Source organism: Talpa occidentalis, unplaced genomic scaffold, assembly GCF_014898055.3.
Source record: "Talpa occidentalis isolate TD23 unplaced genomic scaffold, MPIMG_talOcc4v2.1 talOcc4.5, whole genome shotgun sequence".
NCBI lineage: Eukaryota > Metazoa > Chordata > Mammalia > Eulipotyphla > Talpidae > Talpa > Talpa occidentalis.
This window is the reverse complement of record NW_023604861.1, coordinates 46,185,964-46,308,399: the sequence shown is the minus strand read 5'-3', so window position 1 is coordinate 46,308,399 and position 122,436 is coordinate 46,185,964. Positions and strand designations below refer to the sequence as shown.

The 122,436-nt window shown below is 39.3% G+C and overlaps 1 protein-coding gene across 1 annotated transcript; it reads left to right on the top strand.

Moving 5' to 3' along the window:
* Positions 1–745: 745 nt before the first annotated feature.
* On the top strand, positions 746–60,788 carry LNX2 (ligand of numb-protein X 2). Its single transcript, XM_037527072.2, has 10 exons — positions 746–943; positions 27,581–28,094; positions 36,896–37,140; positions 38,258–38,457; positions 41,592–41,960; positions 46,271–46,411; positions 51,280–51,457; positions 53,782–54,013; positions 56,592–56,750; positions 58,466–60,788. The coding sequence occupies exons 2-10, from the start codon at positions 27,691–27,693 to the stop codon at positions 58,599–58,601; spliced, it is 2,064 nt and encodes a 687-aa protein (XP_037382969.1). The 5' UTR covers positions 746–943; positions 27,581–27,690; the 3' UTR covers positions 58,602–60,788.
* Positions 60,789–122,436: the final 61,648 nt, after the last annotated feature.

The following is a 122,436-nucleotide window of genomic DNA, read 5'->3' as shown; positions in this document are numbered from 1 at the left end:
TTTTGGGACAGGAATGAGAGTTGAGAAGAACACTGTCTCCTACCCCTTCTCCCCTCGGGCCTCCACCTCAGAGGGCATCTTCCCTCCTTTTGGGCTTTCTGTTCTCTTCGCCCTCCCGGCTTCTTACACCTCCTCACGTAAGGGACCTCCAGCTCACCTTTGTTCCCAGCCGCCCCTGCCCCCACCGAGTCAACCTTTCACCACCCAGACTCGCTCTGCTCCCCCTCCCTCTGCACCCCTGCGCTCTCCGTCCCCTCAGGTGTTCCTCTTTACTAGCGACCCCCCAGCTGTCCAGCCCCCCTGGCCCCCCTCACTCGGGCGAGCCCCAGGTCCTCCCCTTCCCCATCCGTCACGCCCAACACACCTACATTTCTGCTTCCCAGCGCCACCTGTTCTCCTTCCCCTCCCCTGTCGTCCTCCTCCTCCCCAGCCCCTGCTAGTCCCTGCCTCCCTCAGCTGTTCCGCTCTCTCGCGGCGCTCGGCGGCGGGCGCTGAGACTTGTCCCGCGCCTTCTTCAGGGGGCACCGGACGCGCCGCGCGGCCGGCCGCCCAGTGGGGGAGGGCGGCGGCGGGGGGGGGGGGTGGGCGCACTCAAACCCGGGAGTGACGGCCCCGTGCCGGCCCGCCCACGGCTCTCGGATAGGTGGAGCCGCCCACCGGCCCGCCCCTTTCCCACCCTATGCTGCCTCCGATTGGCCCAGGGGCTTGTCGGGTTGGTCGCTGGGCCCCGGCGCTCGCCCCCGGGAGGCAGCAGGGGCGGTTGAGAAGTGAAGTCTTGGCCAGAGTTTGCTTTCTTGCCAGGAAATCCGCGGCGGCGGCGGCGCTTCCCGGCGGAGCGGAGGCCGGCGGGCTCTGCGCTCCCTCGGCGGGCCGCGGTGAGCGGCGCGGCGCTGGGCGGCGGCGCCGGGGGCCGGTGCGCGCCCCGGGCGGGCGCGCTCTGCCGGTGAGTAACTTTGCCTGCCCGCCGCGCCGCGCCCTCTCGCCGGGTCCGGGCGCCGCCTCAGGTGCGGGCGGGCGGCGGGTGTGGGGCAGCTCCGCGCCGGTGGGGCGGCCCGAGGCGCCGCGGCCGTTCCTCGGCTCCTCTCGCGCTCGCCGGGCTGCCGCTGCGCGGGCTGCGGCGGCGGCGCGCGGCGTGGGGCCGCGGGCTCGTCCCGGGAGGAAGGACCGGCCGCCCGGCGCCGGTGCCCGCCGCCCGGCAGGCGCCTGGGCAGGGAGGGCGGCCCCCGGCTGTTCCCATTTGGTGGTTCCGGCCACCCTGCTGTGGATCTGCGCGGCGTCTGCTTTTTTGGCGAAGGGAGAGGTGGGGATGACTTTATTATTTTCCGTGTTTCCTGAGTGAGAGTGCCGCAAGCTGCCTTAGGATGGGTCTGGTTTCCTCTGGGAAGAGATGGGGAGAGATCAGACTCCGTCCCAGCCTGTTGCCCGTGAATTCTCACCTCAGCCTTTAAGCTGGAGAGGGTAGGAGGGAGATTTGATATAGTGGAGGAGGTAATTTCAAAATATGGATCTTGGTTTGGAAGCAGTTGCACACAAAACAGCGTTCAAGACACCTATGGCGCTCTTTTCACAGCTTCATGCCATGTTTTAGACGGACTTTTGACTTATATGTAAGTGTTTCTTCTGATATTTTGAGTTTACATTTAAGGTTTGAATTAAGACGATGGTGTCTGCCAGGAGCTACAGTACACTCACGCATGGGCTCAACTCTATGGATTTTTCTTTTTAAATCCCAGAAACCAGAATGAAATTGAGCAAAAAGCAGTGCCAGTTTAGGAGGAAAGAGTGGTGAACTCTAGTTTGTTGAAACCGCCTTCACTTTAAGAAATTCACATTCTTACAGCAGTAGTATTTATTTGCAAATTGGCCTTTGTCCCAGAACAGATTTTTATTTTTCTGTTGCATGTACTGTGACGCAGCACTGGTGAAGTTCGATTTCAATAGATCAATTTTATTTACTTTCGTGGATTTGGTTCCCATCTCCATACTTCTTTGGAAAATGGACTTTGATCTAGTCTCCTTTTTGGCCTGTCAAAGCTTTGTTGAACCATGAAAAGCAATTTTGCCTTTTTAGCTTGTCCAAGTCCCACATGTGAGTTTTCCCATAGGGATAAAATGTAGGCCAAATTGGAACCAAAGTAGAATAACATCACTTTTAATGTTGGCTCACTTTTGTGTTAACATTCCCAATTTTATATCTTGTTCCTCATCTCATTTAGTTGGAAATTTTCAGTATTTACTTACTCAGTAAGTGATAGCGTGCCTACGGCATGCCAGGCATTGGTAGCAGGGGTCAGTTCTGTCCTGAAGTTGCTCTTAGTCTCCTGTGAACAACTTAGTTCATACCTCCATTCCAGTAGCTACCTGAAAGTAATTTGAACAAAGTGCAGTGAGAACTTAATAGAAGGAACTTTTCTGCCTGAAGTCTAACAGGGAAACCCTCACATAGGCACTTAACTCATCAAATTGGTGTGGAATTTTGCCAAGTACATGTTGCATTAGAAGAGGTGCATGTGGATGGCTTCTTAGGCTGAAAGACTTAAGGTATTGGGTGGGAGTAACAGTGGCCAATGGTGTATTAATCATTTCTACGCACTTAGCACTTTGCTTCCTTACAGTGGGCACTCATGTGTCTATTGAGCTGACTTGAACAGAAACATGAAAAATTTTGCATGCCAAAATAAGAAGTTTGGAGTTCATCCAGTCAGTGATACAGAGCTGCTAATTATAAGCAGGAGAATGTCATGATAACATTTGCATTCCAAAAAGATATCTGCAGCAGTCTCTTGGAAGGAGGGGGTCCAGATGGGTGGTAGAGGGAAGCAAAGTAGGAGCTGTTATGCTTTGAGAGTTAAGTGCTTCTCTATTCACATTGTCTGAGTTTGAATCTGATTCTGTCACTCATTGTGTAACCCTGTCCTTTTTTTTATAAATTTTTTTTTTAAAGATTATTTATTTATATAAGCACTGGGTACAGTCAGAAGCTCGGGAGGGTGAGAGAATTCACCAGAGCCAGAGCGGGCAACAGAACAGGCAGACTGATGAAATAGACTGCTGAGGGGAGCAGTGGGCGGCAGGAGAGGTCTGCGCGCCATGTGGGACCCTTGCTGGCGGCCCGGGAACTGAACCGGCGCTGTTGAGGCTGCGGGCAACTTTGCAGTCCAGCACTCAACCGCTGCACCACTAGGGGAGGCCCAACCTTGTCCTTCTTTAGGTTCTTCGTTTTATAGGGATGGGGAATATAACTTGAAAAAGCAAATATATTACTCAGAGCAGTGCTTGGCACATAGCAAGGGTTTGGGAAATGCTAGTTGTCATACTACGTGAAGGCAGTGGAAATAGAGTTGATGTGGCATTTAGGAGAGGTAATTGGTTCAACTAGATCAGTGACTAGATCTGACTAATAAGAGAAATGATTCCTAGGTTTTTTGACTTGAGGCATTGGAGTGTACCAGTTAAGTTGACTGTGGAGTCAGAACATGGGTTGAATTAATTCAGAATTAGTCTCCTGAATGAGCTTTGATCTCCTAACATTTAGGAAATGGTTATAGTCTCTGCCTAGGAGGGTTTGAGGATCAAATGAAATTACACATGTAATGCACTTGGCAAAATACCTAGCGCATTACAAGTGCTCAATAAATATTAGTTGTTCTTTTAGTTATGATAACATTAATGAGCTAGTGAAATGTTGGAAGGTATGAGAAGTTTAAAATTGATGGTAGGAGTAGGGAAGGGTAGATAAATAGTTTTGACCAATCCAGTGAGTTGCTAACGGATGTTTGAGGTGTGTGTGGTGCACTGGTTGGGTATAGATGTTTCCCACAAGAGTTAGGAAAGAATGGGAAAGAAATAAAGAGAGTTCACAGAAAGCCTTTGTGGTGTGGTAAGCTTTATGATGATTTGGAGAAAGTAGAAGGAAAGGAGTGTTTCTATTCAAGTCAGTTCAATAAATATGAGTGCCCACTGTAAGTAAGGCCAAGTGCTAAGTGCTCTGCAATGAATAATACACTGGTAGCTGCTATTGCACTTTACAGCAGTGCCAGGAATGTTGATGCTGAATCTGTATCCTTAAAATGCATTTGGCCACCAACATAGGGGAACTCCAGGCTCATATCATTTGTTTGGCACCATGCCCTTCTCATACTCCTCTTTTTTCTTCTTTTCTAATTGTACCTCACCCCCATCCAAATCCTTTTTGTTTTATTAAGCAGAGTCATTTAACTTTTCCTGCTTATAGGCCTTAAAAATTCACTCCAGGCCCACCTTCCTACTTCACAATTCAACAAGGTTTTTAGAAGAGTCAAAAGTTTCTTTTCATAGGTTCCATCACTCTACTTGGTTGAAAAAAAAAAAAAAAAAAGGGTGGGGAACTGGGAGATTTACAAAATAAATCACCTTTAACATTCCTGTCACATGTCCCTTTTCCTCAAAGTATTCAACTTTAGAAAAAAAAATCTGTGGTTATGAAAGTTTTTCGGTTGACTGGAATAAGAAGAAATGACTGTCTTGTGTATTAGCTTAAGAAGAAGTTATTAAGAGAAATTGTTAAAGAAACAAATGCTGATGATATACATTACAGTATATCATTTAGTATAGTTCTAAAGAGGCAGGAATCATAGGTTCTATCCTTTAAAATGTATTCTTCATAAAAACTGGAATCAGGTCTGTTTTGCTCACTGAAAAATCCCCATGTACTTAGAGCCATAAAAATGTATGCAAGCATGAATAAATTGGATCCATTGGCTCTGTTCTGACTTGGCCCACAAACTTCGCCAAATCTTTGGAACAAAGATAGGTTAGAGAGAAAACAAAAAAGAAAATTGAACCAGCAAGGAATAGGAAGATACAGAAGCTATAACCAAATTTATGACTCTTATGAGTCAATGATTTTAGTGCCAGCTGCTATTATTTGCATGATTCCCTCCTTTTTCAAGTTTTACAGTGAGATGTGGTAAGGAGGAGCCGAATTATATAAGAATGTTGCTTTGGTTAGAGGTAAACTGACAACACCTGCATTATAACTTTGTCTTCTATTTATTATTAGCAAAACTAGAGGGCAAAGACTCTGAAGTATAGATTAAAAAAAAAGTTGGAAAGTTAGGACAAGTGTTGTGGACAGAGATGATTTTAGCATAGTTTATATCTTTATCTTTCCAATCTAGAGATTTATCACTATTACATCTGATAGGCAGAATTCCTCAATGGAGAATTATGAGAAATAGAAACAAATGTAGAAAATAAACAATAGGGGAGTTAAAAATATATAACTATATAAACATATATGCAAGTATACTATAATATATATGGTATGTTTTTATGCTTATATGTGCTATAAACAACTGTGTCCACCTAAAAGGCATATCACTTTCACATGTAAAACAAAGGTTTTCATTTTTTTCTATATTGAAAGAGTAATCTTAGAATTCCTTTGTATAACAATTTGCCCTAAAGTGTGTAATTGGAATCATTGTAAAAAATGTTTACGGTGAAGTTTTGAGGACCCATGTCTTATGTAAAATAAGGTGTACGTGGCTATAATAATACTTCTAAAGTCTCTGTGAGCTATTACTTTGTTTTAGCAATAAAAATTAAGTCTGGAAAATATTTACACTACCCCTCCTATTAGGATTTTGATTACCAATCTTAAAAATTAGTTCTTTATCCAGCGCTCTTAATGCTGTTGAGTTAAACCATGCAAATGAATATTGAACAAACAAATCAGAGCCCTTTACTTACATACTCTTTATTGTGACCATTGCCACTTTTCTTCTACCTGATTTTTTATGTTTGAACTTTGATTTTCAATTTAATAGTGTTCAATAAGTACCTAAGCATTCGTGATGTGATTGGCATTGGCCTGTGTGGAACACTCAAGAATGTCTTTGCCCTTGTAGAATGTAAAATCTTAAAAAAGATCCAGTCAAGGAGTGAATCATTCTAAGCAGGTTGACTAATTCCTGACTCTTAGTAGCTTGACTCCTTTACTCCAGTGACCTCATTTTCCCCCCTCCTGTATTCTAACATTCCACACAATTTTCCACATTAGAAACCTTAAATTTTAATGTCCTATTCTCTAATCATAGTCTCTTATCCTGTCCTTCTAGTTCTCTCACACCCACCCTTTATACTATATGCACTTCCTCTTGAAAGAAACTGTTTGCCTTTGTCTTGTGCAGTGCACTGCACCTCCTGTTACCTGATAAATTAACATTGATTGGTCTCCAGTCTTCCCTTTTCAGTTTGAAATCCATCATTAAGCACCTGGTATATCCTTCATTTGTACCTTGGCCTTTCTTAACATTTGTTTTTGTACTTTGCCTGGAATCATACACTGTCTTTTTGTATCTGGCGTATTTCACTTAGTGTAATGACCTCAAGGTTCATGCATGTTGTAGTTTGTGACAGGATTTCTGTCCTTTATAAGGCTGAATAATATTCCACTCTATGTATATACCACATTTTATTTATCCACTCATCCCTCCTTGGATATTTGGGTTGCTTCCACCTCATGGCTATTGTGAATAGTGCTGTTGTGAACATGGGTGTGCAAATATCTCTTTGAGATTCTGCTTTCAATTCTTTGGCTACATATCCAAAAGTGAGATTTCAAGGTCATAGAGTAGCTCTATTTTAAATTTCCTGAAAACTCCAATGCTATTTTCCATGGAGGCTGCACTATTTTACAGCCTCACCAGCAATACATAAGGATTCCAGTTTCTCCACATTCTCATCATTTTTTATTTTCTGGTGGGTTTTTTTTTTTTTTTTTTTTTTTTTTTGATAGCAGCCATCCTAATAGTTATGAGGTGATAACTCATTGTGGTTTTGATTTGCATTTCTCTGATGATTAGTAATGTTGAACATCACGTTATGCTTATTGTCCTTTTCTGTATTTTCTTTGAAGGAATGTCTATTCAAGTCCTTAACCCTTTTTTAATTCCATTATTTGATTTTTGGGGTTATTGTTTTTGATTATTTGGTTATTTGTTGTTGATTTGTAAGCATTCTTTATATATTCTGGATATTCAACCCTTATATATTATTTGCAGGTATTTTTTCCTGTACTTTAGGTTCCCTTTCCACTTTGCCTACTATATCTTTTGATGTGCAAAAGTTTATTAATTTGATATAATTTCATTTATTTTTGCCTTGTTGCTTGTACTTTTGGTGTCAAATATAAGAAATCCTTGTAAAATCCAATGTTATGAAGTTTTTCCCCTATATTTTCTTCTAGGTGTTTTATAATTTCAGGTCTTAATGTTTAGATCTTTAATTCATTTTGAATCATTTTTTGGATAGGGTACAAGGTAAGGGCCCAAACAAAATATTTTGAATATATCTCTGAGACCTTGCTTATGGGAACAAAAGGAACGGTCTGAAATATATGGAACAGTTTTAATTTAGGGGATTAATGACAGTGATTTGGTTAGGACAGAGTTTCCAAATGATCCTTACTAGTATATCCTAGTATCACTTCCTCTATCCTTTGTTTTTCAGAGTTTTGGGCATCAATATTGAAGTAATTGCCTAAGCCTAGCTGAAGCTAAAAATAAAAGAATTAGGAAGAAATCAGTAATCAAAATACATGTGACTTCATCCTGTGCCTCTATTACTAAATCTCTAATGCATGTGGTCAGTAGTTGCTGTACATGCCTTTTAAGACCATCCTGGGGGCCTCCCCGGTGGCGCAGCAGTTGAGCACTGGGTTGCGAAGCTGCCCGCAGCCTCTGCAGCGCCGGTTCGATCCCCGGCTGCTTCCTGGACACCGGAGGAGGGTCCCATATGGTGCACAGACCTCTCCTGCTACCTGCTGCTCCCCTCAGCAGTGTATTTCGTCAGTCTGCCTTCTCTGCTCTCCGCTCTGGCTCTGGTGAATTCTCTCGCCCTCCCGAGCTTCTGACTTTACCCAGTGCTTGTATAAATAAATAAATAAAAATTAAAAAAAAAAAAAAAAAAGACCATCCTGTCAGGGCTATTTGATGAGATTTTGAAAGTATGTATAGCAATTATATCTCATATGAAATATTTATTGACCTCATTATTTTCTCTAATTTTAGCCTTTGTGCTTTCATTATAGATGAGATACATTAATTGATACTTAGACTAATTTCAGAGTTTGTTAAAAATAGATGTGATTTTTCTGGGTTTCTGACCTAATAATTTTCCAGGTATATAGAATTTAAAACTTCATTTGTTAACACATTTTAATGATTTTTATATCTTTGAAGATATACAATAACATCAAGAAACCTTTTAGGATTTATTCTGAGTACTTTTTTTGTTTTAGTGGTGTAGTTTCTATTGGGTTGTAATATTTATAAATATGAATCCATTTGTGGGCCTCCTTGGTGGCACAAGGGGTTAAGACGCAACCTATGAAGCTGTCCGCAGCCACTGCTACACAAGTTCAGTCCCTGGCCAGGGAGCATCCAGACCTCTCCTGTCTCGCTCGCTGCTCTTCTCAGCAGTGTATTTCAGTCAGTCTGCCTTTTCTGTTCTCCACTCTGTCTCTGGTGAATCCTCTCACCCCCACACTGGCCTGTACCCTAGTTCTTATATGCATAAATAAATAAATAAGTCCTTTAAAAAAGATGAATCCATTTGTGGGATACAGAGTGATATTAAAATCTGAATACTCATAAACATCAAAGACAACTTTCAATTTATGTATATATTCACTTTTTTCCTTATAAAAAGTTTGCATGTTATAGACTTGCTCAGTATGACTAAAGACTGAATTCTTTCTAAATGTGACTGAATTTTGTTTAGAGTTTGGATTCATCAGAGGCAGTAAATCAAACTTGGGGTGTTGGAAGAAAACAAATGACTCCTTAAGTAATTTTTAAGCTATTTATTCATAATTCTATATTCATTGTGTCTCCATAAGAATTAAAAGAAAATTGCTCTGTTAGTAAATAAAGCAAAGACATTAGTTGGATTTCTGGAGGCTATCTTTCTGAAAGATAAAGATTAATGTTTTAAAAAAGAATATTTTTATTTATTTTTTAAATTTTTAAAATTTTATATATTTTTACATCATTTTTCATTTTTATACAATGTATGTATTTTCATCTTGGTTATAGTTCCCATACAATTCCCACCGCCCCTCCTTGTTTTGATCCTACTCCTTCTTCCCCCCTCTCCCCCTGAAGTGTGTCTCTGGTTTATAGTTGCTTGTGGATTTTGATTTTTACTTTATTATAATTAGTCTTTTTCCTGGTCCCTTATTTAAGTTTTCTAGATTCCTGCTATGAGTGAGAACATCTGGTATTTTTCTTTTTCTTTCTGGCTTATTTTGCTGAGCATGATCCCTTCCAGCTCCATCCATGTTGCTGCAAATTGCCATGAGTTTATCTTTTTTGATTGCTGAGTAATATTCCATTGTGTATATATGTACCACATCTTCTTAATCCAGTTATCTATTTTTGGGCATTTGGGTTGTTTCCATAGCTTACCTATTGTAAATAGTGCTGCAATAAACATAGGGGTGCAGGTGCCCTTTTGAATTAATGTTTCTGTGTCCTTTGGGTAAATACCTAGGAGTGGAATTGCTGGATCATATGGAAGCTCCATCTTTAGCAGGTTGAGGAATCTCCACACAGCTTTCCATAGTGGTTGGACCAGTTTGCACTCCCACCAACAGTGCAGGAGAGTTCCTAAAAAGAATATTTTCAATTCAAGTTTAAGACAGTTAATGCTGTTACTAGAAAGACTTTAAATTTGGATAACTGCTGGAAAGCAAGCAATCTATATATTTGATTTGCCTTATTATAGCTATTGTCAAAGTATATGAGGGCTTAAAGGTACAGGTGGTTTTCATTCTTTGAAAATATTTTTAATTGAAGATGTAATAAATGCTTAATATAGAAAATTTTGAAAATCCTAAATGATGCAAAGAATATAAAAATTACTAACAATGCCACCAGTTATAATACGTTTATTCAGCAAGTAATTGAAATAACTCTGCTGTGTACCTCTCTAGATATTTGGTATGTTATAGAAGGTCTTGTTCTCAGAAATTAAGACTAATCAAATAACAGTTTCATTGCAATCACTTGTTTAAATACAAATATGAATTTAAATTATAAAATTTAAGCATATTAAGTCTTGTGGCAAAATTATTAATTTCGTAGGCAAAATTATTATTATGAAAACTGTTAAGCCTGCATATATAGCCTCAAGTGAAAACAAATTTCAGCATTTTCATGATTGTGCAGGTCCTGAGATAGCTAGGTCCATGATTATGTGCCATTTTTCTCTACTAGATATTTATTGAATGCCGGTTAACTTGCACTATTCTACATGGTGAAAATAATATAACAAGATAAGTAGCACCCCCATTTTTATGGCATTTACATGCTGAGGACAGGAGGAAAGATAAATAGCAAATAGATAAGAAAAATTAATGAAAAGGATAATGACAAATGTTAGGAAGAAAATAAGATGATGTGGTCCGATCTCAGTGGACTCTTACACTGGTAACTGAAATCTGTAGCTCCCCTCCTTTCAACTACTAATTCATCTTCTTTGTTTCTTTCCCTTCTTACTGTCTCCTGGAGATATCAGTGAAATAGCTAAACGGCAAAAGTGGGAAGAAATGAAGATGCCTTAGACAAAATGTCTGGATAATCATTTCTCAGATAACTTGACTTTTCATAAATCTGGGAGGTGCTGAATTTATACAAACTTGAATTTGTACCTGACAGTATCTCAAATGTACTTAATACTGAGTGCTACTGGGTTAGGGTAAACAAAACCCTATTAGTTTGTTAGGAGAGGAAAATTATTATATCATCTTGGAATTTGTAGTTTTAATTTCAAGTTTCACATCTTTTCAAAAAACTACTTAACATCTATGTAACTTTATAAAGAGCTCTTGAATTAGAACTTAGCCGATTAGACAGTCTTTACAATCGATGTGTAAGACTTTTGTGCCCTGCTTTCTTTGGTACATAAGAATTTGGAGTGTGACCCATGACTCATCGGTTGATGTTGTGCTACATTTTTAGAAACAAAGAATGTGATAGCAGATTTCCCTTAGGCAGCAGTAGAGGAAGTAAATTCAAGAAAACATAAATTTGTCTGTATCTGTGAGGGTGCTTTTACACCAGTTTAACTGTCTGTTAAATTGATTCTTGGAAATGTGTTACAAAACTGGACATTTCACTGAGTTTGAATAGAATAAGATATAAAGTATGTATGTATCTTTAAAAATATCCTTATATGCATCAGTAACTATATTTCTCCCATCTTTATGGTATGAAGTCACTTTGCAGATAAATATGATACTTAATATTTAGGTTTGTGTTTTATTTATTTTTAAAAGAGATGAAGCAATGATGAAAAAGCACAATATTTAGTGTGCCATAATATAGTTTAATTTTGATATAGACACCATGTTTGTTTGCTTTGCTTTTTATTCTGACCACTTTTAAGATACAGGCGCAACTGCTTTCTTCCAGTTTTATTCCTTTGGCACATGTTCCCAACAAGGTTTATCCCTATACACAGAAGTCAGTCTGTACAATTAGATACTTGATGAGAAGTAAGTCTCATTTCCATTCCTCTTTCCCCCAGGTCCTCAGTTCCTCAGAGTTGACTGTTCTAGGAGCTTTTTGTATATCCCCCACTTTGATGCATGATTATTTCTTAAGACACTAAATGAAAGTAGAGTTTCCATAATATGACTTCCAGAAAGCAGAAAGATGTTTATATAAATATGTTTATACAGAAAGACTTGTACAAGAATGTTTATAGAAACTTTTATTCATAATCACCAAAACCTGGAAATAGTCCAGGAAGAAGCATTATGCAATGGGGTACTCATGTACGTCTGTTTTAAAAAGACTTATCTGGCTGAGCAACAGAAAGAAATAGATTGCTGATCCAGCCACACCATGGATGGATCTCAGAAACATGCTTAGTAAAAGAAGCCTTACTAGAAAGAGTACATATTCTGTGTTCCTAGTTAGACGATACTCTAAAATAGGCAAAACTAATCTTTGATGGGAAAAAAAAAAATCAGTGATTGGGAAAGGGACATGAGGGAACTCTCTGGGATGATGATTATATTCTATATCTTAGTATAAAGTTGGGTGTACATTTGTCAAGACTTAATGAATATGCACTTGGGGTTTGTGTATTTTTTTGTATTTAAACTTCATCTCAAAAGAAAAATGTAAGCAAATATTGTACTTCAGTTAGTGATGTGCAAGCTGTAATATTTAGAGAGAAGTATACTTTTGCAATATGCTTTGAAATGCATGAAGGAAGGAAGAATGGATAGCTACGTGGTAAAGCAAATATATAAAATGTTAACAGTAAACATGTAAGATACAGTTGTCACTGTAAAAATGTTAAACTTTGAAAAATTTCATAATAAATTGTTTGAAAAATGTTAACTGATAGTACAACTTTTTATGTCCTGTTTGTGCATGGTTTATTATCTTACAGACTTTGTTTCTCTGTTTCGGTGATTTTTATTGGTTTCATATGTGAAATTGTGGCTATCTGGTAATTTTTGAGAATTTATGTTTTCTGTTAATTATACTAAATATAATTTTAATTGAGAAGTCAATTCAGAGTACAGAGAAGTATCATTCTGCCTTTTTAGTACTGTTGTCTTCCTTTGGGACAACAGTAGCAGTATCATTAGATAGTTTTAAATTGTGTGGTTTCTCTGGGATTGTATTGCATATTATCTAATGCCCTTTTGTTTCCACTTTTAATGAGAGAGGAAACAAAGGGAATGGTAAAAAATTCCCAATTTCAGTACCACCCAATACGGACTTTGAAACTAGATGAACCAGGGTTTGAATCCTGTCTTAGTCACTTCCAGTTAGTTGTTTTTACCACTCTGAGCCTCATTTTCCTTATCTTTAATATGGTGATGGTAACTACTTCACCTACTTCAAGGGTTTTCTGGAAAGATTGAATGAAATCATGCTTATAAAGTAATTAATATAGTATCTAGCATGTAGTGATAGTGAATAGAGTTATGAGAGAATAAATTGCTAGAAATGAAATTTAAGAGTCTTCTGGGATATTTGAGGGGGAAGTAAAGCAGGAAGGTAATATGCTTAGGTGAAAATAAGCCACATAGATAACTGGCTCTGAATAGACGCTTATGACCCAGGAATGATATCAGCAACATCTATGGATTCCTCCCTAAACATTGGATGGGTAGATTGCTCCAGAATAACTGGTGTGATAATGCAAGCACTTAGAATAGTGCTTGGGGATGAGAAGAAAGTAAAGTATTAAAATAGTAGACTTTTTTGGGAGAAGGGTGCCCTGCATACATTATATTTACTTCTAGCCACAACCCCCAGTTTCTTTTTTTGGGGATCCACTTTTCCTCTGTGTGCTTCTGGGAAAGTTGATGCAATTCCTCTTTTGCAGAAGTAACCCAGTTCTGGCCCATTAAAGCTCTATATGTCCCTGGCTACAGTGATTGATGCAGGATAGGTACATGACCCAAGTCAAACCTTTAGAAATAGGAAGACATAATTCTGGGGCCTTTGTTGGCAATATTATAAAAGCTGTGACCCTAAAACTGCTGTGCACCGGATGCCTTACACAGATGAATATGAACCCAATCCAGAGGAAGCAGAGTTCAGAGATAGAGTCCCTAGTCCGGTCACACCTATCTTATTTTTCACTTAAGCTGTTTCAGTCAGATTTTCTATCATCCGCTAATGGTAGGATCCACATAGATGCTCACCCATTATTAAACAGTAGTGTTGCTTAGGTTTTTTTCCTTAATTCTACAGTTAGGTTTATGTGTCTCCATGTCACGTGTACTTTGATTGAATAATGATTATCTATTGGTTAGACTGTAAGTTGTTTGAGGGAAGATACTTTCTTACTCCTGTAAATTGTTCTTTTCATCCTAATATAAATGCAGATTTCCATAGCTGTCCCATACACTAGTCATTAGCCTTACATGATTTTTGACCATTTGAGATGTGACCAGCTCCAAATGAGGCATGCTCTAAGTACAAAATACACATTGAATTTCCAAAGACTTGGTATGGAAAAAGACAGTAAGATACCACATTAATTTTTAAAATATTGCACAATGACAGGATAATTTTGGAAATGTTGGATTAAGTAAAATATATTCTTAAAATTAATGTCAACTTTTCTTAATGTAGCCTATAGAATTTTAAAATAATTTATACTGCACATTGTACTCCACTGGACAGTGCTGATGTCAATTTTGGTCCTTCTTTTTTTCCTCCTTGTTTCTTGTCTTAACCAAAAAGCAGTCAGTATGACATAGTACTTGAAAGTGCAAGGCTTGGAGTTGGTGATCTAGCCTACATTCTTTCTCTCCTTTCTGTATGCTCAGTAACTTAGAATTAATAACAATTTAAAATATTATTGATCATCTATGTAATAATTGATGTGCTTTGTGCTAAGGCTATAATACTGAGTAGAACATAGAGCTCCAATCTAGTGTGGGAGACAGATATTAAATAATCATATTGATAATTGATTAGTAAATTAATTAATAAATATGGGTATGTACTAAAAGGGAAATAAAGAGGACATTATAAGATCATGTAATAGGGACCTGTCCTAGTCCTGCTGCCATTATGGATGGTGCTCTGGGAGAAAACATATTTTGAAAGACAAAAAAAATATCTAGGAGAGGATAGTGGGAAAGAGTATTCCAGGCAGATGGAATAATTGCAAAGGTCTTAAAACAGAGCATGATACTTTTGAGGAACTAGTAGAAATCTATGGAGTGAAAGAGTGAAATGAACTGTGATAAGAAAGAAAGGCAGAAGATTTAAGTCAGAACAAAATTAGTAGGACTTTGTAGTAGATTAGCTATGCGAAGTGAGGGAGGAGAAATAGCAAAAATCCCATTCACCAGAGCATGACCTAGTTTTGGTGATAATGATTTTGGCTTTGATTTTGGACGTGGCATGTTACTGATATATTTGAAACAACCAGGTAGATGGTTCATTCTATCAAGTTATGAAAGAAAACTCTGCCTCTCCCAATAATTTTCCCTTGCTAAAATATCACAGTCTTAGGAAAACTTACTTTGAACCTTCTCATTATGCTTTTCTAATAATGTATTATTGTTTTACATATATATATATATATATATATATATATATATATATTTGTGTCACTGACTAGTGTTGTACTAGAGTAAGTGCTGTAAGGTCAGGGACTGTCTATTTAGCCTTCCACTGTAACACTGTCCCCTAGCACTGTGCTCAGCTTGCAGTTTATGATCGACAAATACTTACTGAATTAATCATGAATTTTCTGTTGCATAGTATAGACCCGTTATGTGCCATGTTAGTTAACTGATAGGGGAAAACAAGATCAAGCTTTTCTTGCTTTTTTTAAATAAATACATTAAGTTTTATAGTTAGATTTCTTCACTTAGGCTTTCATGGAAACAGCAACCAAAAGATTGTCAGGGTTGCTCTAATACTCCCTGGGGTGATACTTGCTACTGTTGTTAACTACAGCCCCATAATTTAAATATTTAGATATGTTTCTAGTGTTTGAGAGCCAATATAAAAATTTCAGGGAAAGTTGTTAAATAGTCCTTATTTTCCAGTATTGAAGTTCTTCCTTTCCATTAAAAAAATTTGATAGAGAGTAAAAGAGTTAGTAAAGCATAGGTGCTGTTCTGTTTCTACTAGGTACCTTTTGTGTTCCTTTGTATCACTGATTTTCTTTCCTAATGAATGCTTTGTAAATAAGTATTACTATTGATCTTTACATTGTTAGAACATAATTGTAGCGTCTGTAACACAAACGGAATGGGAATCATAAGTTCAGAATGACTGCCCAAGGAAAGTTCAGTTTAGAGTTTTCATTTTCTTTGATGTGCCCATTCTAGTTTTGATAGGCTAACCCCTTCTCTTATCCTCTCATCTCTTTTCTTTTAAATTTACACATCCTATAATGTTACTCCAATCACCCCTCTTGACTAATCCTAATCATTACCTTAGTTCAAAATCATGTTACCATTCATCTTCCTAATTGCTATAACTTCCTGGTTGCCTTCATTATTGTCATATCCTCTTACCTATGAGAAATCTCCAGCAAGGGTTATCCCTTCTGATGCAGACCTACTCATATCCTTTCTTGCTCAACACTCTGTAGTGGGTTAGCCCGTCCCTCTAGCCTTCTCTCTGTATCATAGTCTATAACTGGACTCTCTCTCTGTTCTCACATGCATACATCCATGTACGGTACTCCAACTCTTCCCCAAGCACTTTCTCTTTTTAAAATTGTCCCTTGTGCTCACTTCGGCAGCACATATACTAAAATTGTTCTTGTCCCCCATACTATCCATTTCAGCTTCCCCTATTGTTTCTGAATCAGTGTACTTCTCCAAATTACCACAACAGAAATCCCCCCCTTTCCCTTCTACTTGTATAACTTTGCTCCTGTATTATTATACCTAGCTGCGGTTGAGCGCTGGGTTGCGAAGCTGCCCACAGCCTCTGCAGCGCTGGTTTGATCCCTGGCCACTGGGTGAGGGTCCCACATGGCGCGCAGACCTCTCCTGCTACCTGCTGCTCCCCTTAGCAGTGTACTTCGTCAGTCTGCCTGTTCTGCTCTCCCCTCTGACTCTGGTGAATTCTCTTACCCTCCCATGCTTCTGACTGTACCCAGTGCTTGTATAAATAAATAAATAAATCTTAAAAAAAAAACTTTATAAAAAAAATAAGTAGCCATCTTTCTTAAAGTAGTGAACTAAGCACCTTATGTTTTATCATAAAATTAGGAAGACATGGTCCCAGTAAAGCTGGCAGTGGTAAACAAAAGGGCAGGTTAATTCCTGATAACCAGACTTCAGAGATTTTTTCCTAATCACAGTTGTCTAATGATGGAGGTCTTTTTGATTGAGATTGGAAAAAAACAAAGACTGACAGAAGCCTTATTATTTTGGAGGAAAAAAATCATTTTTAGAGGTGGAACTTACCTTTAAAGTAGCATTGTGGATAGGTACTTAATTTTATTTACTTAGTACACAGCCTAGCACATACTGGGGCAATCAGTAAATATTTGTTGAATCCAATTTAATTCACTACAGTATAATATCTGTTTCCATGGAGTGCTAGATTCATTCAGAAGCAATGTGCTGAGATAATGTCTTGAAAAGATGAATATCTTTTTCATAAGCCAAAAAATTCCTTCTAGTTTCTGTATATGGATGAATTACTTAACTAGGAATAAAATAGGCAGCCACTATTTTAACACCTTTACTTTTGAAACACTGGTTCTCTTATGCTTAACAGAAGTTCTCATTAATAGTTTTATATGTCTTTTTAAAATTTTTTGATTATTTTTTGATTGTTAAAATTTATTTTTTGATTAATAATTTTATTCAAAATTATTTGAAGTGTTGAAATTGTGGTGAGGGAGCAAATTATTGGATCATTGAACCTTTGATAATGAGCTAATTGGGAAAAGAACAGATGAACTAGCATAGTTTAAGAATTCTAACAGTAGGTGGTTGCAGTTATGTCTGAGATGTAAAGAGGCCTAAAAGTAACTGAAGTTGAGTATAGGTCATTGGGACATGATATAATGGGGGCTTAACCATTTTGAATTAATAAAACAAAGTTTTCTTTTCTCTTAGTTTCTTCATTGGGATGGAAGGGAGTCAATATTGAGCCCTTTATTCTTAGGAACTAATTCCACAGTCTGTGGGTCTCTTTCTTGTAAAAATAGTAGATGCCATTGAATGAACTCTTTTTACTCTAATCTTAGGTGTGTAACCTCATTCAGGATCTTGTTATTGATTCTATCTGGTAAGGCATCAAAAACTAGATATTGGTCAGATTTTCATGTGTGGCTGCATTGAGGTGTTGTTCTCTGAGTATGTGACTCTGGATAAATTATTTATGGAAAGAGGGAGCTTCCTATAATTCTCTTGATTTTCTGCCTTGGGAATATTTTTCTTAGTGTAACCAATCCTCTTTTAACACCTCATAGAAAATGTTACTAAAAGCTATTACAGAAATCTGTTTAATATAGATAATTTCTATTTGGCATATGAAAGACATAATCATGCCAAAGAGATAATGAAGATTTTTATACTCCTCCAATGTTATGTGCTCACATTGAATTATAGGAGACCTGCAAATGTGCTAAGAAACATGCTTATGTAGCTACATGTACCTCATCCTTATGTAGGTGTTTTTGTATATTTTCTTTCTTCCTTCTTCAGCTGTCAGAATGTCGCACACTTGATGACATAGTCAACGCTTTGTTCACCTTCCCTTACTTCCACAGAGTAATTGCCTGAATAGGTAATAAATTAGCAGATAATAGTGTTTGAGGAAAAATGTTTTAAAAATCAACAATTCACTTATATTAACTCCTTTTCTATTAGGAGTTAATATACCCAGTATGTCATTTTTAAAATCTTTTTTCTTTCTCCTTTAACTTTGAAATTGGATGTTAGTTGTCTAAGGCACTTGTGAATTATATGGTAGAAAGACTGACTCATCTATTGCCCTTTTGAATTAAGCACACCACAGCTAATATTTTCTATTTACATTTGAGTAGTTAATAGCATTTCATCTATTTTAAAATCGTATTCATCTGCTTAAAACAATGGCAGTAAGCCTGACTACAAGTTGTTATATAATATTTCACATATTGTACACTTAACTCCCCCACATTACACTTACAAAATCTATTATGACAACACTTCTCCTTTGTATTTTTTTATTTCTCCAGTCACTGCAAAAATAAGGCTCAGAAGGACACAGTCTTTATTCAAAAGCACCTATGTTGGGAGGTGCTTAATCACAAGAAATGCTGAAAATATAAGGTAGTTGGTAATATAAGATGATCGTTTATGTGAATTCATTGTTAGAGTTTTTAAAAGGAAAGTATAATTTTTAAATTTTTGTTTCTTAAGTAAAGACCTAAGAAATACGGATATTTTTCATATTTCCTGAACTAGGTTACCTACTAGTTGAAAGTCAGTATGCAGTTGTTTAAGAGTAAAGAAAACATTTCTAAGGTGTTACGATGAACTCAATATAGTTAGTATCAGGGGACATGGCTCTAGTAGTTATAGAAAAATACTCTGCTTAATTTATTTTGGAATGAGAAGTAGAACGGAGTGGTATAATTTAAGGCAAGGGAGAAAAAAATTTCAAGGAGAAAGAAATCAATGATTTTGAAGAGAAGTAAAGTAGAATTTGGAAGTGAGAAGTGATCATTAGCTTTGGCAGTAGACATGTATGACCTCAATAAAGCCCATCTCAGAAGCTGATGAAGATGGAAGGTCTTTGGGTAAGGAAATGGATACTGCAAGCATGGCCTTATATTTCAAAAATACTGGATGTGAAATGAAAGTAGTGGGGGGTCGGGTGGGGGGAAGGTGCTAATTGTAAAAATTTTTTGAAATTGTTGAGACATGAGCTTTTATAGAGATAAATCAGGTAGATGTTGAAGAAAGATGAAATAAATGAGAAAAGTTGCTAAAGGCGTGTGATATTAAGCCCAGGAAGTGGAAAAATGTCTTCAGAGAGGAGGAGAGATGTAAGAAAAAAGAAAATAAGGATGTATGTAGCTAGAAGGAATAACTATACATATGGCGGTGAAAAGTGTTTTGTTAAATGGAGGTAAGGGTGTACTAGCACCTCTTTTTGGTCTTTATTCCTCCCAGAATGCAAAGTTTCTTCCTTTCCCATTTTGAATAATTTCTCAAAAGAATAGTCTATGAGTTAATTCCTCTCTTCCAGTTCTCTCTTCAAGTTATTTAAGGAAGCTTTGGCTCTCACAGTTCCATCAAAATGAATTCCACATTTTTAAATACAATGAATAATTCTTAGTCCTAATCTTATGCATCTGTATTTACATATATCTTATATGTAAAGTTATATATAAGATACAACAATATAATCTTGTATACCTCTATATCTTATATAGAAAGTTTTATCTGGAACAAATTGGGCGCTTTAAATAATACCTCTTCTTTTATTTGTTGGTGTCACTAGTTAACTTGGAAAGCTGCAGTATTTAAATTTCTTGTAACTTACCCATAGTTAAGGCAATAATGAAGTATGCAAGTCTTTAATTATCAGTAATACCACCACCATAAAACCTATCCTGTCTGGTTTAGTTTCATTAATTTATTATGGAGGTTTGATCACAGAATAGAAATGTCCTGCGAATTCCTCTGCATTCAAGGGAAATAAATCTGAAAAGTTTGTTCTTTTTGTAGCTTTAGGTGTTTTTTATGGAAAAAATGTCAGATTGATTTTAACAGAATCTGCCATCTTAAATCATTGGGTTATACAACTAATAAGAAAAAAAGCAAACTAGCCAACCCTACTAGTCTTTCAAATAGATGCAACATTTTCTTCCAAAAAGCACTGTATCTGGGAAACAGTAGAGAAACTTACTTTTGTCTTATAATATTGTAGACATGTTATGTTACCATAATAAAACTACAGAGAGGTTTTCACTTAAATATAGCTCTACTCTCTTGTATATACATTTGTCTGTGAAAATAGAACTTTCAGGTTGGGGTGGTTAGAGTGTCCAGAACTGTGAAGATCAAACAAAGAACAAAAAGAAATACACAAATCCCTCTTGATAAACTTTTTATTTAGATCATTTTTATAGTAAACTCACTATTGGATACCAGTAAAGAAAAATGAATGTTCCATTTTGGGAAAAGGAAAAAAAGAATTTTGCTAAGAACATGTTTCTAGAATCATGGAATTTGGGATCTATAAGTAACTTTTGAGATTACCTGGATAAAGATAGTCTAGAAAGGTGAAATGCTGAGCCGGTAGCTTAGTCAGTAGTCACAGAGGTGAGAATCAAATCCAGGCCTCTTAATGACCAGTCTACTGGAAAGCACTTGGGTGACCCAGCAGTCTACCTTGTTCTAATTTTGCACAACATTTTGCATTCACCGATTTAGTCATAAATTAATATTATAATGTTTTGTGGCTTATAAAATGTTGTCTGATTGTGGAGCATTTTTAAGCTTCACAGTAATGTGTGTAATAAGCAAGATACCATTTCTATTTTACACATGAGAAAGTTAAGGCTTGTAGATGTTTAAATTATATGCCACATTATTATATCACATTGCTAGGGAGAGGCAGAACCACATTTTGAGCGCAGGCTTCTAACTCCATAATTGGTACTCTTTGATTCCCTTTGTTCCCTTGATAATTGAGAGTTAGTGATGGAATTGTGATCTACAATTAGAAAAATTAGAGATTTATTGAAAATAACTTGTCACTTACAACAAATGATTAAATGTACTGTACAAGAGTTAAAAGTCTGAAAATTTTCATCCTATAGAAGAAAGTAGACTTAATTTATTAAAATCAGAACCTTTGGCTTTCGATGTACATGGAGAAGCATTTAAATTATATCCAACAAATAAACTATTAACATGCAATAAATCAAAGCAATGAAAACTGTTGTTCCCCTCATGGCCTTCTCCATCACATTTACATACTGTGTGTGACACTTGTGAATTGTGATATTCCCTGAAATACTAGAAATTGTCCCAACTCAGCTCACTGATGAGGAGTGCTGTTGAGAAGAATCCATGTGCTGAGGAATCTGTCTTCCCTGGAATAAAGTTCTTTCCCCAGAGGTCTCTCCTAATTGGCAGAGGTATGTGTGGATATCTGTACTGAAATGGTTAGTGTTGCATATGGTGCATTTCCTTTTCAACTAGTTTTATGGCAGTTCTATTTTTAACTTGCCTGAAGATAACGTGATTTAGTATAACTTGTAAAAGTGTAACTTTAGTGTGACTCTCAGCCTGCAGGAATTGGGTAGATCATCCAATTTAGTTTTTATCTATATCCTTTTGCATAAACATCTTTTTTTTTTTTTCATCATCACTTACTGGTTCAAAATTAGAAGAACTAAAGGTAGAATGACAGTTGGAATTTATTGGCTAATAGCCACAATTTAACCTCCTTTTTCAAGAGTATTTAGAACTTACTAGACTTACTAAAAAATAATGACACATGTTGGAACTAAGAGGTAAAGTAATGTACAAATGTTATGTATAAAAAGCTATAGAATTACAAGGATTTTAGGGCTGAATTTGAACTTCGATTGTGCATGTGTTTGTACAATCAATTTCTATTTAAATGGAGCTGATAATTTATAATAACGAAACCAAGCACCAGAATTTATGTAACATACTAGCACATAGTAGACATGGGATAATGTGACAAATGAAAGAATGAATTGTGCAGTCACCCAGTTATCCAGTGGCATACAACTAAGGGCCTGCATTTCATAGTTTCCAGCATTTTTCTGTTTAACTTCCTAATTTTCTAGATTATTAAATGGGGTACACCTAACTATAAGTAGCATTAAAAGAGTTTTAAGATGGTTTTTTTATATATATTCCTACTTGTTAAAAGGGATAGATGACAAGTAGTTAAACCTGCTAAATTGTAGTTTCATATAGAAAAGTGTGAGAATTAGATTGTAAATGTGGATTTGTTGGAAACTGATATTTGATCATTTTTCTAGTGACATGCAATGGGAAATAAGTTTTGATTTAGTAAAGAATAGCATTTATGTAAAGTTCCTATGTGATATGCTAAATATTTCTCTGTAGCTAAACAGAGAATGATTCTTTCACTAGAAAAAGGTTCTAGGGAGAAAACTTATTCCAGAAAACACAGATTCCTACACTATGTGCTGATCTGAACACTTTGCTTTTCTTAGTTTTTCTCTTGTGTTCAAATATTGTTGGTTATTCACTGGTGCTTCTTGTGAAAGATGGGTACTACCCTTTAGTGCTCTGCAGCTCTTGTTCTCAAAGTGTGACCCAGGACCCACTGTTCTCTTTTATTGGGTTCACAAAGTCAAAACTATTTCCCCAATAATTCTAAGACATCTGCCCTTTTCTCTCTTACTCTCTTTCAAGTATCCAGTAGAGTGTTGCAGAGGATATTTGATAGATGATCTCAAACAGACTGAAAACAGATGAGGCAAAAATGCAAAATAATGCCTTCTAATCACAGTTTTTATTTTGAAGTTATTTTGCATAAAAATGTTAACATGCACTGTTTTGTTTTACTAACAAACAATAAATATTTAAGAACTTTAGTTAAATTAATTATTTCAGTACAGTGATGTAATTGGAGTAATTCACTATGCAACCTTTTAGGACTGACTTTTTTCACTCAGTTTAATCATGCCTGTGCCGATTCATCCAGGTCATTGTGTGTATCATTCCTTTTCATTGCTGAGTAGTATTCTATCATAGTTTAATAACTTACTGCTGAAGGACATCTGAGTTGTTGGTAGCTTTTTGTCATTACAAATAAATCTATACGGTTTTTGTGTGAATGTAAGTTTTCATTTCTCTGGATTAAATGTTCATGAGTGTAGTTGCTGGATATGTATAAGTAGCTCATGTTAGCTTTTTTAAGAAATGGCCAGACTTGTCTAGAGAGAAGAAGGGGATTTTTAGGTGTAAAAGTTTAGCAGTCATTGCTTTATACAAAGGCAGCTATCAAAGCAGATTTGTAACATATACAGTAAGAAAATTTTCTTGTGTTGATATAATCACATTAGAAAAATGTTTCCCTTTTTTTAGCCTTTTTAAGATCAAGGAGAATATTATGTTCATATATATTACACATTTCAGATTTAAGTATGAGTTTTAGGATAATTTTTTAGTGTATGGTATATAACAGGAAACAAGACTACAAGAGGTAAAGAAGATACTGTCTTTATCCTCATAGAGGGAAGAGAGCAGATAAGCAAGCCTGCAAATAGAGAAATTGCTAAAATGAAGGTGTGTATAATGAGTAGCAGGAACGTAAGGAAAGGAGGATGTACCTAAGAGTAGGAAGGAGGCTGCATATTTAACAGAGGAGGCAGAGTTTGGGTTGAGACTTAAGGAATGAGAGGAAGTTTGCCAGGACGACATGGGAGAAGAGGGTATTCTTAGCCTTAGCATTGATGAGTTAAGGAATCATACATGTTTCCTATGTAACTGTACTTTGGTGGTAATCCTTAGTTCACCATCTTTTTTCCTAAACTGGATCTCCCAGGTTAGGACCAGTGAAGACTCTTTCAATCTGAATAAAAAATAATGTCAAGAGAAATTATCTGAATAGTATACAGTTTTGAAGCCTGCAAATTGGCTGTGAAAAACCAAGGTAATTTCTGAGAGTCTTTATGAGGTACCAGGATATTCTTCTACCATAAACCAGAAAAGCAAGCATGTTAATCATAACTGGAGTTATATATTCAACAATGTCTAATAACTCACTTTTCATTTAAAATGTTATAATATTCCCCAATTTATTAGCTTCCACCTTTGCTGTCCCTGAACTGTTAAAACAGATAGTGTAGTTTGCAAAGATACACATTATGCTCCCTTTCATTTTTATATTTTGGAAAATATTTGACTATTATTTACTTAACCTGTATTTTGATATTTCAAACTCTGCTCCGAGACAGTGAAATCAAAATTTTACATATTCTTCCGTATACATTGATATATTTCTGGTTATCTAAAGTTGCACATTTAACAAGAGTGTGCAAGCCTATTGTCAACCATTTGGTCATTCTACATTTATTGAGCTTTACCCCTGTGGGAGGTTCAGCTCTTAAAGAGCTCATTGTTCAGTGAGAAACAATATATTATAGAAGTAGTGTAAGGTGTCTTAGTGGACTTGCACACAAAATAGAAACAAAATCATCTGTTTGGATTGGGAGTTAGAAGGATGGAAATGGGAATTGGAAAAACAGCATCACACTGCCTTTGTCCTTAGAAAATTTATATGCCAAGTCTTCACATGATACCTTTCTTCTTATAATTACCGAATTTACTCTGGGTTACTTTGAAGCAGTAAAGAACTGAATTTCTCTTCCTTCTCTCTCATTGAGTGATTTAAATTGTATGGCTTTCAGCAAAGCATAAAATCTGTTTGAACTTTTGTTTATTTTTAATAATAGTAATAATAGCTAGTACACAGTACCCATTATGTGCCAGGTATATTAAACATATCTAAATATTCTTTATCAACCCTTTGAGATAGGCCCTGTCGTTACACCCATTTTACATTTGAGAAGGAAACAGACTCAGACATTTCGCTAAGGTCACAAAACTAGTGACAGAGCTAAAATCTGAAATCTCACTGCCTAGCCCCAGGACACAGGTCCATGCCTACTTCATGTTGTAGACCTTGTAGTTCTTTAATCAGTATTTATATGTATGTGTTAGTGATCTACTAAACAATGATTTTTTTTCATTTAATGTTAGTTTCATGGTAACATAGGTAAGTATTTCAGGGCTAGAGATAATGCAGTTGTTACTTGGTATTTTAAGTGGGAACATGTTTTTCCTCATGAAAACATTTTGTGATAAAATGAAACAACTAAATATTATATGAGATTTTAAAAAAATAGCTAAAATATGATAGTCTTAAGAGAAACGCTTTCTTAGTCATTCTGTGGGAGGCTAGAATTATAGTATATTTTCTTGAGGAAAAGAAAAATTTAAAATAAACAGTATGACAAAGAAGAGCAAAGGATATAACAATTTTGCTAATTGAGTAGGAAACACGAGTCTAAGACATTCTATATTAAATACCAAGGTTGAATCAATCTATCTGCCTGAGATAAACCATGTTTCTCTCCTTAATATCATATACCTTGCACTGATTTAAAAAGTTATGATGTGGGCCTCCCCGGTGGCGCAGTGGTTGAGCGCTGGGCTGCGAAGCTGCCCGCAGCCTCTGCAGAGCTGGTTCGATCCCCGGCCACCGGCGAGGGTCCCACATGGCGTGCAGACCTCTCTTGCCGCCTGTTGCTCCCCTCAGCAGTGTACTTCATCAGTCTGCCTGCTCTGCTGTCCCCTCTGGCTCTGGTGAATTCTCTCACCCTTCCATGCTTCTGACTGTACCCAGTGCTTGTATAAATAAATAAATAAATCTTTAAAAAAAAAAAAAAGATGGCATTTAAAAAAAAAGTTATGATGCTCAGAGGGTTAAGATTATAAGCTCCATGAATTAAAAAATAGAGTGTTTGCTCTTTTAATGTTGGTACTAATAAGAGTTTATATCACGGACTATTACTGTAATTTTATTAAGTTTTGTAAAATGTATAGTTTATCTGAGACCATCCATCCCATCTGAATCAATGATGAAATGCCATGATGAATACAAATGTTTTTTCTAGTAAATACTCCAAATAAGTAAAATAGCAAGTCCATATATATGACCAGAGGAGTATTTTATCCTTGAAACAGGTGTAACATTAACAGGGTGTCCTACTCTTTCTGTCTTGTGGACACTAAGTTTTGTAATTTCTATAATTTACAATGTAATTTGTACATTTTCTTTGCTTCAGATACTTTGACCTTCTTCATAGTCCCTGAATGTACCAGGTACACTCAAGCCCTGTGACTCAGCTGAGATGCCCTTGTCCATATTTCTGGTTAATACTTACTATTGCAATTTAGTACCTCATGTATTCCCCCCTTTTGGAAGGATTTGTGGGTACAAAGCCAAACTGAGTTAGATGCTATTCTCATCTTTATAGTCATAAAGCATCCTTTTCATGAACTTTCTTAGAGCACTTATTATATTGAACTTTAATAATGGGTTTTCTTGACTCTCCTCTAACCTTGTACCGTGGTTGGCACATACTAGAGACTGTAAATATTTACAGAAGAATGAACATGGTCAGCTGCTGCCTTTGAGGCTGATTTTTAACCCCTGGTGTTACAGCAGCAGAAATATGGAAATACTTACATGAGAGGAGCATTTCTTGCTAGACTTCCACTGAACTTGGGGAGGCTTCTGTTGGAGAAGAGACACACACATAAACACACTTAGACACAAATTGCTGCTCTGAGTGGACAAGACCAAATGGAAGATGGAATTGAAACTTTGTAGCACATCTTATCTGTTTAATTGAATAATGGCATGTTTTTTCTTTTAATGGCATAAAATAGTATTGCCCTTTATGTGGTTAACACAAATGTTACTTGTATGTGCTATGCAGATTTATCTTTCTGTAATCTGTATACAGAATATTTGTCATGCATATTTGGAAATGTGTTTTTTTCCCCAAACGCAATGCACATAAATGATCTTTTCCCCTGCCCCAAACAGGCACAGAATTATCCTTGAGACTATATTTCAAGCACTACATTGTTATAAAACTATATATGCATAAAATCAGTCAGACTAGGGTGTCAAATGCAAATGTGTTCATAATATGCTGCAAATTGCACAAGTAGCACACTGTATAAATTAGTTGGCTTTAAAACTACCATTGAGTAGTGAAATATGTGGGAATTTCAGTTAGTAAAACAAATTGATTATGTTATACCATGTAATATATAACAATTTTGTTTATAATCACAAATTCTTTTTTCACTAAGAATTTGGGAATGTAGGTCTTTCTCAATCAACTAGCAAGTTAATTTCATTTTATCTTTTTGTAACTAATTTATGACCTGATTTCACTGTTAATTTTTTTATTAAAAATGAAGTTAACTAGTAATATTTTAGCCTATCTTGATTGATATTAATTACCTTTTTTCATTTGTTTTATCTAGTAAAACAGGTCTTGGTTTTAGTTCAATACGTCACTGTCTGTTAAAGGAAAGTCAAAGGTTAAGTGGAAGTCTAACATATGAAGATACAGAAACTGTTCAACTGATTCAAAATGGGAACAACAAGTGATGAGATGGTATCTGTGGAACAGACCTCCTCCTCTTTCAATCCTCTGTGTTTTGAGTGTGGTCAACAGCATTGGACAAAAGAAAACCATTTGTACAATTACCAGAATGAAGTGGATGATGACCTGGTCTGCCATATTTGCCTTCAGCCTCTGTTGCAGCCCCTGGATACCCCTTGCGGACACACATTCTGCTGCAAGTGCCTCAGAAACTTCTTACAAGAGAAAGATTTCTGTCCCCTGGATCGGAAAAGACTTCATTTTAAATTGTGTAAGAAGTCTAGTATTCTAGTTCATAAACTTCTGGACAAATTATTAGTGTTATGTCCATTTTCTTCAGTGTGCCAAGATGTAATGCAACGCTGTGATCTGGAAGCACATCTTAAAAATAGGTAAGTATAGAATATGAAAGAAAGAAAAGTAACTCTAGATTTATAAAAAGGTTATTCAAATAAGCAAATAAAGACTGGATAGGAAAAAAAGCATTAATAAATAGACAAATCAAACACAGAAGAGACAGCAAATAAGTATTTGTGAAACAGTAATATTTGGCGTTATTATCAAAAATGAGTACAAGAACTTCAGGAAAGAAATGCCATCCAATACCTATTAATATTTTTACCGGTGTAATATAAAGCTTTTATATTTATATGGATAGCAGCATGTAATTATAGACTTCTTACAAAGCAATTTGTTTCAAAAACTGTAAATGTAAATATCTTTTTATCTGTCTTATTATCCTAAGGAAATAGCTCAAAAGAAGGAAAAATTATATATGAAGATGTTCACTCTAACATTTTGTACAGTTCAGTCAATTGGAGTCGATCTAATTATTTAGCAGTAGGGGAAGAGTTAAAAATAATGATAGCATACCAACTCAATGGGATATTATGCCGCCAGTAAAAATGATAGTTTTACTGCAGCATGGACATGAATATACATGATTTTGTTTGCCAAGATCTTGTAAAGATTCTGTGTTTAGTAACTAGAATGAATAAGAACTAGGGACTGAAAACTTTAAAACATGTAGTGGGGATTTTTGTCTTACTAATAAAAGGTTAAGTAATTTTTTTGGCTGATTTTTTAGTGAGTTTTATAACTTGAATTTAGTGAAAGATGATCTTTAAAATCATTATACACTTAGGAAAGGTTAAAATACTTCATGTCATAAGTAGGTAAAATCACATAAAATGACAAATGTATTAATTTCTAATTTTCAAAGTTAAGCCAATTGTGCTTTGTAAATCTGCAGTAATATTGATTCTGTGAAAAGCCATGTACTCTAAAATACATTGGATTTGGAAATAATAATACAGCCTCGCATAGAACATCTTGTCATTATACTCACATATAAAATAGAATTTAAAGATTATCTAATCACTACAAATCAGGAAACTGAATCACAAAGCTTAGAGATAGTTAATGATATAGTTAGGCTTAAACCTCAATTATCTTATTTACTGTTCCAGTATACCATGCTGACTTTACAACAGGTTGAATCATGTCTCTACTACTCTAGAATAGTAAAAGTTTTATATACACATGAGTAATATACATATTCATTCTGCTTCTAAATATCAGTGTCATAAAAATCAGTGTAACATTAGAAATAATTAAGACAAACAAGAAAGAATAAGATGTTTCTAAAATGTCAGAAACATGAACATGTCTAGAAAAGTTGCTGAAATTTAATCTGTTTTGTTTATAAATAAGAGCTAAGAAAAAGTGTAGGGTAGATTATATAGACTTTTGAAAATGTAGAGTCTTAAGTTTTTGTTTCTCTTTGATAACCAGAAGACATAGAATCTGAACATGATAGCCAAGTCCTAGAAATTGACCCCAACTTTTGAATATACTAGTCTGGATCAAGATTAGTTATGACTGAGGTTGAAGAATATTTAAGCTTTTCGTATTCCTCTTAGTGATACTGTTGTTTTTTAAGGGATAGTTTCTCTTATGACTTGTTTATGAACATCAATTATAGGATGCTAGAAGAACTGAATAAAGTCTCAATTCAATTACTAATTATTTTGATAGTGAGATATAAATTTCACAAAAGTTTATATAAATTGCATTATAAGAATTTCATATGTGGTTGAAGTATCGTTAATACTTCGTTTCGAACTATAATGATGATATTAAGAACTTGGGACTTACAAACTGTCCTTTCATTTTTCAGTTGATGAAGGCTAAACGGTCATGTCCAGTTGAGTGTTTGATTTTCCAAGTATGCTCATTAATATTAGTTTGCTAATTTAACACTTTCTGAAATGTCTTAGGCTTATGTTGTAAAAGATACATTGATGAAGGTATATGATTTGAAAAAGTGGGTGACAGCTAATTATTGATGATAAACTATTGATTATAAAGATATAAAAAGATAAATTTTATAAATTTAATATAATTTTTATTTCCCATTTGAACAGCTAATGAGATAATGTGATAAACAGCCTGACCTTTTTCTAGTCTCTTGATTAAAAATTTTGAAGTTCAAGTAGAAATGTTTATTATCTACTGTGTGCTGGATACTTAAGTATCTGTAAGCTGATAGCTAGTTAGAATCTACTGTTGGATTGTAAATTTCCTTAGGGTCAGTACCAGGTTTTTGCTAGTCTTTGAAATCCCTTGCCCAAAGTTGATAATTAATTGTTCAATTAAATTGTTAATCTATGTTCTGGTTATCCAATGCAGAGAAACTGACCACTCTAAGCATAGTGACATAAAACAACAAGCATTTGTTTCTTCACATGGACTCTGTGAGTCAGGGATTCAGACAGGGCACAGCAGGGATGGCTTGTCTCTGTTATGTGATATCTGGGCCACAGCTGGGAAGAACTGAAAGTCCGGGACTGCAACAGTTGGAACAGGAGAATCTATTTTCAAGATGGCGTCTTCATTCACATGTCTGGCACCTTGTTGGAAATTATAAAGGCACAGGTCACCTAAGACTTGTCAACTGAAGAGCCGAGAGGTGGCCTCTATTTAAGGTTCTCTTACATGGTGCTCAATGTTCCAGTAAACAAGGCAGACGCTGCTTGACCAAGTTGATCTATTGAAGATACATGACATCCCTTATGCTGTTAACTGTGTTTGAAAGTCTCAGTCTACCCGATTAAAGGGGAGAGAACAGAGTTCATTTTGTGGTAAAAGGAGGTCAAAAAATGTGCAGTCATGTTTTAAAAGCAACATGAACTAGCAATAAGAGTGATTTCATGAGGCATAGAATTTGATTATGACTGTTGCATCCCTGTGTACAGTCTCACTCATTTGTTAGGAATTGATGTTTCATTGAAATTCAGAAAATTTCAGCATTAGCAACCATGATTCATTGTTTAAAAGTTACATGACTATCTTGTGCCTTTGTTCTTGAATTTTTAGGATTTAGAAATCTCTTTATTAGTGTGAGGAGTAGTTTGCATAAATCTGGTAATTTTATGTTTAAAATTACCTTATTTGAATGAAATTCTACTCTTAAGAAATCTGCTTCAGTTTTGAGAACAGCTGACATTTTCTTCTACAGCTAAAAATAAAAAAATTTATAAATGAATATGTTTTTAAATAAATTCACTAATGATTATATGTTAGTATATGTTAGTAAAACACTGCAGAATTCATTGGAAATGGGAAAGTGCCCTCTTTGAAGGAGAACTAGGTAGCCCAAAAGAAATATTCTCTATACTGTACTAAGCATTATAACATTTTAGTAATTACTTTCTAAATTCTGCCAAGCACCGTCAACTATAAAGCATTCTTCCTCTTCTCTTCTCATATCCTGTCTCATCCTCAACAATTTAACATTTAAAGTTTATGGTAATTGTACCATAAATGTTAATTTTTTTTCTAAATTATTCATTTGTGTCTTTTATGAAGTAGACAAGCTTCAGAATCATTTTTCTTTTCTACTTAAAACTTATAGTTAACACTGTTATTAAAAGTTCATATATGGGCCTCCCCGGTGGCGCAGCGGTTGAGCGCTGGGTTGCGAAGCTGCCCGCGGCCTCTGCGGCGCCAGTTCGATCCCCGGCTGCTCCCCGGCCACCGGAGGAGGGTCCCACATGGCGCGCAGACCTCTCCTGCCGCCCGCTGCTCCCCTCAGCAGTGTGCTTCGGTCCTTCTGCCTGCTCTGCTCCCCGCTCTGGCTCTGGTGAATTCTCTCACCCTCCCGCGCTTCTGACTGTACCCAGTGCATGTATAAACAAAAACAAACAAATAAAGAAAGAAAGAAAGAAAGAAAACATGCCTCTATATATATATAAAAAAAAAAAAAAAGTTCATATATTAATAAAATAGAGAAAGCCTTTAAAGAAGTTTTTTTCCCAGGCCATCCCTGGTGGCATAGGTTGTTGAGTGCAGCGCTGTGAAGCTGTCCACAGCCTCTGCAGCGCAGGTTCGGTCCCTGCCGGCCAGGGAGATTCCCACATGGAGCGGCAGACCACTCCTGTCTCTCCCACTGCTCCCCTCAGCAGGGTATTTCAGTTAGTCTGCCTGTTCTGTTCCCTGCTCTGTCTCTGGTGAATCCTCTCACCCAACCGCGCACCTGGCCTGTACCCCGGTTCATGTATGCATGAATAAATAAATTTTTTTTTTAAAAAAAAGGAAGTTTTTTCCCGCATGTTGACACCTTTTCTATCATCAAATTGTTCCTTATGTGAGTCATTGTTATATCAGGGAATGAAGCCACTATATCATAATTCAACTTAGTTGATATGTAATTTTTGTCCCATAAAGGGAGCCAGAATAGCAGAGATGGAAGTACAACCTTCAGCAAGAAAGACAAAGCCCCTCAATTTGGCTCTAGCTACTGCAAGGCTTGATTTTTAAAAATTTAAAAACATACCAGCGTGTCACTATCCCTCTGGGGAGGTGCAGCCCTCAGCCTATGGTAGGTCACACTGCCTCCAGTGTCCTGCCCTCCCCCCCTTTTTTTTACAGACCATAGGTGGTGATTGTTTTTTTTTTTTTCAAAGCCTGTTGATAATATAACTATGTAGAGATAACATCAAAAGGTTGCATTCTTTAATAACCGTGATTTGTTTCATATCAGTAATTTTTAACTGCTTGGATATTACCATTTGCAGAGTTTATATATTTTTTCCACACCACCATCCCTCCTCCTCTGTTTCCACACCACCATCCCACCACCATCTCTCCTCCTGGTGTTTATTGATGTCCACTGATTTTTTTTTTTAATGTGTTTCACATTATCAATTTGTCTGCTATGTAAATGTCCAGTATTTTAGTATTGAATTTACTTGCTTTACTACACATAATTCTCTCAAACTCTCTCCATTTTTTTGAAAAAGACTCATTTTATCCTTTCTTATGACTGAATAGTACTCCCTAGTTTAGATATATCACCTCTTCTTGATCCAGTTGTCCATTAGGACATGTAGGCTACTTCCATTTCCTAGCTATTGTAAATGATACTGCTTATGTACATTGTGAACCATAGGGATTTTGTGTTGATAATTTCATATTCTCTGGGTAGATACCCAAGAGTGAGATTTCTGAGTCATATAGTATTTCCATTTTTAGATTTCTAAGGTAAACCAAGGTTACTTTCCATAATGAATGTGCCTACTGACATTCTACTAACAGGGTAATAAAGCTTCTCTTTTCTCCGTATTCTCTGCAGCACTTGTTGGAGATCTTTTTAATATGTGCCATTCTCATGTATGTGAAATGGTATTTCATTGTGGTTTTAACCTGCGTCTCTCTTACTCGAAGTGATAATGAACACTTTTCTTATGTCTGTTGGCCCGGATATCCTCTTTTGATGACTTGTCTGTTTATGTGTGCTACCCATTTATTAATTGGGTTTTTTAATCCTCAAATTATTTTTATATATCTTGAATATTTGTTCCTTATCAGCTATATATTGTGTAAATATTTTCTCCCATTGAATAGGGTATCTTTTTAATCATCTTTTGTATTTGCTGGATAAAAGTTTTTTAGCTAATCCAAATTATTTATTTTTGTTTTTATTTCCCTTGCCATAGCATAAAGTCCCCGAAAATATCTTTTTATCTTTGATGTCATGAAATATATCACCAATATTTTCATCTATGTTTTTTATTATTGCAAGTCTTATATCTAAAAACTTCATCCATTTGGAGTTTATTTTTTGGTATGGGGTTAACAAAGTTACAACTTTATTTTTTATGTGTAGCTTTCCAATTTTCCTAGCACAATATATTTAAGAGGCTGTCCTTTCCCCATTGTATGCTCATAGCTGCTTTATCATAGATAAGGCACTGGTATGTTTGTGGATTTATTTCTGGACTCCAGTGCCCTTTTTAAGGGCAGTCCACTATCTCAGAGCTCCATAGCCACCTTTATTTTCTGATCACATGCCTACCCTGATCTAATTAAACATTGCATGCATTTCTGTTCAGTTGTTTTTTTTATTCATTTTTAATATCCTCAATCTAGCCTCCTGCAACACTGAATTACCTGCTTGAATAATCCACATTATATCCCCATGCCAATTGGGATTTGTGTTGTTATTGTTAAATATTCATATTTAAAAAGATGTATAGACTTTTGTTTTTTGTGATTTTTTTTTTTAATGTTTGTTAAGACCTTTCTCGCTCATCCGTTTTGTTTCTGGGCTCAAAAATTTGGGTATCAAATTCAATTTATGTTTTCCTAAAGCCCAGAAAAAGAACTCCATAGAATGAATTTAGTATGATAATAATGAAAAGAATCTTTGAAATCAAACTTGAATTCATTTGGATTTTGACTCTGCAGTTGAATAACTATGTGATGTCGGCTTAATTTTCAAATTTGTGAAATGGGGATGGTAGAGTCATCTTTCTTTTTCAGTTCCAAGTGTTTAGAAACTTAAGGGATGGTGGCTCTGGAATGCCTGTGATTATGCACTTTTGTCTGTCCAAGCCTGCTCTGATCTACTCAGCCCTTAAGTAGTATTTTTTAAATAGCTTTTTGAAATATATTTTACCTACTATAAAATGCCCCCATTTTTAAAGTGCACAGCTTAATGGATTTTTTTAGTATATTCACAGAATTGTACAGCCATCATCACAATTTAATTTTTAGAACATTTTTCAACCCCCCAAAAGAAACCCCATCCCATTATCAGCCATTCCCTAGATGCACAGATTGTGAATGGTCTGTCCAAGCTTCTCTTTCTCTTAATCCCTGTAATTTTTAGTGTGCACTGTCTATAGAATACATGCATTGTGTTAACAGAAATGTTTGTATTATAGTCTTGGCTTTTGACCTCATCACTGAAAATGTTCTGATGTCGCCATGACCTTCTCATTGCCAAATCAAAGCAATGCTTTCTGATCCTTACCCTGTTTGCCCCTCTTGTAGTTGTATTATCGGTCACTTTTTCTTTTTTGGCACTCTTTTATCTCTTCATTAGGCTGAAATCTCTGTCTCATAGTCTCCTGTTCAGTAGTTCTGTCTCAGACTACTCAGGTGGTCTATCGTGTTTAAATATGAATATTCCCTGAGGTTCTCTCTATAACCTTCTAATGCTTGAGAAAGACTTTTGAATTTTAACTTTTTTTTGTTCCCCTTAGCAATTACTGTATTTCATTGGGAATTTTAAATATACCTGTTTCTTTATCTTCCTAACAACTTTTGGTTTACCTTTTTAAATTTACTTTTGCATGTTCAGTAACTATAAGATAGGCCTTATATTTAGTATGTAGATTTTTTTGTTGTTGTTACCTAGGCTTATTTCCACATTCTATGTTTACATCCTATTTATATTTCCTTATCATTTCCTATAGCTAGTTCATTTTTTCCCATTGAAGGCTAGCTATTTCCCATGTAGATATTTGGGCATGATATGTATTTTGAAAATTAAATCTTTACCTTTTTTGTGATAATTGTTAATTGTTTTTATCTCAATTTTTTGATTGAATATTTTAAAAATATATTTCTAGTGAAATCTGTTTGATTAAACACAAATTTTTCCAAGATCAGTTTTCAAAAATATTTGTAAAGTCTTTATAAGAACAAACCTTGGAATGTCACTTATCAGTGCAGAAAGCAAAATCAGTTCTCCCTCTTCTTAAGTAATGAGAGGATGTTGAATAAAGAAGTTTCATAATGATCCTTTTCAAGAACTTGAAATCCAGGACTTAAAATGAATCTTTCATTCATGATAGGTAACTTTCAATTTAATTGAATTTAATATTATATATAATTTTGATTTAATGTTTAGATTTTTAAAAATACTGTCATTGAGCAAAGGTTTGCACACCAAGACATGAGACTGTTGCCTACCCTCCCCAGCCTTGCTCTACCTCCTTACCCCAGCATGAAAGTAAGTGGTGTCTAGACAGTAGTGTTAAGCGCTAGGAATGTGTGTCTGCTTCTCCTTTACTAATATGCTTCTCCTCCCACCCTTCAAACTGCATGAGTCACTTTGTCTAATCAAGTTGGTAGATGAAAAAGAACTGGCACCTTGACATCACATGTGTAAAGACTTTGTTTAAATGTTTAAATAACTATCTACCCTTTTTGTTTGCTTGAACAAGCAAGCTCATATTTCTTAGTGCTTATGTAAGTTTCCCAAGTACTTCCAATATATTCTTCGAGTTACATAACCTATCTATAATTGCACTATTGAAACTTCAATTTTATCCAGGAGATGTGTTTTATCTCCTTCCATGTCTATCATAAATAAGTTATTTGGACCTCCGTTGTGCTTTCCTGCAAGTTATAAAGCTTCAAATATGTTGGGTACCCATACTGAATAAATGTGCAACACTGGCTGTGAGAGTAGAGGTATAATGGCACTCAAAGTCTAAGACAGGATGTTTAAGCTTATATGGAAGAAACTGCTGATTCCACTCCTATGGTTAAACTGGTTGACCTGTAAAAAAAGGCTTATGTAATCAGAATTACAGTATAATTCTTGCAGTATAAAGACAACTGTACTGGTGTATATATTTCTGGCATACTAGTTATACCTGAATAAAATTTTTTATTCAGGTATTCTGTGAAATATATACCAGCCATTGTTTGTGATGACCCCTTGTTTTAAATTTGCCATGTGGAATGGTAAATGGAGATTAAAATTGGAAGTATACACTGCTGTAGGTACTTCTAGATGCTTTTTAGAGAAGCCATTGCCATTCTTTTGTGGTATAAGCTACTAATCACTTTTTTCCTTTCAAATCATCTGGAAACCACTTGGTGTTCTTTTTTCTAGATGTCCTGGAGCTTCTCATAGGAGAGTTGCCCTAGAGAGAAGGAAAACTAGTAAAACTCAGACGGAGCTTGAAAATGAAAATGGACCCACTCTCATAGATGTACCAGGTACTTTACCACCTGAAACAGACTGTTTGGGAACAGGCACAGTGCCCACCGAGCGAAACTTGACCCCAGCATCTCTTCCCTCGTGGGAGGAGCCAGGCCTGGACAATCCTGCCTTCGAGGAGAACAGCACAGCTGACAGTATGTGCCCACTTTCTTTTGTATTTCATCTGTTTTCCAATCAGCATTCCTCTCCTTCCCAGTACTCTCTATTACTCTCCCAACATAGTTTTTATTGCCCTCGTTAAAAAAGTTAATTTATTGAGATACAATTTATATTTTAGAAACAACATGAATTTTACTCCAGAAGAAGTTGCCCTGTCCCCATCTCTTTTTTACCATAGTCCATGAATTCACTAGGCATTATCATGCATCTTATTTTTTGTGTATTCAAAACCCTGTTGCTTCTAGACTCTGAAATTAACAATATCACAACAAAACAGCAAAAGCAGTACCTCAGGTTAAGTGCTTACTCTGTCAGGCTTTGTGCCAAGCACTTTTCACACATAAATTGGATGAAATACATGTAACAATATTATGAGATTTCTTTGTAACAACTGAGAAAACCAAGCCTTGATAGACTGTTGGTCAAGTTTGGACAACCAGGTGGTGCCTAGGTATATATCAGACTCCAAGGTCATGCTTTTGCACTCTTCTGATAGTAGCCATTAAGCTAACTCTACCGCCCACTAGGAAACTTAACAGAAAGCCTGTTGTCATTGATTTGGGATATATCTTGATAGTTGGCCTGGTATTTGCTTTTAAATATCATTTTCTCTTACAAATTACAAGTTTTACCCAAGGGATGTATATCTGTCACAGTTGCAATCTTTTCCTGAGGCTCAATTCAAGACTCCACTGTTTTCAGAGCTTGATCTGACTATTTCTTGGCACCTATGGTGATCATATACCACAAAGTTAGTCTTTTCTACCTTGTGTTATTTGCAATTGTTTCATGGACCAAACTTTCTCTTGCGAGTTAGGACAAGGTGACATTCTCTTAATAATTCTTTATCAGATCATTGTGTCTCCTCAGTAATTTGATGCATAGTAGCTATTTCTTGATTATTTGCTCATCACCTTTCTAAGAGGAAATATTTTGATAATCTTAGCATAAATATTTTTGGTCATTCTGTTTCTATTATCTGGTGGTGTTGCTTTTTAATTTATCATTTGTTAATATAAGATGACCTGTTTACATGAAGATAATCGAAATATGATACATTTTTCTTTTTGTCTCTCATTTTTAACTTGACAGGTGCTCAACAGCCACTTAGTTTACCAGAAGGTGAAATTACCACAATTGAAATACACCGGTCTAATCCTTATATTCAGTTAGGAATTAGCATTGTGGGTGGCAATGAAACGCCACTGATTAACATTGTTATCCAGGAAGTCTATCGGGATGGGATAATAGCCCGAGATGGAAGACTCCTTGCTGGAGACCAAATTCTTCAGGTATCAGTTTTAATTTTTCTCTCATCTTGCACCCTTTTATAGTTATTCATAACTTTAAAATTTAGAAAATTGTGGTATTGTGAAACCTGAATTGTGTAAAGGTTAGTGTTGCTGTGTTGATATGAAAAACATCAGAATTTATCTGTAATTTCCCTATATTCATGAAATGTATTTTTTTCCTCCCTACCTTAATTTTCAGCCACACTCCTGACACAGCAGATGGTGTTTGGACTATTGGGGCCAGTTAGATTCTTCATAACTTAATCTCAGTTGGCTATTTTGGGACCACCTTTTATCTACCCTGAAATTCTCTTGGTCCACCAGCCTTATCCCTAGTCTAGTTTTCCCATCCATTTATTACTTTCATTGTCTGATTTATCCTACTATACTATACCCTGAGCACCATAATCCAGAAGACAACATCATGCAGCACAAATTTCATATAATTTGTGCCATAAAATTCAGAGATCATAGGTATCTCTTGTTAGCTCCCTAATAATCTTTCTTCGTTAACCCTTAATATTGCCCTTATCTCTTCTCTTTTAGAAAATGATCTTTAACAAGAAATAGCTATTCCCAGGAAAGAACTAGCTTGGGACAAGATGATATTTTGTTAGAGGCCATATTGCGCATTGTTTTTATTTGATTTCCTTTAATACAATTTGAGGTTAATTTTTCAGTTTTTTTTTGCTAATATAGTTCATCAGTGGACTTTTTAGTTTTCTATTTTGGAGTATTATTTATTAACATAACTGAATCTTTATACCTCAAATTATAGCTACTTGAAATTATTGTATTTTGGGGAGCTTAACTCAAAGTTATAAATCTGCATTATAGAAATTCTAATACATTATTATTGTTTATGGAAGCATACATATTAGCAACTCTAAAAATGGTGATCTTAAATCCAGTTTAATGATTCAAATTGATAAGAAAAGTATGAGTATATATCCTGATTAATGAATTCACAAAGGATCTCTCCTATTGCGGACCCTGACTTCTGGCCTTTGACTGGTATGCTAGACCCGCTAAGTAAAGCCATACCCTTTGCCCAATGTGAAATATTTATGGTAATTTAAAAGTGAACATTGGAAAGAAGGTTGGTTGGAATTTTTTACTCCTCGTTATATCCATCTTTATATAAACCATATATATAATACAGTGAGAAAATTGGAAAATACAATTAAGATGATTTTTTTATAGACAAAAGTGCTAGCAAGCTTATGTTTTTTATTTTAGCAAACCATAGAATAATGTTATTCTATTAAATAGACTATTTGAAAAGAATCTTAAAAAATAATATAATTTTTAGATTATTTGAAGAATGTGTATTTTAAATTTGATCAGTCATTAGTTATTTCAAAGGAAAATAATTATAGCCGTGTGTTAGGTTTTTTTTTTGAAAGATTTTATTTATTTTTGCATAGAAGGATTGCGGTATAGGCCAGAGGTGCAGGTGGTGAGAAAACTCACCAGAGACAGAGTGGGCAGCAAAATAAGTGGATTGACTAAAATACACTGCTCCTGTCAGGGAGACAATAGAGGTCTGCTGCACAGATGTGGGTTAGCCCCCTGGCTAGAGATCGAACTCAGGCCCTTGCAATGATAGCACTGAGACTAACCCCTAGGCCACTAGGGAAGCCCCATGTATTAGTTTCATTTGTTTAGCTACAGTGGTAGAATTTACTATGCTGGTGCTGTTTTTACAAAGTCTAAAAACAGTATTTTATTGGTCTCTGCTTTCTCTAAATTTCACTGGCAACCATAAATCATAAAGAAAAATCCTTTCCAATTGTAGGATATTCCACAAACTACTTCACAAAGATGATATGATGCTGTATGCTTACACATGATTATAGCTAGATTTCATCCAGACATTTTATAAAGTCATTTGTGATAAATCTGAACATAAAATGGGAAAATGTGAACCTAGAGATAGGTAGCTTTTTAGCTGAATAGCAAGAAATTATTAATTTTGACTAGTCAATGAAACCATGTCAGGCTGGTTTTCTTGGAAACTGCCTTGAAGTTCTATTCTTGACCCTATGTTATTCAACATTTTTATCAAGGATTTGTTTGCTAATAAATGAATTCATGTTGCCAACTAGGGAGACAAATTTGTGTATGACATTAATGAATTTGATGACTGAATTTTAAAAGATGTCCATGGGTCAAAGTCCTAACAAAATTCAAGTTAGTATTGTTCAAAACTATTAAACAAATAAGAAGGGCAGTGCTTTGCATAATGTAGATTCAACTGAAAAAAAAAAAAAAAACACTTAAGAATTTTAGATGAGCACAAACACCTAGAGCCTGTCACTAAAAGATGTTCAGAAGATGTTGCTCTCCCTCTCACTTTCATCTTAGACAGATTGAGAGACTTTCTAATTGTGATCAATATGAAGAATTGTACTAACCTCATCCTCTAACTAGGTGAATAATTGAAGCTAGGTGTATTTTCTTACTGATAGTACATGGCCAAGGATCATTCATTATGTTTATTTCAAGATTATAAAGTTTAATAAATATAAATACTTTGAATTACACTTACTGTATTAGGTATATACAATATATCTAATTTCTTTTCTTTAAAGTAAAAGTTACACATCTATATTCAGGTTGTATGCTAGAATATGCTGCTTTCCTTTATAAAAAACTCAAGTTTATTTTCTTTAGCATAATTGTATTTCATTTATAATCCTGTAAAACTTTGACTTCTGTTCCATTAAACTAGTATTTCATTAGCACTTGCCATATGCTGATCATAAGTGTTCATTTTCATCCTAATGCTGTGAAGTAGATACTAAACACATTTTACAGATGAGGAAACACACTCAAGTTCTATAGTTTACCCTTGGTTATCCAGTTAGTACACAGCAGAACCAAGGATTCTAATTTAAGTCTGTCGTTAAAACCTGTGGTCCTAACTACTATTTTCTACTTGATGCTGGTCATTGTAAGCCATTAGTAGGAACTCGGTCTTTTGAAATGTTTGTAAAGGATTTTCTTTGTAAATAATGATTTCATAGAATTTTCACAACACATAGTTTCCTTTGGCGATGCTTTACAAACATTTTTACAAACTGAGGGAAAAAAAAGATTGTCATACTTTGGTTGTAATTCTTTTTTTCTAGGTGAACAACTATGATATTAGCAATGTGTCCCATAACTATGCCAGAGCTGTCCTCTCTCAGCCTTGCAACACGCTGCATCTCACCGTACTTAGAGAAAGACGCTTTGGCAACCGAGCTTATGGTCATTCTGATAATAATGCACCACGAGAAGACATTTTCCATGTGGTTCTCCATAAACGGGACTCTGGTGAACAGCTTGGCATTAAACTTGTACGAAGGACAGATGAGCCAGGCGTCTTTATTCTTGACCTATTGGAAGGGGGGCTGGCTGCTCAGGACGGGCGGTTGAGCAGCAATGACCGAGTACTCGCCATCAATGGACAGGACCTGAAGCATGGGACTCCTGAGCTTGCTGCCCAAATTATTCAGGTAACTCCTCTACATGTCTATTCCAGATACTTGGCCTTCACCACCATACATCAATAATTTGTTTTCATTAGCAAATAACATAAGAATCCAGGCAATATTTGATATTTCCCAGGAAAATCAAGCATGCCTCCCTAAATTGTTCAAAATCCACAATAGTATAACTTCATTATAGATAGACTCTTTTCTAAAAGCTATATACTGGTAAACTTATGGTTATTTATAGACTACAGACTATACTTGCACAATCGTTTGCTTTCAAGACTTCACCTGGTATAAGATGGTAGTATTCACATTTAACAAGGGAGGAAAATGAGGCTCAGAGGAGTTTTTATTACCAAGGTTGTACTTAACCTTCTCCTCCTTTCAAAATCCATGAAATCAGGGGATAATACTCTTTTTTTTTTTTTTTTTATTAAAAATGACTCTTCTCTATAGTGCTTTTTTTAAGTAATTCAAAACATTTCAGATATCATCATAACTTTTGTCCTCACAAAGTAGTAAGTACAGTCATTATTAAAGAAAAATCACATTTTCAGTCACAGCACTAGAACAAATCAGTTAAAAAAACATTCAGAGAGGAATCCCAGGTTCTGCCATATGCCATGGCATTTAATAGTATGGGTTCTACAGTGATAAGGATGAAACAAAATTGTGTCTTTGTTTAATAACATAAGCACAACAAAACACTATAAGGGAAACCAAACAATATAATTGAGCATCAGGAACCAAGTTGAAAGTCACTAAAAAAATGTATATATAATACCAAATCAAATACCAATGAAAATTTAAGACTGATAAGAAAACCCAAGTCTCAATCCCTTAGTTTATTCGTTTTTTAAAAAATTTTGGTTTAGTGTAACTGTAAGAAGATAAACAATACACTCACATACACAAAACCATAATGCTTTGAGAAGAGAGTCAGTCATTTCATAGACTTGAGGTTTAAGGAAATTAAATGCCTAAGTTTTCCTCAAAGCAGAGGCAGTATTAGGAGCTTTCCCTGTGGATACCAGCCAGCTACTGCTTTGCTAAAAGCAAGTTCATCTTGTAAGAATGGGGGTTGATATGGGAAGTAAAAGGGGACGAGTGGAAAAAAAAAATTAGTCCAGTTATGGGATTTAAAGGAAGTAAAGTTAGTGCCTCCCCTGGTGGCGCAGCGGTTGAGTGCTGGGCTGCGAAGCTGCCTGCAGCCTCTGCAGTGCCGGTTTGATCCCCAGCCCCCGGCGAGGGTCCCATTTGGCGCACAGACCCTTCCTGCCGCCCGCTGCTCCCCTCAGCAGTGTACTTCGGTCCTTCTGCCTGTTCTTCTCCCTGCTCTGGCTCTGGTGAATCCTCTCACCCTCTTGCGCTTCTGACTGTACCCAGTGCTTGTATAAATAAATAAATAAATCTTTAAAAAAAAAAAAGATAAAGTTAGGTGGACTTTATGAAGTAAGAAGTTAGAGAAATAGTATTATATTTCAGGGATTGTTGAAATACTCTAATTTCTAAGTAATACTCTAAATTTCTAAGCAAAATATAGAAAATATAGACACATAAGTAGAAAATACATTTAAAATTTTTCATGGTAATATATTTGGATTTTCATAATTCAAATAATTAAAGAGTTGTATTATATGTTGTGCTATAATTTTTCCCAAACCATAGAAAACTAAATTGCTCAATTTGTTAATTTTTGAAAAGAATGAAACAATTATTGTTTGGGGATTGTAATAACAGCAAGTTTTCCATGTCTGAAATAAAATAATGAAGATAAAATATAGAAAATAAAGAAGGAAGTTAAAATAACATTTAATCTAAACACCCTGAGATTTTCACATTAATGTTTTAGAGAATATCATTGCAACATATCTATATGTCCAAAGATTAATAGGTACATATGTATACAAATACACATGCACTCATAAATTCTGTCTTTGAAACTTTTTCTTTATATATGTTGTGAATGTAAAATAAACTCTGATTTTGATTTTTAATGGCCAAAGTAGGTTTGTTATTATAATACAACTTATTTCATCAGTTCTCTATGACAGACTTTTATGTTTTATTTTCGGCCTTAAGACATTTTGTTAAACCTTCCTCCAAAAAGATCAAACCATAGCAATTTTTACTCCCAGAAACAGGATCTCTACTTACTTATGAATTATGGGGATTGTCGTTTGGGTATGCTGCATTTTTAAAAATCTTTACTTTTCCTCTGTTTGAAGCCCTGAAATGTTCAGTGTGCAGTTTGTTTAAAGTTACTCTAAACCCAAGTATTATCCAGTCCACAAGTATTAAATGTCCACTGTCATGTGCATAGAATTTTGTCTTTCAAGCATTTTAGAAATATCAAGAATTTGTCTCTATTAGTTTTGCATAGCCAGGGGTTTTCCAGTAAAGTTAAAATACCGATTTTGGAGTATTTGGTGGTTTTGAGGTGTTAAGCAATAATGAAAATGAGTCTGTACATTGAAGCAAAGTCACAAAGAGAGCGCCTCACACCTTCACACCATGCACTTCTAATGATCTGAAGTGTCAGAATTTTAATATCAGGATTCTAAATATTATGCTTTGGTATTTACCCCTTAAAGACTGCTTTGGGAGTCTGGGTGAATTACTATTCTTTTAGTTATTTTGAAGATTTGTCTTAAATTAGTTTACTAAAATTCTTGAATAAGCAAATGATTTTTAGTAGGACATTAATTTTGATTAAAACTAATTTCCAATTTAAAAACTGGAAATAATATTATTTCTTAATGTTTTGATTATAATTACACAGGATATCCCCACTTCTACCACAGGTCCTTGAAAGCAATCTGTCATATTTTACTAGAAAAAATAATTTGTAAATTAATAGTAAATTGGGAATTGTGGTCACAACCAAGAGTCAGCATCAAATAAAGCAGACCTATACATTAAAAGCCACGATAAATTTATAACTTAAAACTATATAATGGATATGAATCTGTGTTTAAAATGTAGGTATAGAGAAATGTGCGTATAAATTTGAAATGACAGTATGAACCTCTAAAATAATTTAATATAACTCTTAAGGATATGTCAGTGTGTGTATATGCATATATACACAGTATATGTATAAATGCTAATCTTGTTATTTAGAATCTAATCATTCTTATCAGGACTGTTTAAACTGATATCCATTTTTTTTCCTCAAACCTATAGCAAGCAGAAACAAAGCTAGGCATAGTTTTATTGATTCTTATTTCAAAGTAGTCATGCAATTTATTTCAAAAGTCTCAGTGGACTTTAACCAAGTTTTCAGTTAGTTCCACAGGTTACCTTCTTTCCCTTGTACTCTCCCTCACAATGCTAAGACGATCTTGAAGGGGCAAAAAAGTATTTTTAAAAAGTTACCCTTTAAGAAATCATAGGGGGGGCCTCCCTGGTGGCGCAAGGGTTAAGACGCAATCTATGAAGATGTCAGCAGCCTTTGCAGCATGAGTTCGATCCCTGACCGGCCAGGGAGAAACCCACATGGCAAGGCAGACCTCTCCTGTCTCGCCCGCTGCTCCCCTCAGCAGTATATTTTAGTCAGTCTGCCTGTTCTGTTCCTCACTCTGTCTCTGGTGAATCCTCTCACCCCCCACATCTCTGGCCTGTACCCCAGCTCTTGTATGCATAAATAAATAAATCTTTGAAAAAGAAAAGAAAAGAAATCATAGGGAACCATATGGTATTTGTCTGTGTTCATTTGACTTGTTTCATTTAGCATACCTTATTATTTCACTCATATGGAAAGTAAAGAAATAAAAGAGAAAAATGAGCAAAGCAAAACTTAGACTATATGAACAAAATGATAGTTACCAGAAAGGAAGGGAGAAGGGTCTGGGTAAATTATGGAAAAGGAGTCAGCTGTCTATGGGATAATGGAAACTAGACTTTTGTTGGTGCTTATAATATAAAATATACAGGTGCCAAATTATAATGTTATAAACCTGGAACTTATAAACCAATATTACTCCAGTAAAAAAATTTCTTTAAATCATGGTGAGATTTGTAAATAATGGGCAGTTTATTGCTTTGCCTTGGTTATTTTTGAGGTCTGGTTAGGGGGAGGGCATGCCCATTACTCTGTGTGTGTGTGTGTGTGTGTGTGTGTGTGTGTGTGTTTTTCTTTCAACTGCAGGAGTTAAGTATAGTAGCCTATAAAATTAACTCCCTTCCTCCCCACCACCAGGTGCTTGTAGTTTATACCCAGGTAAGTATCTGGTACAATGAGAAGTGCATTGAAAATTATACTGCCTATAAACTTTTAAATGAGAAACATCATTAATGATTGGTGGTTATGCATGTCTATTTTTCTCTAGGCTAGTGGAGAGAGGGTGAATTTAACAATTGCTAGACCAGGGAAACCCCAGCCTAGTAACACTATTCGAGAAGCAGGAACTCAGAGCAGCAGCCAGCACCATGCGCAGCCACTTTACCACAGCAGACCCAACTCACATAAGGTGAGATGTTTTGTTTGTGTTTTTTAATTCACTCACCCTCAAAAGACCATTGTTACAAGTACATAAGATTTAAATGAATGATTTTATTCTGTTGGAAAAGGTGAACATAAGTGTTTGGTATGTGGGTTGCATATATTTTGCAACCTTGGAGAGCGTTCCTCAGCCGATAAAGATAGTTCCTCAGCCAATAAAGATAGTTTCGTAGTGGGGAATATCCCTCTGCTAGGTGATTGATGGGAAGTATTTTATCTTCCAGAAATACCTATTTGTTAGTCATGCTTTAAAGTGGGATTTATCGGGCCTCCCTGGTGGCGCAGCGGTTGAGCGCTGGGTTGTGAAGCTGCCCGCGGCCCCTGCGGTGCCGGTTCGATCCCCGGCTGCTCCCCGGCCACCAGAGGAGGGTCCCACATGGTGCGCAGACCTCTCCTGCCGCCCGCTGCTCCCCTCAGCAGTGTACTTCGGTCCTTCTGCCTGCTCTGCTCCCTGCTCTGGCTCTGGTGAATTCTCTCACCCTCCCGTGCTTCTGACTGTACCCAGTGCATGTATAAACAAAACAAACAAACAAACAAATAAATAAATAAAAAAAACATGCCTCTATTTAAAAAAAAAAAAAAAAAATAAAGTGGGATTTATCTTGAGTTGCTCATTTAAATTAGCAGTTGGTTATATGATTAAGAAAGCATAATGAAGATAAGTCTACTTAGCATTGAGCAGGTTGCCCAACAAAATTAGATATGTGAACATTAGAGATGAAAATCATAAATTTTGATAGGTATGTATATAGCATATTTCTTTTTATGTTACATTTTATAGAAATACCACCCAGAATCATTTAAAATTTCTGTATGTAGAGCTTTTTTATTGCTTCTTAAATATTTCACTGGTTTTATAATATATTCCTAGGTCATTTATTTGTGCTGAGAATACTGACACTGTAAATTTAGTTGCAAAAATCAAAAAATGGTGGTACTTTGCTCCACTCAGTATTTACTTCATTTGATCCTTTCTTTGAACTCAATTCCACCAGGCTAGGATTTTTAAAACAATATCTATCCAACTATGTGAAAATATAAACTAAATGTGAACTTTCAAAGTCCTTAAGTAAAATAAAATTGCTTTATTAAACACAACTTATTTTTTTAGTCTGCATAAAAACAAAAGTTTTCCTGTGTGCTTCTTAATGTAAGTACACTATTTGAGAAAATAATTATCTTTAAAATGTTTTAGGTACTTTAAGAAAGCATTACTTAAAGATACAAATATTTTTGGCCTGTGAGTTTTATCTTGTTTTCTGAGCCTAAGTACAGACTTATCACTGGTCTTTGGTTTAGTAATTTTTTATAAAAAATTATAACCTCAGATTTTGTTACCATATCTTTAAAACATACAAAATGTATGAAGGAAACCTATAATTTTGCCTTCATAATTATGACTATGAAAAAGAAGTTATGTTTTGGATAAGAATTTTGAATAGGAATTGCTTCATATAGTTTGCCCTTGCCTTGTAAGATATGTATATATTATTTAGTTACTTAGCAAATAAAGACAGTTTCTTAGTGGGGAAGGCCGCTCTGCCTGGTGATTGTTGAAATTGTTTAGTCTTGCAGAAATCTATGTTTAATCCCGCTTGAAAGTGGGATTTGGGCCTCCCCGGTGGTGCAGCGGTTGAGCGCTGGGTTGCGAGGCTGCCCGCAGCCTCTGCAGCCGGTTCGATCCCCGGCTGCTCCCCGGCCACCAGAGGAGGGTCCCACATGGCGTGCAGACCTCTCCTGCCGCCCGCTGCTCCCCTCAGCAGTGTGCTTCGGTCCTTCTGCCTTCTCTGCTCCCCGCTCTGGCTCTGGTGAATTCTCTCGCCCTCCCGTGCTTCTGACTGTGCCCAGTGCATGTATAAACAAAAAAAAAAAAAAACAAACAAATAAATAAATAAAACATGCCTCAAAAAAAAAAAAAAAAAAAAAAAAGTGGGATTTATCTTGGGTTGCTCATATAAATGTAGCTATGTGTATTCCTAGAGAATTTCTTTGAGACCCTTTTATGTCACTGAATTAAACAATAATTTGATGTCTATATTAACATTATGATTTTTTTGTTGTTACTTTATTTTTTTTATATATTTTTTACATCATTGTTCATTTTTAAACAATATTTGCTTCCCTCCACCCCCTCAGGTGTAGTCTCCATAGAGTTTCCTTCCCCAGTGCACCCGTGCACCATCACCTCAGTCCCCTGTGCTCCTCCCTTCCTCCCTCTGATCCCTCTTCCTCCTCCTCCCCTGCAGTATGTCTCTGATTTATAATTGTCCGTTTTTACTTTGTTGTGTTTTGTACTATTATTTTTTTTACACTGATGTCTTACTTGGTTCCCCTATAGTCCTGCTATAAGTGAAACCATCCGATATTTTTCTTTTTCCTTCTGGCTTCACTGAGCATAATTCCTTTTAGCTCCATCCACATTGCTGCAAATGGCATGAGTTTATCTTTTTTGATTGCTGAATAATATTCCATTGTGATTATATACCACATCTTCTTGATCCAGTCACCTATTTTGGGGCATTTGGGTTGTTTCCAGGTTTAACCTATTGTAAATAGTACTGCAGTAAACATGGGTGTACAGGTGTTCTTTTGAATCAATGTTTTTGTGTCCTTTAGGTAGATCCCTGGGAGTGGAATTGCCGGGTCTTATGGTAGCTCCATTTTTAGTAGACTGAGGAACCTCCAGACAGCTTTCCGTAGTGGTTGGACCAGTTTGCACTCCCACCAGCAATGTAGGAGAGTTCCATTTTCACCACATCCTCGCCATCATTTGTTGTTGCTTGTTTTTTTGATATGTGCCATTCTTACTGGTGTAAGGTGGTATCTCAATGTGGTTTTGATTTGTATTTCCCCTGATTATAAGGGATGTTGAACATTATTTCAAATGCCTGTTGGCCATTTGCATTTTCTCTTTGGAGAAATATCTTTTAAGTCCTTCTGCTCATTTCTTGACTAGATTATTTATTTTGTTTTTGCTGAGTCGTGTGGATTCTTTTATATCTTTGTGATCAGTCCCTTATCAGTTGAATGGAGTGCAAAGATTTTTTTCCCAATCAGTGGGGTGTCTCTCTATTTTGGTTAGTCTCTTATGCTGTACAGAAGCTTTTCAGTTTGATGTAATCCCAGGTGTTTATCTTTTCCTTGACTATCTTTGCTTTGGGTGATGAGTCTTTAAAGATGTTATTGCGATATATGTCTTGTAGTGTTTTACCTATATTTTCTTCTATATATTTTATGGTTTTGAGTCTTATATCTAGTTCTCTTATCCATTTTGAGTTGATTTTTGTGCACAGTGAGAGGTAGTGGTCTAGTTTTATTTTTTTTTGCATGTGATGGTCTAGTTTTTCCAGCACCATTTATTGAACTAACTGTCCGTGTTCTATTGCATGTTCTATGCTCCTTTGTCAAAGACCAGTTGTCCATATAAGTGTGTTTTTTATTTCTGGACTCTCTATTCAGTTCCATTGGTCTGTGTGTCTGTTTTTGTTCCAATACCAAACTGTTTTAATTATGATGGCTTTGTAGTATAGCTTGAAGTTTGGAAGTGTGATACCTCCTTTCTTCTTTGTTTTCATTAGTAGGGCTTTGGCTATTCATGGTTTTTTGTGGTTCCATATGAATTTCACTGTATTTGTTCTATTTCTTTGAAGAATGTCATTGAGATTTTTATTGGAATAGTGTTGAATCTGTATATTGCTTTTGGTGGAATGGACATTTTAATAATTCAACATTATAATTTCAATACAGTTTTTAAAATTGTACTTCCAACATTCATTTAGAAAAGTCTGTTTCATGCTATTTGTTTGGGGTATATACATTTTTCTCTCTTAACTGTTAATTCTTATTCTCTTTAGTTTTATGTGACAATTTTTTTAAATAGAAGTGCTAAATTTTTTGTTACTCTGGGGACTCTGCAAACATGATTGGTTAGAATAAGCATATGAAATACTTTTAAGTATTAATTTAGCTATTTACTACTTATGTATGGTTATTGCTATGTCAAATATGGATTTAGAAAAATAAAGGTCTCCTAGGATAAAAAAACACAAATTCACCAAAACAACCAGTTTGGATGAATTTGTGTTTGTTTTTTTGTTTGCTTACTTCCAGGAGTGTCTTGGTAATAAGTAGCAATAACAAATTTTAGTAAAAGTGTTTTTCCCCTGAGAATGTAGTATGTTGGTAATTTATCCAAAATTCAGTTATTTCATATCCTTGTAGCTTTTCATGATGGCTTCAAAAGTAGATGTGTACCTGCCTCTGATAATCCCTATATGTAAGAATCAGAAGATAGGTCTATAACTTTTTTCTGCTTTGGAACTTGACAGTTCCTCAAAAAGTTAAATATAGAGTTACTATATGATCTAGCAATTCCATTCCTAAATTTTCTGGATTTTAGTAAAACCCACACTTTACCATTATATTAATCTGTCAACTTTTCTTTCAAAGAATAGAGGAGATAGAAATAAGTTGACTTGTCTTTAAAATCTTAGAATTCAAATGCACTATTTACTTTTATAGGGTTGGTCATAGCTTAGAGCTCAATATAATTATATATATGACGTGCTTATTTTACTTTGATCAGCAGTTTTGAATTTTTTGTTCCATAAATAGTCATGAGAGTATAGTAGTACAAAATTTGACCTTGTGATTCATAACTCAGTGTAGTGTTTGTATATATGAAGAACTATGTATTACTTTCAGTTCTAGATTAAGTAATTTTAAAAAAATGACTTTATAGTTACCATATAAGTTTTTTTTAACTTCAGTTTAAGCTGTCTTTACTTCAGTTGTCTATTATTCATTATCCAATAAGTTTCCCTTCTCATGTTGTAGGATCTTACCACGTGTGTTACATGCCAAGAAAAACATATAACTGTGAAGAAGGAACCACATGAGTCCCTTGGAATGACAGTAGCTGGTGGCAGAGGAAGTAAAAGTGGTGAACTGCCCATCTTTGTAACCAGTGTGCCTCCTCATGGCTGTCTTGCACGAGATGGCAGAATCAAGAGAGGTAAATTAGAATCTTGAGTAATTTCACTAGATCTTCTCTCTAAATTCAACTCACAGTTTTTAAAAATAAAGAATATTTTGCAAGCATTCTACTAAACATACCTTTTTTAAAAATCCTTTAAAATACTCCATGCATATGTAAACATGAAACCTTCCGGTAATGTTTAAAAGAAGCCTAATTAAAATCGCCAAAGCTTGATGATATTTCTGACAGTTACTGTTGGATTTTATTATGTTGGAAAAGACTGTCTAAGAATCATGCTTCCCACATTATGGCAGACTAGACATTCTAAAGGACTATGATGTTAAAATACAAATGTTGCATAAAATAGAGTCTGAGTTGGGGGGAGGGGCCCACCAGAAGAGGTGGAGCAGAAGACATACTTTATAATATAAAGGTAGGGCCTCCCCGGTGGCGCAGCGGTTGAGCACTGGGTTGCGAAGCTGCCCACGGCCTCTGCAGCGCCGGTTCGATCCCCGGCTGCTCCCCGGCCACCAGAGGAGGGTCCCACATGGCACACAGACCTCTCCTGCCGCCCGCTGCTCCCCTCAGCAGTGTACCCGGTCCTTCTGCCTGCTCTGCTCCCCGCTCTGGCTCTGGTGAATTCTCTCACCCTCCCGCGCTTCTGACTGTACCCAGTGCATGTATAAACAAACAAACAAACAAACAAATAAGTAAATAAAACATGCCTCAAAAAAAAATAATATAAAGGTTTTAGGGATTAACTCATGAACAATTTCACATTTCCGTCTATCTTAATCTAATTTGGAGTGGTAATAGTAAAAATAATATTCTCCATATATTTGGTTTGTTCTTATGGAAAGGTGGGTCTTAAAAACTATTTTTCCAAGAATGAAGTTGAATCCCTATCTCAAACCACTATCAAAACCTAACTTATAATGGGGTAGGCCTGAATGCAAGAGCTGAATCTTTTAGAACAAAACACAAGTGTAAATCCTTATGATCTTGGATCAGGTAATGGATTAGTCACTGGTTTTATTAGATATGACACCAAAAACAAGCAACAACAACAAAAAGATAAACTAGACTTTATCAAAATTACAGTTCTTGTGCTTCATATTTGTGTTTTCATATTTGTGTTTTCACAATAGCCAGAAAGGGCAAACAACCCAAATGTCCATAAGCTGATGGATGGATTAACAGAATGTGCTATATCCATACAGTGGAATGTTACTGGCCATAAAAAGGGATGAAGTATTAATATAAGTTACAATATGAATGAATCTTGAAAATAATATTTTAAGTGAAAGAAGCCGGTCACTAGAGAACATGTAGCATTCCATTTGTATGAAATGTCTAGAATAGACAAATCTATAGAGGAAAAAAAGTAGATTAGTGGTTAGTTAAGGCTGGGGTAAGGGAGAGGGTATGGGGACTTGGGAAAGGAGGTGACCTAAAAATGACATGTATGTGTGATGGTTGCACAACTGTGACTATGCCATAAAATTGTGTACTTTAAATGAGTAAATTGAATAGCATATGAATTACCTCTTAATAAAGCTGCTTGTTTTAAGTTAATTGTCCGATTGTGGACTTTAGGGTAATTTTATTTCTTATTACTTTGTGATTTTTCTACAGTGAGTGTTTTTTATTTTAATAATCTAAAAAAATGAATTGGGGAAAGAGGTATGTCTATAGGCTTTTTTGGTACAAATATTTGTGCTTCCTACAAAACTAATCCTTTCCTTCCTAACCTTTTATATAATCCTCATTGCCCTTTTTTATTATATTACTTGGCAAAGCCCAATTTTTTTTTTTCCTCAAGCAAGACATGTTCAAATCTCAAGTTTTATTTCTTTGTGTAGGCTCAAGAATGTCTTTTCTTTACAATTTGATATGTTTGTGCTGAATGAACTATGTAGGTCTGTCTTCATGTATAAAACTGTGCAATTATAAGGTAGACTGTATTTAAAATTCATTTCTAAGAGCAAAGGGTCAATTAATATTTGAATTGGAAAGAACTGTTGAAATCAGTGAAACTCAAGGAAGAGAAATGGATCTATCCACAGCTTGTATGTAACTAAACCAGGGCTAATGACTAGAATTTCCAGTGGAATCACAGTGCCTTAAGTCACACTTTTTCCTATAAGTTACGAATTATTTAAAATTTTTTAATTGTTTTGGAAGGTTTTCCATGAATTGGATTTTTTTCCCTCAGTGTTATAGATTACAAAGAAGGTGTAAAACTGTTTGTTTTTTTTAACCATATCTGAGGTATTAGAACTAACTTATTGATGAGTTTACAGATAATTTACAGGGAAATAATGGTAGCTTGACTCTTTTTTTTTCCTTCATTTGAACAGGTGATGTTTTATTGAATATCAATGGCATTGATTTGACCAACTTAAGTCATAGTGAGGCTGTTGCCATGTTGAAAGCCAGTGCTGCATCCCCTGCTGTTGTCCTGAAAGCACTTGAGGTCCAGATTGTTGAGGAGGCAACTCAGACCACAGAAGAGCAGCCAAGTACCTTCAGTGAAAATGAGTATGACGCCAGCTGGTCCCCGTCATGGGTCATGTGGCTTGGGCTTCCAAGGTATAGGCAACTCCTTTGTTTTTTTGAGAAATAATCATAGTTGCAACTTGGTTGGTATTTAACAACAAATTCACTTAGGAAGGGGGAGAAAGAGTAACAACATTTGAAAGAGTAACAACATTAAATCACATTACAAAAGAAAATAGTCATTTTTCTTAGTTATTATATTTTAAAAAGATTAATTTTAGTAATTAGGACTTGAGTTAAAGAGACTTTTATCTGTTATCAAAATGAATAAAGTAATTCTGTCATTCTTAAGAAGGCTCTTAGTGGGCTATCAATGAAATTGGATGTTCAGTCTCTTTCTTTGTAAATCTAACTTTACCAGTGCTCATTTTGATACATGCTGAGACTTCATGTGCATTCTTCACCAGGAAAGCCAAGTGAAAGTGGGGGAACTCTCCCTATACCAGAACCCTTTCTGAGAGCCCCTTATTAATTATTTTAATTATTCCTGAAAGTCATGGTATAAAGTTTATTGTTTATTGGACATAATAGTCTTTAAGCCAAAAAATTGGTGTTCAAGAGTGGCTACTCTTAATCACCTTTAAAAAGGGTTTACTGTGGCATGAGGACTGTGACCAGCCAAGACACTATGGCTTATGAAAGACTGACCCCTATGACGTTTGTATAGTTTGGTATTATTATATTTGTTTCAAATCAGTTTAGATTGTTTATGTATGTAAGAATCCTGAAACCAATGTGTAATGAGACATTTTGGTTCTTAACCAAGTCTGAAAATTATGATTCCTTAAAATTAAAAAAAAAAAAAAAACAACACTGTAAGAACCTGTTAGTTTCTGAGTTGTCTAACTTCATTTGTAATAAATTTATAATAACAACTAGCATATGGTTTATGAAGAACTTTCACATAAAGAATGTTAGAAAAAGCAAGCACATTCTTGGATTTCATTTGCTAATAATCTAGCTTGCTGACTTGTCCTCTTGGTTAAAAAAAACTTTCTAGGCCTAAAGCTCTAACAGAATTCATATATTAGGAACTTGAATCTCAGGATTCAAGTTTGTATTTGGACATTGTAAAGAGACAGATTTTATGGTGACAAAGGCAATTTAATGTTTATTTATGTTTATTTTTTATGTGTTTATTCCATGTACCAGAACTGATTAATTTTTTTCCATTGAAAAGCTAACATAGACTTAAATGGTTGGTATTCAACTCCTGTCGACATGCTATCTAAGTTGTGAGTTTCAGTCATCAGAGGAAACTTCATTTATCTTGTAAAATACTCAGCCCCATATTTGACTTGTCAGTTTAAAACTAGAATGTCAGAAAGTCTCCTTCATACTCCAGTGGGCAAGAAGTTGTCTGTGTTGTTCAGCCAAGCAGGTCTGAACCACAGCTTTGAGGTCACTATTTTTACCTCTGTTGAGGCATTTTCTAGTGTGCCAGGAAGGATAACAAAGTTTTTAGGTGAGAAAATATGAAAGATAGTAAAATCTATTTTTGAACTGACCTGTGTCAATGAAAGTCCTTACTGTGTGGATACCCAGAAGTCTTTTGTATACAAACCTGTATCAGCAACTGCATATCAGATGGTACTCATGGCCCCTTTAAGCAGGTATCATATTACATAGAATGGCAACTCTGCTCTCTGGAAAAGGGAGATTGTCCCACTGCAATTTTCAGTGAGGATACCAGACAATTGTTTGGTTTTTGCAGGAGATTAAGAACAATGAAAATACCTGTACTTTCTCTAAAACACCAGGCCAAGACATGGGACCCTACTCTATCCCAGAAGCCTTTTAAAAAACGCTTTCTTATTAGTGAGCTAAGAAACTAGCCCAAATTAGAAGTTCTAGCATATTACATGTTTTTTACAAACTTGGATTAAGAAATCTTTAATTTCAGTGCCATCGGTGCCTCTAGTCCAATTTTACCTGAAAATGAAAAGTATTTCCTCTTATAAAGAGGTGTTTTTTTATATCATTTAGTTTATTTTTATTTTTAAATTTTACTCAGTGCTTGTTCCCAACTCCATGTTGACTTCCCCCCCCCCTCCCTTCCTAGACATCCTTCAGACTGGCAGTATCATTAGAGTCTCCCTTAAAAGAAAGCATTTTGCACAAAGGAAAAAAGAACAAATATCTCCTCATGTGGATTTTAAATAGGGATAACTATCTTACTGCTTTTTTGGAAACTACTACTGTTTATTTTCTTTTCATTTAAGTGAGATCAGTAATACTCAGCCTTTTCATACCACTTTTTTGTAGATACCAATTTTCTAGGTACAAATGAGTATCAGAATAGACACAGCACCATTTTTTTTTTTTTTTTTTACAAATTTCTCAGGTGTAAATTGTAACCAAGTTTATTTATGTGTATGTGTGTATGTATTTTATGAAGAGAAGGCTAAAAAGAGTTTGAGAAATTTGATTCCACCTAGGACTGTATCTGTGCTAGAAGATGGATAGTCAAAATAATATATTTAGAACAAAGTAAAGTAGCCCTTTTTCTTTTTCCAGCAGTAATAAATATAACATGGAGTTACAACAAAGATGACTAGGCCATAAAAGCCTCCACATTAATTTCTTTCGTGATTTTTCTTTTTACTAATAGTGCCCTTCATAGCTGCCATGATATAGTTTTGCGAAGAAGCTACTTGGGAAGTTGGGGCTTTAGTATTGTTGGTGGATATGAAGAGAACCACACCAATCAGCCTTTCTTCATTAAAACCATTGTCTTGGGAACTCCTGCTTATTATGATGGAAGATTAAAGTGAGTCTTGTTATATTTAATGACATAATTTGTGTTTATTGTGGGGACACAGTCTAGACCAGGGGTCAAATCCAGACCCAGCCTTTGACTATTCTTAAAAGTGAAGTTTGATTTAAACATGGCCACGCTCATTTGTGTACATTTTTATTGTCCTTGGCTGCTTACCATCTGGTACTTTACAGAAAAAAGTTGCCAACCCTGAAGTATCATCTTTACCATTCCACCACACATAGCTATATTTTGTTAAGCTAAGAACAGGCACTGAATCTAAGTCGTTTGACTAGATACATCATGAGCTAACAGCCAGCGCTGAACATTTTTTCTAGACAACCCACTCAATATCAGTCCTGTCGTTAGATGACTGTTTTTTTTTTTCTCCATAGCTCTTATGTCTACCTAACATTAAATTCATGCAAATTCTATAAAGGAGGGATTTATTGTTTTACTGTTATATCCCTGCATGTATAATAAAGTCTCAATAGATATCTGATGAGTGAACATGTAATAACTTACAGTGTGCCTGGCACAGTGCTAAGTACTTGTGATTATGTTATTGAATCTTTGTGACAACCCTATGAGGTGTTATTGTTGTCATTAATCTTGTTTACTAAAAGATGGCTAAAGTTTGGAAAAGTTAAGAAACATGCTCATAATCAAATAAGTGAAAGTGGTTGACTGCAATTCAAATCCAAGATTCCAAAGTCTTTGCCATTACTTCCTCCTGCTACTTGCACCACTGGTCAGAAAATACTTACTCAACCTATGTGCTGCCTCTTTTCCTTTCAAAGACCAGGCCCTGGGAAATGAAAGAGGTGTTATAGTAAGAGATTATACAAACAGAGGAGATGGGTTGTTAAAAGTTCTTAGTGCCTTGTTTTTGATGAAAGAACCAGTTCTTAAGTAATAAACGTTGGTATATAGTATACAGAATACTGTACACATAGAGAGTTTGTACTGTCTGCAAACAGAAAGTGACATCTTAATAATATTGTGAAAAGTTGAGAAGGGTCAGTGTGCACTAAATCAGTGTTAAATTGATAATGAAGGGAAGGGAAAGGAGACGTATTATTTTTGGAGGAAGAAAGGGGAGAAATGAATTAACCATTCTCTTACCACAGTTACTCAGCCAGTCTGGGATTTAGTTAGTTAGATTACAGTTTACATTTTGTCTACTTCCAAAAGAAATTAGAGCAGCTAACAATAACATGTCATATTTTTATTATAAACTAAAGACCAAAACTCATGAAGGATTAAAAAGTTCTTCAAATTCATCCTTCATTTGTATAATTCTGCTTAGATGACAGTGAGTGTAATAACTGAGAGAAAAGGAAGTATAGGTTTTATTCTCAACTTATGAGCTCTAAAAATGAGTAGAGAAATACCAGTAAAAATTATAAGCTACTACCTCCAAATGCATTATTTGGTATCTTTTAAAGAAGCAACAGATTCAGTCACCAAGTTATATTTTACTTAAGCGAATATATTTGCCCTTGAAATTTGCCCACCAGTCAGAGGAGGTTGCACAGGACTGTCCCTGATTAACAAGAGAAAGCCAACAGAGGCTTAAAAATCATCCCAGATGTTTTTCAAAGTAGATAATACACCCTTATCACCAGTGAATGGTTAAGAGAGACTGTGATTTCATGCTAAGTAAAATCTCAGGATTATGTGTTTAATGACATGACAACAGTAACAGTCTGTCTCTGTTCTTCCAGGTGTGGAGATATGATTGTGGCCGTGAATGGCCTGTCAACTGTGGGCATGAGCCATTCCGCGTTAGTTCCCATGTTGAAGGAGCAGAGGAACAAAGTCACTCTGACGGTTATTTGTTGGCCTGGCAGCCTGGTGTAGATTTTTGAAATTGATTTTGAGTCAAAAACTTCCTTTTTTAGGTTTTAGAAAGAAAAACATGTAGTTTATTGTTTCTGATTTTTAGGAGCTACTAAGCTGGTATGTGCAGGGCCAAAACCACTAAGGTTGTCCTTTTGTTTTTATTTAAATGATTTTCCTCAAGTTAGCCACATTTCTTTCAACTTGAAAGTCTTCCACTAACTCTTGTGAGTTTGTATTTTCAGAAATCAGACTCTCAGTTGTCAGAATGTGACCTGTAGTAATGAATGAAGCCTGCTCAAACTGTGACCCAACCAGCTAACTGAGCTACCAGTGGTTCTTTGTTTTTGAATAACTGAATCATAAATGAGTTACACATGCCCAAGACTAGTGTAGTAGCAATAGCATTTGCTGCCACTGTGGCAGCCAATGGAATACATTTTTAATCTGGATGAATACCCTTTCCCATATATAGGTGCCAACATTTCAAAACTCCGTACTGTTTATAAGGTGATTTTTCTGGCTTATTTTTACTTTAATCTCTCAGTGCTCGTAGATGATGAAGACATTAAGTCTGATACCACTAAAGAGATTCTTTCTAATTATGTACCATTATTAGAATAGTAGAGAATAAAGGATAATGTTACCCAGTGACAAAGGAATTTGGGAGGTAATTATAGTTTAGTGCTGTAGATGGTAAAAGCTGCATTTACTTGAACAGTCCAAAAGCATTAAAGATTCATTTCCAAAGGAATGTTTTTGTTATGTAGGAAAGTTTTGAAGCAGTTTTTGCTAAAAATCATTTTCTAGAGTTTGTATTATATTTATCAGCAATCTTGGCTGGAAATGTTTTTATGATACGCAATTAAACTAAATAATAAAGATGAACCCATATTGTTATCAAGTATACATTCATAACTAAATAGGCAAAGGTAGACCTTTTTTATTTTATTCTAATAAAAGAGCATTGAGTATTTTAGAACCCTTATTTTTTCCAGCTATTTCTTTTCTTATGAACTTAATTATTTCAAGAAAAGACTGAAAAGTTTCATTTTTTTATCTGAAATGGTTGTTTTAGATGTTAGTGTCTTTCAATCAGTTCTTGGTCACTGGACTTTTATATTTTTGAAATGTTTTTGAAAGCTATGACCAGCCCATTTTGTTTGCCCTTTACACTACAAGGTTGTCCTTTAGAAGAATACATAAAGAAGTGAATATGAGAAAAATATCTTTACCTTATTGATATTATGCATACTTGAAAAAAAGTTTCATTTAGAAACCTAGTTCAGAATCTGAGCTAATTTACAAGTGACCTCTGTAATAAATAGTATTGATTATCAGAGAATGTATTTCAGAATACTACAGTATATTATGAAGCATGCCCACTTTATTTTCAAACTTAGCAATTGTATTGCTGGGATTTATTGTATCTGTAGCATGTCACTGATTATTCCAGGTAGTTTTGTAATGTTTTTTTAAACATATCTCTTTTGAATAAATAAGAAATGGCAACAATAATTGCTACTGACTTGTTCAACCCCTTAGCTACACTGTGTGGTCAATATTTAACCAACACACAGTGGAATGTCCCCTACAGTATATTACTGTTATGTGATGATTGACTTTTGAAGCAATTTGATATTGAACAAGTTTTTTTCCTGCTTCCCAAATAGAATTTTATAACCTACTTTGCTATTTTTTTAAACATTTTATAAGAATGCATCATTTCTTGGGGAGTGACCATCCATCAACAAATATCCTACTGCTACTTTACTATATAGAAAATACTTTGAACCCAGTGGTATAATGAGTATTTTGAAAGAAGAATTTTTTTCAATATTATTTTTATCATGGAAAACTTGGAGTCAGCCTAAGCTCTGCATTTTATTACAAAAAACTGTAGCATTTGGACAGAATGATATTTGGTGATGGAAACTTGTTCATAATTTATTGTTACTGTTGAACTATTTGAATTTCCTCATTTTAAGCTTAACTAGTTAAATATTTTGATTTGTTCTGTGCCTTCAGTTTAAATTATTTCAGGATTTTTCCAGATGTGTTTAAATAATGGTGTGATAATCATTCAGGATGGAAATAAAAGTCATCCTTTCCATGATAGCAACATTGTCTCTTTTTTTGAACAGCAAATGTGACTCAGTGTGTGATACTTGATTTTGTGACTACACCACTTATAATATCCCACACTTGAAATCTCGGGATTGTATATCTGTCTTCTAATTCTCATTCCTAGAGTAGAACACATGTAGATCTCTACTGACACTTATTTTTTGCCTGCATAGTGCTTCTGGAACTATGCTTTCCAATGCCTTTGGCTATTGAGCACCTGAAATGTGACTAGTGCTACATCTTGAAATGATAATACCTTGGGCATATCAGATTATATAAAGTATATTATTGAAATTAACTTCACCGGTTTTTGACTTTTTAAAATGTAATCACTAGACAATTTTAAATTACACATGTAGCTCACCCTGTATTTCTGTTGAACAGCAGTACAGGTGGTTTCTATTCTTCCTGGAGTTTTGATCATTCTCTACATATAAAAATAATTTTTTAGTTGAAGTTGTTTCCCATTTCCCTAGTAAATTAAGTTCAGGCCAAGGCCTTTGTGTTATGACCCCTAGTCAGGATTTCCAGATAGTTCTGTGATCTCATTTACCCTCCATTACTCCAGCTGTCCATACCCCAAGAGTCCTGCCTCCACACAGTGTTTACAGTAGCCCCTATAATGGCACCCCGGTCTCTGCAGGTTCACAGTATCCTATATTTAGAAACATAGCTGAGCCATCTTCCATCCAATCTCTACTAGAAAAAGAATTACCTTCCTTGTGATGAAAGTCAGTGGATCTTTATGTTTGCATTTATTATCATCCTGATCACTTTCTACCTAATTACTGTTATGGTTTTAAGTGCTGTCTTTGATTGTCATCTTGCAAGTTTGAATACCACTGATACCCAAAGTCTGTAGCTGACACTGTATAGATTGAAGATCCTATTGCTTCAAGGCACCAAAGTATTAGTACTCCCAGAGCTGAAATCGGTGCTCTCCTGGCATTTGCCTAGTCCCCCTCTCTAGGTCTTCGATCCATACTTTTTATCCATCAGAGTGACTTCTCTAAATCCTCCTCTGATCACTGTTCTGACCTACTTAAAAATCTTTCAATGGCTCTGTGTTATTTGCTGGAAAGGTCAGGATGACTTGGAATGGCATAAATTTTTTTATCGATCTGACCCCTGTTCTACTACCTCACTAGCCCTTTAGCCTTGCTTCCTACCCTTCTTTGCCTCTTACCCAATCCACCACCCATTCCTGGATCTACATCGGCTGACTTAACTCAAGTGACATCACCTCTTTTGGAAAACCTTTACCAATCTCAAAGATAAACTTGTCAGATAGATGCCTGATTACCACTGCCTATGGCAGTATTTTATTTTATTTTATTTTATTTTTTAATAAATTGATATTTTTCTTCATTTTTGAGAAAAAAAAATTTTTTTAAGATTTATTTATTTATTTATACAAGCACTGGGTACAGTCAGAAGCGCGGGAAGGTGAGAGAATTCACCAGAGCCAGAGCGAGGAGCAGAACAGGTAGACTGACGAAGTACACTGCTGAGGAGAGCAGCGGGCGGCAGGAGAGGTCTGCGCGTCATGTGGGACCCTCACCGGCGGCAGGGGATCAAACCGGCGCTGCAGAGGCTGCGGGCAGCTTTGCAACCCAGCGCTCAACCGCTGCGCCATCAGGGAGGCCCTATGGCAGTATTTTAAACTAGACATCAAGTATCAGAGATTCTGGGCCACATTACATGTAGCTGTTACGTTTCCTTAAGCTTCTCTTTGCTATGCCATATTCCCAGACTTAACTTGTTTTCAAGGATCATGACAGTATTGAAGAGTAGCTGTCAGGGGAGTTGTAGGATGCCCTCTATTGGAATTTCTCTGCAGTTTTTTCCTCAGGATTAGGGATTATTAGTTTTTGGGAGGAAGGTATGTACTCTTTTCCTTATATCAAGAGTACTTACTGTCGATAGGATTTATGACTGTTGACGTTAACCTTGTTAATCTGGCCTAAACAGTGTTTATGAGGTTTCTACACTGTAAAGTTAATTGTCCCACTTAATACCCCCCCCACACACACACCCACACACCCACACACTGTATTTTTGTACAGAAAAGTCTCTAGCTACAGTCCACCCTAAGGAAAGACAAGCTATACTTTCCCTTTATTTTTGAGCTGGTCAGGGAAATGAGGGACTCTATGCTGCTTAGGGAGGCACTTATGGGTGGAAGGAACCAGAAACAGAAATCACAAGGAGATGCCATTTCACCCCCTTCAGTTTGATAAAACCAAATGTTGGCAGCAACATGAAGCAATGAAATTAGTTGTGAATATCAGCAGCATATTTCTTTCTTTAAAAGCCTTCCCTTTTCATAGTAAAATTGGCCAAAAGAATTGTCTCCACCTCATGCTATCTCACTTTTTATTTTTTAACAAATTTTCTGACACAAAAAGTTGTAAAAATTACAATGAACACATGTAAAACACAGCCTCTGATGTTGAAGTTCCTTTTCCATTTGCATTTACTTTCTCTCTGGCTGCCCCATGTGTCTTTTCATATTTAGCTTTCAAATATAGTATTGCTGTGCTTGCTTTTAAACAATAAAAAGGAAGCCATGCTTACACAATGTTCTGCAACTCACTGCTTCTGCTCCAGCAAGGTTCATGTTTGTTTATGTAGCCAAGTTCATTTTCACTGCTAATATATTCAGTGACTCTAACGATTTTATACTTGTTTTTTGGTTGGTAGACATTTAAGTTACCTCCATTTCTTGCTATCATTAACAATGCTGCTGTCACTACTTAAAAACAAATTATCCTTGTATGCCCAGGAATGTTTCTCTAGGCCAGTGGTTCTCATTCGCCCTAGCTGCAAGGATTACTTGGGAGCCTTTTGAAAATACCAAGGTGGCGGTTGATCTGTGATGGGACTTAGGCCTCATTTTTGCTTGGTTTTATGTGCTGCTTGTGTGATTCTCCTGTGCATCCATAGTTGGAAATCATCGCTTGCCAGCTTTTAGCATGGATGCATCTTTACAAGGTAATAATATCCCAAGTGGTTGTGCCAATGTACCACTTTGGCACATTTTGTGGTATCATTTGTGCCACTAGGCGTGTGAGTTTCATTGCTTCATGTTGCTGCCAACATTTGGTTTTATCAAACTGAAGGGGGTGAAATGGCATCTCCTTGTGATTTCAATTAACCTTTCCCTGATTACTGATAAGTCTTGTGTCTTTTTACATGTTTACTAGTCATTCTAAGTATTCTCGGCTGAATAACCTGCTTGATCACTACTAATGGATTGTTTGCACTTCTTATTGATTAATCAAAACTTTATTGTAGATACTGAGAGTGGATTACAACTGGTTCAAGTATCTAATCCCAACTTATGACTTCTTTCAACTTTGTAATGATGTGATAAGCTGAAGTTTATCATAATGTAGACAAGTGGATAGAGAGCTATAGGGAAATTCTTTTTTATCCACTTTTGGAATTTCTTCTGTCAAGGGTTATCAGTTTCCATTATTTTGATTATCCTTTTTTTTCTTCCATTATATGTCATGCTTTCGACTTACCCCACCTCTCTTGGCTTGATGTTTTTTTCTACTGAATTGTCAATCTGTTTCAGTTCATTTAGTGATTGATTACCCTTAAATGTTTCTTTGTGTATGCCAGTAGCTCTGTCTTCTCTAATATGATATAAGGACCTTAGACTCCAGCTAGTTACAGTCTCGCATGATGGCCAATATTGTAGTTCCTCCTTCTTTTCTTCTCTGGTTAGTCGTTATTATTTTAATTGTTTTAAATACTCAAGGTTTGTTTCTGAACTATGTAATATACAGGTTTTTACACAAGATGGGTTCATGTATTTCTTAACATGGCAGTAATATTCCACAAAGGACACGTGGACACTAAGCCAGAAAAAGACTAATAGTAACACACTGACCTAGATAAATCTGGATATTGAAGTTGCAGGTATAGGGAAAGATTTCATAAAAGCTTGGGATGCAGCAAGCTTGTCACTATTATATTGTCAGTTTCCAAGCTGTTTGAAGCTGTTTAAGCAATTTTTCATTTTCTGGGGGAAGGCAATCCCACGAAGAATCACTGTTACCGTTGGAAGTATACATGAGCACTGTTACCAGAAATGGTCCATATCAAAAAGACCAGAAACAAGTACTGATGAGGATGTGGAAAAAGAAACTCTCATATATACTGTTGGGAATGTAGACTGGTCCAGCCCCTACGAAAAGCAATATGGAGGTTGCTAAAAGTCATATTAAAAATATGACTCGGCAATTCTACTCCTAGGTATCTACCTGAAGAATGTAAAAATACTAATTTGAGAGGATATATGTACCCTATTTTCATTGCAGCTCTATTTATAATAGCCAAATTATGGAAACAACCTAAGTGCCTCACGACAGAAGAGTGCATTAAGAAGGTAAGGTGGTATGTACATGATGGAATACTACTCAACTCTGTGTGTGTGTGTGTGTAAATAAAAGATGCACTCTTGCCATTTGCAGCAATATGGATGGAATTGGAGGGGATTATACTAAGTGAAATAAATCAGAAGCAGAAAGTCCAAAACCAAAGTGTTTCACTAAAGTGTTTGTAGAATATACAAAAACAGAACAAAGAAACTGATGAAACTAACCCAAACACAAGGCCAGAATTGAAGTTAGTAGAGGGGGAAGAAAGATGGGAGTGGGAACAAATGCGGGGGGACCCCAGTGGTCTATGGTGAAAAACTAGGTGCTTTGGTGGTAAGTGTGGTATGTGACATATATCTGAGAAATTGGAGACCTATTTTCCTAAATCATACACAGTGTTGTAAACCAATGTTACCTAAATGAAAAATAAAATCTCAAGTATAAAATAGAAAACAAAATGTTAAATAAAATAAACTTTTAATGCTACCAATTAATTTCCGTGGCATCACAAAAGCTCTTTTTAAAAAAAAAAAAAAAAAAAGATTTATTTTATTTATTTATACAAGCACTGGGTATAGTCAGAAGCGTGGGAGGGTGAGAGAATTCACCAGAGCCAGAGCGGGGAGCAGAGCAGGCAGAAGGACCGAAGTACACTGCTGAGGGGAGCAGCGGGTGGCAGGAAAGGTCTGCGTGCTATGTGGGACCCTCCTCCGGTGGCCGGGGAGCAGCCCGGGATTGAACCGGCGCTGCAGAGGCTGTGGGTAGCTTCGCAACCCAGCGCTCAACCGCTGCGCCACCGGGGAGGCCCATAAAAGCGCTTTAGAAATGAAGTTTTACATGTGAAGTGCCCTAAGTAAGAAAACTTAAAAAATTTAGACACAGGTTTTCACTGGACAAGTTGGAAGACTGATGCATAGGAATGGTTTTCTCAAGACACAGTACAGCAAGAGCAGGTTTTCAAACAGTGGAATCCCTGTGCTTAGTAGTAGTGCATTTTTCTCACTAAAAGACAATGGGGTCTGAAAATCTATTATCTTAATTTCCAAACTTGATTTCCATTCTTTTGTATATAAAAGTAGACTGCTGCTGTATGAGTCCTCAAATGTTTGAGGACAGATAAGTGTTTCACCAGATAAATGGATGGTTAAAATTAATTTGAAGTTAACAAACCTGAATTTCAGCTTCCAGGGGTGCTTCACCCGCTTCCTCATGCCAAAACCACCCATGGTACAGGCCAGCAAAGCCTCATTCATTCATACTCAATTCAGAATTTGGAAGCTTAAGCAGGGTGGAAATTAACTTGGCACTTTATAGAGAATAGTATCTTAAATAAACATATTAAAAAATGGAGGGTGTGGTATTTATCCTCCTACTGAAGTGTACTGTTTTCAAGTTTCCTTAAGCACTGAAAGAATACACTTGACTTTCAAGTGATTGTTGTGTTTCTTTAACATGCAGTCATTTCAAAAAGAATTTATCTAACACCTATGTGCGCACCACATAGAAAGGCTCTAGAAAGCTTAATTTCATCTTTCATAATTCAGACTTTCTTCCATTTGTCCATACTTGGTGATAAACCATATAGAATATGCTGGCTGCCCAGTCACAGCCTAGGAATTCATGGATGGAGCTTTTTCTCTTTGCTCTGCCTGCTGAAGAAAAGCTTCCAACTCCTCAGGGTCTTATGAGAAAGCTCTTTGCATTTTACAGTGTAAATCTAGGCCACTTAACTATGCTACCAATTAATTACCATGGCAACACAAAAGCTCTTTAGAAATGAAGTTATACATGTGAAGTGCCCCAAGTAAGAGACAAGAAAACTTAATCACACACAGGAGTAAAAGACCGACCTCAGAGATCACTCTACACGGGGCAGAGAGCGAGCCTCCCACCAGGAGAAGGCAGCTAAGCCCATGGCTGCTGGCGAAGTGCCTAAAGCTTTCCATTGGAATCTATTAACTCGCTCACCTGCCATTGGACTATTTCACAAACTCCTATCAGTACTCACAGTCTTCTATCAAGACTGGCTTTGTTTCCGTTTAAGAACTCACGAGCAACCCTTCCTTGGGTTGCCAAAGACTGACCACTAATTCAAGAGAGGTCAAGTTAAAAACATCTATTGCTTAGACTTGGATGGAAAAGATGTGACAATTGTCCAATGATAAGGGTGGAGGGAACTGTTAAAAATAGTTTTTCTTGGCCTAGATTTTAGTAAAAAGCCTTTTCTCATCCATGACTCTGACTCTAGAACTAACCCAGGAATGTCTTAGATCTTGGGAAGTGTTTGGTCACATACTCATGAGTGTGGCCTCTCCCATTGCCGGCCTCCCAAGAAAGCGACACCACAGAGCAGTTTTGCAGACTTGCCCGCTCTGTACCCGTTTCCTTCCTCCAGGCCACAGGCCTTCAGGCTCGGAGTCAAATGTAACGTCTCAGGAAAAGAAGAGTTGCTGTCTCTTCATCTCTAAGCCATTCTATAAGAGAGGTCTTGGGCCTCCCCTGGTGGCGCAGCGGTTGAGTGCTGGGCTGCGAAGCTCTGCAGCGCAGGTTCGATCCCCGGCCACTGGTGAGAGTCCCACATGGCGCGCAGACCTCTCCTGCCACCCGCTGCTCCCCTCAGCGGTGTACTTCGGTCCTTCTGCCTGCTCTGCTTCCCGCTCTGGCTCTGGTGAATTCTCTCACCCTCCCGCGCTTCTGACTGTACCCAGTGCTTGAATAAATAAATAAACAAATCTTTAAAAAAAAAAAAAAAAAAAAGATAGGTCTTGTGTCCACCAAATCCCACATCCTACATGGTCGGTCACTCCTCCCACATGACCCCAAGTCCTAGAACTTTGGTATTAGAAGGTCGTTGTCCCTGTTTCTGGAATAGGAACCGCTTCTATAACATGGTCATCTAGCTCTTGCTGGAATGCTTCATGACAGGGACCTCACTTCTTTTTTCAGGCTTTTCCACTGGCGACTTAGTCTAATTGTAAGTGAATCCTTCTTACTAACAGTTTGCCCCTGTCCCTCTTCCCAACTAGAGTATGGAAACTGGGGGTGGGGCAGAGGGTGGAAAAATATCTCTTCATTTGTTACTTTTAATATTTATATGAATATTTGATAGAAATAAGAGAAAACACTTGGTGATTCATTTTTTCCACGCACTCAGCAGAGTGACTTTGCACCACTACCAGACGCCAGTCACTATTCCAGGTGCTCAGAATCCATCAGTGATCAAGACAAAGTCGTTGGTTACCTCTGAGTTTATGTTCTAAAGAGGGGAATAGTAAACAATAAAATGAAGAAATAATGTCATTGTAGATGGTGATGAATGCTATGAAGAAAGTAAAGCCAGGTCTTCAGTTATACAAGTGATGGAAACAAATCACGTGGGAGGCAGGCAGGCAGATTACAGGCCTCAGTGGATGCTTGCTGGGTGGCATACGTGTTTCTTGTGGCCCCAGTCATTGGGCAGTGGTAACTGCTGTGCTGAAGGGATGGACTGTGGGTGGGGCCAGTGTAGTGGGACCTTGACTCTAGTGTTCCTTTTGCTCTGAAACAAAAACACTGACACATGCTATCCACATGTGATACTAATTTAGAGGGAGGCAGGCTGTGGGGCCCAGTGGATAGAGCCCATCGGGCCTAGATTTGCTCCTGCCAAAAGACCCAGAGAAATTCATTTAACCTCTCCAACCCTTGGTTTCACATCTGTAAGATGGGATGGATTCCTTACTAGGTAATTGAAAGCTTGAGACTGTGCATGTAAAGTGGCTGACACATTTTGCTAAGTAACTGTAGTTACATGTAGAGACAGAGATGCTGATTACACTTAATCATCCCTGGGATTTATCAAGAATAATGTTACAAGTGAATTATCTACTTTTAGAAGCTTTTCTGAACTCAGACTTTTGTTTACCCTCAATATTGTGTGCGTTTTCCCAAACACGGTGTATTAATCAACAGATTCTCTTAAGCACCGTAATCACATAAGTGACTCAACTTGCCCAGGCCTGGCCTTGAGCTCTTGACAGTCAGGCTCTGCTCATGCTGTTCCACCCTTCCAAGAATGCTGATGCCTGCCTGTCAAGTCCTACTGATCCTCCCCAGCTCAGTTGAATGCCAGTTACAGCCAGATTTGTCAACACTACTCCTCCAAATTCTTATTTCCCCCACCTGCAGCCTCTGCCCCTCTGCTGTGCTGAGCCCATCCCTCAGCGGCTGTGAGCTCCTTCAAGGTCTGGATATTTAGTCACCCACACATCTCACAGTAACTGGTGCAATAATGGTTTAAGTTCAGCAGTATCAGAAGCTACTGAGACACTGAGAAAGAGAAGAGAAGGGCTCTGGATTTTCAGACTTGGTGACTTTTAAGGGAATAGATTCCATGGCAGGGTAGAACTGGAGAAGCCCATTGGTTAAGGAGTGGGTGGCAAGGCAGCTGAAGCGTTTGCAGGATGCCCTTGCCTGGGTGGTCTGGTAAAGTGTGCAAGTGTTTGTGGATGAAATGACATGATGCCTGGGAGCTGCTTTCAAACATTAGCAAAGAAGGAAAAAAAAAAAATAAGAGAATAGAAGGGATTAAGAGAATGTTTTACATTCTCCATAAAAGAAATAGCACAGTCGCAACAAACCAAGAGTTTGGTAGTGAAAAAGAGAGTTGTCATTAGCCAGATTCCTGTAGCTTGAAATTGGTATAATGAGTCTGTACAAGAAATGCAAGAATATAATTCATCTTTTTTTAACAGAGTGGTCCCCAGGAAAAGGGGAACTTTCAGGTTCCCTGCCCCACCCAAGGAAGGGTAGGGCTGAGCAGGGAGGAGAAGAAGCTGGAGAGGAGACTGAAGGAGGAAGGAAGCAGGATGCAGAGCCAGAAGGAGACCAGGAGCAGGGACATGGAGCAGAGAGACTTGTAAAAATGTGGCACTTGTTTCTTCGTCCTTCACTGGGTGAAAGAGATGTGGGTGAGTGACCTGTGGGAAGGTTAACAATAGCAGCTTTTGTCTTGATTTTGATTTTGCTTTTTTCCTCCAGACTTGTCTAGCTGTTTCTGACCCTTTTCTATGGGTCGCCATAGGAAAGTGCTTTAGACTTGCAGCAGGCTTTCTGGTCTCACTGGCCCTGTGGGGGACCCTGTTTGACTTGGCATTTACCCATGAGGGAATATGTAATTTCTGGTGCTTGATTTAGAAACTTTACTCTTTGTCTTTTCTGTATCACACACTAATTGTATTAAAGTTCTTTTCTATTGAAGGTCTTATATACTAGAATATGTTTTGTCTTGCTGTGGCAGATGGCAGAACCTATTAAGAATGGGCAGGTTTGGGGGCTTTAGGGTGCCCCTCTCCCTGCTCTGTAACATTTTCATTTACCCACTTTGGCATAATTTCTAGGCAGATTATTTCATCATGTGTACCTGTTCAAGAAGTGCAAATGACAACATCATAACTCATGCACTTGCAACAGCATTCGATACATTAACAGTTTTACTTTCACACTTTTTGCATTCTTTGCCAGTTTTTCATTGGATCCTCACACCAGCCTCATGGGGTGTGTTTGGCATAGATAAGGAAAACTGAGGTTTAAATGAAGTGATTTACTCATTTGCACTGGCAAAAGAATGGAAAAACACACCCCAAAAACCGGAAACCCCCACCCACCTTCCCTCCGCATTCCTCTGAGGAAACACCACCTTGGTGCGTTGGTTGGTATCCTGATCACCCTGCATATCCTGAAAACAGGGGAAAGAATTGCTCTCCATCTCTTTTGACATCTGCTTTCCCTTGGTGAGGAGTGGTTTGCTTCAGGCAAAGTTCATTCACCAAACATGACAATGAGTAGAATGGCCCTGCCCTTTGGGAAGTTTACAGTGTAAGGAGCCCGGTCAGAGGAAATGTAAATGACATTAGTGTATTTTGGGGACATTTGGAGAGGCCAGGAGTTAAAAGTTCAAGTTAGGGGGAATTTTACAAGGTTGCAAGCTAGACTAAATCTATCTTCTGATTTACCCTTATCCTGGCGTCCTTGTTTTGAAGTGTCAAACCACATCATTACAGCCCATCCTCTTTGTCTATTTCCTCTCAAATTTTCCATTTCAATCTCTGAACAGAGGCACTTCTCTGCTTCATTTCTGCTTTGGGGTCCTGGTGTACGTATCTTGGCTGAAAATCTCAGGGGTACAGCAGGATCCAGAGACTACATAAGTTGAGAACTTGGTGTTCAGGGAAAGATTTGAAGAAGTCCTGAAATAAGGCATCTGAACCAGAAGAATATTTCTTTGGTTTCTGTGGTGAATTGAAATTACGACAGCTAATATTTATTGAAGGTTGACAGGCATTGTTCCCAGGCATGTATCCATTTATTCGCAAGCTCCCAAAGCCGGTACGCCAATTCTCAGCTCTACAGCCAGAGAAAACTGAGGCTGGTCAGCTCTCAGCTGGCAGGGGATGGAGTCATGCCTGGGTTGGATCTACTATACTTATTCCGTTCCATGTTAATACTCGGGCCGGGCAGATCCCCAATAGATCAGTGTTCGATTCCTTTGATGTGTGTGAGCACTGCCCAGGGATCAGGAATCTGCATTCTAACTCTGCCTTTGCCTCCCTGTTTGTCAATTATCCTCTTGTCACTGTCTGACACGGCTACACAGCAAGGGGAAGATTGAAACAGCGACCCCATGGGTCAGCCCTCCCTGGGTGGCTCCTGCTCCTGGGAATCCCTGATCTGCCCAACTCTGATTTACTCACTGATACTTCATGATAAGAACTATACTCAATGGACATTTATATTTACACAGTTAGGGGATTTCCTATTTTTAAGAGGAAAACACGGGAAAGGACTTCTTAGAAACATCAGATATCATTGACAAAATGCCCATTCTCCAAACAGGCAGCCCATCCAGGCCTGCCTCCTGCAGGTAATAACACAGGGCTAGGCCTGGAAGGCCCAGAGCAAGATTCAGGATGACCCCCTGGAAATAGGAAGACCTTTGGCTTAGCCCACTTGTGTCAAAACTATATGTGGTCAGGGACAGTTCTGGCTTGGTCACTGCTATGCCCACATTGCCTTGGATGACAGTTTCATCTAAACCAACCCTCAGAAGTTATAAGAGAACCCTCACCCAGGTGTTCCCTGGGCCCTCCCCACTCAGCCCTTCCCTTAATGTTTTTCTTTCCATCTCCCTGTTTTCTGCCTACCCTTTGTCTTCTTCCCCTTTGCTCTCACCTTCTTTTGCTCAGGTGTTTTGTTGTTGTTGTTGTTGTTGTTTTCTGAAAAAGACACAGGTTTGAACCACACCACCTCTGTAGCATTTATTTCTCTCCCACAGCTTTTTTCTGTTGCATTTTGACTGGGTTTTCAAGATGTTTGTGACTGAATTGCCAGTGTTTGACTGTGTTTTCTCACCCAGAGACTTCGGAGCCCCTGGTTCCAGAGGTCAAACCTTCATTTCCAGCCTTCTCACCTCCTTTTCTTCTGTGTGTGATCCCTCCACCCCGGCTGGGAGGCTCACTTTCCCCCAAATATTCCTCCTACACCCTATACCCTACAGCACTTCCACGCCACCCTAGCCAGTTCTCAGCCTCCTGGGACCTCCAGTTCCAGGCAAGACCAATAAGTTTGGCAACCCATTTTTATTTTACTTTTGTAGTACTGCACGTCTCCCTGGTGACAGCCTTCCCTTGGTAAGTGTGCTGGAAGGTCTTTGAGGCCAGGCCCAGGACTTTGCTGAGGCTAGTTCTGTGTCTGCTATAGACATGGGGCCAAGTCCATGCCCAACCTTTGCAGGCGAAGTGCATGATTCAGATGCCCAGTCTCCAGCCTCTAGCTCTCTACCCTTCCCATACCTTCTCCTAGGGCCACTTTGTCTCTCTATGTTACGTTGAATGAAAGGGAAAATGGTGTCCTCTCTCCATGTCATGTATGTCCCATTGGGCTTCATATCTATTTCCAGACCATCTCTGTGTCCAGAACAGCCTTCGCTGTTCTAAAATTCATCACTTACTCCAGGCAGCCTCCAAGATTCCTTCCACCAAGAACACACAGGAAAGCCAGGGGGACGGAGTGTCTGGCATAGACCTTCTCAGGGGCTGCCAGCAACAGGGATGAGGTAGCCATGCCCCAAGGAGAGCTCAGAAGTGACATAAAGCCTACATGCTCATCAAAGCAAGCTTCTTCAGACTTTTTAAATTGTGTACCCTCAAAAAGAACTATGAGTGCTCACCCTGAAAAATATGAAAATTAACTTATTTATTATGTATGTGGTATTACTAATACATAGATTCATGGTCAAACAAAATACGAAGATAAGAAAAAATAGACTATACAATATTTAAGTAGTTTTAGTTTATCAAAAATATTAAAAAAAAACTCATCCCACAAAAGTATTTACTAATAGCTTTTCATTAAAGCAATCTGGATATACACTGTTGTTTTTTTTAAAGATTTATTTACTTATGCATACAAGAACTGGGGTACAGGCCAGAGGTGTGGGGGGTGAGAAGATTCATCAGAGACAGAGTGGGGAATAGAACAGGCAGATCTACTGAAATACACTGCTGAGGGGAGCAGCAGGTGAGTCAGGAAAGGTCTGCTGCACCATGTGGGTTAGCTCCCTGGCAGGGGATTGAACTCATGCTGCATTGGCTGCGGACAGCTTCATAGGTTGCGTCTTAACCCCTTGTGCCATGAGGGAAGCCCATACACTGTACTTTTTTAACCTGAATTGTGTATTTGGTGATAGTGTCTACAAGGACAGATCCTGGATTTAGTTGATGTCAGTAGATGGCTACACAAGGTACCCTTCCCTGCCGGTTACTCGCCAAGAGAGAGTGCGTTGCTGGCTGCACTTACCTGCTCACCTGTGTCTGTTACCTCTTTTCTTACTACCCACCAATTCTACAATTTATTATTATAGTCAGCTAAAAATACTTATTTCTGCCTTACTGTCAATTCTTGCATACTAATCAAGAGGCTTTTTGCAATTTTGCATTTTGGACAAATGGTTTCGAAAGACTACAAAGAGATTTGGTATATTTTCCTGTAATTAGAAAATTCTGTTTCAGTTTTAAGTGTGTATATGTCAGTTTCTATAGGTTGCCACTACAAATATAACTTTTTGACAATGAAAATGGCATAACAGTAAGAAATTTCTAAACATCTCATTTCCAAAACTGTTTTCCCAATAGCATGCATTTCCTCTGGAAGTGACATCCTCACTTAATGTTTAAGAAGCTTTTTCTTGAAATGGCAGAATTGTTGACTTTTTTTTTTCCACCACAGGGCATAAGACTGTCAAGTCTGATTAGGCCTGCATTGTTTGTCTTTTCTGGCAGCTGATGAGGATTCTCCCTAGGAGTAGACAGACCTCAGCTCACCAATTTTCTGTGTTCAGTTGTCTCTCCTTACAAATATCTGCAGTTTCTTCGAAGTCATCTTTTTAAAAACCACCTATCCATTTTTCCAAGTTTCAATTTAGTGAACAATAAGCAATAAAATCCTTACATCCATCACTTAACCAATGGGTTCACAACTACTTTTTTTTTAAGTCCTCAAATTTTTTTTTCAAGATTTATTTATTTATGCAAGCCACTGGGGTACAAGCCAGAGGTGTGGGACGGTGAGAGAATTCACCAGAGACCAAGCAGGGAGCAGAACAGGCAGAAGTTGACAGAAATACACTGCTGCGGGGAGCAGTGGGCGAGGCAGGAGAGGTCTGCTGCACCATGTGGGAATATCCCTGGACAGCTGGGAATCGAACCTGCATTGCAGAGGCTGCGGACAGCTTCACAGCGCTGCGCTCAACCCACTGCACCACCAGGGAGGCCCTTAAGTCCTCAAATTTTGCTGTTAGTTGTTCTTTCGGTCTCTCACACATTATTGGCAATCGTGTAAAAATTAAGAAGTTCCATAAAGCCAACCGCTCACAGCAGGAGTCTGCACATAGCTGAGACTTCATTCAAAGGGGGTAGAGGGAGCCTCCCTGGTGGTGCAAGGGGTTAAGATGCAACCTATGAACCTATTCGCAGCCACTGCAGCACAAGTTTGATCCCCGGCCAGGGAGATACCCACATGGCACAGCAGACCTCTCCTGTCTCTCCTGCTGCTCCCCTCAGCAGTGTATTTCAGTCAGACTGTTCAGGGAGCCTGTTCTGCTCCCCACTCTGTCTCTGGTGAATCCTCTCACCCTCCACACTTCTGGCCTGAACCCCAGTTCTTGTATGAATAAATAAATAAGTTAAATTAAAAATAAATAAAAATAAATAAAAAGTTTTTCAAAGTGGGCTGAGGAAGTGAGAGCGCTTGGCATCCAGGAGTCACAGTTGCTGGTATATAACCTGGTAAGGTCAGTGTCCTGTCAACTGGCTCCTTGTCAAGTTGAACAAAAGCACCCCTCACCTTCTCTGGGGTACTGGGTGGCCAGCCAAGGTCACCAAACTACAGTTAGTCACAAATGCTGAAAGCCAATGGAAATGTAAGGGTTCCCCCGGCACCTTCTTTGAGGAACACCTCTCAATGGCTTATCACAAACTATATAATGTGTGACTTTGACTTTCAGAGAGAATGTGGGTGCCAGCATTGGTCTACATTTTAACTCCTCTTAAAGTTTTTTTTTTTTTTCAGTTTTTAGGAAAAATTAATAGAATTCTATTATCTTCTCACCATCCAAAGATACCCTCCAGGGACCATGGTGAGAACAAGGGGTGTCTGTGGGGGGAGGGGAGGTTGTGCTTGCTTCACTGTCTGCCCCAATGTGCAGTGATAGAATCCCCTCCTACCCACTATTGGGTACTCACCTACCCCTATGGTGACAACAAAGACCCAGAGTGGCACACCTAACCATGTCACTCTCCAGCTCTAGAACAAATGCTGGTTTCTCCTGGCAACTGAATAAAGTCCAGATCCCTTAGCTGTCTTACAGTCCCAGGGGCCCATCACCCACTGGCCCCACCCACCTTTGGGGTTGCACTTCACTCTCCAGCTCCATCTGGACCAGCCCCTCACCTGGCATGTCTGCGTTCTTCTGTGGCCCTCACCTGGCCGCCCATCTGTCCAAGCAAAGACAAGCACTGGCCGCCCGCCTGTGACCTTTCCTGCCTGCCCAGTCAGAATGAGCGATTCCCTCAGCTGACACATTCTCTTCGTCCTTCCTCCAGCCAAGTGTTCGGCTCAGGACAGCACTGGCATCCCTCTGTCTCCCTTCCCCTTGCTGAGCACTGCCTGGTGGATATGTCTGAAAAATAGACCAGTTTTGAAAGAAAGCAGACATCTCTCCCGCATGTGGTTTCTCACCACCTCTGGGGTGACAGCTTTGCTTTCCTGGGGGCGGACATTAGGGGTGACGCTCACCGCTGCTGGGTCACTCCCCTGTTACATCCTCCTTATTTGGGAGGAGCAGGTGGGCGGGGGGTATCGTCTTGAAACTCTGACCATAGGATGCCAGCCCTGACAGAACACTCGAGAGCGAGGAGCAAGCTGGAAGATAGAAGCCAGGGGGGAACCGGGATGTTTTCTCTCGCGCTTTTGGACAGCGGGCTTGGGAAACCCCAAAGCGCCCGTGAGAGACGTGGCTCAGTGTGCCGCGGAATCGCGCCCTCTGGTGGCTGCAAGGAGCGCCCACCCCTACTTGTGCAGGTTGGCAGCCCCCTGGCCCAGTGATGGAGGTGCCAGGGAGGCTGAAGCAGGCGATGCAGGCCCTTTGAGGCTTCAGAAATCTTAAACAGACCAGGGTCGTGGGTATATCCCCGTCCCGGGTGATATGAAGCGCTCACATAGTTGGAATAAAATAGAAATGCAAGGTGTGCAAACATTGTCGACCTTCCCGCGAGCATTTCTCCATTATGAGTAAGTAAGATGGCAATTTGGCTTGTTCACTGCATGTGAGTTTAGCATCTATGGTATAGGGCTCTTTGAATGTCAATGTTACTGAGGTTTTCATAATTATGTACCTTCAAAAGATGTTCAATGTAATTCTGATCATACTCCTCTAAAAATGCCTCAGATTAAAAGCTTTTGCCGGCTCTTTAGACCGTAGGCCTGCAATTATAGAAAATGAACTGCATTTTAGCTTTCCATTGAAATTAATAACAACGGTCCCCCAGTTGACTCTGTGAATAGTTAATGGAACAAACAGGATACTTCAGAACAATATGGGTTGGAAAGCCATTTGAGCGAGATTCTGGGTTTCAAATGGGAAAATAATTCATACAATGCAAACCTTTCTCATATGCACTCTGTACAGTAGATGTTTCTCCAAAATAAAATCTGAACTATTTAACAAATGATTAACCAGACCTCAGTCTGTGTGTTACTCTGATGAAAACTGAACTCAGATAAATAATCTAGGACATGGTACTTAGTGCTGCAATAGAACTTAGGGGGCCTATAGATGAACCCCCTTATTTGACAGTGAAGAAACACAGGGTCAACAAGGTTGAGCCTTCTCTGCAGACACTAAGCTGGGACAGGACCGAAGGAAAAATGGGATCTGGTCTATTGTCCTGGAACATGGTGAACCTGCCAAGTACTGTCAGTTCCATTTTGTAGATGTAGAGATTAAGGTAACATTATCTGCCCAGTGTAGCTCCTGAGCCCGGCAGTCTGGCAGTCCCTTCCCATTGCAGATGGCTAGAGTGGAAATCACAGTGGAAACTGGCACCACCACCCCCTCCACCCGCTCACATAGTTGGAATAAATTAGAAATACAAGGTGTGCAAACATACTGATTTTCCTGGTGGACATTTCTCCATTATGATAACGAAGATAGCGATTCGGCTAGTTTGTCTCTCCTGGTTTTGAGCTGAGAGGGTCTGTGGTGCTCTCTCACTCCCGACACCCCAGTTTTACTCTTTCCCTACCAAATCCAAATTGTCTGCTTTAGGGGAATGTCATCATTAAAACGTATGGGCATGAGAGAGATATTTCAAAATTAGGTTAGATAATGTTAAAAGAAACCCGAGAGAGATAAAGATGAAAAGAATTTAATGTTAAGACAAGCATAGAAAATTTCACAGTTTCTCTTCATTTAGAAATTCAAGGAAGGTGTGAGGCACCTTCCTTGTGACATCTGAAGCTGTGTCTTTCACACACATTCACCCTTTTTTTTTCATTCACCCATGTAACACCAAGAAGAGGATGAGTGACATAGAAACATAACACCTAGAACACACTAGAAGATTCTGGAGAAATTAGTGACAGGCAGCTATGGATTTGCCAAAAGTTTGACCAGAGTAGGCATTTGGCAAAGTGCAAACAATTTAATAAGCATAACATTTCTGCCCTGTCTGAGCTAGGGATGAAGTGGCCTGAAAGTACAGTCTTCATGGTGAACTAATAGGAAAAATTCTATTTCTGAGATGTGAAATAGATATTATAACACTCAGAGATATTAGCATATGGTTGAAAATGATATTAACTAAATTGCAATGCTCAAAGTCAACTAAGAATAGCTTCCGTAAAGTCACCAGTCAGAATTCTACCCTTGGGTTACTCAAGGTGTCTTCTTACCAACCAGTGCATAAAGCTAGGTGGGAAAGCTAAATGGTTAGATGATCAAATATCAGGATTCAAAAAGATCTTAATAAGCCTAAACTGAAAGGATGAGCTTTTAAAAGGCCAAATGCCTCCTTTACAGTCAGGAAGTTGAGAGAAATAAAATAGTTAATTACACAATACAAGATGGGGAAAATGTTAGAAATTCTAGACAGTCACGAATTTAGTATGACTGTTTAGCTTTCGGCCATATTGGTGCGGTTTCAGCCACATTGGCACGGTTGGAGCACCGTGTACACAGAAAGGGAGCGGCCACCACTGTCCTTTGTTCTTGGCCAGCACATCCAGTTGTGTGGGTGCTCTTAAAGGTACACATGGAATCTGGATTGTGTCCAGAAGGGAGCACTGGAAACCTGGTCACCTGAGGTGTGGCTGAGGAAACCATAGATGTTTACATTGCAATAACCCAGGGCGCACATCTTACGAGCGTGCGAGATTGTCATGTAGAGGAGAAGGGACAAGTTCTGCCCCTCTCCAGAGGGCTGAACTGGCACTGTGCTGGAACTGTGGGAAGGCAGATTGCAGCTCTGAGTCAGGAGGCTCTTCTTTTTAATATTTTATTGTGTATAATTTTTACATCATTTTTCATTTTTGCCCAATGTATGCATTTTCATTTTGGTTATATTCCCCATACAATTGCACCCCCCCCCTTATTTTGACCCTAGTCCTTCCTCTCCCTGCCCCTGCCCCCCGTAGTGTGTCTCCGGTTTATAGTTGCTTGTTGATTTTGATTTTTTCTTTATTATAGTTAGTCTTTTTCCAGGTCCCTTATTTAGGTTTTCTAAATTTCTGCTATGAGCGAGATAGCAGCACTATTTACGATAGCTAAGCTATGGAAACAACCCAAATGCCCCAAAATAGATGACTGGATCAAGAAGATGTGGTACATATACACAATGGAATATGACTCAGCAACCAAAAAAGATAAACTCATGCAGTTTGCAGCAACATGGATGGAGCTGGGGGATCATGCTCAGCAAAATAAGTCAGAAAGGAGGCTCTTCTTAACAGTTACAGGCATTCTGGCATGCAGCCAGAGCAACCAAATGGGCATCAGGAGATGGGACAAAGCTGAGACTTCTTTCCATATTTTGATTCCTGCTGCAGCACTGGCACTAAGAGGGCCCTATCGGGAACCAAGTGTCTCCACCCCATCATCTAGGCTCCCTTGGGCAGCATCCTGGGCTTGGAGGTAGAGAGTGAGAGGAGGTTTGTGTGGGAAATATTTGAGAAAGAATATTCAGATGAAACTGGCACCCAAGATTATGAAAAACAAGGGTAACTTTTCCTTCCTCCCTTTCTTTATAAAAGAAAAACTCAGAAAAGCATTTATAAGCCTGAGGTATCTATTTGCAGAGAACTTCTGACAATGAGATCAAAGCAGGATTCCTAGGGACTGATTTAGGGACAAGAAAATGGCCCAATCTTATGGTGCACTTCCTTGCACCATCATTCCTAGAATGGGGCTTCTATGCAAATCCTGGGCTGGACTTGTCCTCATCAGCCCAATATGGTTAGTCATGATAGTGCCTCATGCCCCCACGAGGGCCGCCATAGGCAGGCAAGTGGAGTGTATGAGAACAGTGGGGAGTTGTGGATCAGGCAGAGGTACAAGAGTGCTGCAGGTGAAGACATCTTAGCAGGGATTCCTCTGACCAACTGCCAGTGGATAGGTGAGGAAATGAGGTTCAGAGAAATAAAATGACACCCCCAGAGCTGAGCAAAGCCAGGACCAGGTTTTGGTCTCCTGGCTCTCCTTTGAATGATGTTTCCATTATCCCAAATATTAACACATCTACCACACAATAGGCTGATCAAAATTGAGGCCAAGGAGAAAGGAGATTTGCTTAAGATGATTTTTTAAAAAGCTGTGTGGAGAGGCTTCTCCTTGACTCAGAGTCCTGATTCCTAGTACCTGTGAGAACTCGATGGGAACTCACTGAGGCGCAATCACCATCCCCATCATTACTCTCATTGTCCCCTTACTACACAAGCTGGTTCCCTGCCCTCTCTCACCTGCCCAGCACTGGTCACATGATGAATGTATTGCTACCGCTCAGGAAGGCAACAAACAGGAGAGTCACACCAGCTGTACCCACAGGGTTATAGTTGAAGAAGAGAATATGGCACCAGATAGGCTCCAAACAGCCCTGTTTCCTACACTCAACTTCAGTTTTCTACCTGGTGATGGCCCCTGATTGACAGGTCTAGTGCAGGAAATCCAAGAATCAACCACAGACTGAAGGGCTTTCTGCACCAAAGGAGGATTAGGAGTTCTTGCGGTAGAGGGTCAGCTGCTTGGTCTCCTGACAATGGCCAGCAAATGACACCCTCAAGTACTGTGAGGCTGCCCAGTCATCTTGGGAAGTCCACATGGCTGTCTCATCATCAGTGCCTCCCTCCCTTGCCTTGGGCATTGGGTAGCCAGCAGTCTGTGCCAGGATGACTAAATAAAGAGTCTCTGGGACAGCCTGCAAATTATCCCACATCTCTGAGCCACTGGGCCTTCTGTTACTTAGCTGAAACACCCAGCTGAGACACCCATAGAATAGTGTCTTCTAAACACGTTATAAGGACACGTTTAGGCTCTGTGTTTCCTTGGTGAACTCCATGGAGTTTACCTTGTTTTAACAGTATATCAATCTTGGTATACTGGTATGTCCCTTATGGTCCCATTCAGCTGATCTTTACAGTTGCATTTCACTGAGGGTCATTTTTTTTTTTTTAATGACTCATGGATTGGACTTGTCTTTCCAAGGTGTGCTGGTGAACTGCCTCAGGTGGGACAGGGGAGAGGGACACCCTGATAGGTAGAGTTTGCCAATTCCCATGGTGTAAATACTCCCACTTTTCCAATTTCAAGCTGCCAACATGCCATCACTGAATGCAGTGTTGGGAGCTGGCAGGACTGGCTCCAGCTCAACGCTGGCTTAGAACTTTGTGGACACTGACTCAGGGAGAAGTTCAAGGGCACCCCCTGAAGGAAGACTCTGAGATTTTTGCCAACACAAAGGCTCCCACATATCTGCACAGGAATCACAGCCCTATCTATCTACCTTTCTGGAAGTTGTGAGACTTTCGGATAAAGTATCCCTACGTCAGTTTTCTTGGGGATACATAGGGAGATGAACATCATGGATAGAAAAAGGGAAGGCAAGAGAAAGGGCATCACAGCTGTGGAGGATTCTTGGAATGAATTTTTGGGAGAGAGGATGGAAGGAGAGGAGATAAACCCACCATCTGGTGGGCAACTGGCAGGAAGGAAAACTGACTGATGCCTCAGGGCTTTATCTCCTTGAGGTCAGATGAGAGATCTGAAAAAGCAGGAGATCTGGGAACAGGAAAAGTGCCTATGTACCCCATATCTGTCATAGCAAGATGGATTTACAAAGAGCTTTCTGAACCAGTGAGGAAAGAGATGGAAAAGTTTGGGGCAGACAGTCACTGACACGGATGGGATTTGTCACCAACCAATCTAGACAACATCAGGCCAAAGCCTTGTCCATGACTTTATTCTGCTTGAGATGACTAAACAACACTGGGGGTGAGAGACCCCAGCTGCATCCTAAAATGGATCAATAATGAACAATAAAGTAAGTTAAAACTGGGAACTTACTTTCATAATTTTGCTCATTGACTTTCATGGGGGAAAGTCTTGAAGCAGATGCTCAAGAAGCCTCATCATCATTAATATAATCTCCATAATAGTTTCCACATTTGGAAAGTGAGAGGGGTTGGACGAGGTGCTCCCCAGATGCGGCGCAGCATGGGCAGGCACCCGTGGATAGTGGTTCCAGAGACGGAGAGACCCGAGAGAGCATGTGTCTTGGCCAGGTTGGGGGAATGGTTGCAGGGTGGTTGGTATGCAGGAACTTCCTTAATAATCTTACTCTACAAAACTAGAGACTGACGGGGCCACAAGGTAAAGAACTTCCTGGAAGGGTCCTGTGTATATGAACTGGCCTCCTGGAATATCAATATTTTATTTCTTGACCCAGGGAGGCTCCATGCCTGATTTCACTTTGTGAAAATTCATTGGATTGTAAATGTATGGTCTGTGCACTTTTGTTTGCGCGTATTAGGCATCAATAAAGGTTTTTTAAAATGTTATAGAATTCTTATGCTCAATTGTCAATCCCTTTCTCACTCCCATGCTCTACAACTTAAAACACTGCTGGAAAGTTGGATATGGGAGGGTCTGGCTAAAAGCCCGGGGTGCACTGATGCTCAGTGGATCAGCTCCCCTACCTGAACTACGGCTGTTGCCTTCCTTTCTCCCCCATGCGGAGAAATGTCCAACTAAGAAACTTGCCCAATTTCTCCTGCTCACCATGTACTGTGTTTCCTTCCTCCGACCTCCCTGCTCTCCCCAGACCCAACACATCGCTCCTCCACATGGTCCTGCTTCTGTCAGGAACTCAACTACTCCCTGAGATGCTTCCTAGAGTTTCTAGCCATCCCTTAATTCTTGTAATATTGTTTTTGTTTTCTTTATTGCAAAAATTAATTTTATGTTACATTTCAGGAAATTACAGAAATAAAAAGAATTCACTTGGGCAGTTGCCCAGTATATGCAAGTGTGATGTTGTATAGAATCTTATTTTGTGTTATAAGCCAATAGTTAATCATAACCATTTATTTTAATGGGAAAAAATCACTTTAGAAAGAATGGCATCCTGTCAAGGAAAAAGGCAGTGTGTTTGGGGGTGTTGGTAGGGCACCATGTTGGGGCTACCCGACTGCTCCCTAGGTTTCTGAGGCCTCTTGGGGATCAAAGCTGAGTGTCAAACCTAAGATTGCCCCTATTTTTTAGTCTCTGAGTGTGAACCTGTGGCAAAGACCACGCCCACAGGCACTGCCACAGCTGATTGTTCTTTTTACCGATTCTCGGCTAATCTGAGTTTGTTCATTTTCCATGCACATATGCCCCTTTCCTCGTAAGCACACAAATTTCTGAATCATGTGTACTTTATTCCCAAGGATTGGCATTTCGGACATGGCTGCCATTTGGAATGTAAAGGAACCTCTCACTCCAGGGGTAAGTGTTGATGTGTACACTGTGATCTGAACATGAGGCAGGGCATTAGCTCTACCTGGCTGCTAAGGAGCTTCCTCCAACTGGAAGGCAGACATGGAAGTGGTGACGTTGTGCTAGAACCAGGAAAGGTTGGAACACACCAGGCAGCTGGTGTGATGACTGCTCCCACCTTCCAGCCTCTCAGAAAGGAGCAAGTGAGCAGGGCATGGGCAGAGAAAAAGCTCATTCCTCCTGAACACCATTGCTGCAATCACAGGGAGACACCCCAACCCGCAGAGGTCAACCTCTAATTCAGGCTAAGCATGGAGCTGATACAAGTCTCAGACATGTCCTTAAACACCATGCCTCTTCCTCCTCCAAATACAAGTAATCTCTTCCTCCTCCTTAATTTGCATGGGAATCTGAAGATACGTATAATTTATCCAGCCAGCATTGATCAGGCCACTGCTGTGCTCCAGACCCTACCAGGGATCCCACAGTGAACACAGATGCAGTCACACTAGAGCTGACAGGGGTGTGGGGCACTCAGATACCAGCAATTAGGGGGTTATTGTAGTCCAGAGGTCATAGTATGTTTCCTTGAGAAGGAGCCTGACTAGATCAATAGGTGCCAGCTGGGGTAGAGCAGGTGGCAAGCATCATTCCAGACACAGTAGGAATGATGCAGTGAGAGGAGAGCTCAGGTACATGCCAGGACCAAAGAACTTTGTGCAAGTCATGTGAACAGAGGGAGAGAGGCTCACAGACCTAGGCTGCAGAGGACTGGGCCAGATAAGGAGACCCTTGCCTATGACCAAGTTCTGCTTATCCTAGGACCAAGGGTGATTCCTTGAAGGGAAGTAAGCAAAGGGCATGGTATCATCTGCTTGTGTTTGAAAAGATCGCATTTGGTGCTTTGGGTTATTTTCCTAGTGAAACAGTGTCCTCTATTCACAAATAAGCTCCATGCAGACAGATCAGTGTCCTTCCCATGCCGGTACCCTCCAGAGCACCAGTGAACATGGTACTCACCCTTCGTAGTGAAGGTTTGTCAAAAGTCAAATTAGCATTTTCACATTAATCCATCTACCATGTTCCCTAGATAAATTGACAAAGATCAGCATCTTTTCCACATACTTGGCATAAGTTCTAGCTGAGAAGATATATGGAGATTGACATTGTCTCCTAAAGACTTTAACAAACTCCAGCTTCCTTAAGAAACACTAGAGTGTTTTTTGAAAACCCTCTCATAAATTTTGGAAACATGCTTGTTCTGCCCATTGCTTATTTTTTTAAAGCAATATATAATTGTTTAAAATTCTGTGACATTTAGTAGATACAAAATAATGCATATAAGATGTCATGTAATGTTAAAATGGACACCATGAACTCACCATCTGACCTGAGAACAAGAATGTCACCAAGATCACTAAAAACAATTGAGTTTGTCTCCCTGAACCACCCCTCAGCTCATCATCAATCCTGGGGTAACCACTGTCCTAAATTTTCTGTTTATGAACTCCTTTTTTATTTATAGCTTTATATAAAGTTTAATTTTGTTTATTTTGAACCTCATAAAATATTACACTATATGTTGACTCTCCTTAAACATTTTTTTTTAGTCAACATGGCTTCTAAGATTCCTCTTTACTTTTACATATTGCTGATGGTCATCCATTTTCACTGTTGCATAATATTCTACTGGGTCAATGAGCCATTCTTTATTGATTTCAGTGGTATGTAGTTTATTTCTATTATAAGCAGTGCTGCTATGAACAGATGCTTCTTGACACCCAGGTATAAGAGCAAGTGTGACTCTGGGCCATGAACACAGGAAAGGAATTGTTGGGTCTCCAGATGATTTCCTGAATGGCTATACCATCATTGTGGTATTAGTTTATAATTGTCTTTTTATTGAGAAGAGATTGTCATTTTGCTTTAAGTTTATTTATCCTTTACTTTTCTTCTTTTTTTTTTTTTTAAAGATTTATTTATTTATTTATACAAGCACTGGGTACAGTCAGAAGTACGGGAGGGTGAGAGAATTCACCAGAGCCAGAGCGGGGAACAGAGCAGGCAGAAGGACCGAAGTACACTGCTGAGGGGAGCAGCGGGTGGCAGGAAAGGTCTGCGTGCTATGTGGGACCCTCCTCCGGTGGCCGGGGAGCAGCCGGGGATTGAACCGGTGCTGCAGAGGCTATGGGCAGCTTCACAACCCAGCGCTCAACCGCTGTGCCACTGGGGAGGCCCTACTTTTCTTCTTTTGAAAAATATCTGTTCATGATTTTTACCTACTTTATTTTTGGATAATCTGACTTTTCTTATTGAATATTTCATAGCTCTTTAAAAATAATCCCTTATTCGTTACATTACATTGCAAAAACTGATTCCAGGTCAAGAACAGATTTTCCATTTTGGAATAATTTTGGATTTACAGAAGAGTTATGAAGTTAATATGGAAAATTACCATCTACTTCTCACTATTTTCCCCCTAACATTAATACCTTACATTACCAAAGTACATTTGTCACAACAAAGAAGTTAACATAAATACATGTTACTATTAACGAAATTCCATACTTTATTCGGATGTCACCAGTTTTTTTCAGGCAATGCCCTTTCTAGAGCCAATCTAGGATACAACTGTTTATTTCTTTTCATGGATACTAAGAATAGACATCATTAAAATGGCCATATTGCCTAAAGCAATTTACATATCCAACACAATCCCTGTCAAAATTCCAGTGACATTTTTCAAAGAAAGAGAACAAACAATTCTAAAATTTGTATGGAACCACAGAAGACCCTGAATAACCAAAACAATCCTGAGAAGAAAAAAAAAAAGAAGGAAAATGGAGGTATCACTCCCTGACTTAAAACTATAATAAAAAGAGATAGTAATCAAAACATTCTGGTATTGGAACAAAAACAGACACACAGACCAATTGAATAGAATTGAGAACCTGTGTATAAACCCACACTTAATTGGATAGCTAATTTATGACAAAGGAGACAAGAGCATACAATGGAGAAAGAAAAGTCTCTTCAACAAATGATGTTGGGAAACCCACACAGCCATGTAAGAAAGAAGGAAGGGAGGGAAAGGGAAGAAACTAGACCATTTAACATCATCATGAAAATTAACTTGAGATGAATTAAAGACTTGGATACAAAACTTAAAACCATAAGTATTTGGCACTAGAGTTATATACACATATTAAGGTGTAAGGCTGTATGCCAAGAATTTATAAATTAATGGAGTATTATAAGCCAATGCTATATCAATAAAATCATATTAAAAAATACGTCTTCCTTTCTCTCACCTGGTATTCCTGCCAGTATCTCCCACCCTCAGCCCAATATAGATTGTGAAGGACTAATTAGCTGCCCACTTGCTAACTTAACAAAGGAGCAAATATGATTCCCTTATTACATTTCAGGAGATATTAAGTGTGTATAATTAAACATTTTTTTACTGGCTTTGAGCATGATATTTTTTGATGCACATCGCATGCTTCATTGCACTAAACTCCCATCTCCTAAGGTTGCTTCTAGAGGTCAAGCTCCAACTTGGATGATTTTTTAAAATTATTATTATGATTAACTTTGGTAAAATGCACTAACAAAAATTACCATCTTGACCATTTTTCAGTGTGTAGTCCAGTGGCATTAAAAACACTCACAATAACCACCTATAACCACCCTCACAACTCTTTTCATCTTGCAGAACTGAAACTCTGTCCCCATTAAACAACAACTCCCCATCCCCATCCCCCAGTTCCTGGCAAACACCACTCCACTTTCTAGAAGTCTGATTTCTCCAGGTACCTTGTACCTCATATAAGTGGAATTACAAAGCATTTGTTCTTTTGTCATTGACTTATTTCACTTAACATAATATCCTCAAGGTTCATCCATGCAAAGTTGGGGGTGTTGGGCTCTATTTCAGGCTAGGAGGACTTGAAATGATAAAGACAAAATAGTCCTGCAATTAATTATAGAAGGAATTTTAAAACTAATTAAAATTTCCATAAGAATGATACTAAAATGCGTCTGGAAAAATCATTAGGCCAGTATATTTACATTGGAGAAGAAAAAGAGAAAAGCAGAGTTAAGAGAACTGACTTTCCAGATATTATAAAATATTTTACCAAGTGACAATCAGTAATTCTGTATGATGTTCGCTTAAGAACAGGAAGAATAACCAAGAAAATAAAGCAGAGATTCCAGATATATGCCTAAACTATATGAGAACTATTACTATGACTAACACGGAATAAGAAAAAATGAGAAAGGAAGCAACTTTGAATAAATGTAATTGAAGAAGCTGAGTGACCATAACAGCTCAGACTTAATGATTATTAATGCTGTGCCAGGGGCTACCCTGAGTGCAGTAACTTATTTAATCCCAATAACATGAAGCATGTTCTATTATTATCCCAATTTTCTAGATGAGGAAACAGTTACCAAGAGCTTGTATAAACTCCTTAAAGCCACACAGTAGCTCAAAGGGCAGAGCTGGGGTTCAGCCCAGGCCAGGCCCTGCCTCTTGACTCCACCCTGCTGATGCTGCCACTACAGTGAGGAGGGAGCTTTACCCAACTACTAACTAGTTAAACTTTAAAATCCCTGCTTAAAATTAAAAATATATATACTTAAATATCTCAAAAGTAGGAGGTAACTATTTTTATAGTACTAAGGAGAAGAAATTATCATGACAAATGAACTTTAAAATATCAGTATAAAAATAACATTTTGCTATAAAGGAAAACTTTAAGAAAAAGTTATGTTCGACCACCAGAATGATCTATACACACAGATTGACAATCAATAGCAACAACTGGAATTCTCATGCATTGTTGGGTGGGGTATAAATTCATTCAACCAAATCACTTAAAAAACTGGCACCACCTACTAAATCTAAGCATAAATGTACCAGATGACCCAGAAATTCCACTCCAAGCCATACACACAAGAGAAATAAGTGTATGTACCCCTAAAGACATGTACAGGATATGTTTAGCATCTTTATTTAGCAATAATTAATAATGTTCAGAACAGATTTAGTCACAATAGCCCAAAACTGGAAACAACCCAAATATCCATCAGCAGAATGACTAACTAAATATTTATACCATGGGATTCCACTCAGCAATAAAAGGGGTGAATCACTGACACATGCAGCAACATGGATGGGTCTCCTATTTATCTGGCTGAGTGAAAGAAATCAGACACAAAGAGTAGGAGGTAACTCCTACTATGACTCTATGTCATAGTGTGTCATAGTTTGACTCTGTTTATACGACATTTGAGCACAAGCAAAGGAGTGAAGGGTTAAAACAATCAAAACAGGGGTTACTTTAGTAAGTGGATTTGATAGGCCCAAGGGAACTTTTTAGGATCTCAGAAATGTTGTGCCTTAATCTAGATGATTAAGGTATAAATGTATACAAAATTCAGTGAGTTTAAACTTAAGATATGTGCACTTTATGTAAGTGACAGCTCTAAACAAATTAAAACCAATGAAGAACAAAAAGTGTTGTGCTAAATATAAGCAATAAAACATTTTTTTTATTCATTCAACAGATGTTTCTAACGTGCCGGTTGTATACTGTATGCTGAGAACAGCTCACTGACTGGATAGGACCATCTTCTAGAAACTCAAACCCTGCAGGGACACAGATAAGCAAATAAAAACAGACCCTCAAAAAACATGAGTGAGTTGGGGATAGTTGTCAGAGGTGCACATAGGATGCTAACTCTGGGGAAATTTGGGCAGCAGAGAAGAGGTTTAAGTTAGGTCTTAAAAGATCAGTAGAGCCACAATGAGATACAATCTCACGGCCATGACAATGGCTACTATTTTAAAAAATCAGAAAATAAGCTGGCAAAGATATGGAAAAATTGGAGCCTTTGTACACTGTTGCTAGAAATATAAAATGGTGCAGTCATTATGGAAGACATTTCCTCAAGAAATTAAAAATAAAACTGTAGTATGATCCAGAAGTTCCACTTCTGGGCATATACCAAAAAAAATTGAAAGCAAGTTCTTGAAAAGGTATTTATACATCTATATTCATAAAAGCTTTATTCACAATAACCAAGAGGTAGCAGCAACTCAACAGATAAACAAAATTCTATGTAGGGAACATTATGCAGGCTTAAAAAAGAAGGAAATTCTGACACATGCTACAACATTGGTGAACGCTGAGGATATTATATTGAGTGAAATAAGCTGGTTACACGTGGACAAATATTATGTAATTCAGTTAATATGAGGTGCCTAAAGTTGTCAAAATCATAGAGGCAGAAAGTAGATTGGTGGTTGCCAGGGACTGTGAGGAGAAGGAAATTAGGAGTTGTTGTTTAAGGGATACAGAGCTTCAGTTTTATAAGAGGAAAAGAGTTCTGGAGATTGGTTGCACAACAATGGAAATGTTCCTTACCCTCCTGAACTGTGCGCTTAAAAAAATGTAAGATGGTAAATTTTGTTATGTGTATTTTACCACAATAAAAAAAAAAAAAAGATGACTGGAGACATTCCTGGCAGAAAAGCATGTACCAAAGTGTGGAAGCTTGAAGGAACCTGGTATCTCTAGGAATGTGCAAAGGATACAAAGGATGGTAGCAGATGATCTTGTAACATTGGCAGGAGTTTGGTTATCATCGAAGGAGTTTGGGCTTGAACTGATTGGAGCCATAAGAGGTTCCCATACAGGAGTGTGGCCTAAAGCCCTTCTCCCTGTGACATCCCCTACCACTTCAAGGCCCATTTAAGGCCCATTCTACCCGGGAATTATAGGCTCCATGAGGGCAGACAGGACACCTACACTATGATTGGCACATAGTTAGCACTCAAAAATTGGTGTTGAAAGAATAAAGTACATTTTTGCATTTTAAAAGACTTTTTTTTTTTTTTAGCAGTGTGTAAAACAGGATGAAGGGTGAAGCTGGAGCAAAGAGCAATCAGGAGGCTACTGCAGGGGTCCTGTTGTGGGAATCTGGGAGGGATGACACAAGGTAATGATGGGCAGGCAGAGGATGGTGGCAGTGGGTAGAATTCGTGTCAGTGAGACAAGACTTGATGATGAGTTAGACAGTGTGAGGTCTGGGTGATTTCACATTGCTTTGGAATCATCTGTGAGAGAGACATCCTCGTGGAGACAACAGCAAGGAACTAGGATGGACCTTCCTTTACTTCTAGTACCCAGGGCCAAGCACAGGACCAGACAAATGGCAGGCCCTGAATAAATACCAGAAAGGGGTGGGAGGAGGGTTTTGGGGGGAAGAAAAGGAGGGAAGAAGGTAAGGAAGAAAAATGCTTAAAGGAGGTGACGGAGAAATGGAATCTGGGGGCACACCTAGAATCCTCAGTAGACAGATGATAGCTGAAGTGGACACCACTGCCCATGACGAGCATGTGGTGTTGCAGCTGTGGGACAAGGTCCGGACAGATACAACATTTTCAATGGCTGGAGGTTGGAGGAATGTGTGAAGATATAGACAGGCACATGGAGGGGAGGCAGGGGGCGCTGGGGAGGCTGGGAGTGGAGGGCCCTTTGAGGAGGTGAATGAGGGCCTTGGCATAGGCATCTGGTCTGTGTAGAAGACAGTGGGCCTGAGGCAGGAGGTATCAGCAGTCACTGCCAACAGTGATCGCAGATCCTGCCTAGCACGGGGCATGCCTGGTTGGGAGGATCCAGAACGGGAAGAGCGAGGGCAGAGCACTACTGGGTTATCTCAGAAAAACCAATCATCTTAGGTGATAAGAAAGTTAAGGCAGTACCTGAGGGACCAGAGAATAGTTGAAAGATTTTTTTTTTAAAGATTTATTTTATTTATACAAGAACCGGGATACAGGCCAGAGGTGCGGGAGGGTGAGAGGATTCACCAGAGACAGAGTGGGGAACAGAACAGGCAGATTGATGGAAATACACTGCTGAGGGGAGCAGCAGACGAGACAGGAAAGGTCTGCTGTGCCTTGTGGGTTGCTCCAAGCCCAGCGGGGATCGAACCAGCACTGCAGAGGGTGCGGACAGCTTCACAGTGGTGCGTTCAACCTGCTGCACCATCAGGGAGGCCCAAAAGATAGGCTTTTTTTAAGTGATTTATTGTTAGCTTTGGGTAGACTGAACATATATTGAAGTTGAGTGACGAAGCCAGGGGTGAGAGAGGGATGGAGTAGAGAAGGCAGGAATGGTTGATTGTACAGGGACCTGGAAGCCACAGGGAAGACAGAACAAGCGTGTGGTAAAAAGCCTTAGAAGAGGAGGGAATGGACAAGACTAACTGAAAATGGAGGAAACCTAGATGGAGGCATGTCTGTTGGACAGGACCTTAGGAAGCACTGAATTATTTAGGGGCAAAATTATCAATACAGCAGATGGGAATATTTGGCTTAGGACAACTCAAGCAGGGCTTGTTCTCGGAAGCCACGAGTTGTCACACACCAGCCCTAATGCACTCCCCTCCCCTCCCCCCACCCTGGAGCATCTGGGGCAGGGATTTCCCTGTGAGACCTTGCCTGTGGCCAGCCAGTGGGCTCCCTGTGGTGCAGGAGCTGCATTGTAGGACAAACACCTGCTGCACCCTTGTGCTGCCTCTGTGCTGGGCAGACCTGGCTTTAAATCCTGTCCATGTTGTTAGCTACCAGCTATCACATTAGAGCAAATTCTAGAGCTTTCTACACTTCACTCTTCCTCTATAAAATAGGGCCAATGTGACTGTGACCTAATTCAAGTGTGTGTTGTATATGATAAGACATGTATGTATTTAATGAATGAAAGCCATCTGGACTTGTTGAATTTCTAGCAAATAGTGGTGGCCATAGCTGAAACATGGACATTTAGTGTTCACAGCACACTCAGGCCTATTGTCTCTCACTTAAACCACAGAATCCTGTGAGTTGGCTATCATCAACTCCACTAATGCTCAGAAAACTGGGACTTAAAGAAGATCAGGGACTTGCCCAAGATGACCCAGACAATAAAAGGCCAACTCGGGGGCCAGATAACTTTGTATAGTCACACGACTTCATGTGTTGTCACCATTAATAAAAACCTTTTTTCCTTCCAGCAGTACTTTTCAGGATAGAGCTAGAATTAAAACAGGTGCTTGATCAGATTTACTGCACACAAATGTGCTCAGGTCTCTCAGTCCAGCCAGGGAGTCTGAGGGACTCCTTCAAGTGCTGCCTGCATGGGAACCGTCCCCTCCTGTAGCATGATGTCCCCTTGATACACACAAGGCTTCTTGAGACAGAAGCCTATGTTTCATCTCTGTATTCCTGTCACTTAGCCCAGCCTGGGACATTGTACCTGCTCAATCAATACTTGCTGAGTGAAGAAAGGCATTCTGGGTTTCTTAAAAATGACCCACAGACCATGCATCTACAGAAAGTTTCACCTATTCTTTGTCTGTAAAGCCTAGAGTCACCTTTGTTTGTACCTCGTCTTGTTTCCCATTGATTCAGTAAAGATAACAATAACTTTTTTGTTTATTAATCAGATATTGTTGAGCAGGCCCTAGGTACCGTTCATTGAATATGTGACTCTTGGAGAGTGACCAAGCGCCATTGTGTAGGTTATGTACTGCACAACTCCAGGGCTCACCATTCACAGCACAGCCTGTCTTCAAGGAATCAGAAGTGTTAGGACAGAAGAGTTGATCAGTCTTTCTTCTCTGCAGGGAAATGTTCAATTCCATCAAACTGGTACTTGGGACACCAGATGGAAAAGGGAGCAAGTCTCAAGTCCCTTTCAGCATTGTGGCTCATAAATCACTCAACATTGGCTTTTGGGAACCAGGATGCCCCCTGGGAGATTCTTCTCCCACAGGACACTAACTTTCAGCACCAGCCAAATTTTCCCGGATGGATTTCTAACCATTGAAATGGAGGTTTCTAATGGAAATCCCACAGCCCTTTACTTAGAGCCGTTCTGGTGGGCACTACCCTAATTATTCAATTGCCTAATTCCATTTATCTTTCATGATCCATTATGCACCACCGACAGACTGCATCTTTCTTAACAGATACATAACCTAGTCTAATGGACTCTGGGTGAAACCAACCGCACTGACTAAGGGATTTAGCTGGTACCTAATTCCCCTAAACTATTATTTTATAAATGAACAAGGCAGACAGACACATTTTCTGCTTTAGGATAAATATTTTATGAATTGCCCCTCTGATACATCACATTATTAGTACATTATCCTTCATCCCTCCCAAGGTTTGAAGGGCCTGGGCATACACTCAGGAGTACATTTGGGTGATTTTATTGAATAGGCTGCTTTTAAAATCTGTTTGTATCAGTGGGGGAAAAAAGAAGTAATTTTGTTTCATGAACAGAAAAACTTCTTTAAATGTTGATTTGCTATTTCAGAGTGAAAGTTATCAATTTGGGGACTTCGGGTTTGATAGACGTGTTCAGGGTCTCATTTTAAAAAAAAATCAGTGCATCACCCTTCCTTGGCACCTCCCGAGAGGAGCACTGGGAAGAGTTTTTACATAGTCTGGAAAGAATTTCCCTTTCTTGAAAACAAAGCATCATAGAATATCAATCTTTCTTCTTGTTAAATTCACTTTTTAGAGAAAAGATTCAGTTTCTAATATAAAGTCTTCTCATCAAAGATACCTATGGTCTTACTGGACCCCACATGGGAATTCTAACCTGGGAGGGGATGAAAGTGGGGTGTGTTGGCACAGGCTGAGATCTGGTATCAGGAAACACTGAGCTTTCAACATCATTCTGCCCAAATTACAAAAAGAAACTGGTTTTAAGCTGCCACGTTCTTTCACCTATCCGGAATAAATATTGCATACATTTTTTTCATGTTTATTAGGCAAAAATCTATACATTCTTAAAATAATAAAGAGCTCTAGCCAGCCCTTTATAATTTGGTAGCCTTCATATAATGACATAAAGGAAAAGGACATGTGTTTTTAAAATGCTGGAGTATCTGCTTCTGTGATGCCTTCCAGTCTATAGGGAAATACAGACTAATATTTGGAACTGGGGTGAATAAATGAAATTTTAGTGATAGTTTTCATATTTGCTCCAGATATTATATCAACATATCTGCTTACAGAAATGAAATCAACTATAACATTTTGGGGGATTAATTAGAATGGAATTGACAGGGAAAGCTGCATGCTAACCTTTAATAAAATGCCTCGTGAAACTGAAATAGGAATGATATGAAAGGGAGGAATGAGCGTTACTAATGCATTTACACCTTCTTAGATTCTCCCTTGAGTATGTTTTACCTTTGCCATAAAATGAAAATATTTAAATTTCTTTAAAATTACATTTGACTTAATTATACCCAGGCCCTGATACCAGTAAGCCCCCCATTCCGCCTGTTTTTCTGTCATAAATAGCAACCAGGCTCATCATTTCATAAAGAGTTGTTTTCTCCAGGATGTTCGCTATGTGCAGAATGTTAATAGCCGGCTGAATATGAATAGGCTCTGTGGCTCCACTTGAAATATAGAAAAATGGCCCAGACATTAAAAAAGATAAAAGGGAAAAGGGCAGTAATGAATTTAGAGGAAAATGAACATTAATGGTACTAGCATTACTCATGCTCCACATAACAAATTATTGGAAATCTGTCAAGCACACCAAATTATCTACTCGTCGGCTGCTGCGGGGCCCTCTGCAGCCATCCAAAACCAGCAAAAGCAAGACAATTTAAGCTAATTTTACTATTTATAACAATAGAACAGGCCATTAAGATAAATTAATGTCATTATCAAGTTTCTATGAAAATGACAAATACCACTATTTCAAGCAGCTTAGGGGCTGTTGACTATAATGAAATCTGCTGCACAGGTACTAAAGAGAAACACTCCAAGTAATTATTTTCTAGTAGCCTGTTTGTTTCCTGACCATTCATTTGCTTTCACCACAATTAGTTCTGTACACAATATGGTGGTAACTAAACAGTCAACACTACGCAGCATTAGGACTAATTGGGCCATTAGGATGCAGTTTTCAGCCTTTTCCTCCCTAAAGAGAGCTGGGAGTAAACAGAGCAGAGGCAACAATAAGAGCACCATGCTGGCATGGATTGTCTTCATTTAGAGGACTTCCAAACAGGATGACAAACCATACAGGTGAAAAGCTCTGCGGAGAACACCCTCAAACAAGCTGGGTGATTCCCCAACTGGATGGTCTTGGAGCACACCCCGGCCCCTCCTTCCCAGAGGCTGCCACGCTGGGGAGACTCTGCAGCAGCACCCCTGAACACGGACTGGTGCATCCTGAGGTATTAAGAATACCCTGTTGATCTAAACCCTGGAATTCTTCTTCCACTGCTTAAGCACACCATAGTAGGCCCCGTCTCCCCAATAGGGCTGGGTCTATGACCTCTAGGTCATTGTTTTAGGACCATCTCACTCTAAGACTGTCCATGGCTCAAGTCTGTCTTTCCTAAATCAGGTGTCAGTGGAAAGAACTGTCACTGGTAATGCAATGAATAGTTCACTAAGTCACATGTGATCATGCTTTCTTGAGCGCCTCACTGAATGAGGAAAGTCATAAACTTTGCATAGGGAATAGAGCTGTGTGCATTCAGTTAATCAAGAGGTTGGGGTTCGTGAGGTCTCTCAGGGGAGCACATCATACGCCTAGGGCCACTTTGCCTCCAGTGACGGGGTAGATGAGCAGATGGCTCTGTGGCTGCCTCTCAAAAAGTGCACATAGCTCGGTCCCACCTGGCTTTCTCCTCTTCCAGCTGAGAGGAGGGCACTGGCGCTCAGTGTTGCCTCAGGAAGCCCACAGTTTACCAGTAGAGATGAGACACCAGCACCTATGTTAGATCTTCAAAGAACCCAAAGCACATAAGGAGTTCAGGCAACAATGGATCTACTAAGAAGAGGCCGAAAAGAGACCCACAGGAGGAAAATATGCAGAGGGCATAGCAATGCTGGAGGCATCTCAGAGACCAGGTTGCACAAGACCTCACATTGCACCAGTTTTATAGAGAGATCTGCTATGCAAGTCAACAGGGAATCAACCTGGAAGGAGCTCAGACACCAGTTCATTCAATGGCCACCTGAAAATAGAGGCCAAGTGGCAGAAGGGAGACCCCATTGGTGGTGTTGTGACTCCCTCACCTGTACCCTTCCCATAGAGCCACTTCACTTCTTCATGTCAGTGCAGATATTTGCACAGGGTGTGTGTGTGTGTGTGTGTGTGTGTGTGTGCTCCCTCTCCCTGTGGGCATCCCTTGCCCTTCTGCACTCCCAACTCATACGATAGTGGTGAGTAGACCTATTCAGAGTTTGGGACTATAAAACCAGGGTTCCTCTCAGGAAAGGCATGATTCCTGCCTATAGGTCCACTGAGAATTTGAAAGACAAAGGCAGCATCCCCTTCAAATCCACACCAGTCACCGAAGTTCCTCGTCCTTCCTTCATTCCTTCCTGTCCCCTCATCTCCGATCTCAGTGACCTAGTTCTCCCTCCTCTGCAACCACAGTCATAACCTTCTGCAGAACCACAGAGAATGTCTGATTTCCTCTCTGTCTTCCACGACACTTAGAACAGAGTTAACAGTCAGTGAATTAAAATGCTTTCAAAGAGCATCAAGGTGGGTTTTCTGACAGTGGTTGCAAAGAGGTAAAAAACCTGGACCTGGAAGGAGGAGAGAGGTGATCTTCCTGAAAATTGGGTGCCATCTAGTTCTTGACCACTTAGCAAGAGCTTTTTTTTTTTTTAAAAGATTTATTTATTTATACAAGCACTGGGTACAGTCAGAAGTGCGGGAGGGTGAGAGAATTCACCAGAGCCAGAGCGGGGAGCAGAACAGGCAGACTGACGAAGTACACTGCTGAGGGGAGCAGCGGGTGGCAAGAGAGGTCTGTGCGCCATGTGGGACCCTCGCCTGGCAGCCGGGGATCGAACTGGCACTGCAGAGGCTGTGGGCAGCTTCGCAACTCAGCGCTCAACTGCTGCGCCACCGGGGAGGCCCAGCAAGAGCTATTTTGATTCCAAAGTCTGTGTTGTGATATTTTCTGACTTAGTAGCAAAGTCCCTCCTGGACTTGGCTTGTCCCCACTCTGTCTTGGGGTTGCCAGGGCCCTGCTTCCTGCCCTTCCTTGGTGTCTCCTGAAGAGTTAGTTGGCCAGGATGGTGGCATCCAATTTGCAAAATTAAAAGTAATGGGTTTTAAAGACATAGTTCCTGGGCAAAATATATGGAGAATTAATTAAATCTACTATCCCAAAGATGATCATCCTCAATCATGATAAATCTTAACCCCCAAGAGTTCAAAGCACTCTAAATAATTATATTAATTATTCTCAAAGTTTCCCAAAGGATGGGCTACTTCATTACCTCTGCTTCCAGGGATGGAATGAAGAAGCCAGGTGATCCAAAGGCAAAGGTCAGGAAAGGGGCTGGAAGCTGTTGTTCCAGACCCACAGTGGGTGTGTTTGGGGGTGTCCTAACTAGAAACAAGTGGGGGAGGCAGTGCTAAGAAGAAAACACAGAGCGAGGCAGGAAAGGAGGCCCGTCTGGCTACAGAGACAGGGGTCTAGGGTTCGGGCAGGAGAGGCCAGGCCCCTCCGCGTTCACATCAGCCCCAGGAGCCTGGATGCTACTGAAGATTCCCATACCAATGCTGGCAGGGCAGCTGGAGGAGCGTCTGAAGCACTTGTCCTTCTTGCTTTAGACCAAGACACAGGTGCTGGTTAAGCACATCGGTGCGTTTTCTGTTTCAGTCTTCCTCGGTGCCTCGTGAGGCAGAGTTGATATCCTGAGGAAACAGAGGTTCACTTGAGTGTCCTAAGCCATGTGGCAAGTGGATTCAGAGGTGGGATTCGATTTCCAGCCCCTCTGTCTGAAAGGCTCTGTGCTTGCCTCAGAGGCTTTCCTGGGACTCTTCCATCACTAGCACTTGTCAGGAGAATGCTGACTCCACCACCTTCTTCTTTCACCTCGGGCGGGCTTTGTAAGTGGGCTGAGCCCCAACATCCCCATCCATACAATGGGGCTGATCAGGACCCCATCCCATTATTGTGAATGTTAAGAAATTAGTTTACATTCCATACCAGACACAGAGCCTCCCTCCCACGCCTCGCCCACCCAGAGCTTCTTTCACCTCATCTGGTTGATTTCAGGATTTCTGGTGCTGTCCGGGCTGATTACTGGCTGCAACAACCTCATTCTGCAAAAATCACACTGGCTTTTACAGGTCTTTACGGGAAGGAAATAGGCTAATGCACTGTTTTCCCATGTATGTCAGTAGCCCAATCTCTCTCTAATGGGCTCAAATTGCAGTTTTAAAACCTAAACTATGAACTTAAACTCTCCTACAGACATGCACAGGACAGGATTCCTCATTTCTTATGCTTCCAGAGAAAAACATTTGGTCCTGTCTTCCTCTGAATAACAGGGCTCAGAAACAGGAGTAGATGTGAATGCAATTGAGCCTGTTCTGATGACAGGAGAATAAGAGGGAAAATTTAGGAAAGCTTTCTGATTTCAAAACTTACAACAGCCCCCTACGCTGAACTGCCTGCCTTATACTCCCCATTTCCAGGCAATCTCTATCTCCCTGCCTCAGGAAATGCAAAACAGAGCCATGGTGCCCCTCTCCAGGACCACGTGGATTGGCCTATTGCCCTGCAAGGTCTTCCTCCCTGAAGCCAGACTGACTTTTCAAGCCCTGCTGCTGTATTCGTGTGATAGACTCCCATGCCCTCCCTGCTGCTTAGATTAGCGTAGTTGTTAATCAAATAAACTGAATTGACCTCAACAAACTGAATTTCTGGCCAAGAACTCCTGGCCAGCTAAGAGCTAACATTTTCTCTATGCCAGGCTCTGTGCCTGGGCACTGGACACGTGGACATGCATCAGTCCATGGCCACCCTCAGAGGCCAACTCCGTCCACTCTACAACAAAGATAACGGTCTCAGACATGCTCAATTTACTTGCCCAACATCAGGGACAAGAAAGCTACACAGTCTGAATGAGAAGCTGCTCTCTTGATCTTTGCTGTGTAGAGCCTGCGGCCTCGCTGGACACCTGGATATCCCAGCTAGTCTGACCTTGCCCCCCAGCACACAAGCCCACCATAACAAAGTGCCAGTATATTGACTACACAAGGCAAAGGGAACATCAACTACTTAATGGATTTACGATGGACTATAGTTTCACTTGTTGTCTGTCTCCACACCGTAAGTCCCATGACAGAGGAACTGCATCCACTTTCTTCACTATTTTATCCCAGCACTAGTGCCTGGCAGAAAGAAAGTGGTCAGTTAAAGGTTTGTTGAATGATGAAAATCATCAGCTGACACACCAATGGATCATGGCCACAGGACTATGCAACTCCTGGTATTTTCACACATTACCTAGGAGGGGATCACACATTACCTAGGTTGACTTCTCAGAATAGACCACGTATAGAGTACGTGATCCAGCCCCGGCCATGGGAGCCAACTGTGGGCCATCCTCGATTTTTCATAAGATGGCCAACTCAGTTCCAGCTGTAGTCTCTGAGCAGGATCCTGTGGGAGTGAGCAGGGTTTGATATGCTCCTGACCCTTCACATACTCTTTTAACTCTTAGCAGGAATTGTCTAAGCACATTTTCAAAAAATTGTCCATGTCCCAATAACCAACATCATGGAAGGGAATTAGGCATGTATTTCTCTTCTCCTTTATGAATGAGACATGGGTCACTGTTCTTCTGCCTTCCTGGGATCTGTGGATCAGGAGGGCATCTCCAACAGACATCTGGTAAAGCTTCTGGGTGTCCTGACTTGGCAATGCCAGTGTTTTCATTTTGCTAAATCTGCTGCACTTGTCTAAATTTAGCAGCTTATTTACTCCAAAGCCCAGCCAAGCCTAGAACGATGATACCAGTGTATTAATGGCCAGGTCTCAAAATTTGCACACTGTGGGGTGGGCAAGAAAAAATCAAGCAGGCAGAAAGCTTCATCTGTCGATTGAGAGCAGGGGCTGCACTTACCCTGTTCTAGTTTTGAGCAAGAATCACAACCCCACCCCAACCTCCCACCTGGGATTCAAACACTTGATAATCTTAAACTCCATTCTGGGAGTCCAAAAACTGTGGAATTTGTGCTGGATTCAGAATCTATCAGGATGCAACATGTGATTGATTTAGTTTACTACTCTTTAAGGGTTGAGGACAGAAAAAATCTCAGCTCTATACATAACAGTCATATAGGGTAGTGGTTCACCTCATGCTCAGGGTGTTTCATGCAAAAATGAGCAGGGAGGGGGCTGTCCAAGGCCCTTGCCATCCCTCAGAGTCATCCCAATATCAATGCAGTTTTATGGGACACACCATGGAGAGTGAGTCTCCAGTGCTTGTCAGAAACTCCCAGTGAGATAGGTGTTCTGCCATTCATCTCTTTTCTAAGAAACAGTGGTGATACTGGAGCCAATTCCCATTTTGATTCTTAAAACACCGAATCACAGGCCAAGTCATTTCCATGTAATAGATTTTTCAATAATTTTAGTCTAGCTAATAGAGTATTTGTTAAATTGAGGTTTTACTGTCAAGATAATGGTTGTAATAAATTCTGTAATGTTTTTTAAGTTTATTGATCCTGGGCAATTTAATTTTATTGTAGTTGTGATTTCCCAGTAGGTACACCCAAGAAAATGCTTAATAAATCCTGAGGAGAGAGCTGGCTCGAAAGACTTGGAAACCAGCTACCGGATTGGAGCCCGGGACCTCACTTTGGCTTTTCTTCACCTAATGGTGAAGAAGGAAGATAAACCTAACCCAAATGGTTAGTTAAAAGAAGAATTCCCTTCTCTTAGCTCTCTGTCATTACAGGTGTTTTAAATGCCTGTAATCAATACCAGCAAATTATTTGTTAAAGAAATCATGACTTTGGGGTATTTACATTTTCTGGAAGGTACATTCTCTAAAACAGTGCAGTTGGGGGCCTCCCTGGTGGTGCACGGGGTTAAGCACTGCTCTATGAAGCAATCCACTGCCTCTGCAGCACGAGTTCGATCCCGGCCAGCCAGGGAGAAACCCAAATGGTGGAGCAGACCTCTCCTGTCTCGCCCACTGCTCCCCATCAGCAGTGTACTTCGGTCAGTCTGCCTGTTCTGTTCCTTGCTCTGTCTCTGGTGAATCCTCTCACCCCCTGCATCTCTGGCCTATACTCCACCTCTTGTATGCATAAATAAATAAATCTTTTTTTAAAAAAAAATCAAACAGTGCGGTTGATCTGCCTAGATCACATTCTGGTCCTTTATAGCATCAAGGAGAGACGATAAAGACCCCCCCACCACACACACACACACACACACACACACACTGCTCCTACCCCCTCCCACTGTTTCCCCATCCCCTGTGCCCTCCCTAGCCTTGGGAGAGAAAGCCCACAGAAAGGGGTGAAGGGAGGTCCAACCAAGCCCCAGAGGGGGACGGGGGAGGCTGGGGATGTCTCCCATTCAGGATAATAGGAGCAACAAAAGCCTGAGGAGATGGGGTGGGGGGTGGGGAGTGAGGATGTTCCAGTTCTCAGACTGTGAGAGATGAATAATACATTGGAAAGCAAACATAAGCATTATTTCTCTTCTAATCAGGATCATGAAACATTTTACAAATTAACCACTTTCCTCAGACACTTACCATATTGAGTGGCTCTAGGTAGAGCCATCAGGGCAGACTCTGCCATCTGCATTTAGAAAATTGCCTATACATTTATTAAAGTGAAATTCACCCATTAATTAATGCTGTTCTCCCTGAAGACTCTCATTAGCACATTGAGCTAATTACTGAAACCAAAGACCTATGGGTTGGGTTGGGTTTTTTTTTTTTTTTTCTATTACAGTAAAATTTGCTCCTGCCTTACCCTTATAGGAAGTAAAAAGAGAAAATGGCAGAGTCAGAATAACCTTTGGATGCAGGAATTGAATAAACTTCCAGCGTACTTTTTATGCCTGCTGTCTTTGCCTTCTCTGTGGGAGGCATATGCAGCTGCTATTTCAGCAAGTAATACTTGCAGTATGAAAGGCTGAAATGTCTGGCCAACACAGTAGTCTTGTAATACTCAGCTGCTGGACTGGGCTGAGTTAAGAAATAAATCTGGAATGCTAAACAGGCCATGTCTGTTTAGTGCATACGCTACTACATTTATTTTCTCTTCTCTTCCCCACTGTCCACGTGGCTCCTACATGTCCTTTCATCCAGCAGAAAGCAAGGGGATTACAAATGATAGAAAGGGATTAGACTATTAAAGATTCTTTTATTTTAAAGCCTTAAAAATCTGTCTAATTCCTTTCTATCATTTGCAGTCCCCTGAATTTGCCGTCACCTCCCCGCTGCTAAGGTGCTCATGTCGAAGCCCAGGTAGGGACTGCAAAGTTTGCATTGGCAAAAGTTTGCCAGTGTAACTAAATTAAAGATTTAGAGATGAATTTGCCTTGGATTATTCAAATAGGTTCTAAATATAGGCACAAGTATCCTCAGGAGAGAGGCAAGAATGTCGATGTCAGTAACAGGAGATGTTACTATAGAAGCAGAGGTGGGAGTGATGGGTGGAAGGAAGCAGGGAATACAGGTAGCCTGCAGATTGCCCTTGGTGGGTGTCTTGAAGAGATGAGCAGGAATGAGGCTGCCTAGTGGAAGGAAGGATTCTCCACTAGAGCCTCAAGAAGGATCCAACCTTCCTGACATCTTGCTGTAACCCTGTGAGGCTGAGTCTGACTCTGGCCTTTCGAACTGTAAGAATAAATCTGTGTGGTTTTAAAATATTCAATTTGTGTTCATTTGTTACAACAGCCTTAGGAAATGCATATAGTATAACCTCATCTAACATCGTCAATAGGTTCTTGGAAACTACAACTTTAAAGCAAAAGGATGTAGAATGAAACCTTTCATCCAATGTTGGCAGGGGTTCTTCTTCTCTCGTCAGCATTATAATGGCATGATGCTGGACGAAAGGACATCATTCACGAACCTGCTGTAACTGAATCTTATTGAGTAAATAGTCCAACACACATGCCAAGCCTGGATGACATTCAGAGCTCAACTTTCATGTCCATCCAGACTAACTGGCAATGGAGTGGGATTTTTTGGCATCCACATAGTGGATACAATGCAATGTAATAGTAACTGAGCTTGGGGCAGGAGTGATTCAATTCTGACAGCACAGAGAGCTTTGATCCTGAGTAACCAGATATTAGGTGTCCTAAGCAAGTTAGCTCACTGTACTATCCCCAAACAGAGTCACACTCAAAGCCTCTGGTTCTCTCTGTGTATAATGGGGCTCCTTCTACAGTTCTCCCAGGATCACTTGTGAGTAAAATGAGGTGTGTACATCAAAACATCAAGCCTCTAACACATTGCGCATGGCCAGCATTTCATGGAGAGCAGACCTTACCTCCTTCACCTGAGGGCTTTCCTTAATGCCCTTGGGAAAAGTCTCCATTGTGCCCTGCATCGGCCCAGCCCCCGAGGCAGTGGTTGGAATAGTCTTTGAGGAGTCCAGAAGGATCCAGAAGGCCCCACGTCCACACCACACTGGCCGCCTTGATCTCAGAATGGGTGCTTTGATTCAACACTTGACAATAGCTACTGAATGCTAAGGATAAATGGGTACGATGCTTGCTCCAATCTGGCAGGCATTTTGTTGGGGAAGACAGATATTTTAAAAAGCAATAATAGGGGCCTCCCTAGTGGCACAAGGGGTTAAGTCTCGGAACTATCAAGCTATTGGCAGCCACTGCAGCACAAGTTCAATCCCGGGCAAGGTTGACTTGAGACTTATCTAAGAGCCAATCTAGCCAATCTTTTCTTTTGCCTTTGTTTAATCTAGAGTTAGGTATGTGGCCTTGGTCACAGTGGGAAAATACACTGGGGGCTTCCCCTTTAAAGAGAGAAGTGGAAGGAGAGAAAACCTTTGAAGCCCATCTCTTTCTTTCATTTGATGTTGTCAACGTGTAGCTCATACTTATAGCCATGAAGAGAAATATACCTGGTCTACCTTGTTGATGTTGTTGAGTTACCAAACCAATTCCCAAGCTGCCCACTTCCTGAATTCATATTAAAGAAACAACATATATCCTGCTACTTTAAGGACCATTTAGCACGTATATCATTATTTGCAGCCAAAGGCAAATACAGGCCAAGCACACAGAATATTCAAGGTGTATCCAGAAACAGCCTCAAGTATGGCAAAGGTGGCTCTGGGATGATCTGTCCCTCCCTTAAGGCATGAGAAGAAAGCCCTTGGTAGAATCAGAGCAGGGGACTTGAGCATGAGAGAGGGGGAAAGAGGATCTAGCAGGACTGGGAAAACAGGAGCAAGGCCAAGGCAGAGGGAAAGTTTTTAAGGTTTGGAATTATTTTAAAAATATCCACACTGATCCAAAAATATGGAACTTTGTGGTTTTGGTCAGTGCTGAGTGTCTTGTCACCATGTCACAGCTGCTACAGGATGCAAAAAGACGTTCTTATTTCTGGTGAATGAACTACAATTTGAAGTGTCAATTCCTACTTCCTGATAAGCACAAGAATAAGGGAGGCACAGCATTCTACAAAAACATTTCAAGAGGGAAACAGATTCACTCTCTGCTAGCATTTGATGTTGTAGGCAAGAAACTTGATTCTTCTTTCTTTCTTTTAAATTTATTTTATTTATTTATGCATACAAGAGCTGGGGTGTAGGACAGAGGCATGGTATGGGGGGTGAGAGGATTCACCAGAGACAGAACAGGGATCAGAACAGGCAGATTGACTGAAATACACTGCTGAGGGGAGCAGCCAGCGAGAGAGAGAGAAATCTGCTGCACTATGGGATTAGCTCCCTGGCTGGGGATGGAACTCGTTCTGCAGTGGCTGTGGATAGCTTCATAGTGCTGAGACTTAACCTCTTGCACCACCAAGAAGGCCCCTGGACTATTTTTTTTTTTTAATATATTCTTGAACTTATAAATACTGACAGAAGGTCATTGCTACTCATTGCAGGTTTACACCTTTAAACAACATCTCTTATTTTCTATCCTCTCCCCCATTCCCTGGTAACCACTCTTTTTTATGTGCTTGACTTTTTTAGATTCCATGTATGAATGATATTATACAGCACTTGTGTTACTTAGCAAATATGCTCAAGGTCCATCCATGTTGTTGCAAATGGCAGGATAGCTTAGCCTCCTTTTGTGTGACTGTGAGATAATATTTTACACATGGTTCTGAATGCTCATTTTTATCACTTCAGAAATGAAGCTCAAAAATCCCTATCTCCCAAAAGGAACTCTCCTGCACTGTTGGTGGGAGTGGAAACTGGTCCAACCACTATGGAGAGCTGTGTGGAGATTTCTGGACCTACTAAACATAGAGCTTCCATATGATCCAGCAATTCCACTCCTAGGAATTTACCCAGTGGACACAGAGACATCAATTCCAAAGAACACCTGCACGCCTATGTTTATAGCAGCACTATTTACAATAGCTAAGATTTGGAAACAACCCAAATGCCCAAAAATAGATGACTGGATCAAGAAGATGTGGTACATACACACCATGGAATATTACTCAGCATTCAAAAAAGATAAACACATGCAATTTGCAGCAACATGGATGGAGCTGGAAGGGATCATGCTCAGCGAAATAAACCAGAAAGAAAAAGAAAAATACCGGATGGTCTCACTCATAGCAGGAATCTAGAAAACTGAAATAAGGGACCAGGAAAAAGAATAACTATAAGAAAGAAAATATCAAAATCAACAAATAACTATGAACAAGAGACAGTCTATGGCGGGGTGGGAGGCAGGGAAAGGAGGGCTTGGGGTAAAAATAAGGGGGTTGAAATTGTATAAGGAATATAAAAATAAAATTTAAATTAAAAAAATGCTAAAATATTTTACAATCAAAAAAAAAATCCCTATCTCCCACCCCAAAACATGAAATTAATTTAACTTAACATGCTTTGATTGAGTGCTCTCCTAGGCCTCCCTCCTATGTGCTGGGATTATCTTGGCACCAAGAAAGAGTGATTTGGAGGCAGGCTGATACAGAGCAAAAGAAGGGTCTCTGTGTGCAAGCAAATCAATGGCCAAACTGAAAATGTGGCATTTAGGAAAAATGGGCAGCAGCAGAATTGGGCTTCGAGGGCACCTGATCCAATGTCCACCCTTACTTGACCTGGTCGAGAAATAGAACATGCTCTGCCAGGAGGAAAGCGATGGTGAAAACTGCCCTTCAGCCATTCCCTGCACAGAACAACTCCATCTGGAGGAGACAGGGCCTCACTAATACATGTCGTTTGCAATGAGCACATCCCTGCACAATTTATTTTTACTCTCAACCTGTCTACTTGATGACAAGTGTAGCATTGTGCAGAGTGTAGAATTCAGAATGAATTCTATATAAGAAGGTAGAATTCAGAATGCCCTTGATATTTAGGCTTCTTAATCCAGGAGTTGTTCAGCTCAGTTTTGATTTTGTTTTTATTGAGGATTAAATAAAGCTTCTTGGAACTGGATATTGCACACAATAATATGTAACAGCCAGAGGAAAGGTGAATAAAAACTCTACCTCCTTCACAAAGATGCAGGTATTCCCCTCCCCCACAGAACTTTCCTTGCCTGAGAAATGTTTCAGAGGAGAGAGGCTAAGGTGACGGCCCAGGAGATATTATGTTAATGAAAATCAGGATAAATGCTCAAAATGATTTGCATAGAAGGAAACTGACCCAGCTGATATTTGAAGAGGAAGTCCCAGTGGAGGTGTCCCACACAGTGCACCTTCTTGTCAGCCCAGCCTGAAAGAAGTGTCTGAATCTAGAAAATCAAGTTCTCAGCTTCCCGCCCAGCCAGTGCAGGGCTCCATACTGGTGCTTCCCTTCAGAGTGCTGGTTTGGCTGTCCTGGAGCTTGGACAAAATCTTGCTCTAGTCACGCCCAACAGCGTGCAGGAAGTGCCTCCCTCAGAGCCCAGCAGTGCGCTACTCCAGTGCACTCACACTCTGTGCTCCCAGCTCAGCCTGCTGAGAAGGTCAGGGAGAAATAGAAAGGATGGCCCGAACCCCTGGTCATTTTACACGGTCATGGTGAGTCGTCTTCAGGGTGGGAGGAGTTCAGGAGCCAAGTTAACAAACTAGGGAGGATTTCTAGCTGCTTCCCTCCTCTCCCCTTCCCCATCCCTGATAACATCAGTGCCTATGACTAAGATAGACCGTGGAATTGCTAATGGAGATGAGATGAGAGGGTCTCTGGGCCTCATAAGGTACCCAGAGCCTCAGAACCTGTCTGCCATATTTCTCTCCACAGAAAATACCACCTCACATGGAAGCCTTACAATTTGGGGTGCTTCTGGGCACAAATATGTTCTTATCCTTAGCAGCCTTTAGAATGAACTTGTGATAAGAGACAAGAATGACTGTGACATTGCTGAGCGCCTACTGTGTGCTAGGTGTCATGCTGTGTTTTATTCCTTTTATTCTCCAAAAAACCCTCAAGATTGGTGCAATTAGCGCTGATGCAGATGAGGAAACTAAAATTCAGAACAGCTAGGTTACTCCCTCATGTCATCTAAGCTGAGGTTCAAATTTGAGTCAGCCTGCTTCCTCTCTTACGCTCCTTGGAACATCAGCCTTTCATTACATTAGTATTTGCTGAGCAGCTCCTTTCTGACTGGCATTCCATTAAGGCTTAGGAAAACAGAGGTGAGCATAGCCCCAGGATTAGAGTCTTCAGGAAGCAGGTGTCACACACAGAATTAGATGCATAGCAGGACATCTGGTATGAGGAGAAAACACTAGGGCGCCTAAGAACATAACTGTCTTCCTGACTCAGATGGGACTCAGAGGCTCTGGCATCCAGTCAGAGACCCGGGTAGTGAGGGCGGGAACCGTGTTCCATGAGTACACCTGTGGCACCTGCATGAATGGGGGCACAGGTGGGCCCCAGAAGTAATTCCAGATGGATGGAGGGGTGGAGTCAATCCTCAAAAAGGAGAATGACCCTGCCCACTTGCTAAAGATCTAGAGGCTCATCCCACCTGCAAAGATATCATCAGATTAGGACTTTGGAAAGCACATGCTAAAACAACCCCAATTTCCACCGAGAGGTGAATAAACAAAATGTGATATATACACGTAATGGAATATTTTTCAACCTTAAATAAGAAGGAATGTCTGACATATGCCACAATCTGAGTGAACCTTGAGGATATTATGCTCAGTGGAATAAGCCAATCACAAGAAGACAGTGACTACATTATTACACATATATGAGGTGTGTGGAACAGTAAATTCAAAAGAGACAGAAAGCAGTATGTTGGCTTCCAGGGGTTGGGAGAGGAGAGAGGGGGGAGTTATTATCCAATGGGGACAGAATTTCAGTTTTGCAGGATGGAGAGAATTCTGGAGCAGAGTGGTGGTGATGACGACACCACTGAACTGTACACATAAAAACTAGTAAGATGGAAAATGTTATGCTATGTGTATTTTACCACACACATGAAAAAGAACATTCTGGCGTTCAAGTGGAGAACAGATTAGAAGTGATGTTAGAGAAGGACAAGTTGAACCAGCCACTGTGATTTTCAGTAGCCCAGGTGAGAGAGGCTATGTCATTCCTCCCCGAGATGGGAATATCTCCAACTAAAAATTACTAGGGGGGTATTTTTGTTTTCCAGAAAGCCTGACTGACTGGTACTTGTCCCAGTGAAAGCTGTGTTTCTTGATGATGAGCTCTGGTACATCTCCCCCTGAGGGCTGCCTGTGGCGTGAAGCCCCGTACACAAGGGCCTCTGCCCCCACAGTCACAGCTGTCTATGGCAGGCTGGCTGAATCTGGGCCTGATGCACTTCTCAGTATAGTCCGTTGAAGATGAAAACAAAAGTTCACCACTACTATCCCCAGTGAGTCGCTCAGGGCTGGTCCCTTCCCAGCATTACAGCTTCAATTACTTAAATACAAAAATGAGCAGATGGTTTGAGTTGTGGGCAAGACCCAAATAAGCTGGCTCCCACGTTTTATCAGACATTCTGGATCTAGTTCCAGGAGGAAGGGGCCCTCTCAACAATATCTTTTCCCTCCTCAGAGATCCTTATCTCACCTGACTGACCTCTGCAGTGGGTCCTGGAGGTTTTACTTCTTATGTATTTTCACTGGGAAGCATATGAGGCTGGGCTCCTGCACTGAGGCAATGACGTCATTGGGGGTAAATACCTACAGAAGGCTTGTTCTCCAAGAATGATAGTTTCCTGACTCGTAAACAAGCTGTGTCTACTCTCAGTGTTCCTTTCAGCCTGGCCACCCTTTCCCACTCAGCGGTGGGTGAAACAACACAGAAGCTCGCACCTAGGGAGTCTGTGTCTGCTTCCCATCGCAGAAGCAAAGCATATATGCATCGAATGCCAAGGTCATGAAGGGTGCAGGGTTTAATCACCAGATTTGGAAGAAAAGTGAGTAGTCAGAGCCAGTTTTCCATGCTCTGGAGGAGATAACAATTTACTTTGCTGAGGAGAGCAGAGAAACCAAGGGCCTCTCACCAACTGGTGCTGTGACCATGGGCAACACAAGTTACTGAACCTGGGCCTCAGTTTCTTCATTTGATACAAATCGAAGTGTTACACAGTGCTCCCAAAATCCAAGGGGTAGTACACTACTCACCCCCAATCAGCCAGCCCCAAGCTGGCTTCCCATTAACCCTGACTTTGGAAATATCCAAAATTGAATTATTTCTTCCAGCTGTGCTATTTGGTCTGTGTCCATATGACTTTACTTCCTCCATGGGTCAGGAGCCTTTTTGTCTCCACACTGATGCTGATTTTGCTAGAAGGTCAGTGTGAGGTAATGGGAAAGAAGTTGGTGGGCTTAGAATTCTGAGTTGATCACTTGTTAGCTTTGTGACATGGAGCAAACTATTTAACCTTCTCGAGCCCTTATTTCTCATCTAGAAAATGGAACCAAAATAATATTCAGGGGCATTGAAAGATGAGAAATAATAAGGAAAATCCTAGCACTCCCAGTCACACAAACATAGTAGCATTATAGCATAAAGACTAAAAGCTGCACCTCTTGGGTCAGATGCACTTGAATTTAAATCCATTTTCATCACTTCTACCTATGTGTTCATTGACAAGCACTATATAAGACATTATTAGGGATTATTGGAGGAGGGATACTTGCCATCCATACAGGTTAAGAGGGACTTTTTGTTTTCAAGTGGGATTTGAGGACAATAGTGATAAATCACAATGCACTGCAGAGTTCTGAGATGCAAAAATAGGGTACAGGAAACTTAATCTAAAAAGCACATCCCTCCAGTAATAGCAATTTTACACAGACAAGCCTTCTTCAGATATAATCAAAAGTCTCTTGTAGCCAATAACCTCAGTGTCTTCTTCAGTGACACTGTTTAGCTCTTGGGTTTGGGGCCCACAAAGTCAGTCTCAAAGCAGAAGCAGTATACCTTTTCCAAAAAATGAGACAGTGTCGGGCCTCCCCGGTGGCGCAGCGGTTGAGCGCTGGGTTGCCCGCAGCCTCTGAAGCGCCGGTTCGATCCCCGGTTCCATCCCCAGTTCCATCCCAGGCTGCTCCCTGGCCGCTGGGCGAGGGTCCCACATGGCGCGCAGACCTCCCTGGTGGTGCAAGGGGTTAAGCCCCGCACTATGAAGCAATCTGCAGTCTCTGCAGCATGACTTCGATCCTGGGCTAGCCAGGGAGCTACCCACATGGCGCAGCAGACCTCTCCTGCCGCCCGTTGCTCCCCTCAGCAGTGTACTTCGGTCCTTCTGCCTGCTCTGTTCCCCGCTCTGGCTCTGGTGAATTCTCTCACCCTCCTGTGCTTCTGACTGTACCCAGTGCTTGTATAAATAAATAAATAAATCTTAAAAAAAAAAAATGACCTCCCCTACCCACTGTGGGGTCACTCACTAGGGTTGGGGTTGCAGAGACACCTCATGGTGAATACCCCCTGGTCATCAGGTCCTTCAGGGTGGTGCTCTGCAAGGCCAGGTAAACACCATGGAGCGCTGCCTCAGCCCACCCACCAAAGGGCTCCATTTTGCTCGCCACCTGCCAGGTGAGTCCTCAACTTGTTACACTTCAACACAAGTTCTGGTTCTGTGAGCCTGGGAACCTGCATTTCCAGCAATCTCTCAGTGCATGTACGGGGAAAGCAGGTAAGAAGACTAGAAAGAGAAAAGAATGTGTTCCCTGGATAAGCAAGGATAAAAGGACATGAGTTTTACTTTGGGTTTTTAAAAATGGAAAAAGAAAGTAGTTTTTTAAATAATTGTTTCAGGATGAATAAAGGCTAGGAAATAAATGAATAAATCATAGCCTGTCCGAAAGGCATATGGAAGGTGATGATAGTTTGTAAAGAGAGGTTAAAAAAAAGATTTCAGATATGGTTTGTTGGTGTCAGGCTCCATCCTAGAAGAAAGCTAAAACTGCAATCTTTAGGTATTGCATCTAGATAAATAATTCTGCTCTGAGTCTCTTTCTTTCAGCCCTGCTTAAATAATTTTCCCTAATCTTTTTGGGGAAGGATAGGATTTTATTAATTTTAGTAATGGGACACATTAAATGTTCAAATCATTCTTATTAGAATGTTATTTACTAAACTTGGGTTTTCTTTTGAAACTGAAAAGATCTGATCTGTGAATAAAACATGTCTTATGCCACCTAAAAATATTAAAACACATGTTCTTAAAGCAACTTGTAAAATGTATGTGTAAATTTTCCAGTCTAAAGGAATTATGGTGTAACCATGTTTTCAATTGCTTGCAATTTAAAAACTAGGAAATTAAGGTTTTCAGGATTAAGAGTTCTAATTAAAGTAAAAAGTAAAAGCTAAAAAATTCATGGAAACAATTGCTCTTTATATAAAGAAAATAAGATGCAGGTGGTCAATAAAAGGAAGGTTTAAAGAATGAAAACATTTTGTTGAGGAAATTATTTGGTCTTAGCCTGAAAGTAATTGTTTTTAAAATGGAAAAGTAAAAAATGTATAAAAGGCTTATGAGAGAAAAATCACAGAAAAACCCTTATACTTAGTCAAATTGAATAAGTCAGATTCATTTTCTTACTTGGCCCCATAGTTGCTATGACTATTATATGCTTGCTTCTTTTGATCTTTGACCCTTGTCTCCTGAATTCTTCATTTCCTTGTCTCCAATAGGCTGGAGACATAAAACTTCAGATGATTGTGACCCAAGGATAGGAGCAATTGGGATTACCACCCCGCTACAACTCTGCTCCACTATGGACCCCACAACCTCCACCCCTTTTCAACCTCTGCCCATTGCTCCTCAGGATTGAGGAATAGAATATAGACACAGAAGGAAATGGTTACTGGACCTGTAACCTTCCCCTTTCTCCTCTGTTTTCCTTGCCCGGTTACTGTTTATCTTTTTCAAGACATAACCAGAAAATCAGGTGAAACCAGCTGAGACCAAGATGGAGATAGAAGTAAGACAAGGGTTAAGCCAGAGCCTCCTCACCATATAAAAAAGCACACCCACTGCCCCATGACACTTGGAAGAAAAAGGGGTGTGAAGGCAGTTCCTACATACTCCTGCCTATTTCCTTGAAATCCTGCTGATGCAGACCTGTCTGCCTCTCCTCCACTGTCATACTCCCCCATGTAAGTCCTTACTTCTCCCCAGTTCCCAGAGAAGGCCTTTAGAACATGAGTGCCATTTTCAATTTCTTAGCCAATGAATAAGGAATCTACTGCTTGAATCTTGTTCTGGTTTGGCCTGGGTAGAATAACTCAATCAGTCAGTAACAGTCATGTAATAGCAATCTCTGTCTATGAGATAACAATTTTTACTTTTTTTTTTTTTTGGCCATTGCATAATGCATGTTTATATTTCTTTGCTTAACAGTAAAGCACAGTTCTCCCACATTTTATGTAGCATTTGTATATAGGGCAGAAGGCCTCTTTACTGCTCCCCATTTACCTGCCAGCATGGCCCCACAGCTCCATGGCCCCTTTGAGCACAGACCCTGAGGCTCCCTGAGGTCAGCGGGAGTCCCGCCTACCTGCACACTCTTACCTGGCCTTGGATGCTGCTTTGACCAAAAGGCAACTGTTTTGGGCCCCAAATCTATTCTTATCAGTCACGCTTGATATTATAATCAGATGATTTAATTCAATATTATATAAACCATTAAATTGTGATTGTAAAAAGAACAATAAAAAGTGAGTTGCAAATCTCAATGAGAGTGAGTCACCAAAAACAAAGGCTGTTGAGGTAGTGAGATGACCTGGGGGTCCACACATTCTGCATTCATACTGCTTCCTAAATGTCTCCCATTCTCACAGCAAGGCTGTGAGGGGTGTGTTATACACAATAACAGGTACAACTGAGGCAGCAGACTCATAGTCAAAAATGCCAGCAAACAATCATAACTGTGTATTTTTAAATAAAAATAAATATTTCAAATACATACTTTTTATTACTAGTCCCAGTTGGGTTGCACAAAAAGAATTCTACTGTATCAATTTTAGCGGCACATTACATTCCCATTTATAGATGTATCATAATTTAGTAAGCTTGTGGTTAATTTTTGCTCCCAATTTATTTGGTAGATTTTTTTTTTTTTTTTACAAATAATGCTACAATGACCATTTTTCATGTATATAGTTTTCAGTTGTTGAATAATTTTTAGGATGAGAAGAGTAGGATTTCTATTTCAAAGGATATAAACAAAAATCTTTCTGGATTTTTGTAAGTACTTTTTGTTTTCCAAAAGAGTAGTAAATCTACTTCTTTATTATTAGTCTAGTGGACTACCTACTACCACATACCAAACATCCCATAACTTGGCCTGACAATGACCACTTTTTCAGTGTTTCCATCATCACAGGGTTGACCAGGGCTCAGCGGGACAGTTCTAATGCTGGTCTCACTTGTGGTCTCTCTCTGAGTGAGAAAGCACCTGGGCACACCTTAAGAATCTCCTATTAAATCGCTAGGCTTTTGTAAATAAACTGCTAAAGTAGGCACAGAATTCAGAAGTGTGAGAGAAGAGCTTGTTTTTAAGATCAAACATTTCAAACTACAACTTCTTCTCTACCCAGTTGCATCACAGTGTAAAAGTCAGAATATCCCCCAATCCAAAATATGGATGGATTTCCAGGGCAATTAAGTCCCTGCTCACTTGAGCCTAAGAACCTCGCTCCAGGCTAGAAATGAAGTGATTCCAGCTTTCCCGTGAAGCAGTGGGAGTAGAAGCTTATGTGGAAGCTTTTGTTCTGAGTTAGTTCAGATCCCCACATCTGGGTGTACAGTTAATAATTACTGCTTTCTTTTTAAACACTACTTCAGCAAATCTGGAGTGTCACCAATATAGGAGGCAGCTCTGAAACAGAGACCAAAATATATAAATAGCCCCTCTGAAAGCACAACAAAGGCTGGGCTGTGACCTCCATGGAGGAATCGATATTTCAAATGAGCCTCAGTGCTTTGGAAATGTAATTCTGTCTTATCACCCCGTCCTCTCCCCACCCTCCTCTGCACTGCCGCCTCCACATTCCACACCTCCCCTTCACCCAGCTTCCTCCCGCTTCCCACCTCTAAACAAAAGCACAGTCCCAAAAAGCTCAAATATAATTCATTGCCTAAGGCCTCCAGCAGCAGCCATGACACTCCACTAAGATCTTCTGGAAGGAATGTGGGACTTAGCAGAGGGCTGCAGCATCAATTGTACATTTAGCAAGTTGGCAGTAGCTTAAGAATTAATTGGAAAGGTTCCAATGACCAATTGATCAAAACCCATCTCTCCCACCACAATGCTGATCTGAAATTCTGTTCTGGTAGAAGAGCCTAGAAGATAAAGTGAAGACAAGTCACTTGCAGGGAAGAAAGCATTAAGAAAGAGGAACAGGAGCAATCTTTTGAGGCGAGGCAACATGGGGGACCATCAGATGAGAAGGCAATCCAGTTCTCAACCTCATCCATTACTGCCTCGGCCACAGTCTTCCTGAAGGCCATCTAATAGGAGGACCCAAAGGTAATAATAATTCATTTATAGTTGTTCTGACATCGCCAGTTGATGGAACCCTGACACCTGATCATCCAACAGATATTCCCGCCGCATATGAAAATTATTATTCTCATGTTGTAGAGGAGTAGGCAAAAACAAAAAAAATTTGTCAAGGTAACAGCTAACAAACAGCAGGGTCGAGGTTAAGCCCATCCTCACCCAGCAGCAAAGGCAACTCTCTCCACTCTGTCAGGCAGCCTCTATTCAGGAGGCTTGTCATTGGGAGGCCAACCCACGAGTGCTGCTTAGTGTCCCCCTCCTAGAAGGCCATGATCCTCTCATCTGAGTCTGTGCTCCCAGGGGACAGCAGCAGACACCACAAGTAGAGCCCAGTCAAAGCTGAGTTCTCAAAGCAATATTCTAAAGATTTATTTATTTATACAAGGACTGGGGTACAGGCCAGAGGCATGGGAGGATGAGAGGATTCACCAGGATTCATACAGGAGAGGCCTGCCTCACCATGGGGGAATCTCCCTGGCCGGCCGGGAATAGAACCGGCGCTGCAGAGGCTGCAGACAGCCTCACAGTGCTGAGCTCAATCTGCTGCGCCACCAGGGAGGCCTCAAAGCAATATTCTAAAAGGAGTATTGTTTACCTTATTTTCCTGACTCTGTGCCCCAGATTCTCAACAACCATCACCAGTCAGGACATCAATTTCAGTTATTTGCTATTACCGCAATCCTGAGCAGAGCCTTTAGCGGTGAAAAAGCAAGGGTGGGCGGTGCATGACCATATCTGCACTATAGAGAAGAAGTTGATACCATTTCCTATGGTCTGCTCTGCATACAGCTGGATATAGCAGTGCACAGCAAACTGCATGATGGGATCTTTGATATTCTTCATTTCTCAGGAGGGCTGGGTGGAAACCCTTTTGGACCTGGACTCAGGGACTAACCTCCTCTTTTTGTTACCTCCCCAGTTCTGTTGCCCTCTTCTGGGACACTGGTCCCCTTGAACCTGCCCATCTCTTGCAGTATGTCTCCAGAGTCTTGTCACCCTGTTGAAGCAGTGAGCAACATTGCTTCGTCAGAGTAACTAGGAACTTGTGTTTCACGCTGCTATATTATCACTAGATTAGAGCTGCCCGAAGGTGAGGACAGGGTCTTGTTTGCTGCATCTAAGATGATGTCTTACATGCAGTACATGTGGAATAGTTATTGAATTTAACACTGGCAGGTCATTTCAAGAGTCATGCTTTACAAAGTACCTTTGACCCCAAAGACATCACCCTGTTTGCACAACTGATGAATAGATCCAAGGTCTTACAGAGAAAAAAAGACAAATGTAGTGCCCCACAATGTGTTATGAGAACTTATCATCCTGCTCTCCCCCATCTCCTTCCTGGAATCCCTTCAAAAATGTAAGCTTCTGGGCCTCCCTGGTGGCGCAAGGGGTTAAGCACCACCCTATGAAGCAATCCGCAGCCTCTGCAGCAGGAGTTCAATCCCTGGCCAGGACTGACATAGGTAGGTATCTGATTTAATAATAATAATGCTAAATTATTAGACTATTATTATTACATAATAAGATGCTTCAATATTATTGTATCACTAATGAGAGTAATTATCACTAATGAGAGTAGCTAAGAGCATGAGCTTTGGGGACAGACTTAGGTTCTAATCCCAGTTCTCCCATCTATTAGTTGTGTGACCTTGGACAAGTTACGTGACCTTTCTTGCTTCAGTTTCTTTATCTTTGAAAGATAAATAAGAAAAAGAACAGTACCTAATGACAGCATTTTCATGACAACTAAATGAGTCAGTTTCTGTGAAGTGCTTGGGAGAGTGTCACACATAGTAATGTGCCTATATATGCACATGAGTGTTCTTATATATTATGTTCTTATATATAGCTTGTTCTTATATATTATGTCATTATTATTAGGTTGTGTCTTAAGCCATTTAGTTCACAGGTGGGGCTAAGTGGGATTTATAGGAGAATTAATTCATACTGAAGTAGGTTCTGTTGAGGTATTGGATTCAGAGAGCAGGGTCCTTGAGTTAACTCTGGGTAAAGTTTTACCGGAACTCCCCATTGTTGAGTTTCTCAGGGGAATTTCTCCTCGAGACAGAGGTGTTAGTTATATCCAAAAGGGAAAGAGGCAGTCTGCTAAAGATGGAGCTTCCATATGATCCAGCAATTCCACTCCTAGGTATTTACCCATAGAACACAGAAACATTAATTCAAAAGGGCACCTGCACCCCTATGTTTATAGCAGCACTATTTACAATAACTAAGCTTTGGAAACAACCGAAATGCCCAAAAATAGATGACTGGATCAAGAAGATGTGGTACATATACACAATGGAATATTACTCAGCAATCAAAAAAGATAAACTCATGCAATTTGCAGCAACATGGATAGAGCTGGAAGGGATCATGCTCAGCAAAATAAGCCAGAAAGAAAAAGAAAAATACCGGATGGTCTCACTCATAGTAGGAATTCATAAAACCTAAATAAAGGACCAGGAAAAAGACTAATTATAATAAAGAAAAAAGCAAAATCCACAAGCAACTATAAACCAGAGACACACTATGGGGGGGGGGGGTAGAGGGAGAAGGGAGTAGGAGGGAGTAAGATCAAAACAAGGGTGGTGGGAATTGTATGGGGACTATAGCCAAGATGAAAATGCATATATTGTGCAAAAATGGAAAATGATGTAAAAAATATTAGAAAAATTAAATAAAAAAATAATAAATCAGAGAGAGAGGAGTAAAGGACACTTACATAGACACATTCGGGCAGAAAGAGCTGTCCCTGAAAGGGACAGGTTTGCTAAAAGGGAAGCTGCATAGTCATAGGCGGGCAGACTTGGGAGGAGAGCTGTCTCTGCTACTTTGAAAGGGAGGTCAGTGAAGAAAACCATACGCACGGTCACAGGTGGGCAGGAGAGCTGCTGCCCTGCAGAGGGAGAAAGTTGGTGCTGAGGAGAACCTGCATAGGCACAGGTGGGCCAGAGGGCTGTTGCCCCATGCCAGTGCAGAAATTGCACTGATACAGTCTTCTCTTTGGGAGGGGCTCATTCCTTTGTGGAGTTGTTAACTTTTGTTAATCTAATTACTTCTAGGGGGTGACTAGGTTGATTTGTTAAGGATGAGTGATTCTCTACAATGGCCCTCAATCTCTATATCCTCTCCTCTGGTATGCGCCTCGTGACACTCTCTGTAGCAGTGTGACACTTGCTGTAAAAGTTGGTGCCTAAGGATTTTAATTTTTATAGCTGGGTTAGTGGCTATGCTGATCCTATCCACCCCCACCTCTTAATGTGAGCCAGCTTCTGGTCTTACGATGCCTCCTATCCAAATTTTCTACTCTTAACCTCCAATGCCAGGACTCATGGATGTTGAGGTTTAGTTAAGTCTCGCTGAATACTCTTCCACAAAAGCAAGGTAGAATCTCTCTGGCAGTAAGACCAGAGGGGAGGTGTGGCATGTATTGATACTTCCTGAAAAGGAAAGGTCAGGGAAGAAGTCTCAGGCCATCCAGGCACAATCCTTGTCTGGAAGGCAGAAAAAGCTCAAAGGTCGTCGGGGAAGCAGATGTGGGACCGCCAGGCAGGAAGAGCAGTGTGGGAACCACCCAGCAGCTCCTCTTGCCTGCGCCAGTTTGCTGCCACTCGAGCCCCTCCCTGATTTATTCACAGGACTGGGTCATCCAGGTTTGTGGCCAAGTCACAGTATCGTTTCCACATAGGTACTGAAGCTGAAAATTAGGCATCGTGAAGGCAGCGGGGTGTCCATGCCACCATCTGCACTCTGCACGGGCTGAGTCAGCGCCTGGCACCAACTCAGGGGACGGGCTTCGGGCAGTTACTTCCCAGGGCTGATCTGATCCCAGTGCGCTCTGCTCTCCTTGTCCCTTGACCTTTTCCTCCCTGTTGGTGCTTGACTGACAGACAAGTCCTTTCTGTTGGCAACGCCTCCTGCACTGGTTTCTCACGTGTGGCTTTCCTAACGGTTGTGTGTGCTGCCCCCCTGAGGAAACCCAAGGGTCATTGGTGGAATTAAGGACAAAATTCAGCAAACCACTGAGTTCCTTTCTTCAGAAGCCTGACTCCGTTCAGTATAGTAACTCAGGGCTTGTAAAAATAATTCAATAGTAGCACCACCATGCAAACCCTTATGCTAGAGAGACAAAACTTTCATTCATCACAGTCCAATGACATTATAGAAATAGATATATAGGACTAATATACAGAATTAACTTCAACAGAGAGCCTTTGCCATTCAAACGCTTTGTTCAGAAGTAATTTGAATACAAAGGATCAACTCTCCTCAGTCTCCTCTCCTAAGAGTATTTTAGACAATCGTTTTGCTTTAAATTTTTTTTAAGCAAGGAATCTATATTCTTGTGGAATAGTAAGCTTTACTGTTTATACAGATTAATTTATAAGAGAAATTCCACTTACACAGGTTGAATTTATAAAATTTCACTGACAGAAATGGATTTATATATATAACCTAATATAAAATGTAGTTGTTATTTTATGTAATATTCTATCAGCAGTAATGAAAATGGTACTTTAAAGTTATGATAGTGTTTAAACATAAATTTCAAAAACTCTGCTATAACTGTATTGCTAAGGAAAAAGTATAAAATGTGGATATCCTCAATTCCATGGAATACCAAGTCACTGGGAAAAATAAATATATTACTATTTATATGACACATTTAATGTAAATAGAACTGCTTTGCATAATAGAAATACTGTTCATACGTAACATTCCAACAGGTATTTGAGATAAAATAGAGTAATATTAAAAACAAAGTTTTGTATGATGATGATCTTATTACGTAAGATTTCCCCAATAAGTTTATTACCTTATTATTAAAATAATGTTTCCATTGCTTTTATAAAATTAGCCTTATTCATTGGTGTTAACAATATATACCATAAAATTTACATACTATAAAATCAACTCATCTTAAGCGCACAGTTCATAAGTTTTAGTGAATTGATAGAGCTGTGCAACCATTACCACAATCTGATTTTAGAACTCCTCCATCATCCTGAAAAATACTTCCTTTCTATTTATATTCACTCCGCATCACCAACCCCCAGCCAACCATTAACCTACTTTTAGTCTCTGCATATTTGCCATTTTAAAAATACTCATATAAATGGAAAAACATTGTGTTCTTCTGTGTCAACTTCTTTCACTGATAGTGCTTTTGAGATTCATCCATATTGAATCATGTATCAGCACTTCATTTTCTTGAATGACCAAATCATTGTATGGTGATGCCAACTTTTGTTCATGCATTCATCAGATGGTGGACATTGGAGTTATTTCCATTTTGGGACTATTATGAGTGATGCTGCTAACGATATTCACTTACCACACATTTTCATTCTCCACGTTACCTACTTAGGAATGGTATTTTGGGATCATGTAATTAATCTACATTTAACTCTTTAAGAAAGCACAAAATTCTTTTCCAAAATAGTTGCACTGTAACAGAGTAGTCCCCAGGAAAAGGGGAGGTTCCAGGCTTCCTGTCCCACCCAGAGAAGGTGTTGCTGAGCAGGGAGGAGAAGCTGGAGAGAAGCCTGGAGAAGGAAGGAAGCAGGATGGAGAGCAAGAGAGAGACCTGAAAGAGGCAGATGGAGCAGAGAGACATGTGAAAAAACTGTGCTTGCTTCTTAGTCCTGGACTAGTCGAAACAGATGTGGGTGAGATACCCACGGGGAGGTTAACAATGGCAGCTTTTATCATGATTTTGATTTTGTTCTTTTCCTCTAGAATTGTCTGGCAGTTTCTGACCCTTTTCCATGGGTCCCCACTGGAAAGTGCTTTAGATTTGTGGTAGGCTTTCAGGCCTTGCTTTGGGCCAACCCTATTTGGCTGGACATTTACCCCTGAGGAGATGGGTAACTTTGGGTGCTTGATTTAGAAATTATATTCTTTGTCTTTTCTGTATTGCATACTAATTGTATTAAAGTTCTTTTTCATTAAAGGTCTTATATGTTTTGTCTTGATGTGACGGATGGCAGAACCTATTTAGAGCAGGCAGGTTTGAGGTTTCTGGGGTGCCCCTCTCCCTGTCCAGTAACAGCATCATTGTGCCTTCCCATCAGTAATTTATGAAGATTTTTTCCACTTTCTTTCCAACACTTTTTATTCTATTTCTTTTTGATTCCAATTATTCCAATGAGTGTGAAGTAGTAATTCATTGCTGGTTTGATTTGTATTTCTCCTTTGGTTTTATCCATCATCAGCATTTAAAACTTTTTATTAATACTTTTAAAAATTACTTTAAAATTGAAGTTTGTGGGGCCTTCCTGGTGGCGCACAGGGTTAAGTCTCAGCACTATTAAGCTATCGGCAGCCACTGCAGTACGAGTTAGATCCCTGGCCAAGAAACTGACCCACATGGCTCAGCAGACCTCTCCTGTCTCACCTGTTGCTCCCCTCAGCAACAGTGTATTTTAGTAGATCTGCCTATTCTGCTCCCCACTCTGTCTCTGACGAATCATCTCACCCCCCGCACCTCTGACCTACACCCCAGCTTTTGTATGCATAAATAAATAAATTTAAAAAAAGATAGTCTTTCTCTTATTTCAGAGACATTTGGAAAAAGCTTAGTGGCACATATTATAACCCACAATTGTTCAGTAAATATTGAGTGTATGCTTACAACGTGCAGACTTCAACCTTGTTGCTGTAGATGTTACTAAAACTAGCAAAGCGCAGTCCTATAGTTGTTGACAATGTAGAGAGTGGAAGGTGCCAGGTATTCACATAACTACTAAGTGAGGGGAAAAGGAAATGCCATAG

Coding starts and splice junctions, on each gene's coding strand:
- LNX2 (XM_037527072.2), top strand. CDS start 27,691: ATGGGAACAACAAGTGATGAGATGGTATCTGTGGAACAGACCTCCTCC. Junction 51,458..53,781: donor AGATGGCAGAATCAAGAGAG/GTAAATTAGAAT, acceptor TCATTTGAACAG/GTGATGTTTTATTGAATATC. Junction 54,014..56,591: donor ATGTGGCTTGGGCTTCCAAG/GTATAGGCAACT, acceptor TTTTACTAATAG/TGCCCTTCATAGCTGCCATG.